This window comes from Augochlora pura, chromosome 4 (assembly GCF_028453695.1).
Source record: "Augochlora pura isolate Apur16 chromosome 4, APUR_v2.2.1, whole genome shotgun sequence".
Taxonomy (NCBI): Eukaryota; Metazoa; Arthropoda; class Insecta; order Hymenoptera; family Halictidae; genus Augochlora; species Augochlora pura.
In genome coordinates, this window is record NC_135775.1 from 11,881,049 (window position 1) to 12,019,474 (window position 138,426).

General features: G+C 40.1%; 8 protein-coding genes, 3 non-coding genes and 1 pseudogene across 14 annotated transcripts in view; 9 read left to right on the forward strand and 3 right to left on the reverse strand.

Moving 5' to 3' along the window:
* Window positions 1-60,327: 60,327 nt before the first annotated feature.
* On the reverse strand, window positions 60,328-62,093 carry LOC144468382 (uncharacterized; annotated as a pseudogene). Its single transcript, XR_013493803.1, has 3 exons — window positions 62,067-62,093; window positions 61,604-61,838; window positions 60,328-60,572 (listed from the first exon to the last, which is right to left on the reverse strand). The product of XR_013493803.1 is annotated as an uncharacterized LOC144468382 (transcript).
* Window positions 62,094-69,712: 7,619 nt separating this feature from the next.
* LOC144469221 (uncharacterized) lies at window positions 69,713-71,565 on the reverse strand. The gene is made up of 4 exons (XM_078179240.1): window positions 71,551-71,565; window positions 71,067-71,133; window positions 70,515-70,985; window positions 69,713-70,062 (listed from the first exon to the last, which is right to left on the reverse strand). Exons 1-4 carry the CDS (start codon window positions 71,563-71,565, stop codon window positions 69,905-69,907), a joined length of 711 nt encoding a protein of 236 aa, XP_078035366.1. The 3' UTR covers window positions 69,713-69,904.
* Window positions 71,566-75,935: 4,370 nt separating this feature from the next.
* On the reverse strand, window positions 75,936-98,157 carry LOC144469220 (uncharacterized). The gene is made up of 6 exons (XM_078179238.1): window positions 97,893-98,157; window positions 82,947-83,173; window positions 80,561-80,798; window positions 78,138-78,290; window positions 76,688-76,895; window positions 75,936-76,470 (listed from the first exon to the last, which is right to left on the reverse strand). The coding sequence occupies exons 2-6, from the start codon at window positions 83,151-83,153 to the stop codon at window positions 76,314-76,316; spliced, it is 963 nt and encodes a 320-aa protein (XP_078035364.1). The 5' UTR covers window positions 83,154-83,173; window positions 97,893-98,157; the 3' UTR covers window positions 75,936-76,313.
* A 4,522-nt stretch (window positions 98,158-102,679) lies between these two features.
* Window positions 102,680-105,250, forward strand: LOC144468600 (tRNA N(3)-cytidine methyltransferase METTL6). Of its 3 annotated transcripts, XM_078178185.1 has the most exons (9): window positions 102,680-103,235; window positions 103,311-103,456; window positions 103,539-103,682; window positions 103,760-103,931; window positions 104,127-104,189; window positions 104,390-104,452; window positions 104,641-104,704; window positions 104,889-104,953; window positions 105,141-105,250. In XM_078178185.1, the coding sequence occupies exons 1-4, from the start codon at window positions 102,858-102,860 to the stop codon at window positions 103,914-103,916; spliced, it is 825 nt and encodes a 274-aa protein (XP_078034311.1). In that variant the 5' UTR covers window positions 102,680-102,857; the 3' UTR covers window positions 103,917-103,931; window positions 104,127-104,189; window positions 104,390-104,452; window positions 104,641-104,704; window positions 104,889-104,953; window positions 105,141-105,250. The 3 variants fall into 3 exon arrangements, with proteins under 3 accessions (XP_078034311.1, XP_078034312.1, XP_078034313.1); XM_078178186.1 differs by lacking the exon at window positions 104,127-104,189; XM_078178187.1 differs by lacking the exon at window positions 103,760-103,931.
* On the forward strand, window positions 103,977-104,061 carry LOC144469609 (small nucleolar RNA snR60/Z15/Z230/Z193/J17). Its single transcript, XR_013494021.1, has one exon. It is a non-coding gene; the product is annotated as a small nucleolar RNA snR60/Z15/Z230/Z193/J17 (small nucleolar RNA).
* Window positions 104,239-104,324, forward strand: LOC144469608 (small nucleolar RNA snR60/Z15/Z230/Z193/J17). Its single transcript, XR_013494020.1, has one exon. It is a non-coding gene; the product is annotated as a small nucleolar RNA snR60/Z15/Z230/Z193/J17 (small nucleolar RNA).
* On the forward strand, window positions 104,743-104,831 carry LOC144469604 (small nucleolar RNA SNORD70). The gene has a single exon (XR_013494016.1). It is a non-coding gene; the product is annotated as a small nucleolar RNA SNORD70 (small nucleolar RNA).
* A 2,914-nt stretch (window positions 105,251-108,164) lies between the features above and the next one.
* On the forward strand, window positions 108,165-109,360 carry LOC144469072 (uncharacterized). The gene is made up of 2 exons (XM_078178973.1): window positions 108,165-108,219; window positions 108,865-109,360. The coding sequence occupies exons 1-2, from the start codon at window positions 108,205-108,207 to the stop codon at window positions 109,129-109,131; spliced, it is 282 nt and encodes a 93-aa protein (XP_078035099.1). The 5' UTR covers window positions 108,165-108,204; the 3' UTR covers window positions 109,132-109,360.
* Window positions 109,361-111,112: 1,752 nt separating this feature from the next.
* On the forward strand, window positions 111,113-113,206 carry LOC144469226 (uncharacterized). The gene is made up of 2 exons (XM_078179244.1): window positions 111,113-111,127; window positions 111,278-113,206. The coding sequence occupies exons 1-2, from the start codon at window positions 111,113-111,115 to the stop codon at window positions 113,204-113,206; spliced, it is 1,944 nt and encodes a 647-aa protein (XP_078035370.1).
* Window positions 113,207-119,515: 6,309 nt separating this feature from the next.
* LOC144468383 (uncharacterized) lies at window positions 119,516-121,017 on the forward strand. The gene is made up of 2 exons (XM_078177813.1): window positions 119,516-119,527; window positions 119,641-121,017. The coding sequence occupies exons 1-2, from the start codon at window positions 119,516-119,518 to the stop codon at window positions 121,015-121,017; spliced, it is 1,389 nt and encodes a 462-aa protein (XP_078033939.1).
* An 8,638-nt stretch (window positions 121,018-129,655) lies between these two features.
* LOC144469216 (uncharacterized) lies at window positions 129,656-131,341 on the forward strand. Its single transcript, XM_078179232.1, has 2 exons — window positions 129,656-129,667; window positions 129,884-131,341. The coding sequence occupies exons 1-2, from the start codon at window positions 129,656-129,658 to the stop codon at window positions 131,339-131,341; spliced, it is 1,470 nt and encodes a 489-aa protein (XP_078035358.1).
* Window positions 131,342-137,201: 5,860 nt separating this feature from the next.
* LOC144468930 (uncharacterized) overlaps window positions 137,202-138,426 on the forward strand; it is a 4,045-nt gene continuing 2,820 nt past the window's right edge. Inside the window, 4 exon segments of the mRNA XM_078178747.1 lie at window positions 137,202-137,234; window positions 137,362-137,653; window positions 137,656-137,672; window positions 137,723-137,996. Coding sequence (XP_078034873.1) covers window positions 137,202-137,234; window positions 137,362-137,653; window positions 137,656-137,672; window positions 137,723-137,996 — 616 coding nt within the window.

Consider the following 138,426-nt stretch of genomic DNA (forward strand, 5'->3'; position numbering starts at 1 on the left):
TACTATAGGCAAACTCATTCTAGTTAAGAAACTTACACGTTCCTTAAGTGATAAATAATATGGTTGCGATCTTTTCAAAATTCGACTACGTTTCAAAATAGGCGGCACCACCAGGCATAGTTTTTTCTAAGCAAACGAATTTGCAAATATCATTAAAACATGCATAAATAAAGCTGGTGAGTCTGACTGCAAAAGATGCTATAGTTTCTACGTAATACTATACTATAATTCCGTGTTAACACTTTGCCAACCCAAAAATTGTAGAATTTAAATGTGTGATACAGGGTAAGCTTCCCAGCTGGTACGTATATTATCACCGAATAACTGAAGCGAAGGCAATCCACACAGAATGACGGTTTCCCGAAATTATATTTACTTTATGAGGAAATGAAAACTTGTCGTCGGAACGAATCTACTCTGTACGCGTAATAACGTGTTACGGAAACATGGGTAGTTCGCTAATTCTTTCCTCGTTGAAGTTCCATTTTAAAATTTTGGAAATACGCGGACGGTGATAACGTGCCAACTCCACTTATTAATTTATTCCATGATTCTACGTATTAAGTTTATTTCGTGTTGTAGATCCTCATTTTGACGGCAACGGAATGTCGGAATGGTGGCGCCCATTTTTCCGGGCAGATAATTAATAAATATTAATACGGCCGTTTCGGTGGAGACTAACGAGAACAACGGGAGTTCGAATGACAGCCGCGGTACGAGAAACCGTCGCGTTGAATATCTTTTATCAGAGAATGTATGCAGGTAATCCGAACAATGTGAAACACCACGTTTCGCCGATTCATTCGGCGGCGGATCGCTTCGTCGTTCCGGCGCGGCGCGGCGCTCCGTTTGCTCGTAATTAGCAGGCTTCCTCTTTCATTTGCTCGCAGACGCAAGAGAAATATCCATGCGCGCGCGCGCGTCGAAATTATTTGAATGCGTCGATATGATAACGAATTCGCCGCTCGTCCCAATTAAACAGTCTCCCGTATAAATACAGCCGAGCGGGTTGTAATCACACAGCTCGTGAAATTTGAACACGTCGATGCTTCGATTTACATTTAAATAAAGTCGTGGAATTATGCATCGAGCCGCTTCGTGCTCTTGCACCGGCGGCGCTGCGCTCTTCGTTTCCCGTTTCTGCGAAAGCGACGAGCCAAGTCCGACGTGTCCTGACGACGCTCCGACGCTCGGGGTTGCATCGCGCCGGCGAAGAGACACCGAGTACAACGACGACTTCCGCTCGTAAAACATGGAGGTGACGCCCCGTCCCCGATGATGCTGTCAAGATCAGTATTCGGAACACGGAAACGGACTTGCAAGACAGCAATCGTGATTCGCAATAAGCATTCGTCATAAGTGCTTACTCGCTTCCAAGTGTATTATTCGTTTTATTTTATTCAAATCGGACTAGCGATTTATTTAATGTTTTAAACGCGTTGTTACCCTTGGTACTAAATCGACGATAGTGCATCGATGTTCTTAACTTGTTTTAATCTTTCTATTCTAAATTAAATAGTCACAAATTCGAATAATCCGATTAACTGCAGTTTAAAGTAACATGGTTTTTAAAACTTTGGAATTATGAAGACCCTTTCGTAGGAAATGATTGAATGCATTTCTTAATTCCTGTACACAATGAAATAAAATTGGTAAAAAGTTTAAATCAATTAGATGCTGTTAGTTTTAAAAAGAAAGTGTGTCCACGCTAATGATTTAATCGTAGCTAAATACATTTGCAAAGGTTTGATATGCTTTGTAAAAGAGAAAAATTCTTTCGCAAATTATATTCATTCTTTTCAAATCGAATTCATCCATTTGTAAGAAACAAATTTCATGACAACAAACTCGTAGTGGAATTTATTTTTCACATAGCAATCTAACAAGAACAAAATGAAAAACCTGATTTGCAGAAGGATTAATTTGTTCTATGAGAGAGTCAATTTGATTTACAAGAAACTGAATTTTTAAAATCGTCCAAAATTAACAAATAAAAGTTGGCGAAAGCTATTAACCCTTTACACTCAAAGTCATTTTAACTGTAATTCTAAAATAATTTTTCTGACTTATGTTATTTCCATTTTGATATGACAGAACGCACTTTATGCATATGAAAATGTATCCTGTACCTCGTGCAACAACAGTTATACCTTTAATAATTTTTGAAATCTAATTTTTCATAATATAAAAATTATTTTGGAACGTGCTGTAACAATTTTAGCGGTGCATCAGAGTCACAACTCGAGTGCAATGGATTAATAGAATTCTCAGTGATCGAACTGTGCTTTAGCAAAGCTCGATAAATTTCTTTTAGATAGTAATTCCAGCAGAGTTTGTTACATTATTTTGTGTGACGAATTTGATGAATTATAAATGAGATGATCATAGTTCTTAAGTAAGTTTTAACAAATTCTTAATACATGATTCCCGATTTGAAAGAAGCTATTAGAAAACGGCCGATAGATGAGAGACAAGAAAATCATGTACCGCGACTGGTACACAAATGCACAGTTCTATCCTAATTATCGGGGTCAATCGATTCGAAGAAGGATGACGGAAGAGTGGCTAATAGGGCCGCGTAGGGCGAGCTATCCGCGCGAACCAGGAATAATTGAGAGATAACGGTTGATTGGTTGGTGTATTAATTCCACGGGGCGAGGGTCGGCGGTGAAAGAGCTAATCGTACGAGCCCCGGTCATCAATCTCGAGCCTCACTCCGTCGATTCTCCCTCATCCTTCAAAACTGTGCGCTGCCGTTGGTAACGAGATAGGTCGGCGAGATAATTTTTCGCAGCGATCCGAAGGTCCGCGGCCGTAAAAGTAGACCGGTGGCGCGTTTCCATTAGCATCGGTTAAAAGTGCTTTCCATTAGCGTCGACAGGCCGCGGGAACAAAGGGGTTCGAGTACGAAAGGCCAGCGAGCTCGCGCGATGGAAGGTCGCGGTAGAAAGAGGAGATGATACCGGCTGAGAAAGTCCGGAGAAGGGAGAGTTGGGGCACATTGGAAGGGGGCTGGGAGGGAAAAAGGGGGAGAGGAGGATCCGGAGGGAAAAAGGACCGACAGATAATGGGGCTTGCTCCAGGCTGCTGGCCTAGGTGCGCGCCTACTCAAAATAATATCGTAGCGCGATGGGGCCCTCATCAATCACGCACTCTAATGAAAAGCCTAGCGTTAAAGCTGCGCAGTGAATGAGCCAGCCGGACCGACTAAACTCCACATCCAACAAACCCACCTGCAACCAACTCCCTCTCGTCGATGCTGGAATGGAACACAATTATCCTTTCGATGAAGAACGCGAAACTGAAAACGCCGATATAACCGCGAAACGGCATGGACGGTATGGCGCAACTACAAGCAGCTTAGCTGTGAATGTTAGCAGGATTTTAATGGAATTTTAATGAGATTCGAGAGTTCAGCTTCGATTCAATTCTGACGAGATTAATATTCAATTCGGAAACGGCTGTTTTTTCCGTTATCCGCGCGACGCGACCGTTCAAAGATATCGATTTTCGTTTGATCGTTTTCAAAGGACAACTTTTCTTTCGATCTTTCGATGGGGCACTGATTAACGTTCCCAAATTCTTTTAAAAATCGATTGCATAACTGTAAATGCTAAAACAGTTTAGAACTGTATACCCCATTAGATAAAAGATTGATGAAATTTTTAATAATTTTCCGATGAGTAGTTTTCAAATAAATCTTTATTACTTGATTTCGCAGGCTTGAAGACCGTTTGTTCAAATAGGTTTAATTATAATTTTATATTCATAAGTGTAATTTCAGAAAAGAATGATGTATAAAATATATTGACGTCAAGGGACGTTACTTGATCCGTTAGGCACCAATCCTTGTGTCGAAACAATGATTTCACTCAGATCTATGTACAATAAAGTATTTTCAATTATCTCTCATCTTGTAAACAAAAATGGACAATTTGGAAAGAGGAGATACTGTTATTCGAGCTTCGGGACTCGCTTTTATAGACGCCAATTGTCAGCAACCATAAAAACGTGCCGCGAGGCTCGAATAATCGTATCTCCTCTTCCCAAATTGGCCACTTTTGTTTAGAAGTTGGGGGGCAATTATGGAGAATTTACTGTATGTAGCTCCTCCCTTTTGCTCTCCATCACCGCGCTGCCTCCTCGTCTTTGACTTTCTCTTTGACGACACCTGTCAACACTCCGCTAATATACGGACCACTTGGCTCCCGCTGAATGGCCCTCGAAATCTTTATTTCTCGGAGACTTGTAAACGACTTTCCGACGCGACGCGGAGAAATCGTCTTCCCGTAGCTTCGTCTTTCTTGTTCCACCACGTTGCTTCTCTTTCTTCCTAGGCTGCTCTTTGTTCTCAGACGGTGCGAGCCGCGTTTCAGAGATTCCCTCCTTCGACGTTGATGGTTCAACGTTTGCTGACAATGAACAAATGAGAAGAGCCGTCGATGATTATACATACTTGAAATGTCAAGATCCTCCGGTCGCGCCGGAGGATTAAAGAGCAGAAAAACTGTAAAACTGAATGCAGAACTACATAAAGCGTAGAAACGTCTACCGAGATCACTCTTAAAAGAAGTAGAATTTGTATAAAATCACTGTAGATGATGGACAGGCAAAGTGCAGAAGTATTCGGTAAAAGGTACCTTATTATTAGAAAACCCAACCCTATGACATCTAAAGAGAAAAGTGCATTTCGTCTACAAGTATTACAAGCGTTGATTGCAGCACCCTCTTTAGAAGCCACAATAGCCAGTTAAGTATTGAATTCAGAATATACGAAATCATTTAAGGTTTAATACCTAATTACGGACATTTTCTTAAACGACTACCTCATTTAACCTTTGCAGTCGTATATCTATTATCAGCCATATTTTACATAAAACTAAAACTTATTATTGTGTTACCTATATCTAAACTTTGAAAAAGAATTAGTAAATTTTGTTTTGCGACGAAAATTAATTCCGATCAGCGTGGCGCATACGTATAAGCTCAATTCAATCGCAAAGGATTAAAAGTACCGAAACGATAGAACTTAAAATCATATTCTTGCTATATCTAGGATTAAAAATGCATAGTCTATCAATATATGATCTTGTGTATCGTTAAACTTATCGAACACTGAAAATGGCCGACGTGCGTTGCATTTTAACAATGACTAGATTTAGTCTAGTATTTAGTCATGTCACTATTTCTATCATAATATTACTTTGAATGGAGATACTTAGTGAGCAAATGTACATATTCCTGCAGGTTTATATTTCATTGCCATATTACTTTAAATCCCATTGGACAATATACTGCAATGAAATGTACACCCGCAGTAATAGCATACACTCCACTTAGTAATCTTATTATTCCTGATTTTACAACTCCAAACTAAGAAATGTTTACGTTTAGCGTTAACACAAACGTTCAATTATTCAAAGTTCAATTAAAATAAAAGTTCTATTGGAAAAATTTCTTGACACCTTAAGAATTTCTTGTTCCAAGAAACAACGAGCTGTGCGCCTCTGATCTTCACTTCGCGCATGTTTCCTTGCCTTTTCCTTTAACATAAGACACCTGCCGACTCTCTGTTAATGTACACCACTGTTCTCGAGTGACTCTAGAAATGCTGTTCGCCTTCTCGTTTCCGGTTTACGATTCCCCAGGCGAAACAGCATGCCGGGGTAGGTTTTAAGGTCGCTCGGAAAGGCGTTGACTCGAATGACTAAACTATGCACCTCGTTGCGTCAATGGCGGCGACAAATGCCACTTCAGCTGCGCCGGGTTCCAAGCGTTTGTTTATCTGGCAGCGCACCTGATATTCGTTTCTCCTCTCCAGCTTTTTGTCTTCCTTCCGAAGACAGCCGGCGAATCGTCCGTGAAGCATCCAGTGAATCGCTGACGCCGTTCGAGCGTGCCGTATCGTGACTTTCCACCGTTGATGGTTTTTGGCGTACCGAAGTTTTCGGGAACTTCGAACTTGGGCAAGATCTGTCGGTTCTGCCGGATCACGTCAAGAAAACGTGGACGAATTTTTTAGAAGTTTCAATAAGGTTGATCCGGGAACATAGCACAGCGTTTGTGGTCAATTTCAAATTTCCACGAATTTGCGAATTTTAATATTTCTTCGGTATCAAGTAATTAGAAAAGGATACTCGACTCTACAATATCCTTGATGGCGTCAGTGAGAATTTTCTGTATATTAATGTTGAGTATTCTACTTCTACTACAACGTTTCCTTAACTCCTTTAGAAAATTTGGACACCTGGAAGCAATTTAATAAGTTTTTACGGTTTTTCTACAAAGATTCTGGTATTTCGTAGTCATGAGTCTGAGTACACACTATTCCACTCCAGGCATACATGTCGAGGAATACGCTTTTTCTGGCTTAAGTTATTTTAGCGTTAATTGAAGGTTTAAGCTACAGTACAGTACGTCGTTAAATTCGTCTCGATACCAGCTGAAATATTATCAAATCAAAACTGTGTATTGACATTTAACAAATCGACGAGACCAGCATATTTATGAAAAAATTTGTTTTTTGATACTTTCATATTTTAATTCGTATAAATGTGAATATTGGCCAATTTTTATTGGAATCATTTTTTTGCCAGATCATTGGAAATGTCTGAAATATCGTGATTTGTTTTAAAACGGGATGCCAGGGTTCAATGGTCCGGAACGCGTAATTTTTGGTCAAAATTAAATGGTATCTGTAATCGAAATATATTGCAAAAGTCATACTCCTATGAATTAGTTAGATGATTTGTAGTCTTTTACATTAAAAATAAACCATTTTAATGACTATTTCGTTGTTAATGTGTAAAAAATCTCTATTTAAATGATATATTATTTAATAGGTAATGTAAACATACCACAATGTATTATAAATCTTCCGAATTAACAAATTAACGGGACCAGTATCCCGATACCAAAAGTAAAAATCTACTATTTATTAAAATCATAAATAATAGATGTGAACTGACGCAACGCAACGATGAAAATGCCGCGTCGCTGTTTATTAAAATTCATAAAATTATAAAACGCAGTTTTAAATCACACTTGAAATTTGTTTGATGCAATTACATAACTAAAATATAGTTACTATTAAACGTCAAGATATACAAAAAATTAGTATTTGATGCTCTTAATCGCGTAATTAAATCAAATGCTTTAAACATTAATTTTAAAATTAGACCTTTATAACATTATAATATCTAATCACAGAATTATCTGACAAAAGCAATCGCAGTTTCAGAAGATTATCATGTCATAGGGAGAAATATTTTTTCCATAAATTAATATTGAGAAATTGATTTTAGCTTCCATTAGATTCTAGCATCAGACCATTGTGCAGGATTAAGATGAGCGGGAATAGTCCGAAGTGTCCAATTCTATATAAATGCAAATGAGGCGTAAGTTATAATTTGATTGCGGATGTCCGTTCTACTTCTTTACTTTACTTGAAAAAGTTGAAATCACTTAAGTTTTACGAATCGTTTTCCTGAATTGCAAATAAAATAAATCTATGCTGAGTTTGATTCGAATTTTTTAGGCGTTACGAATGGAGGAAGTTTCACATTCTAATTATCATTTCCATTTTCATCAGATCAATCATGGGGTTCTGCGAAACAACATTAATTGAAGTAATGTGAGACAGACTTCTCATGTACCTAAAATAATTAAACTAATTGATTTATCATCAATTTTCATATTGAAATTTTTATCTTGAGGTCATTAACTCCTAGGTTAATATTGATTTCGTTCTGTGACGTGTTCGTTGCGCATTTGTCATACAAAGCCATCGAAATGTTTAGATAAAAAGTACTAAGTGATCATTTCCCGAGGGTCGTTTTTATATTCCAGACTATTTCGCCTTATCGATTCGGCTTAGGACTTCTAGTGCTACTTTTTCCAGCAGCGTACAAGCCACTTAAAGCTCGAAGAGATATGATAGCGTGTACAGGTTCACGCGAAATGCAAGTTTGCACGTAGAAAATTGTGCAAAAGCTAATTAATTGAAGCACAATGCGTGCGTGCTGTGAAAGAATCGAGCGATCGCCATTGTTGACGATAAACCATCGCCACAGGGGTTATTACACGCGTCCATTAGAACAGCTCGTAGCTTTGCGCATGCTAATAAAGGACGCTTTGACTTCGACTGATTATTCTGCTTCCCTTTGTTTTATTCTATTGACTTTTATCGACAGATTCCATAATCGACGTAAATTTATTCGGGTAACGAGTGGAAAATGTAACGCTATTCAAATTTGAATACTTTCTGAATGTGAATTAATTTTAGATCTCCTATTTATATTTAAATTATTCAGCAACGTTATAGACGTAAAATTTTCTGAGCACGTATCTAGATATAATTAAGAAGATTTTTTAAGTTATCCTTACCCAATACGTACTCGACTGTCCTTTTATCTCTTCTTTTCTTGTGTCTATTCTTACTTCACTTAATCGAATATAGAAAAAGTTAACGAACATTGAATCGAGCGAAATATACCTCTAATCACTTTATCCACTAGTATTAGCGCTACGTAACAGCAGTTGTAAATCTAGTTTTAACTCTTGCATTAGATTCATAAAAACCATAACATTGGTTTTGTCAATTCTTTTGCGCTACCTTTCAACTCGGAAATTCGGATACGTAACACTGATATCCAGCAAACCAGCAATAACTCGACCGAACCAGCCAGCGCAAAAGGCGATTAAAATATAAAATTCAGTAGCGAGTGATATTTTTTGCAATTGCTTTTAAACCGTAAGAATACTTGTACCCTTTAGCGAACCATGAAATCTCTTCATAGTTTACGTCCCGTAGTTTATGCGTTCCGGGCACGTCAGATCGTCGAGACATAAAAATTTTACAAAAGCGTCGCTCTTGTGCGCGCGAGTTTCCAACCGCGGTTTTTGTTTCCGGCGAAGTAAACGTGGGCGTCCGTGCGGCTCGAATTATACCCCGGAAAATTTTTAAGAGGATTTCCGTGCGGTGCGTTTGAAAGCACAGACTCATGTGTTCGTACAGCCCTGTTCCGGTTTTAGATGGCAACGGGGGCTGCGGAGCAAGAGAACTGCAAATACAGTGGCGCTAAATGATACTTGAACACTAAATTCCCGATTTCTGATATATCGTTGACATTTGAACTGTTATTGCTCGACGAGCTTGTACTCATTTTAAATCGTGAAGTCTCTGGTTTTACAGTTCTTTGCATAGTTCTGCTTGGATGATTATCTATGGTATATGGATGGGAAACTGAAAACATGTCATTCTAAATATTCATTACATTTTTCCGATTTATGTGATATGTGCTTGAATGAGGTAACCATTGATTATAACCATTCGTGTACTCCTGACATAAATTATTGTGAATTGTAATGTATATGTGTTGTCTATTCCTCAGAAGAAGTCCGCTGAGAAAAGTGTAGGACATATCCTAACCAATCCACCCATATTAATGCACTCGGTGAAGTAGAGTAAAAGCTTTTCCCTTAATGGCAGAAATCATCCTTTCTATTAACCCTAACCTGACATAATCCCAAGTTAGGCATACAGTGAATTTCCACAAAACGAAGGACTCCAGACCAGCCAATTATAAACAAACGACGTCTGCTGACTCTCATCACCGCCCCGTTCCCTCGTGGTTGCCATTTTCTGCTAGGAACACATTAGCACGTCAGCTGTGCTTCGTTTCGAGTGTGTGTGTGTGTTTTATTTACGCCGTCAAACGTGTTTCAGGAGGCGTAAAACAATAGAGACAAAGTGAAACAGATGCAACAATTACGAGGCGCAAGAGCCTCGACTTATCCCCAAAGCATTAACTTCAGATTCTTCTAAACAACACATGGTTATTTGCAATTACTAATTAGCATCTTGATTAACTTTTCATTGTATTATGCTAAAATGTATTATGTTTTAATTACCAATTAAATTAAATTACCATCTTTCTTAATATACAATTTTTTTGGTATAGTTATATATAGTATTAGCTATATATGTATATTCTTTTCTTAGTGTAATTGTATATATACACTTTCACTTTAATCGTTTACTTTAATAACTAATAATACAATTGAATAAAACACGAAACATCTACCTAAGCCACTATAATGGCGCATCATGTCTAAGACGTTAGCGAATAACATTAAGAACCTAAAGATAATATCGTGAACCGAAGAAATGAAACACTAAGCATAAACTAAATGACGCAAAGAGCAAGGGTTTCGAGTACTCTTCTAATCTTTTCTTTATTCCAGACTTTTGATCATCATTGGCTAAGTTAGATACTGAACAAGAAACGTGATTAGGTGGAGCGAGTGACCAACCCCCCTTGCTCCTCGCGTCGATTAGCTTGCAGGTCTTCTCGTTTATCAATTGAAGTGAGTTTCGGGAGGTTATAGAAAAATAGGGTCTACGAGCGTGAACATCAAACTGAGCAAGTGGAATACCGTCTTTTCCCCTCTGCTGAACCTCGGACTTCTTCTGCGCAAGGGACAGTACGTACTTACTTTCAGTCTATAATAATCGCATCTGTCGTGTAATTAGATGAAACAATAAGCGAGACAATATCGAGTTTTGTGTACAACTTTTCCCCATTCCGGCAGCTGTACAGGGAACACTTATTTTATTGTAGATAAAGGTAAAATTATAATATATTTAAAGTAGAAAGTCAGTTTCTTTCATTTTAAGTTACAATTGTTTCAAAATTTGTATGTCATTTTTGAAATGGAAATAATTTGTAGTAAACAGCGAGTGTAGAATTCAAGATGCATTTTAACTCGAAAATGCTACAAAATAATACGATGTTATTAACATTGGAAAATTCTCTAAAATATTTTCATGAATGACTCCATGTAAAGTCGTAAAGAAATGTTTGTGGATTCCATTTAGAACGAAGTAACTTTCGTAAGATTGGACCATATGATGCGATATTTTTGATAATTCTGAAATTGTTTACAGAAAATTTCAAACAATTGAGTGGACTGACAAAAAATTAAGGAACCCATCCAAATGCTATTTTACAAAGATCTTTTTATTAATTTTCTTGAAAACTGATCCGTTTAACATTTTAAAAAATTCAACTCGTTTGATCGAATTTGAAAAAAGTTATTCCGTTTCAGGTGCCCGCATTTATTTGTTCGCGACTGTAGATCCTTTGTTACGGATCGAACGCGATCGTGTAACGTGAAATTCCTCTTCCTTTGGCCGAATGATTAACGAGAGAATAGTTGCGGAGTAACGAGAGCAATCGCGAGGCAACGAATGAAGGCCCAAGAAGAATCAAGCGGGGCTCGTTTCCGAACCAGTGACGACGAACCCTCGAGAGATCCATCCTGTGATGGGGCACGATGTGTTACAAAGTCGGTACATTTGTTCCGGCGAGTACAACGCCGAGGAAGCATTAAAAGGGTAGCTAAACGAGCACGTCCCGGCGTTCGGAGGCAGCGTTTGCGCTGCATCGGTCTTCTTCCTGACGAATTTTCGTGTCGCTTCGGCTTGTCTCCTCGCTCGTTTCCCTCGCGTCGCATCGCGTCGGAAGCGGCAGCGTCCTGGTCGTTTTGAGAATTTGTCTTGGTCTTATCTTAGCGCACTGCTGTAACCATCTGCTGCAAGAAGACCGAGCGGAGCGTGCTCCCTACCATAAATTCCCATCATGTTCAAAGACAAACAGAGTGGAATTGATCCGCTCCCCCGGCGCGTTTGGGGCGGAGCACCAAGGGCCGTGGATCGGCCGAGGAAGGGCGGCGGGATGGGAAGGAACACGAGCAATCTGCGTCGCGTTTTCTTTCGGTTATCGAGCCAACTGACTGGCAGTTTTCCGTAGAAACAATTTATCTTCATCGCGCGATCGGCGCAATCTGTAACGCGGCGAGAGTGCCACGCCGGGCAAACATCCTCCGTCCGGCAAAGATTCCATGAGATTTGGCCCGAATGCGGCAAGCCTGTGTGAAATCTCGCGGTTTCATCAAGGAAACTTTCCATGTAAAGAGGAAACATGGATTCGCTTTATCTTCCGGTTTATTGAAAGGCGGTCACGGAAACGTTTAAACTTTGAACGCTGGCAGCAGATGCTAGATTAACCGGTCGGCTACCGTATTTCATATGAACCTACGGTCCCTCGCGTGTCGTTCCCGCCGATAAGAGATACGAACCTGTGGAACCGACTGCATTGATTGTCCCATACTTCTTAAGCTCTTGGCTTGCAGTATCTTGGTGGGAACACCGTGAGGATATTGGATGGACCAGAACTAATGTCGAGGACCTTGGAATCAGAGAAAGGTGAACAGCGTTGGAAATGGTTATGTTTAGTTAGATTTTATTTTGTTATTTTTTAACTACGCAGCAGTTTTGTCGAATTTTTAGAGAAACAAGAGAAGCAGAACAAATGGATGCATTGATATTGGTTTCCACGATAGAAGTCTTTTTTAACCATAACGTGTATGTCCAATATGCTGTTTCATGTTTTTTGTTTATTTTGCACGGAAAATCGAATTGTTAAAAAAGATACAGGTACAACGACATTATACGTATATTCTATTATGTCGAGTATTAAATATAATTTAGTGTTCATAGAAATTCTATGGATTCTTTTATCACAGTGAAAAATTCAATCATTTTTTTCGGTATCAGAAAAATGTCACATGCATTCCTTTTATTCCAGGCGAACAATTATTAGTAAAAAAAAAAGACTATACATACGGTGCCAAAAGTTTCCATACTTCTACATTCAATAGCATACAACGTATACGTAACTCACTCGATTTACAAAAAAACCGTCCAAAATACGTTTGCAACGTCCAAAATGTTCCAGACGTATGAATGTTATACAATGGTTGAACTGTTAGATGGGACACACAAATTTTACCTGTACAGAATAAAACACATATACATACAGTGAAGATTGATATACGTTTCCAAATAATATAACTTTTTTAAAACTGGAATAAATGACTTAAATCTTTTAGAGACGTTAAATGAAACAGCTACTGTGCAATAATTGAAATACGTTTTCGATTTTGCTATTACTGGGTCTAACAAAAAAAGAATGGAAAACTCACGTTTTTTCAACTTCTTCTATTTTCGCCTATAACAAAAATTTTAAAAAACCGTTTCGTAGATCTTGTTAACCTGTACTCATATTCGAACATTTTATCGAAATTCAAACACTTAAAAAAAGTTTCACACTTACAATTATCTCAACTATCTTCTACAGTAATAGAAATGATCATAAAATTTTGTTGAAATATCCAGTGCACCACTGTGCGATTAAGTACCAAAGGAAGAATCGTGATTAGATTGCAGATCTTTATGCAAAGTAAAAATTGTTTGCATCAATTTCAAAAGACATAAATCGTGGAGAAATGTATTTTTGCTTTTAATAATTTTAATAAATCTAATATTAACTTAACGAAAGACCAATTATAACCAATTAACCAATCATAAATTTGAATAGATCAATCTGAACCAAGGCTACCAAAATGCATCTCTTCAGTTTCAAAAAGCCGAAATAGACGAGATTTGCATCCTTTTCGTCGAACATCCTTTTGACGCAATTCGAGCGAGAGTAGGAATAATTGCAAGGTGCAGCTTACAGTAGAAACGGTGTTCGGTTACACACGTGATTTAACCAAAAGTTCCGACCGATCGCAATAGAAAGGAACGGTCGTCCTAAAATGGAAATCACGTCTCCTTGCCTGAACATCTCGTTCGTCTCGGGGACGTGAGCCGCATTTCCCTCTCGGTTTTTCGTCCGGCACTAATTATACCGAAAAATTCTCTCCTGGCCGACGAGTTTCGAGTGTCTCTCTAACCGAGAGCTCTATATAACGAACACCGTATCGTTGCCTTTAATCAAAGAGACCGTAGAGAGCCGACTGAAAATCCCATTCGAGTTTCCGACCGGTTCATATTGCTCCTATCGTCGTACATATCGTTGCAAAAAAGAGGAAACGTGTGTTTGTTGACCGATTCCGGCATTGCTATGAAACTGCGGATCGCGTTCAATAGTATTTAATCATTAGACTGCAGATATCTGCAGAAGTTTTTCGAAACTGACTTGCGGAAAAGAGAATTATATCGCACGAAAATGAATTCTATCTGATTTCAGAAGAAAGCTTTGATTAATATTAATCGTACATACTTATCGCTTCGGAAAAATATTAAACCAACATATAGCTTCTTGTATTATAATATTTTGCTTAACGGGGGATAAACATAAATCTTATTCATTCCATAGAAATCTAAATTAACGCGCTAAGAGCCATTACTAACTAGTTAATCAAAATTTATCATAATAATTATGCGTTTAACTCTTTTGCATTATAAAAGTCCTAATAACGTTCAGTTCGTTCAGATATATCGCAATGAAAAAAGAATCTCAAGACATGGTTAAAAATTAATGTCGCTCGGTGCGTTAAATTAGGTATAGAACAAATAAATTTTCTTTTTCTAGGAAATGACAAGAAACAAAAAGAGATTTTCAGGCAACATAACATCAAAGCGATCACAGATCAAAAATTAATTTGATCGAATTTCTTAATTTGTAAAAACAGATCCACGATTTATTAATTAATATCGAGTGCCGAACGAAGAAATTTATGATATATTCAACCGAATACACAATGACAGTGAATTTCGTACAGACTCAATAATTACGTAACCACAAAGCTTTCGTTCATTAATACCAGCTTTCATTCAATGTACCCACAGCCAATTTCCTAATCACGTAGCATTAGGGGCAGCCGTGAATTCTGAGGCTATGGCTACCAAGAACCTCGGTGTTCGTACAAGGTTATAGAACGCAGGGAAATCCTTATCAAAGTGGATTCTCCGTGGTTAATCGGCTGTATGATTTATTGTAACCAAAGGGTCTACTTTCATTTCCGGGATGGTCTAAGCCTTCCCGATCCCACCGCGACTCAATTGGATCCTCCGACGTTAGTCAGCCCGCTTCTCCGTTTGATCGGTAACTATATTTGCGTAATATACTGTATACTCCCTGAATGCTCTATAGTTAGGCATTCCGAGTATGCTCGTGTCATCCGAATAGGGTCGCTCCTGGAATTAAGAACATTATTCTAAGCTACGCAAGTCCGCAATGTTAATCTATCGCTCAAGTGTCTGACATTCGAAAGCTTGGAAAATGGAGTTCATCGCAATAACGACGTTTTACCATTAAATTTCACGGCATAATCCTTTTCGAACGAATCAAATATTTCCTGCTACTGACGGCATTACGAACGAAATGAAACATTTATTGAAAATTCATTTCAATTTCATTTTATTGAATGCGATATCGGGTACGCAAATGCATGGTAGATATGATTTTTTTGGGAAGCATCCTTTGATGTGACGAAATGAGAACCTGAAATTATTTGAAATGCTATTTCTGTCTAAACTTTTCACGAGTGTCGTTCTATCCCATAATTTTATACTTATCTCATATAATTTATTAAGAGTAAACTTTATAAAACTTTGTTTATAATTGAGTGAAATGTGACAACTTTCATGAAGGAATTCGTCAACACTAGAATAATGCTACTAGACTAGAATAATAATGACAAGATTGTTTTTAGTCAAGGTCCATGCAATTTCTATTACAATCTATGCTTTAGTAATCAAGTTTGTCAAAAAATCTCTCACTAAAATGTTTTTATAGTTGCAATAACTGTGAATGGAAAAATAAAAAGGCCATTCTGACTAGTATGGTTTTATGAAACTTTGTACAAGTATTCATTAGACCCGCTTTATATTTTAACCCCGACACGTGTCCTTTATTCAAATCAGCCTTTCTACGTAAGTGCTACAACTCGCAAAAGAAACATGACATCCAAAAACAATTTAAATAAAAGTTATACCCTAATTTTGAACCAACGAATGGACGTGACAATTCTTCTGAAAAGAAAACTTCGCGATTTATAGAACCAGAAATACGATGCAACTTTCGTTTGAATTATTTTTGGATAGCTTTTGTTTTCTGTCCGACGCCACCGCCCCTTTGCTAGATCATAAAATTAATTATTCAGATTTGAAAATTAATTTTTACACTGATATATTATATTTCCTTAATTATATTATCTTGTGTTATGTCATACAACTTCACTTTACGATGTCAATTTAATTAAACAATATACAGAGATTCTATGAAATTTTTGTGGTCGTTAGCGTGGCAGTCGAAGTGTCGTAAAATTCGAGCACGTACGAAATATGGCTAAATTGGTAAGTGGATCTACTAAACACTTGTGCAAAGCTTAAATAAAAAATCAAGTGTGTCATTCACCGGGACTCTCATGCAAGTCGTAATAGGCGACGAAATTATCGAATTCTGGATGCGCGAAGTTGTTTTTGCCGCTAGGATAAATGTATCCCATCGACGGAAACTAGTTAAATGGTTCACGAACTCCTTGTGTTTTTCAAGCGGGTATCTAACTCGGAAAGAGCAGCAACCAGATCCGCACGCGACCCGTGGTTGTTTGTTGCATTTCGATACCCTTTCGAGAATTTTTCGCGCGGCTCGAACGCTCCCAGAGCACCCGAACGCTATCGTATGACGAAGCGTTGTTCGATTAGTTCGCCTCGAATGGAGAGCCCGGAAGTATTCGGGCGAGCAGCGAAGTTTTCCTCGTGACTCTGTCGGTTCGCCACCGTGAAACAAGCACGGATTGTAAATCCGGCATGAGTTATCGCCGCGTTTCGATCAAAACTGTGAAACTGCAGTTTCAGGCCGGGCACGTAAAATTTTTCACTGGAAGTTCTTCCGGTTACATCGGCTCGCTGTTCCGTGAAAAATAGTTCCATTTTGTGGATGTCGTTTCCCCAGGATCCGGTACATATGTATCGAGCGCGTTTGCGTGTCGCGGCTGGTCCGCTAATCGCATTACACAATCCTCGGAAGTAGAAAACCAATTTCCCCGCATGGCTCTTCCGCTAACTGTTTTTACACAAACATCTACCGCTGCTTAGTCACGGATGGGCCCCGCGAAGTCTATGAGCTTCTTTGTCGAAATGAGATGGCGATTCTTCGCTATTGGAGACTTTCAAAGCCTTCCGAGAAGTGGTTCTTACTTTTTTGATACTTGTGAGTAAGCATCGATCGTTGTTACAATACATTTAAAATTATACACATTTAATTAGACATTTTTATGAAACGAAAAACGTAATGAGACGATTATTATATGTGATGTTTTCAAATGCAAGTGAACATGCATATTTATAAGCAATTGATTCTGTTTATATTATTAGACTGCAGGAGTTTATGCAATTACATATTTTTTTTAGAAAATAAGTATACCAGTGACAATCTAATCATACTATGTTCACTATGACGAATTTTTTACTTGGCGTAAGAAGTCTAGCGACCACTTTGGTTTACTCTCTTTTCGATAAATTACAATAACTAATTTCAAGTTATCACGTGATTATATTTATCCAATGATTGACCTGTGTAGTGTCGTTGTCACTTTTGCTAAATATTTAAAATTATTCATTCTCACGAGCTCACAATTTTTTTACGTTCATATTCTAACAGATACCGTTGCGAAAGCATTATAGTGACGTTGGCAAATACTAGTGGCCTTACTATTTTATTTCTGCTGAATAAAACGGATATATTAATGCGTCGACAACCTATCAAAAACGAGATTAGCAGACACTTGAACCGAGCATTTCGATGTCCCGCAGAGGCTCGGACAATGGACGCGTCAAGATGGATTTCGGCTATCGCAGAGGTCAGTTTTCGAAACAGTTCGACAGGGCACCGGTAATATTTCTGCGCGATATTCATGACAGGTACGTGTCTGCCAAAGATACGGTGTCGACAATGGATAGTCCGGTCCGCGAGTTGGCCGATAAGCCGCGGCGTCGATTTTTCACGCGAACGACACGGTCAGAAGTCGACGCTCTTAAAACCCCCCCCCCCCCCCCCCCTGTGGAAGTCGAAATGTCTAGTTGGCCCAGGGAAACCCTCGAAAAGTCTCGGCGTAGCGAGTGAAAAGTACGAGAGGCTCGAGGTTCTTAACGGAGTCGCGGCCCGCAACTTCTCAAGGGGTGGTCGGGAAATAAGGGCGTGTCCCGTTGGACCCGTGACTTCCGACTTCTGGCGACCGCATTTCACTGGTGCCCTTTTTCGTGGTTCCGTATTTTTGTCCTCGGCCGGTTCTCGATAGTCTCTCGATACGGTTGGTGGAAACCGCTCTTTGTTTCCCAATGTTTCTGTTTTCCGAGGCGGTGGATCGGGCGTCCGCTGAGAAACATTTTCCCGGATCGTCTCCCTCTCTCTCTCTCTTTTTCTATCTATCTATCTCTATCTATCTATCTTTCTCTCTCCATCACTCTCTCTCTCTCTCTTCCTTCGTCTCTCACACCCTGTCGATGATCGGAGCTTCTCGCCAGCCCCTGATTCATCGATTTTCGAAGATAATATCGGGTTATCGGTCGGTCGCAAATTGAACGGAATGTCGGAGAAATGGCCAAGCGGATGGCACCCGGAAGAATAACCCGAGTGGGATACCGGTGAACAAGAACGGTTCTATAGAGTATCGGATAGGAAAACGGATGTTCGCTTGCATCGAGCGGGCAACATGAGCATATTTCAAACCACCGATCGCACCTCGTGAACTTGACGGCCGCCGTGGTTATCGTTCGACACTGACAGCCACGAATATTGAAACATTTTCTGAGCTGCTGAAACAAATAATCCCTGTAACTTATATTCTCGACTGAAAAGTTTGCTGCAGTGAAGAGTCGTCTGCATTTCTCGCGTGTGTTATCCTTCATTCTCTTGATATTTGTTTGAAATTATATCCATGATATTTCAATTATAATTACCTCTCAAAAGGAACGATGATAGTTAACCCCTTAGTCTCTTGCGCACAAATGGTACATTACATACATTATCTTTAGTCGGGAAAGGAACTAACTATAAATAACAAAAATCTTCAAAATCTTCAGAGAGATTCATAACAGTCATCCATCGATAAATTTCCAACGCAAGTAGTAAACGGTCATGCCAGTGTAAAACAAAGAATTTTTTTAACTATATAAACGTTATTAAATTCGAAACTATTTTTAAGTAAAAATAAGATTGATAATTAATGTACAGTTTAACTACTGCAGTAGATAAAAATATTTTATGTTTACGGGGTTGAGGGTGTCAGAATTAGACCAAGTAGCCTGTACGGAAAGAGATTCTAATGTGGATTGAGCACAAATCAAAATATCTGCGATAAGATTAACAATACGAATGGACAACACGGATACGGAATTCGTTCAGAGATGACAATGGAAACAATTTTTGGAAAAGCCTTCCAGAGATATCAGATGCAGCTAACTGATCTCGAATCTAAAATCGTGATAGCCCGTGACAGTGGAATTGCTTTCCAATCGTAATCGTCGTTTCGGCTACCTGTTGGAACCTGGTGCAATTTCCTTATCGATGCACTCCGATTTCTTTAAATTCGTCTTCCTTACTCTTTTTCTTATGCACTGCCCCGCAAACTGGAATCTATGAGCCCGTGAAAACCGTTCTCTAATAACCACGTTTTACTGCCGCCAGCGATTTACGTATCTCATTCCGTTACCAATAGATTCTCACCCACGGTTCAATTTGTAATGGCTCCTTCGATCTCGGCCGTATATAAACGCTTTCGGCCTACTATTGCCAATGCCAAGAACATTTAACTTTCCATCGCACGTGATGTTGATTAAAAAACTTTTCAGCCACAATATGTTCCGAGCTGTCGATAGAAACTATGCGGCAGCTCTTAGAACCTTCTGCGGCCCTTGTCAACGATTAGGCGGTCTCTTGGAATTCAGTTTTCATACTTCGTTGACAGTCCATGAACGCGAGGAGTTTATACAGCATGTTCCGTAGCATATGAGACCCAGTTCAAGAATGTATTCTACACATAAAAACGAAAAAGTTTACGAAAAAGTTCATACAAACATATGTCCTGCTCGACTTTGTTTTTCATTTATGGCGAATTTCTTTTTTACGCGCTGTATTCGGTCACATTCACAACAACTCGTCAAAGTCGAATAGAACGCATTATTAATCTACAGTCTTTTCGTAGCTGTATATCGACAGCAGCTTGCAAGAAAATCGCCAAATTTTTAACGAGATGACCTAAAGAGCTTCAAAGATTTTTGGCAGTGTGTAGTAGGAGAGACTCGCCTCGCTTTCATGGCTGCCAAGGTTTAAGGCGGCTGCGGTCCAGTGTCCCACGAACGACACCGCAACCGCCATCACCATTTACTCTTTGGTAAATTTCCAAAGTTGAAACTTTCACGAAACGTGAGTACGCTCAGCGAGCCATGCGCACATACTGCTAACACTTCGTCTGGCTCCTTCTTCATCATCTTACTCGCGGTTACACACCCCGAGGCGGACAGGGAAAGTCGTTAGAATGATGTAGTACCGGGAGTTTCTAATCTCTTAAAATCCTTTTTCACCGTCTGCCCTCGTTGTACCATCTTGGTATCCTGAATTTCTTTATTTGAGGGAATTGTCCTCTATTGGGAGACGTTCATCACTTTGCAAATTGGAGGGACAAAAAAAGACATCCGCTTTGCCGCAAAGAGCTATCAGCGCATTAGTCCAATTTATTGGAAACTCAATGATTCGGATGCTAATATTTATCCTAGAAATACTCATTCATTTTTTGTATTAGACAATATTGAATTTTATGTTGTCTTGCAACTTTGTATATCTATTTAATGCATTAAATATTATCATTAAACCTACCGAGCCCTAAAGGTAGCCAACGTGTGTTGCTTTATAAGAATGACGAAATTGTATACATTTAAACCTTCCGTTACTTTTGTTATAATTTATGTGTGGATTAACAAATTTATTCAATCGTTTTTTATGAATGAATCTCTATGATTTCTTTAAAATCTTTATCAGATCATTAGGTTTAATTTTAACAGAGAATCTATTAGAAGTGACTAAATGTTTTTCTTCCTATGATCATTTTGATAAATTCAAAGTAATATAAGAATATTCCTGAATTGTTGTGACATCCGCATAATTTTATGCTACACCTCCCTGTCTTAGATCCATAAAATGTATAGACTGCTTGTGTGCAATTATATCGCAATTGAAAATGCATCCGTGAAGTACAGAAATCCTGCAAACGAATCAACGAAAAATACATTTCCTTTTAATTTCTGAAGAAATTAAACACAACACAATATTTTCTCCTGTACGAAGCTTGCTTTTGTACAATATAATATAAATGTTTTGAACCCTCCGGTAAAAGTAGGTATACGTCAATCGTCGGTACTTCTAGTGTTAACATCCCAAGGGACGAGTTTGTATCACATCATCCACAGTCATTTCACCGAGAGTATGTTAATCGAAACCATTTAACTGGCAATGATTTCGTCGAAAATATTAAGTTTATGTTTATTCACCAACACTGAGTTTATGTTTATCTGTCAATCGTACTGAATGTCTATCTATTGGCAGGTAAAAATAAAATCAATGTCATTGAATCAAATGTCATGAAAACATTGTCGGGGATTTCACCATGTCAGTTATTTAATATTGTTGGTGAAATCAATGTCGATCAAATGATGTAGGTTAAGACAATGTCGGTGATATGATTGTCGGAGATTCGATACAAACCCCCAAGAAACGTAAACAAATCCAATGTTTGTCCATCGAGTTCTCTAATATTGAAAAGACGGGCTTTATTTATCCGAGCAAAAAACGTGACGATCGACCCCCCGGGACTCGTCGTGGCAAAAACGGCTCTGCAATCGTGTTTACCAAACGGACGGCTTTCTAGAAAATTTGCTTAATACTTAGGATAAGCGGATCTTTCCTGGATACAGCGACTCCATCGAGGGGCTGGTCTCGCGAACCACTTTCGAGCACTTCCCGTCTGGCGTTTCTTATGGGTGCTTTCAAATTACCTGAAAAAGTTTCATCGAAGTTTCATTACTCTGGAATCGTTGATTCATCTGGAGCAAAGACTCTCTAAAGGAAAAAGAACACAACACGGATTGTCCGCGAATGGATGCCACACAGTGGAGTATTTGATCGAATTGCTACGCCAAATTTTTATTTTCGTTAAACTATTATTTCTTATGAGAACTGTTACGATTTAACTCATGGTTCCTTTGAGGCTACTGTTCCTCTTGACGAGTACTAAACGATGCAATAATAAACAAATTTGAACTTGAAAATCAAATTATACTCAAGGACAATTGACTAAACTGAAAGACAATTTTTTCGCAACTTTTTTTTACAAGTCTTCATCGATCCAAAGATGCAGAATTTTCTTACGATTGTCAAGCCATGACATTTTTATACACCTTGTTACGTCTATCTTATGGGAATTTAAAAGATTCGTAGAAATTTTTTCCCTGAAACACATCTAAATATCATTTATAACATTCGATAGAAACACGGCGAAAACTACTTTCGTCACCTTCCGTTCGCCAACTAACACGTCAATCCATTAATATCCGCATCAAATGTTTGCAAATACTGCAAGATAGAAATATAAACTAAAAGCACCGATAAAAATTTTGATAGGATATTTAGGTGTATTTAATTTTTTCTCTACATTTTTACAATTAATATGTAGCATTTTATACCTTTTATTGTTACTAACTTACACGTCGGACGGTGATCAACTTTCACAACATTAGTATTAAAAAGTGTTTATTACTTAATGCTACAAATACACGGATATATTAACTATGCGTGTACGCGTGTGTATTTAATACCCATATTAACCGGTATTTAATATCGATACCTCTACATAGACCGATTCAGCTCTGACCGAATGAGGGAGTGTGCGGGCGGTGTGAATGAGTGCACGATTCGGGAATCATCGGTCGGAGCTGAACCGTTTCCACTAACGCAAGCGAAAGGGTATTACACCAGCACAGTACTAGAAATATTAGAGAATGGGGAAGGCGGAAGTTTCAATCTGGTATATCGGAACCCTCGTACCGTAATTTAGCTTTTTCTAACCCCTTATTAACAACTTTAACATTAATCATCTCCAAAAGTATAAGCCGTCTGCCCCCAAAATCGGGGGACATTGGATTCAGATTTACGAGCTCTATCTCTGTACCAAATCTCATAAAAAAGTGAGCGTCAACCCTGGGGACCTCTCCTTGTTAGTCACGATTCGTCTTCAGATTAGCATTGCAAAAAGTCACAAAATACAGGGTGTCCCGGAAATCGTAGTACAACCGAGCAGGGAGTGATTCTACATAAAAAAAGTAGAAAATATTTTCGTATAACATTTTTTCATCCGGAGCTCCGTTTTCGTGATAATCGACTTCAAAGTTCGTTCAACTTGTAAACGATCTAATACAATTTGCTTGTCGTGTATTTCACTGCTCTGCTTGTCTCTGTCCGAGACAGTGTTTACGAACAGTGATAATTGTAGATTATAAAATAATAGAGTTTCGATACGTGTTTCGTACAAGGTTCCAACAATAGTATCTTAAAGAACGGTTAAAATAGACCTGAGAGAAAATTCATTTTTAGGGGTTTCGACTGTAACACGAGGCCATGATCGGAAGGGAAACGGTGTTCCGCGAATTTGAAGCATCTTCGTGAATCCCGGTGTTGAGGCCCCGCTATCCGATGAAGCATCATCCGCATTCCCGACGTTCTTACACGGAATGCTGTTCGTTCTACGTAAATGGCAGCGTGCTTTCTGTATTTGGGAGAATTGCCAGAGACAAGCGATTTACGAGTCAGTGAAATTTAATTGTTTGAGAATTCGAATTACCGTCCTCTCGAACTGTAATCCGATTACGAATTTTCCTGCTTCAATTACCAGTTCCAAGTCGATGTAATTGGACCAGGAGACCGCTGACCATTACAGTTTCCGTCAGCGAGTCAGAGCACATCCGTAAATCGTCTTGATAGGAAAATGATCTCGATCGGCCGTCGATGTGCACCTGCAATTCCAGTGGAATTGAGAGGTGATTCGCTTCCCTGTACTTTCTTACGGTACGCTACACCGGATGCCGTTTAATTAAACCCGCTAAATCGGTGATGGAATTATTCTGACACGGCAACATGCTTCGTATGAAATTAGGGCGTTTGAATTTCTGTAACATAATCATTTAATCGTAATATAAGCGATGTGGAATGAGATGGGGAAATCTCTAGGCAAGGTATGGAAAGCAGTGAGTGAAAGTGAAGATGATGATTGAATGTGAATTATTGATTTGTTATATTACTGTAGCGGCCGTGCCGCTACGAACCTCCCGAGAACGGTTCTTCCGTTTCTCCGCAAGCCCACCATAAATTAGCAAGAGGTATACGTAAATACCTTTATGGTCGGGCTTGCGCGCGGCCAAGAAAGCACGTGCTGAACGAAGCGTCTCGCGGTCCTTGTCGAAAGGACAAGCTGTCCTTTGGGCAAGGACAGAATAAAAAGGCGAACGAACAGCACCGAAGCTCTCAGTTATTTCTAGTCAATACCTAGTCGCACAACCGTCAATCCGCGCCGCTCCGTTAGTTTGTACTACCTGTATAGTAAACGCGAGTTATCAATAAACAATCGTAATTCCCCGTGTGGTGAAACATTGGTGTAAATCTCCTTCAGAACCTCATCACCGAATCCCCACATTACTATTTATTTGTTTTATGCACAATCAAACTAATCTGTATTGATTACAACAACGCAAGGGCTGCATGTATATTTTTCTCTTTGAAATAATTGTAACATTAAGCACAATACAGATGTACGTGTTTTATAAAAACCTAATTAATAGTCGACTTCCATTATATTTTCTGCAGTTCCCATCGCATTCAATTTCAATCCGGTGCCTCTGTTTCGCAGTAATTGCACCAGAAGGTACAATATCCGTTAGGAGATAAATAAATAAATCGAAAGCCGCTTCGATTATCGAATGGCAGACTTCGTTCCAGCCCTCCAGCTCTTCTCGAGATCCCCTCGGACTCCTATATCCGGCCATTCGCGCTTGCTCAATTCGTCGGAGATGTATCGCGGATATTCGCGTTATTTCCTCGTTTATCGGATTCGTTCGATGGAAGAGCGGACGGGAAGCGGCATATAGAAAACGCCTTAGATTTATGTAGACAGCCGAGAGCATGACGCCAGTCGGATAAATTCCCAAGGACGAGAACGATTTCGATTTCGATTTCGTCCGAGCGAGGGCTCGCGCTTCTCGATTCTCTGTGTAATTCAGCAAGTTCTAACCGGTTGGAATACAAACCCATAGATCATTTTACAAAACTCAAAACGAGGAACAAATTCGATTTTCCAGCTAGTAAAACCTTACCTCTATAGTAAAAATGAGTTAAATATAGTCATTAATCCGTTGCACTATAACATCGAGTGAGACATGAATCAGGAACGAGGCATACACTATAACATCGAGTGAGACATGAATCAGGAACGAGGCATACACTATAACAAGATTTCGTATATAATTTATTAAAGTTGAAAGTTATTTACTTCCAAATAAAAAGAAAACTTGATAATCTTCTGTTATGAAAATATAGAAATGGAAGCAAATAGAGACATATAGAGTAGAAAAATTGTCTCATTCTATTAAGGAAATTATTAAGAGGATTTACGCTCACTGACTGAATTCCTGAAAACCGACAGGAAGAACCTGAGAAAGAATAATCCTAGCTAGGACATGTACAAAGCCGGTGATATATATTTTTGATGGACTGCTTATTTATTGAAAACAAAAGCTTATTCCCGCTCGTAGTTTCGACATTTTTCATTACTAAAACTATATTTTATAATTATAATTTCTTTATAATAAATTGTTTGATCACAGAAAATTGCACTGAACTTGACGATCATCTCCATCAGAGTCATAACAATCCATAACAATCGTGTGTATTCGACATTAGCCGTCTATGATCGATACCCGCGGCGCTCAAAACATTCTCCTGCGGCAGATTCATGCAGATTGGTCGAATTGAATATCGAGATTAAATCCAGCCCAGGTTTCCCCCAATAAGAGAAGTACCCAGATAGGAATTTCACGGGGAAATCTTGGTGGCTCGTTCGCCAGGCGCTGAGCAGCCGCGTAACGAACTTACGCTATCCAGTAACGCCGTCTACACGCGACACCGGCCCGGGCCCGTTCTCATCGTGTCGTTGAAGCACTTTGATTATGCATTAGCGCGACTCTAAGTACTAATTTGGATGAAACAGCAATCAGCAATTGAAATTGTTGCGACACGCGAGACGGTAACATGGAAACGATGTTTATTCTTCGCTACTTCTTCGAGGCACGGCCTCATCGTACCTCGGGACTTCGGATAGAACTTGTTACACGTCTTCGACGACTCCTAGCATCTCGAGGATCTCACGGTTCTGCAGAGACGTCGAACGAGGGATCATTCGCCGGGGAAGTAAGTTTCAGATGACAGAGCGGAGTAATCTTCAGGACTGGCTTTCAAATACGGCATTAGTTCAAGTCCTCTGGAGAAGAGAAGTCTCTCCCCTTGGTAATTCATATGGTAACGCCTGATCATTACCGGAATTTAATTTTTTCGGGAATTTTAATAGAGAAACGATTTGAAGATTTGCTGAATGACACTGCATAGGAACTTTGCATCACATTTCATGGGCTTAACGGATTTTTCCACTGCTGAACTGCATTCCATTTATTAGGTAATTTGTTCTATACTTTCTTCACTCAATCAACATGCACTTTTGCTCTTATTTTAACCCTTTGCACTTGACTGCATTTCAATTGAAGAACTCTAGACATTTCTCCTGATCTAGAAGGCTTCCAGTTCTTCCCTATTTTTGTTCTATTTTTGCATGTAGAAATTTAAATTAAATTTTTTATGAATTACAAACAGTAATATAAAAATTGTTTGGAATTACAGCATGATCAATTTTATTGGTGTCATAGAGTCGTCATACAAGTGCACTCATTTGGTGTCAATCTTTACTTTCCACGAATATAGAAATGTTTCATTTATGAAACATTCCGAATGCCCTACGTCAGATGTCATTCAGACGTCTTAAAAACGTCCTTGTGCTCTATGCTTTAATTGTATTCCGACAATTAAAACTATAATCTTTGAAGAAAAGGAAAATTTATATTTCTTGTATGCCTACATTTACTTGGATGTTTAAACATTAATAAAAGAAGAACAGAATTTTATACCAACGTAAAAGAACGGAAGTTATTACTAGAAACCTTCACTCTTTGAGATATTGGAAAGAAACTAATTTTGAATTTTGCAGAATGTTTTTGACTTTATTATGAAATAGAAAGCATGAAGTGGTCATTAACATATTATCTTTGGAGAGTTATGTTTAGGCTGCGGATCTTTTTCAGATTTCTAAACTATAAAACACATATAAATTTATAATCTAATAAAATTATTATTTTCCATTTATAATAAATAATATTTCAATCAACGAACGAAAATTTCCATTAATTTTAATTTTTGTAACATTACGTACCAAAATGAAAATTTACACGAAGATCACAGTCTAATTATGCCTCACGACTTAAGCATTACTATTTCTCAATACGATTGCAAAGATGTCCAATTTTGAAACTTGACCTACATATATGTTAAATGTTGCAGAACGAAGATGTCTTTTTGCAGAATCCAGCAGTGATCCTTGGCGCAATGGAATGCAAGGTACAATAATGTCGTTCAGCTGGCTGCCGGCAGAAATGATCGACACACATATCGTTTTCCGCATCTCGTTTCCGCGAATCGAGACTCGACGTATAGACCGGCGGTGTTGTTGTTCCGTGGAATTGCGCGCCGGGAACACGACGCGGCACGCTCCATCAGCTACGGCTCAAAAGTGCACCGTTTTTCCGCCCCTTTTTACCGTCACACCGTTGAACGAGTATTGTCACACGAGGACCTTTTGCCATAGGTGTCACGGTCCGCTCGCGGATTTGCATGATATGGTAATTTTTCTAGATACACAGGAGACTCGTACCGAACCGAGCACGGAACTATGATGCGCGTACACTGTCGACGCTAAAATCGGCCGATATCGGAGCATATCGTTTCGTAGTAATCACGATTTGTACCTGGACTTCGAAATATCCTGCACACACGGTATGCAACGAGTAAAAGTATTCTCTGACCTTTGCACAAATTTGACCTAAGATCTCCAAGGTTTCATATTTTTGCAAAAAGTAAGCACACATGTTCTACTCAAGTTGGATAATATTTATGGAAGCAACATTTCAAATATTATTTTAGATTGCTCACGATAGAAATAAAATAGTATTTCAAATAAAATATGAAATTTTTCTAAATAAAATGTATCATTTTAATAGCCTAAAATATATAATAAAATAATTAATTCTAATATTCTGAAAGATAAACTGAAATATGTTGTTTCGTTATCTTGTTATTTTTAATAATTCCACGCTCTTCTGATGAAACTTGACGCAAAATACATAATGCTCTCTAAGTCTCTCCTGCTGCGTTTATAAACATACACAAACTGAGGAGCTACTTCTCGCAAATATTATGATTTATTGTGTTTCAAAATTATCTCCCTCCATGAATCATTTTATGAAGAAATATTGTACGTTGCGTGTATGTAACACTACATTTTAAACAAGGTTTGCAATTAATCAAATATTTTATACTCGAAAGTATAATATTTCGATAAGTTTTACTATCTACAATTTAAAATAGTATTCTCAGTTCTAAATTTTACCAAATCAACGTGCTTAATTGATAGCTAATAACCAGCTAACGCAAGTTTCAGAAATAATGAAAGATCAACAAGAAGATAATCGCGATGTTTGTGCGGCAAACAATACCAAGCACGATGAACGGGATTTTTCGGACAATTTAATAGTTCGGTAAACTTTTGTTAATTACTTTTGCAACAGATTAAATAAGAAAAATACTGCTACAGTTGATGTCTTTTTTTTTCTTTAAACTTGAAATCAGTAAAATAATACTCTGAAATGTTTACTTTCCCGATGATTTAATATTCTACTTAATCGAGTATAAGCATAGTAGTGAACAACATTTGTTGTTTATTCTAACTACAATGGCGTCCTCGTACTGTGTAAGGATAGGCGGGTATCCAACATTTCGGGTATCCAACATAGAATTCGGGTTAGGTAGTGTCTAGTAGACACTTCGTGCACTACTTGACCTGACTTTGAACTCAGGTATCCAAAAATTTCGAATATCCATCCGCCACAAGTTTTAAGGGGTTATCTTGCAGAAGCGTTCTGACAACGGGAAAACCTACAGGATGAACACTACTCGCCTTTGATTTACTTCTGTGATCTTTAGTGTGGTCTGTTCACATATATGTCCCCCTTTTATTTATAATTCTTGTTTTATGTTTTAGGCTAATATTGGCTCGAACGAATGTTACTTTTTTCTATTTAAATGAATTTTATTTTATTTCATTTTATTTTCAATTAAAGTCGAAATTTACTTCACCACTTCCCACCATCAAATTTTAATTTTCTTCTCAATTTTAATCTAGATTTATATCACTTTTTCCTCATTTCACAATATATCTATAATTCATTTCATCATAAATTCATTTTTTCCAAATGGAAATTGATATTTTTGTATGTAATTTCAATTGGTATGGAAACTTACGTACTTCTGCACTTATTCAATTTCTTTCATCCTGCTATTTTACTTTCCCCTTGCTCTTCAACTTTCGTTTACTTCTACCAATTGCTAATTTCATTTTTAGGTTAGTTTTAGAATAGATTTAGAGCAATTTTGTGTACAAATTTAGACTTTTTTCCCTTTTATCCCTTTTCACGTTTTTTTCCCCTCTGCCCTTTCTGCTCTTATTGCACTTATTGCCCTTCTTGCCGTTTTTGTCTTTTTTGTTTATTTTGCCCTTTCTACGCTTCTCGTACTCTATGACCCTTTTTTGCTTTACGTTTTTTTCACCCTTTCTCCTTTTCACCCTTTTTACGTCCTCCGTCCTTCCTGCTCCTTTTTGAACTTTTTCCCTTCTTGCCGATTTTGTTCTTTGTACTCTTCTTGCTCTTTGTGTTCTTCTTGCTATACTTGCTCTACTTGTTCTTCTTGTTCTTTTTGCTCTTTGTGTTCTTCTTGCTATACTTGCTCTACTTGTTCTTCTTGTTCTTTTTGCTCTATTGGTTCTTCTTGCTGTACTTGCTCTTCTTTCCCTTCTTGTTCTACTTGCTTTTCTTGCTCTACTCGCTCTTCTTTCCCATCTTTTTCTTCTTGTTCTTCTTGTTCTTCTAGCTCTACTTGCTCTACTTGCTCTACTTGCTCTTCTTGCTCTTCTTTCTCTACTTGCTCTACTTGCACTTTTCGTTCTCCTTGCTCTTTTTCGCTTTTGACAAATTTTGTTTCACTCTTTTCGCACTTCCCGCCATATTCATTCTTTTCGACTATTTCGCTCTCTTCGTTGCTTTGTCCATTTGTCCTTTTCCCCCTTTTTGCTCCTTACCCCTTCTAGCACATTTTGCTCATTTTGCTCTTTTGACATTTTTCGCTCGTTTAGTCTTTTTATCTTCTCATTAGCCCTGTTTGTCCTTTTGGTTCTTTTCGCTCTTTTTGCCATTTCAGGTCTTTTTACACTTTTTGAACTTCTTGCCTTTCTTTTTCTTATGCCCCTTCCGTCGGGTACCTAAAAATTCGTGATACCCGACTTCGAAGTTAGGCCATGTAGTGCACAAAGTGATGCTAACTTAGCAAGTCTTTCGACGCACTACCTAATCCGACCCTGATGTCGGTTTTCTGAATTTTTCGGATTCTATTGAAATAAGAATACTGCATTTTCTAATAGAAACAGTTAGTATATTTATCGTATATATGAAAAGCATGAAACTTTCATTTTAGTATACGTGTTCGCACACACTGATTCTACATGCATAACAACAAGAACAACTGTGAAACGTTCTGCAGCACTCAGTAAAATATACATACACTCGCACAGCTAAAATGAAATATTTATCCACAAGTCGCGGGAAGTACGTCCACACAGCCGCTGTTTGTGAACGTGAAAGAATTGACGCGAGCTTTTACGGTTCTTTAATAGCTCGTTCGTGATTTTCCCGGTGGTTCCTGGGAAAACTCAATCTCGCGTGTAGAAGCAACGCCGTCTCGCAGCGTCGTCACTGAGTTTGCCTACCGTGAACAAACACGTTTCACCAGAGAAATCTTGTTAATCTTTCAACAACAAACCCGTACAAGCACACCGATGTCACGGGGTAAATGATTTTCTAGTGCACAATTACGTTCAAACATTTTCTTTTTCCCCAAGAATGATCCATTGCCCGAGGGAGCTACCTTCCTGTAATCGTTTCGACGCAATAACACGCTGATCTAATTAAGATATAATGCGACGGAGAGAGACAGGTCAACTATTCGAGGGGAAAACTTCTGAAACAAAAGTCTGCTCGAATTCTTCTTTTTCCGCCATAGAATATAATTTACGAGGGCTTGATAAGTTTAATTAAGAGATATTTGCAGACAAACGATGAAATCGCAACGTTGCATCTACCCGAAGATTATTAAAAGTTTTTTAGCGGCCTGACATTTTAATAGAACGCACAAGTGCTGGAACAAGCATCAATCATCGAGTATCTGAGAACACTTCATCCGATCGGAGGCTGTTCCGTCTCCAATAATTCGAAGATTCATGGCAGCTCACGGCGGCAGTATTTGCGAAAGAGCTGGTCTTCTCGGTGGGAAATAATTTGACGCCCGCTTCAAAATCGTATTTAAATCTCACACGGGCTTTGATCGATCCCGGGACGAGGGTTGACACCCCCCTGTGGCTGACTCGGGGAAGAATCGATCAGACAGGAACGTCCCCTCATGGCACAGGACCTATATAGTTCATAATTGCATGTCTTTAAAACAATTATTTTATTCACGATAAAAATTATCTACTTTAATTGTAAGAAATGTAAGCTACATGGAAAAAACTTTCTTGTTTTATGGAATATGTTGTAAATAATGTAAAAATGTCATTCAACTCTTGTAACCTCTTCAGATTGTATTTAATCTGCTCATTTTTGTCATATTTGACCTTTCGTCTGCCTACTTTTCACGAGCGCATAATTATTACATTCTTGTGAAACAATACGCGAACACACGATAAAACGAATGATCAAAACAGCACTGTCGTACAATTAACATGTTGACTTCTATTGTTACTAAATAACGGATATTCATTCAGCAATCGGTGAGATGCAAATATTATTAAAATATGACACAGTGTTGTTTCATTTTGCAAATATTAAATACATAACGACGGAAATCATATTTTCTTGCTTAAATACAAAATTGTATAAAGTAATACGGCTATTGTATTCCATATTTTCGACTATACAGACACGAGCAAATAAAGCATTCGAAGCGTTATAACTTTGATAATCCCAGGATGTTCAACGCAACTGTTCCTGAAGGATATCTTTCCATCAAAGTCATAGTAAGTTTGTTCCTCAAGTTTTTCGCGTTAACGCTCGAGGCCAAAGTTAAGAGGAGAAGATTATAATTTGGAAACTTCGAAGTCGGATAAGTGAACTTTAATGGGCAAAGAATAGCTAAGAATTCGACAATGACGTGCGTCTTTTCAGAAAACGGAACTACCGTGTGGGAACACGTCGCGTTGTAGTCTATTAACCTGTCGCAATTCGAAGGCTGTTCTGTTAATTTCCGGTCCTGTTTCGTCTCTTGAAATACGTATCGTCATGGAATAAGCAGCAGTCGAAAGTATCGACGGTTGCAGACGATTGCGACGATCGATCGGCGACCGAATCTTTTTCTTCTTTGCGGTCTCGTCGTTCGGGGATCGAATAAACCCTTCGGAAGCCTTTCATACCCTTTAAAGAAAGCTGGCACTAGTTGGACATTGAAATGGACCTTGGCACCCGAATCACCGGGGCGCGCCTTCACAATGCAAACGTGGTGCCGAACGCGGAAAGCTCCTTTATCAGAGACTATGCACGGAACGTCCCACCACATTAAGCCAGATTTCCGTGTATTATCGTCTCTTTGCTCACCCCCCGCTTTTTCCACAGCTAAGAGGAACTCTGGGAACGAAGTATTCAAGGAAACCGTTGTTACGAGCTGAGAATTACGAGGTCAAAGGTTTGTTTCATTCTTCTGTAATTTCTGCACGTTCGTATTAGTAGACTAGAATCTGACTAGACTGAATCGAGGACGGCGTGACTTAATAAATGAATTAAACTCGATGTAGCTCACTTATATGTACAAATTATCGGTTAGGTTCATACATATAATGACAATCCGCTGATTATTCCCACTACTTGTAACTTTTCGTTCAAATAACCGAAGTTCGCATTCGGATAAATGGATTTAAGAAAACATTTACATAATTCATTATAATATTTAATCTTTTTGTAATACTGTTGCGAATTTCACTACACGTGTTACGCGCCTCGCGTCGCGGCATTGTATTTACAACTCATTTATATACAATATACAATATAGATACAATGTGTCGTTACGAATCGCTTGACGGTCCGGTCTCGACTGCTGACTGTCTATTGACACAACAGATTCGTGGCAACCCCTGTCTTCAGCTATTCTCTCTAAAGGGTGTTCACCACAGAGCAATACCACATTACGACGACATTCAGACAAGTCGCCGTAACAATACTTAATATCTAATTTAATAATATTCAAATTTTTAAGAATATGAAGACCATAATTTGATATATCGTGATAAATAAACAATCTTTGAAAGAATGAAGATAACTGTGTACACCGGCGTATACAATAACCGATGAAAACCGACATCCCTACGTGCACTGTTCAATTGAGACCGAATGACAGAGCGTACGCATGGTGTGAATTGGTGCACGGTTCGGGCATCATCAGTTGGAGCCGAACCATTCCCAGTAACGCGTGTGAGCGAATATTTACGTCAGCAAAATACCAGAAATATTAGGTAGTGGGGAAAGGCGGGAGGTTCAATCCATCCTACTGAATCTTCACGCCATAATCTAGCGCTACTTTCTGGCCTTTTATTGACAACTTTGACGTTAATTAACTCGAAAAATGTAAGCCGTCTGCCTCCAAAACCGAGTATCATTGGATTCAGCTTTACAAACTGTGTCACTTCTCACTCTTCTTTTCATTTCAGTATCTGTTGCAAATACGTTGCCGATTGTATTGATATCACGCACAATTCGCTTCCCAAAGAAAGAATTATCTTTATTGGGATAATTGGAAGTAAAATAAATTGACTGAGCGTTTGTATTTACTGTTTCTTGTGTGACAGAATTTGAAATGTATGATGTATTGTATGTGTTCTGTTCGGTAACTGATGAACGTCTGTGTGAAGTTTTTCATGTCTTCAGGTGGAAAGTCGCCTCGCGGAAAAATGACTGTTTGAGTCAAAAGAACTACCCTGACTGACTGAACTACCCGCGTCTGGCATGATAGACGAGTATTTTCAGTCGTGTCGTCGATTTCGGACCAATGAAACAAACTTGTCTATTTTGGCAGGAAATACACGCGTCCCATTGGCGGAGCCCTTGGAGAGAGAGCAGGCCTTTTTCTCGGCCCATCTTCACTATGGAAAGGGGCCCTCCCTCGCAAAGCGCCCGGCCGATGGGTTTTTCCGTGCTTCACGTGGTGTCAGAATGATTACTTAAAACGTTTTCTAATTACATAGGTATGCCCAGGTTAGTTAGAGGGTGCTACTCCCTAATAGCACCTCCTAAAAACTGTGTGGCCGAATAGGCAACTTAGGAAGGCAGGTAAATTTTTTTCCTAGGTTGGTAGGACTCTCTATAACATTTGCCAAGCGTCTGTTTGTCAAAAGGTTTCATTATCTCCGAGTTACACGTGTTTTTGTAAACAACCAAAAATGAATTTTTCGATTTTTACAATGTCATTTTCCTTCATCACGACAATGCACCATGTCATACTGCATTGGTTCTTCGCGACTTTTTTGACAAAAACTCAACTCATATCGTTCCGCAACCACTGTAGTCGCCTGATTTGGCTCCGTGCGACTTCTGGCTATTCAGCAAACTCAAAAGGCCAATGCGGGGACGCCGTTTTGACACGATTCAGGAGATAAAAACCGAATCGAGGAAGGTCTTGAAGGCTATACCGGAAAAAGACTATTCCGACTGTTTCGAGGACTGGAAAAAGCGTTGGCAAAAGTGCGTTTTATCGGACAGGGATTACTTTGAAGGGGATGAAATTGATTTGTAAGAATAAATAAAGAATTTACATTTTATAAACAAATTCACCTTACTTTTTGATCACAGTAGTAGGTCAGTGCTGGTTACCAGATCACACTGATCCACTCGAAATAACCCTATTTCTAACACGGTTTGCGAAAAAGCGCAAAATACAAAATAATTATTACGAATGTTCCTAATTTCATTCTTGAAATAATATTGGAAAGATTTATCTCCTTTTTAACGTTTTAAATCGAAATTCTCTCCTTGTTCAACTCCAAAAATTATTTATTTCAATTTGATTTGATTTCATTCCGTTCTGTGAATTAAACATTACCCGAGACCGGCGCCTTCAAATGAGGGAAGAAAGTTCCAAAGATATGGATGGAGCGTAACGCTTTATTTGTCGAGTCAGTACATGCCATTGGCTGCAACAAGAAACTTTTGCTGATTCGGGAGAAGTACGAAGTCCCTTTCACCAGGTCGTTGCCTGCAATTGGCTGCGACGACCGCAACGAATAATTCACTGAGAACCTCATTAATTTTCGGCATTTCGACGCACAGGACCGAAACGTCTACGCTCTCGCATAACTAACAATAAGCGGTACTAGCTTCATACGGTGTAATCAATATTAATCCCTTGCACTATAATAACGAGTCAGACTCGTGATAAAGATTTTATGCGTGGTTTACTAAACATGAATATTATTAATTTACTTCAAATCGAAACCGAATTTAATTATTCCGTTATAGAAATACATTAACGAAAGTAAATAAAGACAATACAAGAAATACGAATTGTCTAGTCCTATTGAAGAAAGTATTAAGAACGAATAAATGCTAATTAACACAGCGTGAAAGGAACTATAGTGCAAGGGTTTAACCAAATAACAAGACGGCGTTACACTACCGATGTTAACAAGACATCGGATTAATTCATGAATACACCGCGGTGTCATATGTGTTTCCGCCGTTCTATTGTACCCATCTGTTCACCATCCGTAGCCAGTTATTCGGCCAGTTCTTCTTGGTATCCGGGATACCGGAGCTATGAAACCCGGAGTTTTTTTAAAAGCGGACGAGATCTGTGCAAATATTGGCTCGGCGTGTAATTTGCGAGTGGCCGCGGTCCAATTAAAAACACATCCTGGAAACCAGCGCCGTACAGTTTCGCCGTGGATAGAAAAAAAATGGTAAACAGTCGAACGCAGGGAAACCAGATATTTTTGAAATAGCGGAAACGCAGCCGGGATGGTCAGGAGAAGCTTACCGCCACGGAGGACGAACCGGCCCGCGGGAAAACCGTTCCGATACACAAACTATCTTCTTCCCCGAGTAAACTCAATGTAAACTCATTCCTGGTCCGCGCTGCCGCGGCCGACTTGTATACAAACTTTGTTAGACGAAGGGAATTTGATAGATATGTAGGGAAAAGGCGGCCTCGATCGTGGTCTGGATAGAAAGATTCTTCTATCTTTTAGTTTTCTTCGTCTCCAAAACTTATAATTACGGTAAATTTCATTAATACCCTTTTGTACCTTGAAAAAAGTCTGAATTATATATTTCTGCTTAGAAACTGTACGCTTAATTTGCTTTCTATCGTGTAAAAGAGTAAAGAAGTTTCCAGTTTCGCGTGCTCTTCGACAGTCTCGTTATTTTTGGTTACATGGTCTCTGTGAACAAAATACTGTCTCCGTCAAACATTTTTGATCTCTAAAAATAAATCGGATGGGAAGATTATTCTGACATAACATTCTATACTGGTATTTTGTATTTATACTGATATTCTATGTATATTTGGCAAAAGGACAAAAGAATTGGATTATTTATCGATGTACACATTCGGATATCCAAAAGAAAATTGTATAAAATTGGCATCAAAGTTCACTATTCAAACAATGGAAGTTTAGATACATTGCTTAATCAATATTAACCAAAAGTAGAACAATGTCCCCATAGTTAGCAATCACGTGATTACTCTATACATTATAAATGATAGTCGACTATAATATAATAACTTACTAATCTACACTTAACTCACCAGTTAATAATTAAAATAACAACTTAATTTTGATTGAAATAATAATATCAATAAATTACGAACAACTGAGCTGAAAAATGAGCTGAAATGAGCCGAACAACTGAGCTGAAATGATACCTCCGCGTTAGTTTCACGTTAGCTCCAACACCGAAATTTCACGAAACGAGAAATTCGAGTTCGGCCGATTAAGTAGAGTTAAGTACAGTCCTGGACAAAATGATAGGACGTTTGATATTTTTAAATCTTTCGCATAATATAGTAAACTATATGTAAATTGTACACACCCTATATGAACCGTCCAGTGCACACATCGATTAACTCCACTTTTTGAAAAATCTTAAATTTAAGTGTCAAAGCACTTGGTATAGTCATAACTTTTTATATTTATAATAACTTTCCTGAATAATAAAAATTAACACCATTAAACGGCAAAATTTTTTTGGCCATTGAAAAATAAGTAATTTATTTCAGAAGCCATTTCGATTAACTCCATACTCTAATGTAATTGTTGTTTTGTTGCCATGCATCAATGCTTTTTTTTTAAACAGCCGAAGATGTTTCCCCCTCTCAATAATACTGGTAATAAAATCGCATTGGCAAACAGATAAAAAAAATGTTTGTTTGGCCAGAAACTGAAGGATCTCGTGGGTCTCAAGAAAGGGCATAGCCGATTAAGATGGTCAAAACTGCCCTTAGAGGTTTTTCAATGAGTCATATACCGTTCGATAGCTGACCAATAAAAACTCATCTGCGCAAAATTTTAACTCTGTAACTTGTCCGTGAGGGTAGTTACAGGGTAAATTAGATTTCGCGGTTTTCCGGCATTTTTCCACCTTTAGCGGCTTTCTAAAATTTTGAAAAAAATATTTTGTCAGGTAAAAAAAATTTTCCCGTTAAAATCAGGGTCGCCACAGTAATATTCCTGATGAATTAATCACAAATAATATATTATAACAGAACTGTCAACATTCATTTTTATGGAAAAGCTGTAATAAAAATATATAATAACTAACTTTTTCTGTAATGAAAAACTTAAAAATTTAAAGACTGAATTTAACTTTACTGCTTTTTTCAGTTGCCAAATTGATTAACTCCACCAGTCACATAAAAACTGTAACATTACCGACGATTATTTTTTGGCTATTCTTTCTTGTTAATTTTATACATCGTTAAATGAAAGCTATATCTGTATTTATGCATTCTACATTATATATGTGAATCTATGTTATAACAGGAATTTTAAAAAACAATGTACATCATTTCATCGCGTTTCTCGACTTTTTGTTTTATGGAGTTAGTCGATGTGTGCATTGAACGGCTCATATATTGGAAGTGCCCTCTAAACTGAACATAGTAACTCCTTAAGTGTGTATATTATACAAGCTAGAGGAAAAAATATAAAAATGAGCTGATCTCCCTCAATCAAAATGATGGACACATTACATTTTTTCCATTATTGTGTTTTCCGTCAGTCGTTTCTCAGCATTGACTAGATGCAAATGCGTTAATCTGTCATTTATCTACAGTATTGTTGCAGTTAATTGTTAAAACAGCGCGAGATGGGTAGCGGGAAACAATTGAACAGAAGTGAAATCGATCAAATCTTATTACTGCGTTCAGAGAATTGTACCATCACAAAAATTGCAAAGTTATTTAATCGGAGCCGCAATGTCATTTACAATCTTTTAAAAATCCAAAAATCTACGGAAAAAAGAAAACATAGGGGAGACCTCGTGCAACGACAGAACGTCACAAACGGGCTATACTACGCGTTGTTTCAAATTATAAAGTAACTGCAAGACAAATCGCTGAGTAAGTGGGAGTTCCAGTTAACGTTAGGACTGTACGACGTATTCTACAACAAAATGGTCGTAATAAACGCAAAAATTTGAAAACATGACCTCTTTTAAGTAAGCAACATAAGGAAGCCCTCGAGATCATGTTCTATGGCGAAAAGTGGAGGTCTGTGATTTTTAGCAATGAAAAGAAGTTTAATTTGGACGGCCCTGGTGGCTGGTGTTAGTTTTTGCATGGCATAAGAAAAGAGGAACAATTTTTAGCCGTCGTCAAATAAGTGGAGGTAATGTTACAATATGAGCCGGTATTGGCTATCATGGAAAAACTGATATCAACTTTTTATCGGGCCGTATAAACAGTCAGAAGTCTATAGACTTAATAAAAGATCAATTAAGCAAGCACGCGATCCGAATTGCAGGCAATAATTGTGCCCATAATTATGAAAGTGGTCTAAGTCAAAAATTTAAAGAAATTATATAAACATAACTTGGTCCTTTCTACCGAATGACCGTGGTTTTGGGTTGGTAGAAATGAAAATAAAAAAAGCAAATTACTTATACAATCCTGAGCACTATTATGAACTGATATAAAAGTGTAGAAGAAGAAATACATTTTCGATAAAACGAATGTCGCAGCCGGATTTTATTTCAACGAAATCACTAAAAGAGTCAACAACAAGAAGAGGAAAAAATACCGCGGGCGTATCTGTCTCTTGGCTGCAAATACAATGGATGAGATTCGTGAAAAATTAATCTTATAAAATGTTCTATAAAACTTCTTTAGATGCTCCTGAATTCCAAGTTTTGGATCTTTCATCTAAAAGAGGAAGATCAAAAATATAAGAAAATATTCAATTGCTTCCATTATACAACACCACCAGACCAGTAACGGAAGGAAAACATAAAGATCTTATGTGTTTACTACCATACATCCCTCCAGTTTTTCAGGAACATTTTAAAAATCTTAAAAACTCGAAATTATGATAAAAATGGATTACTTTTTAAAAATGATTAATAAATGTTTATGAATTATTTCGTTAAAGTTGTTACACCACTTTCAAAATAAACGGCTTAAATAAAAAGCACAATTTTTTATTACTTCAAGTCAATTATAGGACATTCAGTTAATTTTGAAAATGGTCTAAGTCAATTCAAGCTTTAAAAACAACATTTTCCTATGAAATTCACACAAAATTTCATATCTATAATAAATTTCCATTAATCAAGACTAATAAAATTATAAATTAAAATGTCGCATAATGTAAAAATATTTTTTAATTTATTCAAATGCGATTCATTAAATATCTCGAAACAAGAAATATTTGACTTATACCACTTTCATAATTATGGGCACAATTATATTTTCCAACAAAATAATGCTGCAGTACACACTGAAAAAACAGTTAAAACATTTTTCAATTCCGAAAATGTTACAGTTTTGGATTAGCCGACCCGCTTGCCCGATCTCAATATTATTCAAAATATTTGGACAGTTTTGTCAAGAAGTGTATATGCGGATGGAAAGCAATACAAAGATGTCAGAGAATTAAAAGACAGTATTATTAAAAATTGGAGTCTCTTAAAACAAAAACGTATCAGAAAATTGTATTAGTCAATTCCTAAGCGTTTATTAGATGTTGTACAACAAAATGGTGACCTCACTGAATATTGTAGGTGTGGCGGCGACAAGCCGGCGCCACGTCTCCGCCATGTGTTTAGTTTTAGGACGAAAGAATGTTTGGACGAATGGACCGGGCTGCGTGCTGTGCGATAGCGTCGAGCGGATGTTTGGACGATTGGTTCGAGTGTCACAGAGAGTGAATGCATTTAGTGAGTTTAGAGTGAAAGCGAAATGTGAGAATGAGAAAGAATGATTTTCGTGGGAATGCATGAGCGAGCGAACGGCTAGTCTGTAAGTTAGTTCAGTAAGAGCTTTCGGCGTGTACAGTACGCGAGCATCGCGGGTTTGTACCGTCCGTCATATTGTAATAAATTGAGTCTAGTCAAACCGAGTTAGACGTTCTTTCCACCGCTGTTCCCACTTCCACATAGGGATTATTTTTCAAAGGGTAAATCCCACGTGACTCTGTGGTAATAAATGAAGCAAGAACAACTAAGGACACCTTCGATTAACAATAACAATTACAGTTTATTATTAATAGTTCACGACTTCCACAACTAACAACGGCGATATTAACAACAACAACAACTCAACAACAACTACAACAACAACGACTTCTCTACGCAACGGTTCTCCTTCGAATGCTACGATCTTCTCCGTTCGTTCTTCCGCCCTTGCCAGTCCTTTTCCAAATTATCCTACTCTCTCTCTCTCTCTCTCTCTCTCTCTCTCTCTCTCTCTCTCTCTCTTGCACATTCATACTCTTTCGCACTGCCTCACTCGCTATCTCATTCTTACTCATTCTCTCTCTTTCTTTCTTTATTTCCCTCTCGTTCACTCACACTCTACCTTTTGGCCACGCAGGACTTCGAGGAACCTAAGCAATAGACTCGGGTCACTCGAAGTCGTCCAAACACTCTGTCGCTATATGCCTCATTCATTACCATTTTATTGCACTCAACCATTCTGCCTTTCATACCCGACAAAACCCTACAATATTAATATAGCCTTCAATAAAATATTTTTTTTAAATAATTGCTTCTTTTTAGTAATGCCCTATCATTTTGTCCGGCACTGTAGATTTTTGTGGGTTATAGGAAAGTAGGGGCTACAGGCGTGCAGATCAGGCGAAACGAGCGGGATACCCCTCTTGTCTGGCGACAGAAATTGCGGCATTTTTCCAGCTAGGGACAGTATGAATGTGCAGATCAGGCGGAGCAAGTGGAACACACCTCTTATCCCTTTACCGAAACGGTGGACTTCTTCCGAGCAAAGGGCATTGACATCTATGAAGATCTTGCTACACCTACAAAGGAAAAAGTACTCATTTTCGCGAAAGAATCGCGTGGGCATTAATTACGAAAGCCAACAACAGTGTCTTAAAAAATCCAGCACGAGGGCAGGGAACGATTGATGAGGCACTCGAGCGATCATGATTCAGGATTACCTTGGACATTTAAGGGGAATCAAGCTTACTCCGTGATCACGTATCTCCGAAACGCTGGGCTTAGCTCTGAAAGACGTTCCACGAATGCCGGCACAGCAAAGAAGGAAGGAAGGGAGCAGTTTTTCTGAGATGATTCCAGTTCGTTCTGTATCACGCACAATTCGTTTCAATTCTGACGTCCACTTTTTCCAAGCGAGAGAGCCAACGGTTGTTTCATTTGTCTTCGTATTCGGGAGAACACGGTGACTAACGATCCAAGTGGACAGTGGTTGACGTTCGAAGAGCTTGAACGAGGATGACGAGGGTTCCGCGGGGGATGTTTCTAGGCAACAATCCTCGAGGGGCCATATAGCGACGGAGACCGCGAACTATTTTAATATCGTGCATCCTTAGCGAGCGTATGCAAATAGAAGTTCATTTATCGTTATTCAAAGCGTGACGCTGGCTAGGAGGATTTCTCGAGGAATCCTCCGTTCCGAGTACAGTAATGTTTCGATTTCTGTCGCAATTTTTCGGTTCTACTCCTGTCGCGGTGCTATTCCTACGCCACTGTAATTTATCGATTTCTTCGCTACGCCGATGCCGAAGTTCGACGGAGTCGATGAACACGTGTGCTGCGGCACGCGCCGCGGCTCCTTTGACTCTAATTCCCGGAAGACAACTCATAATACTATAACAAAACTTTTTTAATTTTAAGATTTTAAAACTGAATTTCTTTTTAACATATTGCTGATAATTTTCTGATTAAAATGAGACTAAACATGACATAATTTTACCGTTTTCTTCAATAACCGTGACGTGTCGCAAAGTTAAGATTTCTAAGAGAATTTCATAATAGCATTTCGAAAAAGCCTACAGGCAGGACGTGCCGCAAACCGGGATAATCCGAAGGGTCATCCTGGTCGTGTACGCAACGGTACCGAAACCGTGGGAGGTTGACCTGGACGATTTCCCATAGCAAATTACCAATTTATTAATAATTAGCAATTAAACCATCTTTCTATGAATCTGCAAACCATTTTTTTCGTTATCGGTGCCGAGTTTCGAGGAGCTCGTATCTAAACAGCTTCTCACTGTTCAACCATCCTTACTCCAAGGCCCCTTCAAATTCCAGGATTGATGGAAAAAATACAGTAAATTGTTCCGCCACACTTTCCGTCAAACGCGTAGAATTCTAAATGTCTCGAAATCGAAGCGATCTCAAAACCTACCGCATCGAAGTCGTCGCGATGCTTACAGTTCCTGTCGCGAATGCGTGTCCGATTGATTCACTTGCGGTCGCGACCTCGAAGCGATTTTCTATACTTACCGTCTCGAAATCGAGGGAATATTTGCACCTATCGTCTCGAAATCGAGTCAGTCTTTACATCTACTATCTCAAAATCGAAATTAATATCTATACTTCTCTCGAAATCGAAGCCATCTGAAAACCTACCGCGTCGAAGTCGTCGCGATGCTTGCAGTTCCTGTCGCGATTGCGTGTCCGATTTGATTCAGTTTCTGTCGCCACCGTGTGGCCGATGGCGTGTAGAGAAGGCTACACTTGCTGTCGCTTGAATTACACAATACCATGTATAGCATTGTCTTTAATACTTCTTTTTGACTTTTATACCTCTTTTATAATTACGAATCGGTTTTTTTAATGTTTTTTTTCGTAAATAAAATAAAATACTTGATTCGTATAATGAATAAATACGGTGTAAAATATGTCGTGTTTGGTATCATTTTAATTGGAAAAGTCTGACCAATATATTAAACAAATTTTCATGTATAAAAAATTGGAAATAAGAAAGTTAAGTAATCGTTTTTATGCTAGCGTTACAATGTATGTATTCATAGTAATCTACACCGGCATGCGGCGGCTGCCTCTCCAGGTTACAATGTAGTTTCGCTCGCCCCGAGTCTCGTTCCATCTCTTTCTTTTATGAGATGTCCCCAAATACAAAGGCGAGCCGCGACGATCGATAATCATGTCTTCGGATTCAGTTCGTGACGACTTTCGATTCCTACTTGGCGACACTAACTGAATCATTACTGTACCTTCAACCGCCACCATCGCTGCCGTGCCGTTCGAATCACGCTTCCGCGTTTCGCGGAACAGATGAATTCGAGATTTCTTTCCCTCCGTGTACAAACAGCCGAGCATTCTTATGATTCTTGTACACCGTCAATACCAATCTTCCTTCACGCGGTATCGACGCTGTCGTTTTCGGTTTCTGGCGAATCTACATTGCGCGCAAAAGAAACTCTGATACTTCTCGACGCGGTGAACCAGTTTTACAAAAATGCAAACTGAAATTTTGACGCCTTCGTTTATTTCTTAACTATCGAATGGGGATCTACTGAACGCTGAACTTAGCTGTCTGACAAAACGGTTATAGTTTTTCTGTAGTTTACGGCGGTGGCTTAGAGGGATTTCGCCCTTGATTTCTGTCACGTCGGCGTCCTCAAAGGGCAAACCGGTCGGTTGATTACGATAAAAAATTCCGGCCTGTAAATACGCAGAAATGCCGTGGCCGATGGTGAAGGACTCGGCCGATCGTCAGGCGTCGGTTACCCACCCACAAGCGTGTTTATCTAGCGGGTGTGCCGACCGAATCGAACCGCTTGCAAGCGAGCAAGCAAGCGAGCTAGCGAGCGAACAGTGGAACCGTGGCCTTATCTCCTCTCGAGGATTCCTCGTTGCTCGGGCTCGTGCTCCAGGGCGAAGGATTGGCCAACGGCCAAAATGGTAATGCAAAGCCCCGCAGCCACGGCCGTACTTCACGAATCACATTTCCCAGTATTCACTTTTCGCTTTTCCGCTCGCCTCTTTTCCTTCTGTCCTGGCATCTGGGCGAAACGATGGCGAGAAAGAGAACGTGAAGGGCGAATCGAAAAGGGATAAAAAGAACGGGACGGGGCTGGGTTGCGGAAGGGGCGATAGGGGAGGGGGGAGAGGGGAGAGCCCGAGCCGGTAAGGATAAAAAGGCACGAATGCATTCAGGAACTTCGTTCATTCGGTCCGTAGCCTGGTAAAAAGCGGCGTTTTCATCACGTTAATCATACCGTGGGGAGAGACGTCTCGTAGGATTGAACTCGCGAGCGCTTTATACGTCCCGATCGATCCTCCGGCAGTAGAATCGAACGTTCGCTGTTTTGAATTTTTCGTTTTTCTACCGATTCTCTGATTTATTTTCCCACGTGCCGAACAGAATCTGTTGGAATAGAATTGTCAGAGAAATAACGGGGCCAGACCGACGGAATTAATGATGATACAGTAAGGGCGAGTTCCTTGGATTTTCCATGCTCGCATCGGACGGCTATTCTTTCGGCAGACCTCTCTCAATGCTACGGCGTGACCTGGTAATTCCAAGTCGAGCGCGTTTGCAAAATTACTGTACTTTGTTTTCGTGGAAGCGTCGTTATTCCAGCCTGCCAGCCATTCTTGCTGATCAACTGCGAGTATCCTCTTCATTTTTATTCCTACGTACTAAAGTTAACAATCTGCATGCGCGATTCCACACGAACACTTTTATCGTACAATCACTTTGCATGCTGCGATGTTTTGTTTTGAAAATCAATTTTCGCTGCGTACGCATTTACTCCTACAAATGTTACTTAAATTCTTGAATTCTATTAACCTCTTGCAATTCGGGCTATTTCACAACTGCGTTGATCAGCACTTCTTCCTTAACGTTAAACCTACCATGCCGGCTATTCTGACTGGTCTTATGCAGAGATATCCAACATTATAAGAACTCCTTTATACTATACAATCGAATAAAACATTTAATTGAATTAAACATTACGATAAAAACAGCTAGATGTCTACATAATTTCAGTCCTGTCATTCTTGTAAAACAACGCACATCTGTCCAAATTTTATACCGTATGTGTTCTTTCACTTCCTTTCTTATAATTTCATAACAGAAGAATCGTATTTTGTTCCGATTTAGGAGAAATTAATGTACTTTATATTCAGTAGATGATGTATGAAACCATTGTCAGCAGTCTGAATCGTTGTTTCAGTGCACAGAGTTAAAAGTTTCATTCACTTCAATATAGAAGCTATGCTACGTCAATGAAAATAATGTTCCTCTGTTTCCATTGAAAGAATCTGAAGGAACCTCCTAACATAAAACTGCCTAAAATTTACATAAAATCTTACATAAATATTCACAATCTATTTAGGATTCGAAATAATTAGATAAGCGACCAGGCAATCAATGTTCACGTGTTCGACACGTGAACAGCGGTAAAGTTCAACGAAGAAGAACGCGGTGTGGAAGAAGAAGAAGATCGGATCAGGGCGACGAACGAGGTGGTTGGTTTCGGTTTCAGGGATGGAAGCCACCTAGGACGGGTGGCGGCGAAGCTCGAGATATACAGAGAGGAACGTGTACGTGGGTTCGGTGAGTGCTGGCAGATGTATCTTGGCACGGTACCAAAGCTCTAATGTTATCCAGAAACGAGGAGAACCGGTTGTAGACGAACGGCGAGTAAGGTATCGCGAGATGATCGTTACTCAAGAATTTAGTGACTAGCAGCAAGCTGGCAAGCACCTAGCTGGTGTCAAGGGAAAAGGAATTCTTCTCCGGCTTTCAGTGTTCTTTGTCCTTTACCGACATCTTCGGGAACCATTTTGGTCAACTCGACTAACCCCGTTTTGAGCTACCAGTGATGCTATACTGAGAACAACCGCCGAGTTCATTACAGTTTCACGTGCGACCGGAGGAGGTCCAGCTGGGTAAATATTGTAAATAATTATGAATCCATTGTACTTGTTTTCGAAAATTTTGAACGCCAATATTTATTAAGATCGAACCGTACAATCCATCCTCGATTGCGTTAAGCACGGTTAACACCAAACTTACTATTGCTGTTTACGTTGACTTATTTTGCAGTTTTTATTTAATAATTCTTAGATCCACTAAAGCTCATTCATTGGATACGTTCCTCGATACAAATAAACATTATAACAAAAATGCGCAACAGCAAAAATAAATTCTTATCAAACAGCAAACATCAGTCAATTTGTAGTGAATAGTTTTAGTGATAAATAAAAATTCTAAAAGAAATAAAACAAAATACAAGTACATGAAGAAATCCGATCAGAGTAAATTACTTCAAAATAATTTTATCAAGTACATTCACAAGTCATTATTATTTAAATTTCTCTCTTCTATCAGTTATGGAAGTACCGTTTTTGGTTTAACGATAATATGTATTATTTAAGTAACTTAATGATTCCAGTCTTCAACTATTTCGGTACTATCTGCTGTGAAGTTTGTCGTAATCCGAGTCAGTATGAGATTTTTGAGCTTGATCCCTCCATATCTCATCCACTGGATCAAGAAATGTTCTTTCGTCTAGCAAATTAGTTGGATAAAGCGTGCGTGGAAATGGAACCAAATGTATCTGAGTTTTGTAAAAATTTCGAGACTCGAGCAACTTCGAATGTTTTTCACGATTTGACCACGCGTCGATTGCTCTGTCCACCCGGGGCACCATTATTTTATTGTCTTTTTCTATTGCCCCTTTACCGAACCAGCTTCGAAACTTTCACCATACCAGTCCCCGACTCGGCGCGTCGTCTCGCGAGAATCGGCTATTTTTCTCTTCCGTGGGAATCGTTCGGAAAATCGGGGAAACTGTCACAGGCGATCTTTCGGTGTGACATGGCGGGATAAGCGTCACGTCGATCGAATCACAGAAACGCGAGACGGTCTTTTATCGGGTCTGAGAACAAAAAATCATCAATGAAGAGTCAATCGAACCATATACCGTTTGATCCCAACATCTTTCTAGACATACAATTTTTAATATAATAAATTTGAATGTAGCGATACGAAAATGTTAAAATTTCTTAAATTTATTTCATAATTAATTGTAATATATTGTGACAAGTGCATATACCACTGGATGAGTCTCGTAACATGACATCACCTAACTCATTAAATATTCGTAATATGAAAAAATATTTCAGGTAAAAATTGCACGAAATATTATTTTGCTTTTCTACTAAGATATGAAGATTGCCTTCAATTTTTGAAATAAAATAGTCTAAAAAATTCTACGTTTGCATAATCATCCATAATTCAGATATAGTATTTTCTTTAGCGCGCACTAACGGCTATAAGCAAAAAGCAAAGAGGTATCGTTACAGGCTTATAACTACAACAAACTTTTCAATTTAGTTTATCGGAGACATCTATCATCCTGTTTATTTTGTTACATGTCATTTGCATTTTTCCTTTGTACTAGTTAAATATAATTTATTACTTTGTTCTTTATACATTCGCTTTACCTTCTTTCTATCGACCCTTTCGAAGCTAGAATTCCCAGGAATAACGGTTAAAAATACTAACTATACATAGTAAACTTTAATTTTCCAGCTTCAGTTTCATTAATCGATATTGACCTTGCGAATATTTCGTATCGATTGGAGCAACCACAAAGAACGTTGGCATTCCGACCGTAAAGCATTGATTAAAACCGAATAGGCTAAATGCGAACGAATCAATGTTCACACCTAATAACGTGCTGCGGCCGCGCGAGAAAAAGTAGTCGCGGAATTTAGCAGGGCGGTATAATGGAATTACCAGATCGCCGACACAATGAGCGCGCATTAATGAGCGGTGTAAAACGAAAAATGCAATCGCGGGACGTAAAGCATGGGCGCGCGTTAAAAGTCCCAAGTGAATTTGTTTCAATTCCCAGCGCGAGGCGACAAACGCCGGGCATTCTCTTAATCGTAAGAAAGTTGCTCGCCGGATCGTTAAAGAATAATGGCCGGGTAATAAACCGAGATCACGACTCCTCGTAGATATTCAAAGTGGAGGTGGCGAGCGCGCGCGCGCACCGCCCGCGTTCGCACCGTAGCGATATTAAGAGAAATTGCCGTCGAAATCAGTTACGGTGCCCGGCGAAGTTCCAACGGACGATCGGAAAGTTCGCGCGGGACACACTTCCGCCGGCAGCGAGACGACGAGTATTGCGAAAGTTAAATGAGAACGAGTTAGGCTGGCAACAGGCGATAAGCTCCGAGTCTTGCCCCGCCGTCCTGAAGCATGTCGATAATGATGCGCCATTGTTCGCGGCTCTCCCGATGAAAGGACCTTATAAAACCGACTGTAAAAAGACTCGCAGCGTGCGGAGCGGATCGGCGGTAGCTGATACATAGGTTGGTTAGAGAGAGGCCGAAGGTGATTAGGGTTGGACGGAGATGCGTACCCTCGGCCGAGAACGTTATTGCTCATCGTTATCGGAACATTTTCCGTCTAGATAAAATTACGAAAACCGCGGCGTGGCGTCTTGGCACGATCACGTGTAATCTAACTTTGGTGAAATAATAAACGTTGCACGAAATCGCGGAGCCGACGCTGCACCGCCGTGGTTTACGGAGCGTTTATTGAATCATTCCGACAGTGATTAGGGCGGAAGCCCGAACGGCGAACTTATACCAGCTGTGCCGGAAGTCTTTACGAGCGGCGAACTTTCTAATTGTAAATCGGCTGCGTCGTCGTCGTCGTCGTGTCGGGGAGCATGCTGAACCTTCTGCTGGAGTTCTATGTAAATATGTTTACCGGACTGGCGAAGCTCTCTAGCGAGGAAGCGATTTTCTTTGCGCTACGGAAATACACTTTGTTTCCTCGCGATCGAATGAAACTTCCGAACTAGTCCGTCCAGAATTTCCTTCCGGGGATAACGATCGGTCAGGGCTGCCGATGCTTTCCTTCCGCAATGAAATCCGCTTCGACGGAGTGCTCTTCTTTTCAGAAGATTGATTTTCGGTTTTAGCTATTCAGCTTCTACTGGGATCCTTGAAATTGCACACCAACCAGCATAAGTACGGAGATCGATGAAACGTTGTGTATGCAGAGTTATAGATAACAGTAAAATCTATTCGTCACTGTAACAAATGTATTCGCTTCTCGAAGCCAATACTTTTTGCATTAATCTCTTGATTTGTAATATCGTGACAGAATCGTTACGAAGACATGATTTACTAAATGTAAATATATTCATGTTTTCTACATCGACATAAAATTTAAACATTGAACTAAAGGTTGGCGAACAATAAACGTAAAGGATCTATCTGATGTAAAACTGACAAATGAGAATTAATTAATAAATACAACAGTGAAAGAGTTCCTAGCACAAGGAGATAAAAACTCACTTATACTGTACATGAAATTGTAACTTCTAGCTTTACGTTTAGATGTTTTTAACTCAAGGTGTTTCGAAAATCTAACGGGACTTTTAACGAAAATTAAAAATGAAAATGAAAATTGAATATAAATAAAAATGAAATATCAATATCTGGTTGATTTACCAACAAATATGTGTTACGTACGGAGATTACTCCCGACGTTTTTTCTGCTCCTTCGTGAGGGTTTACGCTAGCTAACGTCGGCCGGGAGCACGGTTCCGCGATCATAATACAAAAATGTTTAGTCTTCCGACGAACGCCAGCCGAAGGACTGGGACCACCCGTTTCCGAGTCACTGTGTCATCCGCGGTGTAGGCCCCCACGATTCAAACATAAAAATGTTTAGTCTTCTAACGGACGCCAGTTTAAGGGCTGGATAGGAACTCATTTACCTCCGGCCACGTGTGCACCGGTCCTCGGCTCGTGACATATGTCTCATCAAAAACTCTTTTTATTGACTTACAAGAGGACTCTACTATAGTGGATATTATATGAATCGCTTTTAAAATAGTAGTAGATGCAAATTATAATACATGTAATAACGGGCCTCCGTTTCCGAGATATTTTGATTTCAAGTTTTGTACGCACCTAGTAAATGAACTATTTAACATTCTTTGGCAGAACAAAAGACTTAGGTAGTAAATAAAAAAATAAAAAATAGTAACACCGCGGATTCTAGTAACCAGCCTATTGTCTTAGGAGGGTTAACCCTTTGGACTCGAAGCTATTTCAACTGCAAATCTAAAATAATTTTTCTGGCTTCTAATGTTTCCATTTTATATAACAACATCTATTTTATGCATATGAAATTGAGTCTTGTGACTCATATAAAAGTTACACTTTTAACAATTTTTAAATCTAAGCTTTAGCGATATCTATTAGAAATAATTTTCGAACGTGTTACAACAATGTTAATGGCGCCGCAGAGTCGCCACTCGAGTGCAAAAGGTTAAATAGCTCATTTAGTAGATACATACAAAACTTTAAATTAAAGTACAGTAAAACCTGTTTTTGTGCGGTGGATAGGGACCGCATAAAAGAAATCGTACAAAAGAATATTCGAAAATTTTATAAATTCTTACATATAATAAACAACTTTGTACGATATACTACCTAAAATTTTTTTTATGCGGTGGATAGGGACCGCACAAAAAAAGTCGGACTTAGAAAATACATCAATGATTTATGAAATAGAGGAGAGAATGCTTTCAATTAAATTTAATAATTAACTTAGACATAAAAAAATTGTAAAAATATTTAATTCTTCATTGTACATATCATGGAGAAGTTTTCAAATTATACATTAAATAGTTTGCTGCTACTCATCGTAATCCAAAACGCGCATCTTCTTGTGATGAATTGGTTGAAAATCGCTTTCGTCGCTTGAAGATAGGATTTCAATTGATTTGTTTTTTGGTACCATAAAGTCAGTGATCAGTTGTTGTGACGACGGACGACTGGTCGATCGCTTGTAAATGTCACGATAGTGAGACGTGCATGATCTCAGCTCTTTTTGGAATTTTAAGCGTCTTTCCGCATTGGTATCTGTTTTAAGAAAATGCGTTTCCAATTTCCAATGTCACTATCATCGACAGTTTGGTCCTCAATCATCTCGTCCAGGTCATTATCGCCGAAAGAATCAAATCGCCATAAAAATCAAAGCCAAATAAAAATCATAAAAACTACATATAAATAGAAATACTAAATAGAAATAAAAGTAACTAATATTTACATTTAATCTCACTATAAAATGAATCCTTAATCACGTGAATCGTGGATAAAACTCTGAATACGAAGCGTATAGTGTTCGCGCGTCGAGCGACAATATGTACGTAACAGACTCTGCCTTGTCAGGAGATTGTTTAAAATAAATGAACAGAGCATCGCGTAGTCCAGATACATCGTTGTCAAGGAGACCACGTAATCAGAGTTCGTCCACAACAATGTATATGTACATTGATAGGAAACATTAAACTGGTGCTAACGCCGCTAAGATTCATATACCGCATAAAAATAAATCGCACGAAAAAAATCGCACAAAACCAATCGCACAAAAACAAAATCGCATAAAAAAGGACCGCACAAAAACAGGTTTTACTGTATCTCGAAAACAAAGGCACATTGTGAAGAAACGTACTAGAGTTTTTTTTTTAATATGTACATTTGTACTATATGGTATGTACTACAACTTGTACCTACTACCGTTTCGAAAACGATTTACACTACCGTACGGACCATTGTTAGATAACTTGTAATCAATTCCTCCATTGAATTATGAATAAAATTGATGGTTTACTGTTACATAGGAGTACGTTATATACAGGATGTATCAAAATTATTGTAACTTCGGGAAATGGGGGTTCCTGAGGTCATTTGGAGTAACTTCCTCTTCCTTAACGAAAATGCAATTCGCAGCTTTGTTAACAAATTATTAACGAATAATAATAGCCAATGAGAAGCGATAACTGATAAAATGAGAGGCCAATAACTCGTTAACAAAGCCGCGAATTGCATTTTCGCTAAGGAAAAGATTATTCCAAATCACCTCAGGAAAGCCTCATTTCCAAGAGTCACAATAATTTTGATACGCCCTTATAATTAGGTTAGATCATTCACATTATAGTATATTAACTTGTACAAGATCGTCAAAATTTTACAATATATTAGATTCTAATTGATCTAATTATTAAATGAAATCTGATCTAATTAGGTTTGAAATTTGTTTTTCCTTAAAATTGTTTTAAGAAAAACTGTTTTCTCTTCAACAAATTATTTAAAAAATCGTACCTTAAATTGTGAAAGTATTCATTCACATTTCCTGCTTTAACACAAGATATCTCAGATTTGATCGGTATCGAAATTGAAGCTACAAAGCAAGAAGGCAGATTTATGCATCGTTTGATTTCGAACATTCATTCCAAAAGCATGGGAAACGTCGCTGCGAAGAATCCCAATTGGAAGATTCTGCCGGTTCAAGTGGTCAGACAAAAGAACTATTACAAATTCCATTAATACCAGGCGACTAGTCGAAATGCGCTAAACTTTAATTATCCCCGGGGCCACTCGATCCGCCTTCGCCGGCAAGTAAAGCGAAATGGAACGTTGAATTAACCAAGATGCGATAAAACGATCGTAAAGAATTAAAGAGCCACGGTGCGAGAACCCGTGGTCGATCGTCGAGGTAATTTTCAATTTGTCCGGGTCCGGGGTTCGGCTGGGGTGCGGAAAGCGTCGGGTTTCCAGGCTGTGCGCGCGAAACAGTGTTTAAAAGACAGAGCAAATGCGGGTGCGTGGAGCAGAGAGAACGAACGAGCAAGGCTACATGGATGAATAAAAAGGTCGTGACAAAATAGGCGATTTATATGAAGCGGACGAAACAGATAAAATTGATGGCGCAAGATAAATAAGTGAAGAGGATTGTATGAATTGCAAGCAATAGAACGCGCTGCCGACTATGTTATATTTTTGTATGAATTTGCAGGGAAAAAATCGCCAACGGACCGGCTAACTTCGCATTCAAAGCAGCCAATGCATATATGTAAGTTTATTTACCTTTATGATACATAATTTTGTTGTTCCTTCTCTCTGCCTTTTCTTCTTGCGTTATTTCTCTATTTTCATCCTGCCACGTAATTCTCTGCTTTTCCTGCGTTCAAGTTTGATGCTGCATTTATCACTAATGAGAGAATGAATTCTGTAGACGTAATTTATAATAATGCTTATTTATTTTACTTACTTTATTTGTAACAAACGTTTATTAAATAACATAAAATTCTATAAAGTCTATTTGATGAATGTTCTGGAAATAATAGAGCGTAGATTTATATACAATTTCCTTAAATTCATATTTTGTATCTTAAAGTACATACTTCTTAGTTTGAACAGCAATAAGAGAAATTATTTTTGCAGAAATTTAATATTCTCGTATTTCTTTCCCCGTGTATTTATAGAGAACGTAATTTCTTGTTTGTCATTGCTAACTTTACTTCAACATCTAAATATTCTTTCGGCTGAAGAAATAGTGAAAGAGAAACGAGGGGCAGAGTTGAGTAATCTAGACAAAACCGTGTAACTGGATGATTGTGTAAACGAAACGAATCGAGTCAGAGATGCGAATGCAATAGTGTGCTCGATTAGAAAGCAGCAAAATAAGTATCGATTATTTAGAAGATTGTACATGCGTCGAAGAACAGTACATCATTGTGGAAGCAAATGAATTGGACGCCTCAGGAGAGTAACGGCAAAGCACGAAGGAAAGTTATGCAATTCCTTCGAAAATAGCCTGTCGCCACAGTAATTTCACTCCACATGTTACCACGTTTAAAGACACTCCAGTGGCGCAGCGGATGTTACCCTTGGTATCTGCGAGAGAGAAGGTTCCGTCTAGTCGCTTAGAACTGCCGATCTTTAGGATTCTTCGTCCGCTAGCTTAGGGACCAAGTTTTATCATCTCCGGCGTATGGTCTGATACTATGGCACTTTGACACCATATGCTTCCGTGCTTGAGCTCGTATGACGCTGTCGCCTTGTGTACTTTCCCTTGCTGAGATGAGAATGACAACGATGTTGAAAGGAGATTGGAGCTACCGTTAATCGTCAGCAGTTTCAGACAGTTCAAATTGCAGTTTAGACTTCCGTTATCTCAATACTTATTTGTGACGGGTAAAAACGAAGAATCTGAACATAGTATTATTAAAATTGTTGCTAAACAACCCAATAAATAATGACTAGTCATTTGAAACATTATGGCCAGAGATTTAACACTAAACGATGCCTAACAATAATTGATATGTATTGCCTTAGAAAAATTATAAGATTGCTTATTTATATTTTTTACAGATTTTATAATAGTACATAATACAAAATTTTAAACTGACCATTTGGGCAGCAATGGTATGTTTCGTGTTGAAAAATAAAGCTAAAAGATAGAAAGTATTTTTATAAAAAAACGTTTCTATATTTCTAGAATTGCAACTACCTTAAAATGTCGTATTATCAGTACGTATCTACACAGTCGCGTTTGTATCTGTATATAAGTACAAATATTCTTCTCTCGAGAGTCTGTTCAGGGCTTCATCCTCTTAAATTGAAAAGTTATAGTCCGGTCTTATGCTCGTTAGAATAACTATAACCTGTTCTTAAATTTGTAGTGTTGCAATTTCTCGGCATTATTTCTGTCCCATAGTCTTTAGGTAGTATTGTATGTGTTTAGAAGAACTGGGAGAAGGGTGTATTGTCGGTCGGGGTAGCTGAATTGGGTGAAGCAGTTGCCCGGCAAGCGAGAGATCCAGGTTTAAATCCCGGTCCCCGATTTACCACCGTTGGTCGACTTATTTTTCCCTATAAATTCAAAGTGACTCAATTGATTATACTTAAAGAAGAAAAAGATCTACACCTTCACTCAAGGTATAAATGTACAGAATATACCAAATAAGGCATTTTGCCAGTTTTCTTTAGAATATAACGAAGATACTGATTTCATTTTATTGCTCGATTGAAATTGTTCTTAACGCTTATTCTGTAAAATTCATTGCCTACTTTGTAATAAGCTTGTACTTGCTGTATATAATTACATAGAACTTCAATCTTGACTTCAACCTTTAAAATCCTCAGTTACATAAAAGATTTGAATGCACGAAACATCTACTCCCAATTTCCTTGTTTGATCTTGAACGGCGCTCAGCTCACACCTTCTGAACGTAGCGAGCAAATGCAATTCTATTGTATTTGGGACACGAACTGCAGACAAGAGTGCGTTTAATCTCGAGCTCTGATTCAATCCTGTATACCTCGATGTTCCATTCGGACACTTCGATTTACAAGAGAATCTACCGACCATCGATTATCTCAGTTCACTTAGCCCCGGTCCAATAGCCCGGGGCACGAGTATCTTCGTTACCTAGCACAAATTCAACCCCCCCCCCCCCCCCCCCCCCCCCCTCCATCCACTTATTTCCCTATGCAACGTGCCGGCACGAATTGGATTTTTACCAGCACGGAAGTAGGCTGAGGAAGAGCAGAAAAAGAGGAGGAAGAGAGGTGGATATAAAGGGTCGGAAGCGCGTGGGTCGACGAGGTTCGCAGCGACCGTTGCCTCGAAATCGAATAACGAAACTACCCCAGTCCGCCGCCCGTTCCCTGGAATAATAAGGACACCATCCTCCGGTGAAGATCAAGAAAATCGATCGCATCCTATCGCGTCCATCTCGCATTATTGCCGCCGTCTGTTCCCGACAACCGGTGCCCACCCTCTGCCCGACGCCTGATTGTGGCCACGCTCGACAGGGCGACTCGGATGGGTGTTGCCTCTGCCCATGATGCCCCCCTCTCCCTGGGGCAAGAAAAACAAACTCCAGAGAAAGGGAAAGTTGATCTTCGCTGCGGGGAGCCACCGGCGAAATTACCCTCACACCGAATCGCCTCTCGAAATTGTCTGTTTCTTTCGAGCCGACGGCTTGTACGATTTCATTTATCACTTCGACGATACCGGGAGCAGACTCGAAAACTTATGCGGAACTCGTGCAGCTAGCAGAAGTTGTTTGCTACGGACTTGTTTGGACGAAACAGTGAAATGTTGGTTGATTTGCAGTTTAAGCACAAATTAATTCACAAATTCACGTAAAATTTTCAGTTTCCGACTCTGTCTAGTGTACTCCAATACTAATGTAAAAAAATGAATGCGTAATTATATTGCTACTACAACCATAAATAAACAGTAGAGGTTTTTCATTTATTTACGGATTCCGATTACAAAACGGAAAAAGAAATATGAAATGGATGAAGAAATGCATAGATGATTCGACAGATGGAGAAAATGTATAAATGCAAAGAGATATTATTTCTCCGATTAAAATGTTGCTCATTTTGTTTTAGATAAATATTGAAGCGTGCAAAAAAGAACGTGCAGCTAATGTTAGGACACTTTGGGTTTCGTAATAGTTCACAGCGGTAAAAACTGGATGCATTCTTTTAGTCGTTTTAGTGTGTCAAAAATGGTGCAAATATACTCTCAAATTTATAAATAAAATGCAAAGCAGTAAAAATATCCAAAAAATTTACGTAGGAATATTGTCACATTACTTTCAATCCGTTAACATTGTTAAAGGAAAAAATATTCTGTTGACTATCTCATGTTTTTCACCCCATCATTCATTTTGTTCCCAAGTGCTAAATAAGAATATGTCTTTTTTTAATACATCATGCAATGCATTTCTTAAATTCTTTGTATGTCATCACTAGACTGCGCATTTTATGAATTATTGCCAGAACGACTATATTAAAGATTTTTATACTAAGTAAAGATTAGTAAAATCATTAAAGAAAGAAATATATTTGCATACAATATATTTTTCTTACAATGAATTTGAATAATTTTTATGTTGCATGAAGGTCTGCAATCTAACCTTAACAAAATCCGAGTGCAATCCAACTGCATAAATGCAGTTTCCATATGTGTCTTGTCTCGCCTCTCCACCAGATTGATTTTTATTGATTTTTATTAATTTGTCACATGTTAAACTACTTGTGGAATTTAAATTGAATCATCCACACGTTCGTCGATACTAACAAAGCAAGTCTACGATAACAACGACACAAGAACAAGGGGATTGAAGTCAACACCTCACGAGCGATCAGCTTTTCAAGATCTCAGAGATGAGAGATCCCAAAGAACCCCGGGTCGCTGTAAGTGAAAATCAATTTCGGATCACGCGGGGACCAAAGATCGTGGTCGTGACCCTTGTCTAGACTACGTGATTCAATGTGTAGGGTCCAGCTTAGAACGGTCATCCCTCTCATTAAGTTAACCCTATATGCACGCAATCCATCCATTTATTTATCCCGCGTGAGCCGGCCCCTTATCTCTAGAAGTAATTGTATCGTTTCGGTGTCCAAACGGAACCGGACGAACGGTAACTTGCGAGATTATGCAGCGGCAACACGAATCACGTGCATTCTCGCATTACAAGGCGACCGCGGACCTCTGGCGGAGTCTCGTTAAATGTATTAATAGAAAAGGACGGACCAGTTCGCGGTCATTAAGGCTTCATTTTTCTGGGTTAATGGCAACCGGAGGCAGTACTTCGCGAGAAGTTCAATCGATTCCCTAAATTCAGCCTCCGACTATCTTCTTCGGTGGACCTATTTTCCCCGCGAAGGGTGCACAGGAACTGGAGGAGGTGCTCGAATTCTCTGCGAATCGTCGCGATTCCAGTTTTCTGGTGGAACTCTTTTACGATCGCCCCGTATGAAATTGTCCCATATTAGGTGTCTTCAATTTTCTATAGTTTTGCGTTTAAGATGCTCTTAAAATAACAATTGTGTATTATTGCTGATAATCATAAGACCGTTTGATAACTGTCTGAGTAGCAATAAATAACATCATTTAGGTAGTTCATCAATTTTTGTAACACATTTAACGCCAAAAATCAACCTTGAAACTCTCATGAAAGAACAGTCATTTTTAATATTTCGCGCAAATTATTATATCATGTATCTAAATAATGTTTACACTGCCAAATCTTATTATATTTATAAAAACTGTTAAAAGTATATACAACTGTAATACGAATCACAATGCTCAATTTCATTAGTATTTTTCAAATACTGTATAAGCCAGAAGAAACTATTTTGGATTTAGAATTGAAATGACTTCGAGTGCATGGATTAATAATAATACTGAATTTAGAAAGATAACATTTATAGTAGCCAATGGTATTTCAACCCTTCTTTATATTTAACATTTTAGTAAAATCGAGTTTGTTCGAATATTTTACTATAAATATGAATTTTGGAAAATAGTATTAAAATCAGTGTCACCCGTATATGGCCAACGCGTTATTATTATTTCGCGTTATTATTAAATACGACTTTTGGAAAATAGTAATAAAATCAGTATCACCCGTATATGACCAACGTGTTACTATTTTTAAAGGCACGTTACCCCGTCTGAATCTTGTCCGAATTAAACAGCCTCTAATTTAGGTTAATTTGACGATGAGCAGCATATATAATACGTGACCTTCATACTTCTAGTACAGTTAATGTTCACATTAATGTGACAATGTGTTCTGTTAAATAAAGTTCGATTATTATTTCAAAAGCGTGTCCTACGAGCGTCAACAGATAAAATTTCGAGATTCTCTCAAGCAGATGGTCGCAGAAATCTCGATTATGCTTCTTCGAGTGCAGCTAGCGTTAATGGAATAAAGGGAAGCGAAAACTCAGCGAACTAATTTTCAGATCCCGTTACCAGCGAAGTCAGCGACGCTGCGCCGCTCCGGTGGGTCGCAACAGTGGAGAATGCAACGCCATTTTATTTCCTGGCGAATAAATACGCGCGCGGAATGAGTCCGGTATAAATAAGTTTATTACGTGTTTTATTCGCGATAAAAAATTCGTTTAAGCAGAATCGGTAGGGGCACAGTAAAAAAATTCGTAAATGCGTCGGTTGTATAGCATCTACGCGAGAAAAGCACAGCCCTTAAGAATAAGGTTTGCGGAAAGCTGTGATAAAAACTGCGTGCGTGCGCGGCCGTTCGGCAGGAATCGCTGTCAAGCAGTGAAGGGAGTCGAACAATATCGTATCCTACGAAATGGTGCACCTTGGAACGCGACGGGAACAAAAGGCCGCCGGCAATAATTGCGAATGTTAAAGATCCCGAGAACAATGACGGGTCTCCGACGTTGGAATTCCGAATGCAACGACGCATTAGGCGTTTTATGAGGACGTTACGGGACCCCTGTCGCTCGCGAGGTGACCGATAAAAATATCACGGACCCCGTATTTCGCCGGCGGAGATAACTTTATTGCGGCGATACCGTGATTGTTACGGCTTTCATATTTTCACAGGCAGCCGGCGTACCTGTAGATTCGGGTGTTCAGTTTCAGCTGGAAATTCCTTGGGTCATAAAAGCCCCAGCGTTCAGGAATAACCTCGACCAGGAACGGGCAGAGTGAAACACGGGAATACGACGTTGTAGCGTACAGTACTGTATTCAAGAGTTAACAATGATAACAACAAACGTAATCCATGGCTAATAATAACCTAGCGAGGTGGCGCTTCTTCCGAGTCTCTTTGGTACACGCCGTGAAATATTCAATAGTCAGAGCGAAGACAATCCTCGGGTAACAAGTTGTTTTGTGGATCAACGAATCCTTGGTGCTGGTTGCCGTTTTAATAGTGCCCGTGTCCATGACCACCATAGGTGCCGCCCTCGTGGTTATTCCCGTTGGAATTATGAACGTAGGCGAAGAACCCGCCATGGGGATCCGCGTGGTACTTCACCACCCTCACGTTACCACCCGGTTCCTTCAGGGTGTATTCGCCTACCACCTTTTTGCCTACGCAGAAAATTGCTTCGATTAACCCTAACGTACTTCATCTTCATCTTGGAGCTGATGGCTGTCGATGATTAAGAACTTTGAGGCAATTGCAGCCGGTCGTACCCCTTTTAAAATGAAATAGCTTTTTATAATTGAGTCAAGTTATCTAAATTTTTTGAGATAACAGAGAGATTAATTTACTATGCAATGGCTGAAAGGTGTTTCCAAGAATTGCAATTGATTGGCATGATAATAGAATTAAGAAATAATGTTGGCAATGGTCGATATCCTATGTACATACATACTGGAAGTTTCATTAAAATCGGTTGATGCATAATCACAAGGCTTTAGGTTGGAATTTAAGAATTTTCTAAGAATCTAATAAATAAATATTTTATATCCGAACAGGACATCAAAGACTTCAACAATGTACATGTTGCTAAAATTTAGATCTTCGTTAATAATCTACAGTCTTGAATAAAATAATTTATACAAATAAGACTCGAAAAAAAACATTGAAGATAAATTCATATAAATCTTCAATCAAAACTAGAATTTATACTCTTTTCAAAACAAGAATTTGATCTCTTCCATGGTAAATAAAGTTGGCCTATTAAATAAATAGTATCCAACTTTGTCTATGTTCGAAAGTCTTTCTCTATTCAATTCCCATCCGAAAGGTCCTCTGTATCAACACTAACTTTAGCCGAAAACAAAAATAAAATATGAAGCGCCTGATATTTAAATGTAGCTGAATTCGACCTAATTTATCCGCAAATTAATATCCGCATCCTTCGAAGTCAGTGGCGCTTTAGGCGACACCCGGTATACGGGTACATGATCTTGCCAGCAAGAGAGAAATGTAATATATCGACCTGTTGAGCGGAATTTATTTGCATCTATAATTTACTTTCCTCCGCTACGACCATCCTTGGGGTGGGCGATAGCGGAGCACCATTATTACAGAAAATAAGAAACCCGGCCGCTGCGGATGATTTACGTCTTAAACCGTTGGAATAAGTTTCGTTCCGAACTCGCCGATGACTCACCGTCCCTATGTTCTTTTTGTCCATGATGGTCGCCGGTGTGATGGTCGTCGACACCGTAGGAGAAATCGTACTTCGGATGAGCGACGTAGTCGACGTGATGTCCATGCTTGTCGTGCGACGAGACTTCTTGGTGCGGTCCTTCCACGGGCCCATGGAAATGGGCGAAACTATGAGCGTGGCCGGCCAATCCGCTTTGGACTAAGGCGAGAACCAGCACGCCAAGAATTAAAGCAACCTGTCGATCAAACAGTAAATTACAGAGCGAAAATTTCAAAGCGAATTAATCCCATCGAGACTAGAACGACAATTCCGCGATTGTCATGTTATCAAATTCCCCCCCCCCCCCTCCCTCCAAAAAAAATTGTGATATCACAGGATTAATCAACGTAAGACCACCGCGCCGATTCAGCGCCGGGAATTCAAACGAAAAATTATGCGGCCTTCGCAACGCGACGCCTCGTACCTTGATTACCATATTGCTAGCGTTCGCAAGATAGTAATGGAATGATACCTCTGCACACCGCCGACCGTCGTTTATATACCGTCGATCCTGACAGTTTTTGGCAAGCCGGGTTTCGTCGCAATATTCTTATTTAACCGTCGTCGATGCAACGTACGTCCGATCGTTACACAGTCGTCGAAAAAACGGTGCGCGTGCCGATCGGAGCTCTGCTGGCGAGAAATGTCACGTTTCTTTGACAGCGTTTAACATAACCGTTCACGCGGATGGACCGCGCGTTTCACCGAAACGGCTGTCGATTCCGCTCTATTGATCTCGTCACGGAAGAGGTTTTTTCCACGGGACCGCTGTTTGTTATACGCGCGCAAAAAAAAAACGATCCTGCGAAACGTCACGGTGATGAACCGCCGGTAAATCAAGCACAAAGGCACCATGTTTTCGACCCGGTTTTGATCACCCGACAAGCATTCGTTTAATTTCGTGTTAAATAAATGTCGAGCCACGGTACGCAACAACCCATTGTACGGAGGATCAGCAATGCCAGGGTATCGCATGTCGCTTCTGTCCCAGGATTACGATATTTTAATACCAACCGTATGTACGTATGAAACTTTTAAACAAACAAATTTTCTACGGATACGTTCTATTGTTCATATATTACTAAACGTTCTGTGGCCACGCTCTTGAAAAGCATAACCAAGCAGCCTCATTTCTCGCTCTGTGCGCACGCGTCGGAGATGCGCTCGAATAACATTTAAAAATTAATAGTGCGCTAGCATTGTTTCGCGCGACCCAGCAGTTGGCATTTTTCCGCAGACCGTGTCTCATTGTGCCCGCAAAATTCTGTCCAATCTCCAACGTCGTGAAATAAACATCGGGGATTGCGTAGCCCGCATATTTTTGCGATCCACATTTTCGGATCGGGTCCCGTGACATCGGGGACCGCGGTTTCAAGGAACCTTTTAAGGATTTCGAACTTTCATGAGGGCTTTCGAAGTACTTATGCTTTACAGCCGACCATCCCCGACCGATCCCCGCGCTACTAACCAACCCCCTCGAAGTAGCTGAAACGCGGCGGCGACGACGTTTCGCCTAGCGCAACTTTTAAGTCAACGTTTAATCAGGTCCAAAATTGTCAAAGTGAGACAAAAGTTTACATCTCGCGGAACTTTTTACTTATTCGACCGTTGAGATTAAAAGTTCTCCCGCAGAGCATCATAATTAATACAGGCATTCAGGCTAACCGCGTTTGTTTTATCTGTGAAGACGTTCGCGATTAGCCAAACGGTCGCCCATTCGATCACCGTCTCGAACATCTTGTTATCTTGTTTACCTTTTACTCTTTAAATTCCCTTTCGTTATGAACAGACTGTAAATCAGTTTTGACACTTTCGGTACGAGCACTCTGTCCGCCGTGACACTCTCGCTGCATGAGGCGCCGCGTCGAAAATTCGCACATGGCCAGTCCTCCTTTGGAAGAAAATATTTCCTAAGTGTTAAGTAAAAACTGTGCTTAATAAAACGACATTTCTTAACAAAAGTGTTGCTTGTAGCTTAAAAGATATTTAAAGATATTTATATAAAATTTTGTTATTTATACCGATCGTCGCACGAACGACGGATATATTCGGCGCTCGTACTGAAAGGGTTAAAAAGCAAAAGTTTAATGTTAATGTAGCTCTTCCTTTAATTTTCTTTTTAATTTTCCTATAATTTTGTACTCTGTTAATTCGCCCCAGTATTTCAAACTGATTTTACAAAGCCATTCCGTATCAATCATATGAATATTTGCAAGAAATAGACTCCGAAGGTTTAGGCAAAATAAAAATTGCCTGCATTGTCTGCAGTTGAACAAAATGAGAGTGAAAGAAAATTGTCCTTGTTTCATTAGTCTTGGTGCACTAAAAGTAGTGTAACAAGTTTTTAACATTCTTCTGATATCTTCAGTGTTTTTTATTTCACTTACTCATCTTTACCATAAATACAATAAAAATCCACAGTCTAGTGCTAGTTATCTTGATTATACAGCAAACTAATGAATACTAAGTCAAGAAATTGTTCCACCGTTTTCCAAAAACCACAGTTCCCGGTCATCGTGAAGAAACGCAAATAAAAACGCTGGACACATCCTCCAAACAGTGCAGAATGAAAGTTGTGCAAATCTAACAGAACATCCAGCGTAGAGTTCGTTAATTGAAACTGCTCGAGAACGCAGTAAAACATTTAATTCGGCTGCGTTGACACATTTACATATGCCGTAATAACCGGCAACGCTTTCACCAGAAGTTATGTAGAACGTTCAATGAGCGACAGAGACAATGGTGTCCCGGTGTTCTTTGCGGTGCATTTAGCCCGACGAGTGCGCGCGATGCAGAACAGGATTCGAGTGCGCTGCTTCAATCAAAGGTAGAACGTCGTGCAAAATGGAAGTAGTCGAAAAGGTGGCGGCATCCATGCGTGAAGAAGGCTTGCGCTCATCGCTTGCGCCACGAAATTATAATTAGCTTAATTTTCGTCGTAAGGTTGCCATGATATTGTTAAAATAACAAGGGATCGTACAATATTCTTAACCTTTTATGATGTTTCGGATCTATATGACTCAGACCACGTATTAAGCTTACATAACATTTTTAATCATCACCTTATTGGAGTCAATCCGTGAACAGCATCGGTAAAATTTGTCAAAATAAGGAATCACTTAAGTTAATCAACAGAAAATTAAACAGAAGACATTTGTCCGTAAACGAATTGGGAAATAAAGTAACAAATTATCAAAGCGACAACTGTTCAATTAAATTGATACTACACCTTAAATATGAATCTAATAAGCGAATACAAAAATTGTTGATTATAATAGTTATATTATTAATTATAATGTTTTATAATCCTTGCTCCCACTTACTTTCTCTAATTTGGTAACTCTGCAAGTAAATTTTTAATTTATATAAGCACATTATGTGTGGGCGAAATATTACTTTTCCACATCTTTTAATTTTATTATATATTTGATATTCTAAAATACCTCGTTATATACGTATTTTCAAAATCTAATTGGTAATTTTGGAAATATTAAATCATCTTTTAAAAACTTGATCTTTTCAAAATTCATCGACGATCCCCCGTTAGGAGTGTCGGTAAAGATCGTTCAGTGACCCGCTTAAAATGTGCCAACCCTTTACAATTTAACTCAAAATCTGAAATATTTTTCTGACCTATTTCCATCTTATATAACTTAGCGCGTTGTATACGTACGAAAATGAATTTTATGACTCATGCAACGGTTACATTTCCAATAATTTTTTAAATATAAACAAATAATGTTAAAATTATGTCGAAATGTTATATAACGCTATTCTTCCTTATTGTAAGTATACTGCTGATCTTCATGCAAGATCATATAAAATAGAAGTTAAATACTAATGTACTTTTCTTTTAATGACGTTATTACGGCGACAGTAATGCAACAGTATTTTTAAATTCTTCTTGTGTCTTCGCCGTGCTATGTTTTGCTTATCAATGTTTTCTGTAATAATAAATACAGAAACATTGTATAATAGAACAGTTCTCAAAGCATTTTTTTAGTCGAGTCTAGGTGAGCCGAACACCATTAGTGTAAGTTTCCATAAATACCAAACGTAAGAGACTTAATTAGATAAGCGCATTTGTTCTAGACTGAGGTGAGGCAAGGTCTTTAGCACCTCAGGGCTCAGCCACCTCGACCGGGTCGAGGGTGCCAGGACTCTCGACTTTCCCCGGGGTGTCCCTCAGTCGCGATGAAAAAGTTATATCGCACACTCGGCTGGTAATCCGTCCGTTTACTTCGGTAACGACTATATCGATCCAAGCTGCGCGTTGCACCGCGCACTCGTGCACGGCATGGATATGCGTCATTTGTGCGTGAGCCTGCAAGTGGTGGTGGGCACTCGCTCTGCGACGAATTCGAGCTTCGAGGGAACGCCGCCTCTGCACCCCTGCCCCCCCCCCACCCCTCCCTCTCCTCTACGCCACCACGGCTTGCTAAATATTTACACCGCAATTAGCTAACCGCAAACACGCGCCGAAATCATAAATGTCCGCGATTGCCCCCCTACATGGCCGACCAAGCGTCCCGAATTGGTTCAATGAAGTAACGCAGACGGCATTGTGCGGCGACCGCGAAACGAATTCATCGAGACATTCGGTAAATATTGGTTTCGACAACAGGTAATCATCCCGACGACGAAAAACAATGCGATGCGGCACGCTGCGCTTTTGTTGTCCCGAAGACGAATCGGTGATGCGATTGAAAACCCTTTACATTGAATGTGAATTTTAGTCATTTCTTCGAGATCGAAGAAGAAGATTTGATTCTTCTGCGATCAAGATCTAGGAATGAAAGTAAACGAGAACGTACAAAAAACAATAGATGTTTAGTTCTATCAGGGTAGTTGATGAAGCAGGGCGATCCTGACTGATTTCACTAACATTTAAATATGTCTTTAAGAGCATTATTCTGAACAATATTTTTCTATATGTGTTACCGCTGCTCGCTTTTAGTTTCCAAGATATTCGCGTAAAATTATTTCTATTATTCCGCTTATGTCGTATTAGCTTGTATGCGTGGACAGCGACCACCGTTAGGTCAGGGTTGCAAAATATGAATTCAAGATTTCAAAAAAAGGAATATAGTTGGGATTGGTTGTGGTTAGATGCGAAAGAGGCAGAGACTATGCTTGCAATGTTCCACATCCCGCATGGATTTTTATATGTACGGTCGAGCTCTCTCCACTCGCATACGGACATAACCGCAAACCAACTCTGCATGTAAACAGTGCAAAAAATGTGTAATGTAAACTGTAGAACACCACTGAGTAACAATATTCGTGTGGTAGGCAGGGAATTTATATATTCTGTGGGAAATATATACTTATGAATATCTCGGAAACTAAAAACGTCCGGCGATAACATGTACAAGAATGTTTCATTTTAAAAGAATGACTTTAACAACATGTTTTTAAATACTATTAAAATCGACGAGACTCGCCATATTGTATACAATTACTAAATTTATTAACGAAGAAGAAGCTAGGAAATCGTAGTGCAAAGGGTTAATACAAAAAAAGAATCATACTCGCATGGATGAAGATTATCTTTATTTTCCTATCAGGTTCGTCTTAGAATTAATGCTCGTCTTACAATTAATAAATTGACACATAGAGAAAATAAAAATGATCTTTCCCTATCAGGAAATTATTTTTTGCAAATTGTATTCGTTGTTGTTGTTTTCTTGCTGGAATCTTTCTATAGTGTCTACGATGTGCTGCATCTAAAAGCAGAGATTCCACGCCTTGCATACGACTTCTTTACTGCGTAGTTAATAAAATTCTATGTGAACAGGAAAATTTATAGCTATTTATTGTATGTCTACATAAATTGTAATTACCAAATATCAACGATAGAAAAATCGAATTTCATTTCGTTACAAAAGATATGAATAACATCCATATTTATTGAAGTTTGTTCGAAATCTTTTTAACGAGTCTGCCACGTTATTATAGTTCTATAGTACGAGAGATTAAAGAGGTTCATTACTTTTCATGATATCGGAGATAGTTTGGATCAAAGTTCTAGACTCTGTAGAGTGGTGCGTAAACATAGAAATGCGCATGAAAATCCGCAGAGTTTATTGAAACGAAATTTATACTTTTATTTCAGTATTTAGTTACAACTACTAATTGGAAATTGTAGCTAGGGCGCAATATTGTTCAATGAAATTCAAAGTTCCCTGCATTTCCGTAGCGTGAAAAATACACCAATCAAATTCGCGAATGCTTCTAGTTTAATTACGGTTGTTATTTTTCGCAATTTCAAATATTGATTTCACCATCATTATATCGCGCACAATGTAAATGCTTTACGTTCGATAAAAAATGAAAAAACAAAAAATCAATCATGAAACAAAATACCTTCGAATCAGAGTATGGATAGCATAACGAATCCAGCGTGTATTATCTCGAGTTCGTTCTTTAGAATCTCGACTGCATTCGAATACACCCGTGTGGCAAGATGGAAAAGAAAAAGACGAAAGCACTTTGAATCGCGGAGGGGTTAAGAGTGTCAATTACGAAACATCCAATGTGTACAAAAATCGTGAAGAGCTTACCATCGGAGAGGGTGCGCATCATTGTGTCGAACGCTGAATATTACAAACGCTGGCTGGCTAGGAGACAAGGACGATGATGTACTCGGAAGACTAATTACTTTAACAAGCTTCGAATGCCACCTGATTATCGCAGGAATCGTCGATGCAAGAGCAACGCGCGGAGGCAGAAGGCGTCGCACACGCCGTTCGGTGCATCGTTGCAGAAAACAGGGTAGTCACGTGCTCCGGACGAATACCGTCGAACCCGACGAGAGACATATTCTTTTTCTGTTCTGTTTCTTCCTTTTTTAGAGGCCAAGGGATGCTGCCGTTTGTATTCGACGCGTCGCACCTCTCCGCCCCTTCACTCTCAAAGCGACAGGCGCACGTAATTAGTTTGTGCTAGCATTCGTGTTCAACGATGGCTGCGTTCTTTAGCTTTCGTTGGAATCCGACGACCATCGCCGGGCCGTTCCCGTTTAATTCTGTATTATCCTCTCCCGCCTTCTTCGCCCCTGGTCGTAGTTCCCTTCGGAGATGGGAATTAACTTCTTCTTCGCCGACGCATCTCCAACATTTTCGTGCTCCCGCGATTGCAAATTACTCGTGCTGAGAGGAGGGAAACGCGGAAGCGGCGGGGCGGTCGCGGAAAAAGTTGAAAGAATTTTAGCTAATTAATTAAACGACGGAGTACTCCGCATGAAAGTTTCGCGCAGAGACCAAAGAAGAAATATTTAAAGGCGAGGCATACCTCGTTTTAATTACTCGTTCCTCAAGACGAGCAAGCACTCGGCGCATCTTTGTTGGCCCACTCCTCAAAGGAGCCTCGCCGGCCTCCATTCCGGGAAGTTGGCGGCCTGTCTGTGCTCCGACGCTGAGCCGTGTCTACTCAATATCATCTACTACGCAAACTTAGCGGAAATTGTCGAAGCGTATGCGCAATGCAATTACTGGCGATGGAAATTGGCGGCGGCATTGGCGGGGGTGGGTCAGCTTCGAAACCGGTGGCGATCTCTTTACACTTGCCTCGATTCTGCTTCTTGCAATTGTGCGGTCATGCTGAGATAGTAGAACCAGTTACTATAGAGTAGCCAATTATTTTTTTTTTCTTTATTTTCAAACATAATTAACTTTATATTTTTCGAATAAGACATCAGATTTTCTTATTTAAATTCAATTAATTATTTATTTGTCGCGATTGAACATGTAAAAGACTGAAATTCTTAAAATACCATACAAATCGTTTCAATTTTTTAATACTGTATTTGCAAAATTTTCTATAAAGCTTGTGAGAAAGCTTTAAGAAAATAGTACTTTGAAGAAATAAAAACAACGACTGCTTGCTTGAAGTTTTGGTTTTAGTTTCAATTTCAGTAGTTTATTTTCAAAATTGCTACATTTTCTATTTTCTTATATATACACGGAGTTACGTTTAATACTTCAAAACTGGGGAGTCTAGAGAGAAATGTGTGTGAAATGTTGTAGAAAATACTAGGTATTAGAGCAGAATTAAAATAACCACACAGGACACTTGATAATGTTAACATAAACAATGTCATTTTATTTCGAATTCAGTCAAATTCGAAATCAACATATCAATAACAAAATATTTGATGAAACAATAGCCCATCCAAGAATAACGATAACATAATAAAAACTTCAACACAACATACATTATATTTGGTAAAAGTTAAGTAGATTCTTTTTCGATTTGTCTACTTCAATTCTTATGACCACCATGATGTCCACCGGAGTGGTCGTTTCCTCCATGATTATGAACATGAGCAGTGAATCCACTGTGGGGGTCAGACTGGTATTTCACGATTCTCACATTGCCGCCGGGCTCGTGAACTTCGTACTGCCCATGGACAGTCTTCCCTGCAATTTTAAAAAAATATTAGTTCCAAAGTTGTTGAAGTTACAAGCAGTTGTACATCGACAGACAATGGAAAATATTAGATTGTTTAGAATATTAATAACCCTCGAAGAAGAAACAAAAAAAAACAATAGCATTGATAAATTCACGTTATACATTTTACAATATAAAATCTAAGAAACGATTTCTCCCTGAAAACTTGAAGGTCTAAAGATTCGCTAAAAGCGGAAATGTCCAAGCGAAGGAACGAAATGTCTCCGCGTTTCCACGAACTTCCCGGTAAAAATATTAAAGTTAGCGTGCCGGTAGCCTGTCGTCAGGCGAATTTGCTAGTTCTAATTAAGAGCAAGGCTGGCCGTCCAATTAGTTCGAGATTCTAATTAAGAGCACGAGATCGAGTCTCTGTACACTTTCTTGCCGGTGCTCGATCAATGCTTCTAAACTCGGTGTGTACCGTCGCGATGCTCCTTCTGTGAGTGATGATCCTTGGTGTGCTTGTCGTCCACGCCGTAGGCGTAATAGGCGTCAGGGTGGGCTACGTAGTCATGGTGAACCTTTCCGTGTTTGTCTTTCCAGGAAATCTCTTGATGATGGCCAGATACCGGTCCGGAATAATGATGGTAAGAATGTGCATGACCACCGCTGCCGCCACCCCAATGTCCACTACTTCCGTGACTTCCACCCCCTTGACTGCCGCTTTTGGTTCCACCAGCTGCGTAATCGCTACGTCCATGACTACCACCATAGTTTTCACTATGGTTATCATCTCCGTGACTTCCACGATATCCGCCACTATGACCCTCAGCTCCGAATTCGGCACTGTGGCTACCGTCTCTGTAATCACCATCGTGGCCGCTACCATAGCTGCCACCCGCATGACCTCCTCCATGTCCGGTCTTCACTACACTAGCGGAGCCATACCCATCTAAACCCAAACAATCGTACAAAGTGTAAAAAAATCAATCAGGTTCAAGATAGTTTACTTATTTCCCCAATGCTACGATACCTTTGTGATGAGTCGACGAAAGACTGTGACCAACTGCGATTGAAGTCAGAGCGAGGATGATCAGATTCTGAAACGATGAAAGATCTGAGGCTTAGTTTTTCCGGGTAAGATCGGCGACGCGATAGAGAAATTCGTTTGAGGCGATGGCACTGCGGGGCAGAAAATTGCTAAGGGAGAACCATTATTTTTCAGCGAATACGGGAATTCGGGTACTAGGCGGAAACGGACGTCCTCGCCAGTCGCATAAAGACCTCTGAAACACGCCGCGCTCTTACTTTACGGTCACGACTTTGTAATACTTTGCCGCGGCACCCACGGCAATCCGTTTTACGAAAGCTGGCGCGCTCTCTTTTAACCGATGCGAGCCCGGAATTGGAACGATCGATTGGATTAAGCCGGGAATTTCGATTTGCTCTCGTTACGACGGAAATTCGGGACCGCCACTCGCGATAATCCTATTGTAACAAAGATGCACGGGTAATACCTCGGCCAGTGCCATATTGCTTCCTCCGAAGGATCAGCGGTGAACTGCTTAACCGATCGCGAAAATCGCGTTTTATAGTCACGAGACCAGGCCGCCAAAAGATCTGTCCGGCTAAAACATTAATTCGTTTGTCACACCCTGCCGTTGGGTGCGATAGAGCGAGGAAGAGAGTAATTGTTACGTTAATAGCGACGTAACGACTCCAGTTTTCGACACCGGTTGCCATTATTGTTGCGGCGTGGCACAAACAGCTGCGAAAAAATGAGTTGTAAAATATCAGACAGCGAAACTGTTGCATTCCAATTTAACGATCGCTACTCGAAGACACGGATTCGAATCAACCCGTGTACCCCGAATGAAACTGAAATTGAATTTTCCCGTGGTTACCTCCGTCTCTCTTCCTCTCTTTCCTTTTCTCTCTTCCCCTCACTTTTCTCACTCTCTTGCAATACACGCGATTGCTCGGTGATTTACGCGGGCCTCACGCGAACGGCAATTTTAATTTCAAGTCGTACTCGTAACTATCCGATGGTCCCGGCCAGGTATACACGCGAGCGCGTTACCCCCGATGCTTTAGTAGTTTTAATCAGCCAGAAAATCCACGATAATTCCAAAATTATAGGACTGCAATTATTTCCGCTCGCCGGGCCCGCCCGATCCCATTAAAGAAACGGTCCTATCATATATTCGATCGGTGAATGCAAATTGGACTGTCCTGATTAATGAGTAATAAATTGCGCATTTTCGACGATAGAGCGAACGAGTGTCAATATGTCGGCTGAATGGCCGCACCCCAGTGTGACAATACAGTTTATTGTTGAATTTATTGCATTTCCGCGTACCACCCGCCTGCATGATACATTCATTCTCGGCTGAATTGTAATCTATCGATTCGACAGAAAGTCAAATAATCTGTCTCCTCCCCCCTCGCCGCCCCGCAGAGCCCTACCCGATCGACGATTCGATTATTATCGTCGCTAGATACCACGGTAACGATAAATGAAATACTTTTAATGAATTTCCTCATGAATTATGAATCCCTCCAGCCGAAATTGGCCGTATTAACGTGGCCGTTCGTCGTGTATCCGCGATTATGCGAGCACGGTTTTTCTGATTCGATGACTTCTCCCGCGGCGCTTTTTTGTTCCCAACGAAACTATTGGAAAAGGATTATGCACGGTCCGATGAATAATTAGAATGGGTTTTGCGCAACGACAATGTTTGAAGTGTTTAATACTTTCGTCGCCGCTCGGTTCTTGCGGGGCTCCGTTAATGACGCGGAAATTCCTCGACGACCGATCTCAATCGCAAAGAAACGGCGAAATTACCGCATTGATTTCCGCTGAAAAAGCGCAGCCCGATACGTATAATATATACATGCGCCGGCGAGCTTGTAACAACACGCTGCAAACGAATTAAATTAATCGAAAACTCAGAGCGCGGAACGAATTAATTCTCTCATATTGTTTTGGGGATTCTATAACGCGAAATGTTGTTACCAAGTAATTAAGAGGAGAATTTGTTCATTTCGCGTTTCATTTGGATCGCACGGTTTATCTGCGGTCAGCGACACACTCCGATCGTATTAATCGAAAAACAACTCTAGACTTTTTTTACTGTTCATTTAGTCGATCACAGCTATAGCCCATCTGACGGGACGAGAGATTAGATAAGGCTATTGCCACGTCTTCGAGGCGTGAGTAGGACAGGACCGGCGCACAATTTTAGGCGCCCCAAAACGTTACTGACTCTCACTGTATTGTAACATTATTTGTTGGCAATACAAATGTAATGGGGAGCAAAATTGAGTCAACACTTTAAAATGTTTTAACTTTTTTAAAACTGGTCTAAATGACTTGAATTTTTCTTCTTTTCAAAAACCTTTACAACTTGAAACCTTTTATTTAATTTTATTATTACTTGAAATTAATAAAATGTAAGAAAGCTGACATTTTTTCAATTTTTCATTTGAGCCTATAATGACAATTTAAAAAATGCATTTGATACTTATTGGTAACTTATAGGTATGCTGAAAATTTCATCGAAATCGGTTCACATTGACATGAGCTGTAAACAATTAAATATCGCGAAAATCACAGTTTTTCACAGATTTCACCCAGAAATAAACAGGCTATGTTTACGTCTCGGTGGCTGTAGCTTGACTATGCGTCAACCGATTACATATATAAGTTACTGAGAAGTATGTACGCGTTTGCACGCGCAACAGTACTGTGGGTCTGTCGCGCGTGTTGTCCGTTCGTCGAATCGAGTTTCTTTAAGTACGGTAGTCGTAAAGTCGTATCGTTCGTAGGATTTTTTCCCATTGCCCGTCTATTCGCACGTTTATGATTTAATTGCTAAAGGGATGGCTAGGCACGGTTCGACCTTCGGTGTTGCCGTCGCAACAGTATCAAATTTATGTTTTAAATTTTTATTATAGGCTTAGATAAAAAAAGTGAAAAACAACAGTTCTTTTTTTAAAATTTTTTTTATTCCAAGTAATAGTAAAATTGAAAATAAAGTATGCGACTGATTGTACATTGTCCCTCCAACATTTACCGAAAAATTCAAATCATTTAGACTAGGTTAAGAGTGTTGACTCAATTGTACTCTCCACTGCATATCTATATAAAATATGAGAATCCAAATTCCGTCTTGGCTTACTTGCGCGAGTCATCGATGAAGGACCGCTACACGTTATCCCTTGAGTAGTGGTCGCTTATCGGCTGCTTTACCGGTCACGCGAACTCTGTTTACTTCTACTTTCTCATCTCGTTAGGTGGCCTATAGAATACTGCTTATTATGTGGTGTCCTTATCAGCAATACATTATAAAATCTATTGGAAGGTTTCCAACGTAGATTTTTTCAACCCACAGCCTTCCGCTTAAACTATCCAATAGCATATTCTAATCACGATCTATCGATTATATGTAGAAACTCCATTCAACAAACTATCCCTCGCGAAACGTTGTACCACTTTTAATTTGCTTATGGCATTTAACATTATCAACGGAATTATATCTTCCCTCGAGAGTCTGAGTTTATTTCAATTAAATACTAATTCCTGCTTGCTGTGAATTAAATGTGGATTTTATCTTAAATCACACTAAACATTACATGGGTATCACGAGTGTGTTATCCCCTTCACTGTATCATTCTATGTGTCTTGCGATAATACTAATTCAGCATATTCGTTGATCTATTTGTAAGAGTATAGTATGGGTGAGAGTGTATGGTATGTAAGAAGAGTGTGCGGTTGTATGAATGTATAGTAGTAAGATGAACATGAATGCATGGTTGTGTGAGAGAAACAAACGAATGATTCGGATCATGATCGGGCGAGCGGAACGTGGGCATTCTTGAGAGCACTGACAGAAGTGTTTTGTTTCTTGTATTTAAAAAGATTATCGACGGGACGAAGAACGTGCGATTTGAAGTGGTACCGTACGTGGAGGTCGAAATCCGATGTTGGCTTTTTCTGCGATCGTGCAGCTGTGCTGTGACTTATCTCGTTGGACAATACGACGTATTCCTTTCGGTAATTTGGCGCTCCTCACACGAGAAACCCTGTCAGCGGAGTGCGTCATTTCCCTAGGGAAATAACGCCGTTCGCGATCAGGGTTTCTCGTGTGAGGAGCGCCAAATTACCGAAAGGATCACGTCGTATTGTCCAATGAGATAAGTCACTAGCACAAACGTCCAGAAAAAGCCAACATCGGATTTCGCTCTCCACGTTCGGTACCACTTCAAATCGCACGTTCTTCGTCCCGACGATAATCTTTTTAAATACAGATATACAAAACACTTCTGTCAGTGCTCCTAAGAATGCCCACGTTCCGCTCGCCCGATCATGATCCGAATCATTCGTTTGTTTCTCTCACACAACCATGCATTCATGTTCATCTTACTACTATACATTCATACAACCGCACACTCTTCTTACATACCATACACTCTCACCCATACTATACTCTTACATATTTGTGTATACCAGAGGATATCTTGCACGCAAATAAGTAAATAAATAAATCAATAAACAAATGAATAAAGAAAGAAAGAAAGAGAAAAAGAATAACTCAATATTAGCGAATCAACTTCGACCCGACAGCCGAGCACCGAATTTAATATTTATCGTTCCTCGGCTGGTTTTAATATTTATCGAAGCGACGCTGTTATTGCTTGCATAGCGCGCGAGCTATGGGGGAAATGCTCGATCCAGACGTCAGTGGATTATCCGCGAAACTCTCGATAGAAACCGCACTGAAATTAATATAGACCGCCTTCCGCGATTACGAACTGTGAACAGGAATCGGAATTGTTGTTACGCTAACTCGGATGCCGTCATGAAATCTAAACTGTGTAACGTTGCACGTACCCTCGCATCGAGTTCACGAACACACTCTTCATTAAACCACGTTCTCAAGGAAGCAGTCGAAAGAAAGACACCACAGTATATGTTACAAAGTTTAGTGAGAGTTATATTAATTACAAAACTGTACATATTCTTAGCACCTCGAGCATCTGCGCGCATCAGCTTGCTCGCGAAGCTATTCACGACGAAGTCGCAGCAAACGACACAGTCTTAATGGTCTCGTGGAGGTCCCGTATCGTTCATCGACTCGCACAGACGAGGATTAATTAACACAAAGTTAACAAGGCTCCATTAGTCTTACAAAGTATTACTGGCTGTCGTGTAACCTAACACGCTATCAATTAAGTCTTGTGTGCAACGCTACATATGCTGGCATCATTAGCGACCGGTTCATCGGCAGAAGAGTCTCGATTTAGCAGCCATGTCATAGGACCCACGAGGACAGGCCGACGTCAACGCTGGTATCAGCGAGTTCTGAATCGAGTGGGTCGACACAGGTGCCGTCCAAGTGCCTTCCGATGAAAAAATCCCAGATTCCACGTCGGACCTGTCGAAACGTCGTTTGCTTATCATGCTAAAGTTCAGAAATGTCGAAGCTTATCTCTACGGGCCGATGTAATTGGTGAACGCGCTGACAAAAGAATGAAAGAGTTGTAAACGGAATGCCAATTACTCTGGCTGCCATTCAAACACTTTCGCGACCTACTCGCCACGAATTACCATGCCGGGAAGAACCGTCCGTAAAATACTGTTTGAAGTCTTACGTCTTGAGAACGGGCGTGCTATAAAGAATAAGAGGATTCACAGGCGGCGGTTTAAGAAGAACGACGTCGACTCCCGAAGACTGAAGCTCGCTTTTTAATGCCTCCGCAGCCCCTTCCACGGCCTTCCGAGAAGCACTGAACGCCACCAGACCGGTCCCGGCTTTGGTACCATAGCTGGTCGCCGAATCCCCCAAAAGAACGATACGACCTTTAACATAAATGTTTCTTACAGTGCGCGGCACCACCTTGCCTACAATAGAACTGAGCTTAAACGGTATTTATCTTGTCTGAAGTCTTTTTTTATAAGTTACTCGTACAATCATTGCGAAAAAAGCAACGCTACAATCATTAATCAGGCCCGAATGTTTGAAACATTCTGCCTTACAAAAACTATCGATTTTTATGAAACATTACTTTGATTTTTACAAATAATCGAAGACTGAAAATCAGAGTGAGGATCTTCGTACTGAATAAACATTTTCTGTATAAACTGCGACCAAATAATGTTTACGTTCTAATTTCTATGACCACATTTCTGTTAGCAAACTAGAGATGCGAGGAAAACAGCAATTCATTCTTTAGCACGTTCGTCACCGCAGCCTGAAGATGAGTAATAACCTACACAGACCATATTTTGGTTTTTACAAATTAGCACAATACATATACTGCGGGTTTTTCTTGTTCGCATATAAAACATTTTGCTGAGACGAATTCGCTGCAGTATTTTTATTACTCTTGTTGACGCAGAACCTGCCATGCCGGTCAAAGTACTGTTCCACATTTTCTCTTTTAAAATGACTGAAATTATGAAATCCCTTTCATAGGAACCTCTTAATTAAAACATATATTATACTAAACTCGACAAAAAGTCTAATTATATTCAGTCTTGACACTATTTTAGCTCTAGGTAGATTTAATTTTTATAATATCGTGCTAATAAATGGGTCTGTCGGAAAATTGTTCCATTTTATACGGATGTTAAAAAGCACTTGGTTTGGTATATCAAAAAGTTCTTCTTTTACACTCTAGTAATGCGACAATGCATGTACGAATAATTTTTCTATTTATTTAGTAAACAGTATACTCAACTTCGAGAATGATTTGAATATAACGATCACTCCTCGATTCGTCGATTTAACTCTTTGCACTATCGCTCCATTCATGCTGTGACGATTAGCACTTATTCGTACTTAATAATTTTCCTAACAGGATCAGACAATTTTTTTTCCTATATTGTCTTTATTTACCTTCGTTTATATACTTTGATAACAGAAAAATTTATTTTTACTACGGCGTAGAAGAAATTAATGATATTCATATTTAGTAGAGCTTGCATAAAATCTTCACCACGACTCTGACTCGTTATTATATTGCAAGGGGTTAAGAAATAGAAGAAACTTCGACAGAACTATGCGTGGTGACCAAGTCCTTGATAAATTATAGAACAGACCTCTTTTCGCGCGCAGCAGCGGAATGAAAACTCTGGCAGTCCTGAGCGGTGCTACCAAGTTATGTCGCAACATGGATTCCCACGCAGAACTCGGCTGCCTCTCAATAACACCAGGAAGAGCCTGACCACCAGTGTGCACGACTGCCCAGAGACCTGTAATTAAGTAAAGTTGAAACTTTGGTGTACCTTAAGCGGTCGCTTTCGGGCGGGCGCGCGAGACGCGGCGAAGATGGAAGTTCGCACCGCGGAGTTCGCGCCTCTTAACGAGTTTGCGTGAACCGTGAATTCGCGAACGCTTCTTCTGTTCCTTCTCAACGTCCTCAAATGAACAGTCGCAAGTAATTGTCTCTTAACACGATCGCTGCCATCAATCGCCTCGCGAAAGCAGTGCGACTTTCTAACGTTTGGACCACTATTTAACAATTTATTCTATTCGAGTACCAGGAATTTACTGTATGTGACAGTAAGCTATCTCTTTGTTAAACTTATGACAGTCTTATGAACTATATGTTGACATATAGACAGAAAAATTTCCTCGGAGCAAAATACATAATCGTAATAATACGAAAAGTCTTTGTTCGTAAAGGGTGAAATGCAAGACATCTTTTTATTTGATTGGACCATGCATCGGTGTTTCAAGCAACACGAATTTTCTAGCAAAGAATAATTCAACTGATCTTGATAAGTTGTTTTTGATTATCATGCATCAACCCCTAATTCTTAAACTTGATTTAGCACGGTTTAAAGGAATTATTAATATGAATTAAAAAGTTCGTAAAATTGAAAACAGGAGCATTTTCTAAAAATTAAATATCTGGAATGTTGAAAAATATGATTTAGCGGACGAATATAAAATGGCGAAGGAAACATTAATTTCGACGATCAATGTAATTTGTATTTCTTTATGCGACATTACGGTCTTTGCACCTACGTGGAGCAGAAACGTATTAATTTCGCGTACAGTGGAGGCGAACCCGTTGAAGAACGATGTGAATTAAGGAGACTAAAAGAAACGAAATGGTCTTAAGAAAAAAAAGTAGCGGGAATGAACGAATGAAGAAAAATTTCGATTAAACAGTGCTGGCTGTAATTTACAGTCGATCGGAACAGAACCGCGTTGCCCGGTTCAGGATCAACGACGGCGCACGGAAGAAATCGATAAAAGCAAATGCATTGCATTCGACGATCGGTTATCAGACCCCTTCCCGCGGAATTGTTCGTTTTAACCGAACAATTTCCAGGGAGCCGATGGTATTTTACATCCGTGAATCTTTGCGGCCGTCGCGTCTCGGAACTCCATTCCAGACTCTCTGTTTCTTTCTGTTTCTCTCCTCTTCCTCCCTCTTTCTCTCTCTTCCTCTTTCACTTCCACACTTTTCTCTTATTCGCCCCTTTCCTCGCGTTCTATTTATACGGACCGATAAAACCCGGCGAGTATTATCTAGATCTCGAAGCGAACGACTCTGCGAAATCATCGCGAGAACAATTATTGGCCCGGTGTCTACATTAACGTTCACATTTCGAGACGCGACCTCGGTCCGCAGGTTCCGGATTATCTTCAGCAGGGTCTAGCAGATGCGGTCGCGTAATTAACGAACGGAATAATAAAATTCCCGGATCAAAATGAATGGCCCCGGCCGCCGCGCCATTGACTGACGGGAACGCGAGAACTTTCTAAAACGAAACTTGAACATCGCGCGAAACTTAATTAACGTTTCCCCGGAGTAACGTGATTTTTCGTTAATTAAGCAACTCATAGCTGCCCCATCGGAGACACCAGCAGTTACTCGTTAAGCTCCCTTCAATCTTTTTATGGAGATCGGGTTACGTCTTTGTAGGTTGATACTCTAAGTTGAAATAATACTACGGTGATTCTTTGGGGGTATCGAATGTCTCATCTCGAAGCGCAGCTCGTCCCATCGTAAAGATTTTCTAAAGATCGTGATAAAATATACGGGAATATCTTTTTAAAGGCTCGCTTGGCAGATCCGAGACGGAATTCCGGTAACAAGGAAGAACCGGCAGTTCCCGAATAAATTTGCACGAGAATGTTACACAATTAGCTGCTAATAGTTTTCCCGTATGCATCGTACATGGTAGGATAACGTTCCGCAAGTAATTTTCGACGAGCAACGATTAGAGAAACGTGAAAGAAGCAGAAATTGCTGAAATTATTTCAAAAGAAACACGAGGCTATTCTTGCCCGTCACACAATAATCATACTTTCCGCTGTGATCGTGGCTGATCGTTACGGGGCGACAGGCTAAGCCCGCGCCGGTAATCGAATTTAATTACTCGAGCACAAGTGTAGACGAGCTCGAGCGTGTGAAAACGAGCGGAGCGCGAGGCGAAGGCGAAGAGGCGGTCAACGGAGCGTGTTCAATCTTCGCCGTTCGACGCGCATTAAATCGACAATTGCTTGCCGTCTTCGCCGGCCGGAAGTTTCGCTCTAACTGCGTCCAAACAAGCCCGTAAACTGTCCTCCCTCGTTGGGTCCAGCTCCAATGGCACGATTTGGCCGCGAGCACGTACTTCCGGATCCTGCGGATTGGCTTGCGTCGGGTCCGACGGATCCTCCTCTCTATCCTTCTGCTGCTCCATCGCCCGCAAGATCTTGATAGATGGCGAACTGCCCGAGGGATCGAGCATACCGGCAAACACCTATCGATATCGAACGTTAACGTTATGATACTGATTCAAACGTTTCGTGGTCTCGCTGTCACACTTTCTCTTCTTTAACCCTTTGACTGCCACATCAATAACCTTGAACATTTTACGAAATTCAAGTATTCCATTTAATCAAATTTGAAATTGAAAGGCTAAGTTGTACTACTTTCTTCAATAGTCTTACGTTTTACGAATTATTATAAAATTTGGGAATTACAGTAGATTAGCGTAGAAATTAGTATTTTATTTTGAGTAAATAATTTTGTCTGCCACACGTGGACAACGCGACAGTCAAAATGTTGACACTAGCTTTACCAAACCATTTCCGTTTTATTTGAAATGGTGTATTTTTGCGTATGGTATTGAGTTTTATGACTCATACTATAAACAGTTTTTTAAAAATATAAACAAGTTTCATGATGTTTGGCGGTATAATAATTTTTCGTAAAGCTACAGAGAGCAAATGGTTAATTTATGTTTGTTATGAATTTAGTGATACATTTAGGAGGAATTTATGGAATTTTGTTATTTAAGATTAATATTACAATAAAAATTGCTACAAGGTCCGTAAACATGTTATCGTTACTTTTATAAGATAATATTAAATAGATGTTTTTAGTTCACGTCTATTGCCAACGTTATAACTAGGAAAATTTTTAAAAGTAGAAGATACATTAAAATCTGTTTCCTCTTTCAGTAATTTTAGTACAAGTTAATTTTTATGTGCATATTATACCTGTATAACTATACAAATTTTTTCTGCAAGGAAATTATTAGTCCCATCTGGACATGAAATAAATTGTAAAAAGTGAAATTTATTGTTCTAAATATGGAATACAATTAAAAATAACTACAACCCTAACAATTGCATTGTTTCATTTTTTATAAGGTTTTATTGTTTAAATTCTGTTTTTTATATATTCTTCAATTTCATAAAATATTGAGTTTCTTAAGAAGCAGTAGTTCAAGCCAAATAAACGTTTACCGCTGCAAGTATACAAGAACGTAACTTGAATTGTTGCTTCGGTGTAACTTAATTAAGTCAGCTCGCTGGCGAGAGGTATAATATCTCCTTAATGTTGGGAAAGCAACTTTGACGAAGGAACCAACGATTTGTAGGATTTCTGTTAGCTCGTCAAAAGCAGAAGAACCCAAATTGCAACGATATGGAATTTCCGTGCAAATTAATCATATAAAGAAACTCATTAAACTTGCTTCTACCTTTTTCAATTTGAAGCACCTTGCACTTCATTTTACTATAACCAGGTAACATTCTCGTTACCATTTCGTTATCATTACCATTTTTACCCAAATTTGTAATGTGAACATCCACCTAAATTACAGTTTTTACAGCCAGTCCAAATTATTAATCATTTGAGATAAATCTAATGAAGATATGAGGTATGAACACCGTTGACCTAAATATTTTAAATAACACGAGAGTCATATTCCTGACACAATTTTTTCATCAAACGTGAAAATTAATTTTGTGGGATCTACCTGGTTAACAGTATTACTAAAACAGTTGCTACAATAAATTTTGTCTCCTATTCTTATGTTATCTCACAATCGATATTTTATGTTAAACCCGCCAAAGATCTTAAATTGACTATAATTAGTTCAAGAACGCGTGGCATGAGTTGTGCCTTGCCTCTGTTAAACACTATCTACTCTAATATTGATTAGAAAGATATACCACAATATTGGTTTCTTTGATTGTTAGCGTCTTTTAACCCTTATCAACTAGGCCTATTAGTAATAACACGGACCATTAGTGTTTATTACGTTAATATTGACGTAATAGTATTGAATGAAAAAACAGAATTAATAGTTCTTGCTTTGTATATCAATAATGAATAAGTCCAAGCTCAATTGAGTAGAAGCAAATGTATTAAGAACAATATGTATTACGTACAATTATGAATAAACATTACATATAGTGTTTAGTGGCAGTTAATGTGTTTAAGAAAGAAGACTAAATAGTATTGAAAAAAGCTATTGCTAGAAGCATTCATGAAGCCACGGTTAATTGTAATATTTCATGGAATTTCAGTTTCTCTGGTTGCTACAGATATTTGTCCGAGATAGGACCACCTAGAATAGATATGCCTATGTCGTGGGTGGCGATAGGACACCGATTACCTTGTAGCCGACTTCGTAGAGTGCAAGGGCGATCTGCAAGCCCACGCAGGTATCGCAGCTGGTAACGAGCACGTGGCGTTTGTTACGGGACTCGTACTCGTCGGTGGCGTTCCTCGATTGCCGCATCAGATAGGCCAACAGAGCGGCGACAATCGAACAGAGAGCCAATATTTGCAGGGCCAAAATGGCCCCGGTCTCCGCGTCCATCCTCTCGGGCGATATTCAATCTGCAAAGCAGAAGTTACGTCTCAATTACGCCGCAATTCGTGCCCGGGTCATACGGGCCCTTCCACTTCCGCAATGCGCCGGGAATAGTTTCTCATCGGCCGTTATGACGCGGCTAAATTTTCGCGTGGGAGTTTCCGCACACCGATACAGGCTTCGCGGAAACAGCGAACCGACGGTCACCGGTCACCGGTCACCGTTCACCGCGCCCCAAAATGCACACGATCCAAGGACAAATATCAGAACGAAAATTACCTTCCGGTTTCCACGCTGTTCCGCCGGAAGGAATTAATTCGTTTGTCCAATCGACGACGCCGAGGCGGTGGTCTACTTTAAACGTTCCCCTTCGCAGGATTGCCCCCAATCGGCACCGGCAATCGTATCCCGGCGAACGGCCCTGAGCTTCGTAATGCCCGTGTAATTTTGCGAATCGGGCCACTCCGAGTTCGTTGTTTTCACGGTTTCGTGGACCCCGAAACTAGCATCGCCGCATGCAAATTGCGGCGATCTTTTTCGCGGCGGAAGCCTTTCTACAACCCGATTTTCTCTATTATTTCAATTACGGATCCGCATACGTTCGCATAGTCGCCGATTCGATCTCCCGGGATTCGTTCCGCGTCTAGTGAAATTTTAGGCACCTCTTGAAGAAGTGGTTCATCGACACTTAAACGACTTCACGCGGAATACTTTATAAAAGGAACGAATTGCATTTGCAATGCAGCGGAAGACCATGAATTCCTCTTAATGGGATGTGCTGTACATCCGATACGGTTTAAAACATGGAAATGATTCTCGAACCGATTAGATGTACCGGCTTTGCGCGCCATTAGTATTCTACAAGCCGCAGAATTAAAGCTCCGTTCGTTAATTTTTGCTTCCGTTAGACAAGTATTGCGTAAGCCGTGTGTAATCCGATGAAATCGTCGGAAAAGTATTCGAACGATATTACCAATTCGAAAAACAACATGGGGGAAAAAGTGATTACACGCTGCCGGAGCTGCAGATCAATCGAGTTACCTTGATATTGTCGACAATATTTTCACCGAGTTTCGTTGACGCTGCGAGTCCATCGACACAATGGGGTCGTCAACAATGTTTTCACCGACGATCATTTTATCCGGACAGAGTTTACCGTGCGCGTTTACCAAAGTCGCAAAGAATACGCGCATTGCGAAACCATAGAAAATACACGAACGAGAGCTCGACGGAGGGAATGAAAAGTATAAGCTAGCCCGTCGGGTTTCAATCAAATGATTATCGACGATCTCAAGATAAGGCAATCGAGCTCCGAATCAAAGGGGACCACACCCCGATTGCAGGGCTCTACTCGTCAACGTCCTTCTGCGATGGATCCACGCCATCGCCGCCGGTGCTATTTGTACCAATGTTTTCGGTGAATGCACGCAACCCGTATAAATCCACCGCGAAGCGTGATTCCGTGCACGAATGCCGCTGACAGCCGATCGATCAATAATGATTCCATAAGGCATAGTATATTTAACTGGGAAATTGTTGAGCACGGGCGGTGCAACAAATCAAGTATCTTTATTGCCAGCGAATCCGCGTTATTCTCTCCGATAAAGGATCACGGAACGTCCGGACGTGTTCATCGATTACTGACACCCGACAAAATGATATTCTATCTGGGGGACCATAAATCCGTCGATTTTCTCTAAGATCCCGCACGTGAACTGTTTTCCGTCACACTCTTCTTGCCAGAATTTTAAAGGCGCGAGCAGTGACCACAGAAATCTTCTAAACCGTGGGTGAGAATTGCCAAATCCGTACAGATCACCTAACTCCTGACAATTGAAAGATTCCGAAATTGAATGTATTGATTCCTGCTTTCCAAATCGTGTTGACAAAATCCTGCAGAATTGATCTACTATTTATCAATCACATAATAAAGGAATATCATTTTTTAAACGGGAAATCGCTGCAAAATTTAATTAGCTAGCTGTGTTTTACGAGTATATCCGTCAAAAAGAAATGACAATATTTTGTGTTTTCTCGAGTAAATTCGTCTTGCGTAAAAGTTTGCTATTTTCACTGCAATCTTAATAAAAACTAAAATATATTTGTAAATAAGATATTTTGTATATTTGCAGGTCAAGATGGAACAATAGAGAGGCACTGAACCAACCAATTAGACAAACTTATCAAGTGGTCCGATGGGGGTTGGTTCGGCAGCTTAACGCCAAAAAACCGTGACGTCGTTGACAATGATGTCCGCTGTATCCCTCGGAAATTGCGGGAAATAAACTGCCGAGCCCCCTTGGTGCCCTATACGGGTTTGGGTCACGTCGATTGCCATTGGGGACGGTACGACCACGCTAGTCTTCCCAGTTATGTCATCTGTTATTATTCAGCCGTACCAGTGTCGTAAACTAATGAAATCGTTAAATAAACATTAAAAACCGATTCTCAAAAATGGCAACAACCTAATACCTAAACCCAAACAGAAAGACGGGACGGTACGATCGTATAACGCGTCTTAACATTTTTGCTACATTTCAAACTGGTTGCAACAACTAACTTGTTAACCTATATTTTGAAAAGATATATCCTTCCCCGAAGAACCAAAAGTTTACAAGTGGAACAGTATTTGCAGCTAAACATTAGATACGAATTTTCCAATTTCGCCAAAAACAATTAATCTACTCGCTGACAAATAGTACTCGCAATCAATCAATGTCCTAGCCGCCATTTTTCTCTATGGCTATGTTCTAGCTGTGGTTGTATCTCTTGAATATCTTCGACAGTACACAGCGCGTTCAAAAAAAAACGTCAAAAAATGGCATAATCGAATTTATTTTCCCTTTCGGGTAATCCCTGCGCGTTCGACACTCTGAAATTGAGCTTGTTAGCAGCAAGCGTGCACGTCCGCGAATGATAACATCCTTTTTTTCTGACGAAAATTAAATTGAAAACATTTCGAGCGAAAGTTTCCTCTGTTGCTTGCAACGCGATGTAATGACAGAACGCAGATTTCCACTCGAAAACTCGCCGGGACCCGTAGCACCACATTTCCGAGTCAAAATATTTTCGCTGCGTCGTCGTTGCGTCCAGGAAAAAGCTGGGTACAAAGAAACGAATTTTTAATAAACTGCCGAACGCGCGTCAGCGGGACCGACGAAAATTGCAAAATATGGATGGAAATTACATTTGGAACGCTTAAATTTCGCCGTCGATGACACTTCTTTGACGCAGAGTGAGAAACTACCGTTTGATTAGGCCGCGGTGTACGAATGCAGTTGGAATTCAATATTGTGAGAATATGCACTTAAATTTTCTCTCTATATTTAATAACTGCCTGCAAAGACGGGAATCTAACGAAGTGTTTGCTATCGCTGAAATCTCCGCTGGTTCCCTTTTCGTATTCGTTTCATTTCATTTCGCGATTTACATTTCCTTTATAACGCGATCAAAGCGGAAATAGGTTTTACGTTGCCATAAATAATGAAATCTCTCAAATATTTTCGTATCAAAGACCTAACCGTATCGCTTCTAATATTCAATTGTATCTTATTAAAATTTTAAAAAGGTCTGGCTATAAATAGTGATGCATCGTTTTAAAAACATTAGAATAATTACCCTCGCGTGACGCGTCGGTATAAAATAAGAATTCTCCATTAAGAACTGCGCGTATCGCATTTAAAAGATGCGGTTCTCGAAAAATTTGCGGTCTGTTTTGTAATTGAAACTTAAATGCATCAAGAAAACAGATGAGTGCTCGAATTAGAATTAGGCATTATTCAAATTGTTTCAAATAAATATCTATCTAGAATAATTATTAGAATGAATTCTTTTTAATTAACTATTTTATTTCAATAACAATTATTCACTATTTTTAACAAATTATTCAGCCTATTTATTCGAATAATTCATAATTTTCTATTGGAATAAAGATTTGTTTTATTGGAATAATAAGACTAATAATTGTTGACCATTTTCTTTAAGTAACTTTTTAAGTATTCGTACATGTGTTGTAAATATGAATCCTCAAATGTACAACGGCTTCTTTCCTAACCGAAGAAAAATTATGCATCAATGATCAGTGTATAAAACTAACAAACTATCCGATGTTGCAATTGAAAAAAGCCGATTGTAAAAATTAACATAGAAAACACTGTATTCTACAATTTTTATTCCATAACATTCTTATTCAAATAACAACTAACTTCTCATCCAAATAAACTTTTATTCTAATAAATATTATATTTGCTTATTAGTGTCATGGGTTAATGAATTTAATTCGAAATACACTTGCAATAAAAGAATGTAAAGCTTTATGTGACCAATACAGTAATGCACAAATAAATTCATCCTTTGAATGTACATGCATAAAATTTTACTTTTTATTCCACCGTAATAATTGAATTTATGCCCACCCAAAGAGTAGAACTGTATGTGCTACTTCATAGTAAATGTGGCATAGCCTTAGGGATCAAAATCGACCTAGCCACCGCCCAACGCGGCCCACCGCCCGGAGGTTTCTACTTTACTCTGTAATCTGGCTGATTCCGATAGGTACTAATGAATTCATATTCAGCGACATTTCGAGAAACGCATGGCTTTGCGACAATAGGTCGACGATACAGCAAACATCGTTTTACAGGAACGCAATTTAATTTTAACTGTCCGTGCGTCGGACCTAACTGACATTTCCTGAGCTGGAATTCCCACAATCCGGCATAGGAACTCGATCGCGGATCGATGATTCAATTGCCGGGCACACAGAGGCATCGGCGGAACGCGTCGCGGATTCCGTTTTTCCCGCGAAAAGTGAAGGGCGTTGGAAAGGTTCTGGCTCGTCGATGTGACTCGCCTTTCTAAAGTGTATCTGAACTCAGCGAGGCGTGGCTCGCTCTTGTTTCTGCCGCGGCCAGCCGACGCTCGTCGTCACGAATTCTGCTCGGATTTGCAAAATCGAACGCAATCCGTTCCCGGACGTGTCAGGTCGACGCGCCGCAACCGAGCTGGTGAAAATCGCGCGCCACCACGCCGGTTTAATAGCTCGGATCACGTTTTCGTTAATGTGCTGAATCGATTAGCCAGATGGAGCGTTTCATCCAGCATAAAGAGGCATTTTTCACCATCCAGAATGTCCCGTTTTCGAATGCTTTTCACCGGAAAGATGGAATCGTCCTGGCTTGTCGTTTCTCAAAACGAAATCGTTTCACCATCGTTTTATGCAGAGATAGGTGAAATTATATTCACTTTACTTTGAAAACGCTGTCCTATTATTGTTCAAAATATTCGTCTCGTTATTTGCACACTGTTCGAACATGTTTATACATGAATTGACCAGCAATTTTAAGATTGCACATTGCGAAAAATATTTTTGGCAAAACCTAATGTGACATTAATCGTGTAGTATTGTGTGACAATCGTTTGTTGATATTTTTGCGTTAGTGGAAATGTCGATTATTATTTACGCTTTTATCAGTTTTCTATTAGTATATTTTTCAAATTCATCACATGAATTTCACGGTAGAAATTACATTTGAAGATAACTGTTACACTTTGTATTACTACAGATATTACAACGCGAAAAACCTTGCTATAAATTAATGAATATTTGACTAAAATCTACGACGAAACAAATAGTTGTATTCAACTTCCATTCCCATGCTCACAATCGCACTACAAATCTATAACTTTACATAAGAATCGATGTAGGTACTTATTCGCACCCAACGATTTCTATGGATGATTCTAACCTTACCATGTTACATTGACCTTGAAATTTAGCATACAATAATCTAATTAGCTAACAAAAGAGAATGGTATTCGATTCACTGATTCACTTAACCGGGATTAAGGAATTAATGTATGCACTAGTAAACTAATGCACAGTAAATTCTTTCCGATGAACCCTCAGCTTGTAATAAGAAATGGCCAATTTGAGAAGAGGAGGTACGATTATTCAAGCCTCACAGCTCGCCTACAATTGTTGTTGTCCACTGAGAAACATCTGGAGAGAATTTACAATCTCCTTATACGCTAATTCTGCGCATGCCCTATTGGTATGTATATGTTCATTCGCTGAAATAAATACAAAAGTTGCTCGAAAGGAATCGTGGATCGCTTCGGAAACATTCGGAGCGATGATCGCGATTGAATTAAACACGAGTCGATTCCAATGTCAATGGAGTTCGAACGTGTCAGGTATCCATTCGCTAAAATGAACCGATGTGACAGTTCAAATTCTTTATCTCTCTGGGTCACGTGAAAATCTCGTGTTTCCGGCCACAAATGGACACGCATGCGCCGATCCGACGAACTAGTCGGGAACACGATGGAAATGAGAGGTTCCAGAAATGGGCTCCAATTTCAAACGAAATACGAGATTTCCGGAAGCTTGCTCCGGTTATTCGACCAAGTCTCTTCCTGTTGATCCGCGACATGTTACGTTTTTGTCATCCAAGAGACCGCGTGAACGCCATTACTAAAATTAACAAGGTTCAACCGTGCCACGGTAGCCGGGATCAGGTAAAGTCCGTTGATTCGCGTGTTCGCCGCGGATTAGACCTTGCTGAACGTTTATGGGGTTTTTGCAGTCTTCAGAAGTGAAAAAGTGAGAGAGAATAAAAACGCGGGAAACATTCAGATGACTCGAATGTTCTACATTCTTCCTTTGCCATACGGTGTTCCAGTTTAGGAGGCAAGCATGCTGTCTGTTCGGTTGAGAATTCATTGTACACGGATCTCTTTTTAATGAAAGCGACCATTGTTTTATACTTATATAGTTGTCATATTAACAGTAAACTTAAGCCAAGGCTAAAAGTGATTGGCATATATAAAGACCACAAAATTGAATTTATTTAAACTTTCATTCGCCCATTTCCTACGAAAGTGTCTTTGTAATTTCAACAATATTAAAAGCAAAAATATGAGACCGGTTATTGTTTAAAATCAAATTGAAAGAGCGAAACTTTCCCTGAGACTTAACATTTACACATCAAAGTACTGCGTGTTGTGCAATCACCTTCTTAATCGTTTCAGAATTCGACTTAACGACGCTGTAATCTATTTTCACACACAGACAGCGTGCGAAACGTAATAAAGTCGATTTAGCTTCCGTTTACCCAGAAATGAAAAAATTTCTACAGACGTCGCACCTGCGAGCCGCTGGGCAATGGAAACAGGTAGGTGTACACAGGTGGTAAACGATTGCGTGCCAAATAATCGCAGCTAACTTTCTCTGGAATGCAGGCGCGGAAAGAAACCACTCTGAAAGGCAGATGCTACGAAATTATAGAAGCTCATCTGGTATCTCGCGATCAGCCCGACCATTTTTCTGTAATGAGAATCTTGGTGAAAAGCAGACGAGATTTCGTTTTTCGTCGGATCTCCTTTTTTCCATCGTTAACGATCGTCGAGCACGAAACCGATGGAATTATTCCGGTAATTGGTCGATCGCTATGTTTGTTGCCTTATCGAAACCGTTTAGATCGCGCGAGTCTTATCGCCGTTTAGATCGAACCGATACAAGGAGATTCCTCGCAGCGAAATTCATATCGAAACGATCGGCTCGAACAAGAAAAGGGAAAGCGAGCGAGTCTTGTTATTTTACGCGACCATGCCCGCGTGATTACGAGAAACTGTACCGCAATCAACTTTATTTTCCCAGTTCGCAGTAGAAGATACGCCCGGAAGCGACAAACATCCGCGAAATTATCCGACAGGAACAAAACGGCGTGGATATCATTAATATTGATACATCCCTGCTCCGCGATTCCGGCCGAGCAAGGCGGAGTAAGAGGCGAGTCGCTTTGACATTTATTTGCGAACTGGTTCGCTCCGCAAGCCCGTAAAAGACTTTCTCTCGGCGGCGCACACCTATGTAGAAGTAAACATACTTGTGCAAAGTGCCCAGTTGCTGTGTCAATAGTTGAAACAAATAAACGGCTAGGGCAATATTGTCTCCTCATTTTCATTAATAATTAATGAATAGTTATCGAGGTTCTGGAGCGAGATCTGGCAGCCACAGCATACAAAATCAAAGACTAAACTCATTTCGAGATTCCATTTACTTGAAAAAATCATTGTAGGCAAAACTAGACTTACTATCTCTCGAAATTGATACGATTCTGTTGCACCATCAGCAGCTAATTGTTTGCTCGATTTAAGATGCAACGAACATTGCACTGGACAATAATGTTTCAACGTATCGTGTTTCAAATTGATACGGAAAGGATGCAAAAGTAAAAGTCGAGATACAGAGACGTTTAAATGGAAAACCGTACATTCAGCAGTATCAGGTATTGGCTAATGCATAGTTTCCCAACAAGTATGTTACCAGACATTGGCGGCAGGGGTTTCTAGTCAAGTTAGTTTCTTTATTTTCACTGCGACTGATTAACGCTGCGGCATCGGATATCTTATATTTAGATTTTTTACTACTTTAAATTTATTCTCATACTGGGGACCTGTAAACATTTATGATAGGTGCAGATTTTTAAAATGCGAAAAAACAAATATAAAATAAAAAGATCAAATTATGCAGTTCTTAGTAAATTATAATTTGTATAAAAGGTGCTCCTTTATCATATATTATTTTTTCAATAAATTTCCTATTGGCGAATGCTATTGAGCTACACGTAGTTATTGTTACACAAGGTGCGATGGTTTCACAACTACACTGGAATTAAAACTATCTCGGACGAAAGCAACTGCGGTAGAAAAACTGACAACAATTAAATCCTTTACAAAGGTGAACAAATTCAATTTTTCCGGAAGGGAACCCCCAAACAAAAAAAAATGTTATACCAATTACCCCGAACTTGGTGTACCACAAATTCCAGCTCACCCTATACGTGAATTAAATCAAATATAAGAAATAAATAGATACTATTAATATATGTATACATTCGTATAGAAGAAACTCTAACAATAAAAATTATTTTGCTGAGATAGAATCGCGATTTATAAAATCATCTCATAGTGCCAAATAGACGAAGAATGGATCTTTTACGTTTTGCTAAAACATTGAAATAGGAGCTGTGACAGAAGATTGAGATACTATGTGTCGGAACTGACGATTGGCACGCGTTTCCTGCAGAGACTTACGGACTGGGTGACTTCGTGGAACAGCGGCCGCAATTGCGACTCCATGCTAATAAGCAGCTATGTCATCTCTATTAATCGCGGCGCTATGCCAGCGCGAGTCGAGGCGTGCACCGGCTGGAATGCTAGGAGTGAAACGGATTACACCGTACGCTGGTTCGCCGACGACACTGCACGAGTATCAACATCAACGCCGAGGATGGGTCTGGCTGGGGACCTCCTTTCGAGTTCACGGTATGCACGGCTTGAGTCACGTTTCGCGGTCAGGTTATCGAATTGCGGGAGTTTATACGACTGTACTACTTAATTCCAACAGGAACATGGAAGTATCGATTCGCCGTGCCGAGCCCCGCCGCTCCTTCCGTTCCCGAATCTTGCGGAACATTTCATCCGCCAGATTAGAGCATAGCGAAGCTCCGCTGGCCCGATAGAGATGAGGCTGGCATAACTCTTAGAGCCCATTTACGTTCATCCGGGGATGGCACTTCGGTGCAGTGATTTTAATGAGACGGTAGGTCTCATAAATCCGATTGCTTAGCCGTTAATACAACGAATGTTGCGCGGAACCTCCATTGTACACGGACAAGGTCATGCACTTCGTTCACAAAAAATGTTCGTCATCTGCAATCGTTTTTAACTTCTTAGGCACGGCTGGATTTTGTGCAAATAAAGTTTTTCATAACTGAATTACCATTGTTCTTAATATACATATATTTTTTCCTTATAGCTATATATATATAGTATTGATTACATACATATATTCTTTTCCTAATATATTATACATGCACACTTTCACTTTAATCGGTTATTTAAATAATTAATAAAATAATTGTCAAATAAAAAAAACTACTATAGTGGTGCGTTGTGCCTAAAAGGTTAATTACTGAGTACCGAGGTATTCACTTAACATTGTAATCTAATTAATTACAGAAAAGTATTTGTATTAGCATATGGACATTTAACACTTTAATGGGCCACAGTTTTGTAGCAAATCTAGCGAAGTTGTCGATTTCTTTGAATCTATTTCACTTATTCATATTTTTATGTCTTTTGCACGACATTCGTCGACCCAATCAAGTCCTCATTTACTATATTTATATATGATTTATTTCGTTCAGTACTGAAATATACTTCACAGTGTGTGCTCATTGCGAGACAGGAACTTAAATGACTCGATTCTCAGGTTTTCACAGTTCCTTGAAGTATATTGTCTGGAAACTATTTTCTGAAAGTTTCCAGCTAATTCAATTAAAATCCACGCAACTAAACTATCCAAACTAACCGGCGAACACAAGAAACTTTAACCTTTACGTTCAAAATGAACTGCGGAAATCAATTTTGTTCTGCTGTATCGGGAGCGTAGTAAAATAAGAAAACGTTATCTGGATCTTAGAATAGCTGGTTCAATACCACTCATTAGTATGAATAGCGCCGGCCTGAATAGTCGGGCATTTTCCTCGAAAGCAGAAGGTTAGTATGAAAGTAGCTGGGTACGAGTCGCGGAAGAAATATCTGCGATTGTTATTAGAATTTGCTAATCGGTGCATTCCGCGATGCAATTCTGCATGCCTCGTCCCGAGCAACGCAAGGTCAAATAGACTATGTACATAAGGTTCCGATAGTGGGTCACGGTTCTAGACCCGCAGCGATCATCGAGCGGGGTCCGCGTAGCTAATATCTAGCCGGACCTATTCGACGCGGAATTTCTACGAAAGAGGCGGCGCGCTAATGCGGCCGGGCGAGGGACTACTAGCGAAACATTACTGTGCACTGATGCCCGTACACCGACGAGAATTTATCGGCGAGGCATTCCTTCAGTGTAGCGTTTGGAATCTGAATGAATGTAGTCTGCCGGCCGTCGAATGTCCGACACGATTCGACCGGTGTTCGAGCATCGTTCGGTACATGCAAACGCGTTTCCAATAGCAGAAGCTGTTGCGTAATTTATACACATCGCGGCCACAGTTTCCCGCTATTTTTACGTGGGCCGTGTTATCCCGCTAGGAGAGAATTAACCGAGGCCGTGTTCGGATCGCTCGGAGAGAACCAGGATGGCCGGCTCGCGATTTAACGGAGCTCGCTGGCCAGCCACGCGATTCTTTTCTCTATAATCGCAAGAATTATTAGCCGTGGAGGGCTCGGAGCCGTGGATCGTGTACACACCGCGATAAATCGGTGCAGAGCTGCGGTTGTCCGCTTCTAGATGCTCGTTCCAAGACTGGACGAACGGTACTCACCGCTGACCGCGAGTAACCGTGTGTAAAAGATAAACACTGGACGCGCGTTTGTAACTTGCATAACAGTCGCCGGATAGATGCAGTCACAATCCGCGAAAATGCAAATATCACTTTCGTTTGAATCAATCTTCTCGCGTACACGGCTGCTTGAATTACTGTCTGGATCTCGGTAACCAATTCAGGTATCATTTTTAACGCTTTATTTTAATAGAATTTGTTAAAATATGTTCAAAAACTACAATAATCTTATCCACACTCTATCAAATTATTTAGATTAATATAAGTTAATAATAATAAATAAATAATAATAACGGTACAACGGTAAATAAAGCGTTAACTCGATAAAAAATTGCTTTTGTACTTAGGCACTTGTATTTTAAAGCACTGTAATATCTTGTGAAACATCTCATGAAGACTCTGAATAAATTCAATAAATACAAAAATTATTGGTTCCTTTACAATCGAAATACTACGGTAGATATCGTAGTACAACATGTGAAAGAAATGCTTTGTGAATCGCTCAGCTAAAATGAATTTGTAAAAGATCAACACAACAATCCGGCTAGAATGTATGCTTCCGCAATGAATTACGTATCATTAGTGTATAACCTGCGACGATTTTGAAAAAGTTCCACCGTTCATGCCACAGTTATGAAATCATGGTACCGCGCGAAAAAATAAGTTGGAACTACAGAATACAATATTTGCATAAACTGTGTGCATGCATACTTCACACAGCTCGCAACTCGATTATCTGGAAAACAGTTTCGTATGACAAAACTTTAACTTTATTATGTACTTTGGCTTCACTTTTTCGAGTTCATTCTAGTTTATACCGCAAATAGCCTACAAGGCAGAGCTGTTCAACAGGCGTCACGGCATGCGAGCCGCAGGCTAAGGGTAAAACTAAGAGCAAAGGTCTTGCAAACAGTATGGGGCCATGTTAGTACCTACGTCGCTAGGGCCTCTGACAATCGTCCGATGCTCGTTCTATTCTACTGCAACTCGACGCAACCTACAGTCGATCTATGTCATCGACTTCTACCAATAACGCCTCGTTACTAATAAGGGTCCTACGAGGAGCTATGAAAGGGATACCGTCGCACTAGGGAGTGGGCAAGACTGCCTAAAGCCCACCGATCAAGGTTTGCAATTGGTTAAAAATCGCTGCAAGTTATTGAACAGTTCTGCTATCAGGAAACAAGAATGGCATAGAATTAAGAGACTCCTTAATACTGGAACTATCAAGTTTTAGAGAATATTATTGTATTTACTCAAATTTCGTACGATTTCTGTAGCAATATATACTTTAGTATATATTTAAAAAAAAACTTGTCAACAAAATTTCTCATCAAAAACATCAGAAACCAGACACTCTAACTGGTTTGGTAAATATAGTATTAAATGAACTGGATTTAATCTTTTACCGTAGAAAAATGTAATTTTTTTATCACAGGCGTATTTCTCGAAATTATGCATTTTTTTAAATAGACCTTAGTTTATCACAATTTCTATCCACGTGATTAACAAACTGGTGTATAGATACGAGAATATACGATTAAAATTTACTGAAGTAATAGTGCATGGAACTTCGCGTAATTCCCGTTTATCCGGATTCGTACCGGTACTTCGCGTCGCCCATGTATCTTTTCCGCGCGATGACATAATCCGAACACCTGCCGCAAGAACGCGAACCCGGGAGGTACATAGCTCTTATCGTAGGAAGATTGTTAAGTAATATAACAAAGTGGCCGGACTTTTACGTGTTTGCAAAAGCGCGCGACAAACACGGAATGGATTAGAGTGTTGCGCAACCGGGCCCGGCGCGGGCGCCCATTTCGTCCGGATTACGCAAACGATCATGCAGATCCGATTTGACCAGTTCGCCACCCTGTCGTGGGCAACCAGCAGGTTCCCAGTCACGGGCGGCGCGCGATACCAGCCTAGAAAGTTTCGGGCCGAGCACTTTTCCCGCCGCTAGCTGAGAACGACACGATCGTCCAGGAATGCGAACCACAACGGAATTACGTGCCATTGTAGTTTCTCCGGTGTGTCGATAACGCCCGGCTCCGAGCCGCGCCGATCACGGCCCGTTGTTGTTCCCATAAAGAAAATATTGGCAAAATAAATCTCTCAGATCGGTCATTTTTCGGCTTTTGACGATCATTGCAACACGACGTTCGCGGGCTCCGCAAACATCTCGCGAAAGTATTCCTCGCCGTATCGCACGAACGACTCCTTTGTTTCGATTAGCTGTTAAGCGAGGATCATCGCTTCCGCTTCGAAACCGTCGATTATCGCTGCTGGCGAACCGTGTCAACGGAACGAAACTGTTCGCTGGGAACCATCGATCGATGCTCCGTTCGCGCTGCGGTACGCGCCGGGCATTGTTTCAATGAAAATGTTTTGACGTTACTTCTTTCGCGCGCATTATAACGTTACGGCATATACTATTATACATTCCTTGCAATTTTTTTAAAAGCTTATCTATGAAAGTTGTTTGGAATATTAGAAGCTTCATGCTCCTTGTATCGAAAGCGAAATTGCTGAAACCAATCCTGTTCTTTGACTCAAGTTTCTTGTCGCGTCTAGTTTTCAATGTTTCACTTTTCGGAGAATGAGTTAGTGTTTTCGATTTTATCTAAATCTTGTTTGCCTTTTGCAACTTCGATGCTAAGATTTTAGTACACTCACCATGAACTTTCAGAAACAAGTAATATATAATAATGTGGAATTATGACAAACGAAAACGACGTGATGCAACGCATTCGTTCCGCCAGGTCGTTGACACAGCACGAACGGTGCGAAATCATCGGTAATCGAATAATCGAATTATTTTTCACACCTGGTTCGAAAACCTCGTCGCAGAAACTCTCTACCGCCCGCTTTCGAAAGGAGTGCGTTAATTGGAAATCGGCGTCGGTGGCGATCCTGATCCGAGCAATGGAAATCACGAGCCTCCAGATGATCGTTTATTATTCATGTTTCTGTGTGTAATTTTTTCTACGTGTCACGCGCCACTTGTTTCATTAATTCATGCTCTACTTCGCGGGTAATTAACTAATCCCACATAGTAGTTAAAATTGACGACCATCGATTGAAATTGATTGCAAAATGTTCGTTAAAACTATATCATTCACAAGTTAATAAACGCGTCGTTTAGATAAACTGCGATGAGCAGCGAATCATCGTCGCAGATTTGCTTATCAGACATTTTGCGAATCTTGACAGAAGCTGAAGCAAAACGAGCTGAGAATCCGGATGGGAATATCATCGATGAGAAGTCGTGGGCGTAGAGGTACAAGCGATTCTGACAAGTAAACGAACGTTTTTCCCCCATTAACGAACCGCTCGTAAAGAGACGACCCCGGGGTTGACGGTAACAGGTACTCGACAGGTAGTTGCTACTCACCGGAATTTGACCTTAGAACCTGGAGATCCTCGGGGTCAATTGGCCAGGGCACTTCCGTATTCGCCGGTGGTCCGCTCGCAAGAAAATTCGGTGCACTCGAAAGCGGCGCGGAGCCGAGAAAACGGCGGTTTTACGAGCACTCGAAAGTCGCAGGCGAGCGGCAGGCGGCGACGCGTGTTTCTACGGCACAACTGGCTTTCGAGAATTCCCGCTTGGAATGCCCACGAGGACGAACGGTATAAGATGCTTCGACGCTGGCTGCCTCGGCAAATGGAAAAGGCACGGTCGAGGCATCTTCGCCGCGCCTACAATTACCGGCGAAGACTCCATCGCTCCGCGCCGCACTTCGACGCTTGATGAGCTCTCCGCACGTTAATGCATTTAAAAAATTCCTGTCTGTCTAATTACAAGTTTATTTGTGGCCGATTTCATCTCAAGAGCAATCCTACCGTAGTCGGTCTACGTGCTCGCGAATTCCTGCGTTTCACCGTTTCGAAACCCGTGCGTTCTCGAATTACATTGCTTTTCGCCGTTGCTCAGAAAACGTTCAATTTTGTAACGTTGGCTTCGCGAGACGCTTTCGTTTAGAAATTCCTTCGTGTCTGCGGATGATACCACTTTGATTTTCTATTGACGGTTGCAGCTTTCAAAATGGTACGACAGATACGAAATAACGGATTTTTAAATAAACAGTTAATACTTTGTATTTTTTCTTTTTGGAAAAATGTTTATTTAATCAAAGCGCTTTGATACACTTTTTCCAGCGAGTTTTTAATGTATAGATGCCAGTACAACTCGGATCCTAAAAAAATGTACACGAATATCCGGAAAATTCATAGTCGTACAAAATTCAAAATAAATGGCATAAATACAGAATTTTGAAAAATTTTTTTTTGAAAGCATGAAATGCAAATTTAAAATTGTGGGAAGAATAAAAAAAAGGAAATTCTTTCATTTCGTATTCTGCAACTTGATATTTTTATCTGGCTCCTGCTTTCCGTAATTGATGCAAAAAATATGTATTCTAAAAATCTACGGATTGATGTCTTTCTCCTATTGAAGATTTTGAATTATACAAAATTTTTTCGAACCGACTTATTGAATTTCATGTTTTTACCTATAGAAACTTTAATCTACTTCGAAGTTCTATGTTCCCTTCTTCTTCAGTAATTTAACTTTCTTTGAAATACAATTTATATTGCCAGGAATCAACATGCCTTTCTATGGATGCACTGCTGCAGTAGTTACTCGTTTCTGCTCGAAATATAATAAAGAAACGCACCAGTTACCGATAATATTAAAAACTCTCAAACGGAGATGAAAGCAGTATTGATCGACAAAATTATCAGCTCTAAAAAGTAATTTAAAAACTACGTTAGACTTAATGAATGTTCTTGAGAAACGAATGGACTAAAATTGAATAAACTCCGCTTTTAATTATAGACATCATCTGCAGTTAATCGTGATGTGTCAGAATGGTTATGTCATTTCGATCGAGATCTCTATTCATAATAAAATAGTAATTGATCCGTGAAGAGAAGCATAAATATAAATTTAAAGAGAAATTTAATCACAGGATATCACTTTGCTAGATTTTTCACACGACGATAACGGCAACTCATTCCGATGCTACACATTCCTTTGTTTACCGTCTTTATTTGTGATGCATTTATCTGAGTACAAATCGATGGTGATTTCATTGATAGTATCTTTTTCTATATCAAGTAAGATCAAAAAATTTCTCATGAATAATCACACCTTCCTTTGAAGATTTTGAAAAACCTTTCCCGGGAATCTTGATGTCTCTTTTCATTTATATTGGAAGCAATAGAAGTGTTCTCGCAGGAGACCCTGTCTGTAATTCATACTCATGATTTCCCAGCACATAAATTGCTTTCGCAAGATCTCTATTTTAAATTAATAACGTTGCCGGCAGCAAATGCAAATGGAAGCTTCCACTGTAACAGAATTATTATAAAGTCGATGTAATTCAGTAGTGCCGGCATTTTCCGGGCCAGCGGTAGCGAGAGGAATGATAAACTTCAAGGTATTTCTTAGCTTCCGCGCTAATGTAAAATATCGCCCGGGAAACATTTGTCCCGGTTACGGCGGAATATGAACGCCTGTAATAAATGTTCTAAATCTACGGCAAGATGGTTTTGCCAGTGCGCGGGAAAAAAAATTAATTTTAATTTGCTTAAGAGTACAGCCACGCTCGCCAGACGTTATTTCTTACCGCATGTCCCATTCGCGCGAAGATATACTGAGCCAACCTGCATCCGGCCGAGGCAAAAGCGACGCGATAGGATTTCTGAACTCATCTCCCGTAATCAATTTCACTGAGAGAGAAGAAAAAGAAGTCGGTCGCTTAATGAGAACCGTCCCGAAGATTTGAAATTATGTAAATCGGGAAAGCTTAACCGGCCAATGGCGAGAGGGATTCCTTTTTAATCCCTCAGTCGTTTTCCTATCGAAATAATTTTCTATCGTTCGCTTATTTTCCGACGTGTTCGCCAGGACGTCGCGACCCGCTAATGACTCGAGCGGGTCCGGGACGGGCGATCAATTATTTTTCGATGGCAAAAATTCCGGGATGACGCAGCGACCACCACGAAATACATTACTTAAGAGAGCACTAACGACTACGACTCGTAAAACGTGTTTTTCATTTCATTCGGTTAATCTATCGCCACGACCTCCGTCAAGCTCTCGAAGAAATTGTGGTCCGCAATGACCTACATACTACTCAATCGATTAATTTTCCTTCGGCCCTTACTATTTGCAAAATTTCAAATCGCCCTGCATCGTCCGCGAAATACAGTAAATTTTTCCCAATTATACCTTAGTTTGTAAACAAAAATGAAAAACTTTGGAAGAGGAGATTATTAACACCTATAAAAATGAACCGTGAGGCTCGACTAATCAAATTTTGTGTATATTGTAAGGAACAATTGGGAAGAATTTACTGTGTCGCGACAGACACGACAAACAGTGGCGTCGTTCGCAATCGGAACGCGTTTGATAACAGTCCGATACGTGCGACGGTGTCGAATTTTGTAATAACGAGTTCTTTATCGACTTCACTTGCATTATAATTGCACTCGAAATTTCGTTGCAGCGAGTGGTGCATATGTTAACAAGCGACCCGAACAGTTCAAGCACGCCTGTAACATTTGCGGAAAGCATTGCGCGCAAATAGCACCGAATTATTATCAAACACGCGATGCTTGCACAACAATTTACACTCGGTCCGCTGTATTATTTTAATTGTAAGTCTATCGAACGAATCAGAACACTTATCAACTAAATTTCAGTCACGGGTAACCCCTTTCAGCACTGTGTCATTGTGTGACAATGGTGGGCACAGGGAGAAAATATTCATTCCGAACGAGGGCCGCATATTAATCCGTCGAATAAGTTCGCACGTGGAATTCATACCAATGATCCCCCAGCTGTCCCCGAGGACTATTAAAGCAGACGATTAAAATCGCTGCTAATTAACAAACTATACGCAAATAAGCCTAGCATAGTTTCAAGGGCGCTTCTCTAAAAATTTCTACCTCCGGTGAAGATACTATCAGTGTATCGTAAATATTTCAAAACATTGCCATATACAGAGCATAAATGAATAATAGTAATAACATTTTATGTTAAATTTACAACAGAAAATGGTGTGAATATTACTATAAATCAATTTTAAATATAAGGTATATAAGGTAATAATTGTTCCATATCCTTATATTTTCCATATGTAATGGTCTGGCATCATTATACAAAGGTGCCAGGGTGATTTTTTCAAATTTTGGTAGTTTTCTCCAGGTGACAAATCTAATTTCTTAAAATATAAAATATAAAATAGTATACGGTGTATTTCTACAAAATCTCATCCAACATATTTTCAATCAGTTATGTTTCTCTTCGTTAGCATTTTTTCTTACCCGTTTTTGAATTGTATTTTGGAAAATTTTTGTTGAAACGAATTTCTCTCGTTTCATTTCGTGTAAAATACATTTATTATTTTTTCTACAATGTGTTGTAACATCATAATAATCCTGTTATACGTATAAAAAATATTTTTTGTCGTAATGGCCGTCACGTAATGCCCTATGGAAATTAAACTTACACTACTTTCATGATTAATTTCTACGCAATTTCCTGTATTGACCAATTTTAAATTGAACAAAATGTTGGTATTTCTTAAGATTTTAAATATTAATTAGTTATAAATAAAAAGTTTACACTAAATTAATCATAATTTATGTGATATCTCGTTTAAAGAAAAATGGACTTACACTATTTTCAAAATAAATGGTCCACTTAATTAATGAAACCTAAACTAGATAGTTAAAATCTTAATAAATATTCGTTTAAGTCTTTCGTATTCAAAAAATCTCAATAACATGCAAGTTGTCCGAACATATTACAATAAATATGAATTTCGATATCTAGTTAAATATTACATTAAGTTATTACAATTAATCCACTTCATTCAAATCGCATCATTACGCACCTGAACTATCTGTATTGTAATGCGAGAAAATTCTGCGGAAACAGTGTTGCTACATAATAATAGGTTGCATAACATATTTCGCTTCGTTACAATTCTCTTACAATTAATTCCATTGTGTCTCTGTTACAATACCTGAAGCAACGCTGAACGCGATTCAAATTTTCCCAGACAATTTCTTGACAATGGCCAGCCTGATGTTACTAGGCGGGGTAATTCCCTATCGCTAGAAGAGTGGTGGGGCAGCTGTAGCGTTACGCATGTGCTTCTCGTTCATTTCCTTTTGGGACGCTCACTGGATGTGTCCTTGAGTACTTCACCATTCCAGTAGCCGTTGCAAATCATTTTCGTGCAAATATTTCGTTCTATTATTTCAAATTAAGCTCGTAATTTAAAGAATATCCGTGGAATGTTTGAGTGGCTACGTAAGTTGCTCAATTATTACAAGTTACGAGAAAATGGCTGAATCAAGAGAACCTAATGGTGAGAACCTTGACCACGTGGCGAAGCATCTCACCGAAGAAGAGATAGAGAAATTGCAGAAACAGAATTCGCGTTTGGTTACCGAATTTCAAGCTAATCAGTTCGAAAAATACGCCAGAAAACATTGGGACTTGTTCTACAAGAGAAATGAAACCAGATTCTTCAAAGACAGACATTGGTCTACTAGAGAATTCAGTGAACTTCTGGGCTTGGGATCGATGGAAGATCCGAAGGTTATTCTCGAGGTTGGATGTGGTGTTGGAAATTTCGTGTATCCCTTAATTGAAGACGGACTAAATTTTAAACAAATATTTGCTTGTGATTTGTCTCCCAGAGCAGTGGAGTTCATGAAAGTATATATTTCCTTCTTTCTTTATTGTACTCACGCGTGTGGCCACGTGGTCTTTATTTCACGATACATTTTCTAGGCGCACGCATTGTATGATCCTAACAAAATGAAAATCTTTGAGGCCGATGTTACCACAGAGAATTGTTTCGCAGATGTAAATTTCCCCGTGAATGCAGCGACTTTAATATTCGTTTTGTCAGCCATTCATCCCGAGAAATTTCGGAAGTAAATATTCTTAGTTTCTTCGTATTATTGCCTTTTCCATAGTAGCGGAAACCATAAGAAAACGTGTTGTACTTTGTTCCAGAGTTATTGAGAATATGTATAGAGTTCTTGATAATAAAGGAGTTGTGCTGTTGAGGGATTATGGTCGATATGATATGGCTCAGTTAAGGTTTAAACCAGGACAAAAGATTAGTGAAAATTTTTATGTGAGACACGATGGAACTAGGTATGGTTTTTTCATTCTATTCTTGTTAGAACCTTGTTCTAAATTGTATTTTTAATAATTTTTCATTTTTATTTAAGGAGTTACTATTTTACCATAGAGGAAGTAGTAGATTTGTTTGAATCAATTGGTTTCAAAACTTTAACATGTGATTATGTGAAAAGGCGAACTGTAAATGTGAAAGAAAGTATAGATGTAGAAAGAATTTTTGTGCAAGGGAAATTTGAAAAATCTTGATGATTTTAAACAATGGTATGTTTCATCTGATAATGTTAAATAAATACTTCTTTTTTGGTTAACAATATACATGATGATTTTATAGTTCAACTGATTTAGTCTGAAGAATACTTAAAATGTCTTTCGCTCCTATCTGAGGATTTAATATCAAGAAACTAATTTTATATTTAGTGACAACATGGTTCTACATCGCGATCCTCTTTGTTACAGGTAATGCTGCAAACTGAGTTAAAGTAAACACAAGCTGAAACAAAACAAAAGAAAAAACTGAGAGTATGTTCCCAGACTTGTATTAATTATTAATATGTGTAAATAAGGATGCCATAATTTTATCTGATGATTTCATAGTTCAACTGATTTAGTCTGAAGAATACTTAGAATGTCTTTCGCTCCTATCTGAGAATTTAATATCAAGAAACTAATTTTATATTTAGTGACAACATGATTCTATATCGCGATCCTTTTTGTTACAGGTAATGCTGCAAACTGAGTTAAAGTAAACACAAGCTGAAACAAAACAAAGGAAAAAACTGAGAGTATGTTCTCAGACTTGTATTAATTATTAATATGTGTAACTAAGGATGCCATAATTTTATTTGATGATTTCATAGTTCAAATGATTTAATTTGATGTGTATTTCCTACCAGTATTTGATTGCATTTAATATATTTCACCATAACATAATCAATTAAAAAATATAGATATATATTCTCTTTTTTTGCAGCATTTGGATGTTCTGGTTGTAGTAATGCTCTAAAAGTATATCAACACTTTCTCTAAGTGCACTTGTAAGTACTTTCTAAACAACATTTTACATCTTTATTGTTTCACATTTCAATGATGTATATCAGTTTATTTTGATATCCAATGATATGGACCTAATTTATTCGTCACTACCTCTGAGAAAAATATGTCGCCTATAAGCGTTTTTATTTTTGAATCAGTAAAATGTACACGACTACTTGATTGCAGGTAAAAGGATAGTATCGAAGCGAAAATGAATTTGTCAATATCAATAAAAATTGGCTAAAGATAAGGTACTACTATTTTTTTATAAAATATTTTTGATATATTCTGAATTATAATAATGATGAATAACGATTTTGCCATGATTTATTACACCATGATTCGAAACATTAGCTCTATCTGAGATAAAATGTGTTCAATCATTCTTCAGATCAATAAAAATTTGTTTTATGAAATATTTCTTTTTTTATTTAACAGATGACCTGTGGAAATCTACTGATGGAGATACAATGTGAATTCAATTCTGTATAAAAAATGATAAATAAGTTACGATTATTTTATACCTGAAATAAAAATATTATTACTAACCCTTCTTCGTTCATTCATTAAATTTGAATATCTTATACCTAATCATTATCAGACCATCCTCTAGAGATTTCATAAGTGATCATGGAATTTTGGCATTAATATTTAAGAAAGTTTTTTACAATTTATATGTACTATTTAAATTAATAGAATTTTGAAACAAAATATTTGCTACCTATCGGATAGTTACTGATTTGATTCTGTTTATTGAAAAGTCGTCAAGTGCCATATATCGTTCTTTAGTTATAGTAGAGAACTATGATATGAAATGAGAAGTACAAAGCTTATCATAGATGAATGACAATGGCGTGTTATCTTCAAACAATAGTAATTGTGAAATCGAGTAGGTTCAATTAGTCATGCACTGCAGTTCCATTAACAGCCGCCACCTTCACTACATTAAAATTCATAAGAAAATATTTATAGGATGCCGATGTTATGTGCCAGGGAAGGCATTGAAATCGGAGCCGCTAGAACGAATAAATTGCATTGGGATTATTAATTAGGCAAAAAGATGCCGTGTACTAGTTTCGTTTTAGCGATGAAATCGAATCGGACAACGACGAAAACTTTAGTACATGAAATATACGAGTATTCGCGTGTTGTTTTCTATCCAAAAAATTATTATTATTATTAAAAGAGTTTAATTCTCGCGACAAAAAACGACCACAAAGCTTTCGTTTAATTTATTGCAAAATACTGCATTTTGGAAATTCCCCTTAATTGGACTTCAATAATTTGCTGCATTCCAAGGAAACATTAGGCTACCGAAAGATAAAAGCATTCATTTCGCATACGAGGCGCCTATTTTCGATTTTAATGCCGACTTCAGACCATGCTGAATCATAATTTTAAATGAGAAATTTCGAATGCAGTCTGAACTCCGATGACATTAGAAATATTTCAACCACTTAAAATTTTTTATACAGCCATTAGCATATGCTAACGAAACTACCTGATGACATAGCATGAGAGTTCGAAGAAAGATCCCACAGTTTTTTGCCAATTTGAATGCCCGGTGTTTCTACGCTCTCTGGTGTAGAAAATAAACAAAACAACGGATCCAACAAAGAATACTGCACTGCAAAATTCACGGGAATCAAAAATAAAAAGACTCTGAGAATCGGTATGCGCGCGGCCGGATCTGTCAAGCCAACTCTACACGGCTACACGCATGCGCCACGGGGAACGTTAGACATTGGCCGGGATTTCCCATCGAAATTTAAATTCAAAGCAGCAAGGGCGCGCCCTTCAAAGAAACATTTGATGTTCCTCTTTCGCACCGAGAGAGTGTGGAGACACTGAAATTATCGTTGCATGAGATGAATTATTAAGTTCGGCGAGCGCAGAAATCCTTATCAAAGCTTCCCTGGAGTAATTTCTCATGATTGAGTGCCATTTTAATATCTTTTTGTGCTAAAATCGTTTTTTAATGAACGAGTATGTTAATGAGGAGCATTGGTATTCGAACTAGATTTTTTTACGTAAGAAATTATCGAAATTGGGTGTTGAATATATTATTCTATAGGTTGACCGGTTTCTAAATCCACATTTTATGATAAGTGGTAAAAACTGGAATTCTTGTGAAGAAACAGAGTATAGTCGTGAAGGATTATTTGTGTTTGTAGACAGTAAATCGTGGAGGATGTTGTTTTATTATTTAAACTAGATCCTGGTGGAATTTAGGCTTTTTCTGAGCAATTCATTCTGCCAATGTTATTGCGGTTGTCATTTCATAAAGTGAATGCTTTTTCTGGGCTACTTCTTTTATCCTTCAATTAAATGTTCTAATTTAACCCAGACTTTTTACAATATAAATTAGTTTGATAATACCATCGGTAAAAAGTTAAATTATCAATTTATACCATGAACTAAATGAACAAACGTTGCATACATGTTATCTAATCTCCTTTGATACATTTATTTGTGCTCCAATTATTGCAAGAAGTTTTCATACTTAGCGTAGTTGTTATTTGAATTATCTTGATCTACCATAAAGGTAACAAATGGAAGATTAACACTTTGACTGTTAACGTAGTAACCTCGAAAGTTCCAACAAATCAGAGTACTATATTTAATGAAACAAAATCTGATAAATTATGATATTTGATACTTTGTACTCAGTATTAGAAACGTAAAAGCCGTAACAGATGACGCCACTTGGCGTCAAATTCATTACTGTCTTTAATTGCAATATTGTTCTTCACTTTTTGCAGTAAAAATCGAGATTACTCATCTGTTGATCAGGTGCTAATAGCTCATCCGGTCCAGAAGATTCTTTAGAAATCTCTTAATTATTAATCGCATGTTTTAGAAATTGTTTAATACATTCCTTCATCGTAGGATTTGTTTTATGATGTTGCCAGATAGTATTGTCCGTTCAAGAGAAACTTCGCTATTTTCGCTAGGACATCGCGAATCTCTGTACAACAGCTGCGTAGTATACTCGAGGCGTTGTTCGATGATTATCGTAAAGGTTCATGGAACTCGTAATTGTATCACAGCGAGTACGGCTAGGTATTACGTTGTATGTGGTAAAACACTTTCGTCCGTATTTGGCCGATTGCCAAGGTCCCTTGCTTCACCCGCGTGCCATGCATCGGAGGTTGTACACGGGTCTGCTTTGGAATACGTGAACGAGATTCCTTAGCAGACCTCGACGTCGTGTCGTCCACGACGTCGACGACACACGTACATTGGTTACGTATACGACTCCGTAAACAATAGGACGAGTAACAACCCCGTGTAACATCCACCGGCTCACGCTCACATCGCTGGCACACCGAACACACACGCCCAACACGCGTGTCCTCGTACGTTGATCAATCGGCGAATGACGCGCATAGGACGATCTGTCCGCCAGGTATATAAAGGTATCCACCAAAAAGCAAGAGCATCATTCAGTTCCAACTGAACACAGAAGCTGATCTCTAAAGCTCCACCTAACTCAACAACCATGAAGTGCATCGTTGTAAGTATGCCCAGTACGCTTTTTAATCATTAACCCTTTGCAACTCGAGTAATGACTCGAAGGCACCACTAAAAGTTGTTATATCATGTCCCAAAATAATTTCTGCATTATCAATTTTTTGTTTATATTTGAAAATCTGTTTAAAGTGTTACCATTGTGTGAGATATAAGAACGAATTTCATATGGTTAAATTGTATTAAGTTATATAAAATAGAAATATTGTAGGTCAGAAAATACATTTTAGATTTAGAGTTAAAATGGTTTTGGATACAAAGGATGTTGTTCATTGAGCATTTTTATCATCGTAAAATTTTGCTAGCTTATATCAGCATTAATGCATACGTGCTAGGTTTGAATTAAGGTAGCCCAGAAACTAAAATCATTTCAAGTATCGAAACGTACACATTTTATGGAATGTGTAGAAACTGCGAGCCAAAACTGCAGAGATATATCTTTCCTGATGGAAAGTAAGAACAGTATACAGCCATCGAGAAGAAAAATGGTAGCTCTTTTGAATTTCTTGCTGCATCTCTTCGCATCGTACCGATGAATACTTCCGAATGGTTAAGTGGTTCGGATGCCACGCAGCTTCTTACAATCCCAGTGAAAATCATCGATCTGAAAAATTATTGCTTTTCGTTACAGGCTTTCGTCTTTTTGGCTATCTTCGCCGTTGCTTTCGCTGAAGAGAAACCAGCTGGAGCCGAAAAACTCGAGCCTGCGGTGGCGGACGCTGCTCCGGATGCGTCTAGAGACAAGAGAGGCGTTCTGCTGAACTACGCTGCTGCACCAATCGCATACTCTGCCTATACTGCACCGCTCGCCTACAGTTCTGCATACAGCCTACCGTACGCCTACCGCAGCTACCCTTCTTACTACCCCTCGTACTACAGCTCCTACATCTACGGTTAAGGAGTGACACCGATCAGCCGTTTTAATCACAATTATGGAAAACGATTAAGGCAATTGCAAGGACTTCCGATCGACTCACCTAAACTAGTTTAATTTAAGAAAACGGGCAGAATATGACAGAAACTACGAATTCGACGATCCAAACAAATTTTCTGTTCTACCACGCATTTCGGTGCACACACCTGTAAATTGATGACACAATGTTAAATACAGAAAGTGATTAATTGTATATTGTTTGTAGCATTTCTACCCTATGTATTCTAAATCCTACAGAATGGATACATTCCTTATGTTGTTCTAGATTTACTAGATTGATCTCGGACGAGTACGTAGCAACTGCATGGTTTGTAAATATGTGATAACAAAAATACGCCTGGCATTAGGCCAAAATATAGACTAGAGCGAACAATAGTAAGTCGCAGGAACGATGGATCATGCGTCCGATAACGGATATCTGCGAATTCCATCTGCATTCAGTACATATGCTAATTTTATATGTTCCAAAGGCGTGGAAGTATTAGCCATGCATCTGCAGTTTCATCTTTGATACTAGAATGCTATGGGAAGTGTCGTTGCATTGCAGCATCGCGCGTGCTTCCTGTCGCGAAACGGCAAACAGAAACGAATGACATCATCGGGCATTAGTCTACCGGAGCATTTCTCTCCGTTTAGGCGAGAGTATGAAATCATAGAGGAAGACAAATGCATCAGTGGCGTCAGCGTATTGTCCACATTCATTGGCTTCTGTGGGCCGTTCATGCATAAAGATTGCGATGCATTTAGATCCTGCAGCCAATCTGGCGAGACATCACGATAGGCCAAGTTTAACTGATCGTAGAAATAATGCACGTCCGATTTCAAGGACGAACCGTGACTTTCCACGAGTCTAAAAAAATGTTGCGCTTTAAGCTGGCATTATTTAATCACGTTCGATCAAGAGCATCCTAATGCGATCACGTAATGCCGACCAAGTTTGAATTGTTTCATGGAATAGGGACGCTGGCGCTCGAGTCACGCGTAATCCTGAATTACACAATACGAATATTTCACTATAAATGAACACCTATTCCGTATTCCCTGGGACTTGATCACTTTAAGTACTTTCACTGAGACTTCGACGGGTTCAGACGTGATGCGAATGATTGAAATGCCGCGCAGCCGCAGAATGCCTTTTGAGAGTTCGATGGAAGTCGGACTGACGTATCTGACGTTTGAAAATTTAATGTTTAAAAAGGTGGATTAAATAAAGGGGGATTTACATCGTGACTGTTGTGTATATTACTTTCTCGTATATACTGTGGATTTTATGTTACGTTCACGACGGAAATGAATAAGCGAAACTGTGGAAACTGTGGAAACATTCATGAGATTACTTGCTATTATTGACTATCTACAATTTACAAATATGTTTCTCACTATTATTCGTGTTCGGATGTACAATAAAAATATTATTATACATGTGAATAATGAAAAGGATTATTTACTTTTATTAATACCGAACGTCACTTTAAAAGTGATGTCGTTAAACATCGCTTTCGCTCTACCTTCTAACATTTTCCATGATTATGTGGCAGAAGTCGTCTTAGTAACTCCAGTGTGTCGTCGAACACGTTTCACGTGGACGCCGATAACTTTAAGCAATCACACTATGCAAATCGACGAAATTTGGGAACAGCTGCGAGAGGGCGATACTCTACATCGATATGTGTAACATCACCGATCCGTAACAGCATTGCCTAAGTGTGATCGATGAAAGCCAGCAAGAAAGTCTATTGTAATTCGTGGATGGTCGCGACACGACTGTATTTATACATGTGCAGGTATGGCCGTGGTCTTAGTCGGGCTGTCCATCCTTGAACGAATTAGTTGTTTTCTGCTCTGGTGCTCCGGTTAAATGTCCGAGGGTCCCGCGGTTAGTAGAGTGCTGGCATAGGAACCGTATCGTTGGTGCAGTGAGACAAGTGCGAATCGGATTAAGACCATGAAGTTTCTTCTGGTAAGTACGCCGACCGTGATCGAATCTATTAGAATTAAACTCAATGGAGCGTTCTATGCACGCGCGACAACGCGACCTAGTAACTGCGTCGACAGATTTCACGATTCCGTCACACTAAACAGATGCACCGTTCACTTATTTCCTGTTTAGGTGTGTTGCTTGCTGGTTATGGGCTTATTAACCGTCAAAGCTGGTCCCGGCGTCGAGGAGGCAGCTGGAGAAAAGCCGGAGATTACGAAGCTGGAGTTGGTGGATCTCGGCGAGGGAGAAAGCGATATCGATGCGAAAGACTCGGAAGTTCAAAGAAAGAGGGACTCGGGTTATTCCTATAAGAGGCCAGGTGGTTACGCGGCGTCCACAAGAGCTCGTTTCCAAGTTGGACAATCCGGGCACAGAGGACGTATCGTGAACAGACATCCTGCCCAAATAAACAGACCTGTTATCAAGTATGGACCACCCGGCCATCAGAGCCAAGCCGCGAGTCAGAATCAACATCACCGGGATAAATTACAATTTCTCAGTCATTTCGGGCAACAGCATTCGAGCAACTTTGATAACCGACCGAGCGGTTTGCAAGAGCAGGGTGTGCCGAGTCCAATTAGACAGGTCGACTTCGTGGAACCGAGTCCGATTGCGAGTCAGAATAACGAACCCTTCGCGTCACACGCGGCGAACTACCTGCCGCCCGAGAACCAGAAGCTACCTGGTTACACGCAACAACAGCCATTCGCGCCGATACAGAGTCCCGCGAATAACGGCCAGGGACAGTTGGTCAATTTCCAAAGTCAGAGTCTCGTGCAACCGCAGCAACAGTTTTCGGACGCGGCTGTTTTCTTAACGCAAAACGCGCAAGCCATACAGCAATTGTACGGAGCGCCAGCGAACGAGCAAGACTTTGCCCCGAACGATGCCCCGTTCCCTGGGCAGACGAATCAAGTGCCATCCCCACTCGGTCAGTTCGAAAATTTTGAGAGCAGCTCTCAGAACCCCCTAGGCTTCCCTGGCGCCCTGCCGTCCTACGCATCCGGCACTCTGAGCTCCCAGGAAACCCTGGAGCAGATTCAGTCGCTCGAAAAGGACCGGCTGATCATCCAGCTGCAACGGGCGTTAGCCAGCCAGACTCAAGCTCAAAACGCGGACGCAGCCGGAAGGTATGCTCAAAATCAGCCGAGCTTCGTTCAGAGTCAAGATCTTCTGGCTTCCCTCGGACAGCGAATGAAGATTCACGGTTTAAACGCGCAACCGAATACCGTAACGGTCGGGTCCGGAAGTACCGCTTTCAATCAATCACCTTTTTTGCCAGGGACAACGGTCGGTCCGGGATTACCGCTTAACTACGGGGTATCGTCCACTATCCGGCCCCCGAGCTCCACTACCACGACAACGACATCAACGACAAGCACGCAGCCTCCTCAGGCTACCAAAGGGGACGGGACTACACCGCTCGGTTCTGTCGAGCCTACGACCACCTTATCACCCACCGCAACAGTTCCAGTTTATGCTGGCTTCGTACCGACCCTGATCTCCGGCACAAATTTCGTGTCGAACGTCCCAGCCTACGGCCCCGGTTTCTTTGCACCTGGCGCTGTCAGCGTTGTTCAATCCTCCGGTTCTTCGCCCACACATTTCGGGCTACCCCTCCCCACGCATCCGCGGCCAATCTTAGGGAATGTACCGTCAACTACACCCTCGTCGTCTCCATCGACTCCTTCGACAAGCCGTCCTAGCGCTCCCTCGTCTCCGCCAGTTAACGCGGCACCTCTTCCCGTGCAACCTGTCGCCACACCGTTGCATCCCGTAGTGACACCACTCCATCCGGTGACATCTTTGCAGCCGGTCTTGCCCGCTGTGCCGACCCACGTGCATCCCGTGCAAACGCCGTCGGCGGCGCATCCGACGTACGGCGTGCAGACACCGGTGATCAATCCGTTCCTATACAAACCCGTCAAACCCGTCTATCCGTTCTATTATTACCCGAACGTGGCGTACCAGCTGCAGAAGCCCGCGTTGCCGACTTATCCGTGGAGCTATGCGCCGACCTACGCCACGCAAGCGAAACCGGCCCAAATATGGAAGTGACGCGCGGGGCCAGGTTTCCTCTCGCGAGCGAGCGAATTGTGACTCGCCCTTCCTTTATCGAGACTGACTGTTTACCCGCGCGGAAAAGAGAGGTTGCGGGAACGGGAACGTGAAGAAAGTAATCGGCGCCGCCGGATCAATGTCGCGGTCACGATGACACAGTTTTGTTCGACGGAACGCGACGACCCTATCGGTGCCGTGGTCACTGCTTAATAAGCATCGCTGGTCGTGTAATTAGCGCAGCCAATGCCCGATATCGCACCGTCACACTTTCCGATCGCTTGAGGTTTATGTTATCCTATCGATAACGATCGAGATTGTTCGGCTGTACGGCTGTGGCCAAACCGAAGCGCGTCTCAATTAGATCCTAGGAGGTAACTTTGTTTTCTTGTTTGTTTTTTTCCTATCTTCTATATATACCATATATGTATAAATTTTTATTAAATTACGCATTGTTATTGTAATCGGTAATTGGTGCTTCCAATTGTTGGATAGAATTATTATAGCTTGGTTATACGTTGTGGGATAAACGGTGAACTATGTTTTTATACTTTTTACCGATCTAGGTCGTTGTGATTTTTTTGTATTATGTATATACACCGTCGACACTATTTATTATCGTAAATAAATATTTTTTTACTGTCCGAACATGCCGCATTTCACTTTTCTTCGCAACACTTCCTCATGCTAGTAATTCGTGATCGGGGCGTGTCGCCAGTACGTCATAGAAAGTTCATCATATGAAAATCAACTGTCTCCGTTTCCGGTGACCAAATCAGTGCTTCGGAACTCTCACCCAATTAGCGGTAGGGAGTCGATATCGTAGAGCAATGGTAACCTCAAAAGTTGTCTGATAATAAGCCATCACATAAATGGTATTGTTCTTTATTTTTCATTTTTCAGCGATAAGATTAATCTACAACGATCATCGTTTCTTGCAACGTTTCCCACTTTTCAACTAACTTTTCAACCATGTTCCAATGATCAATGCTGATCGTATATTTTACGAATTTTTTTAACAGTAATTGTTTCCTTAGAATTCGTCTAGCATAGATTTGTCACTGATGTAAATGCTTACAAATCCTTTTATTTAATTCTTTATAACCGAAAATGTTCACCAACACTCTAATTCTAATTAGATTTATCATTAATATTATTATTCTTATTGTTATTGTTAGTATTATCATTACCATCAGTCCATCACTGTTTATCAACGTCATTCAGCTATCATCGCATATTATCGTATGCAAACGTCATCTTATTATTTTTCATTGATCATCCAAAAATCTTCTGGAGATTATGATTTTACCTTTGACACATCCTGTACATCTGCCTCATTCTTGACCGCTGTCCTTGCCGCATCATACCTGGACCTTTGTCCCACCCACGTAACCTTCAAAACTCTGCTAACATCTACGATTTCCTAAATCCCCACGAGTTGTACGACCCTTTTACAATTTCCTAAATCCCCCTCCCATAAATCTGCCTCTCTGAAAAAGGCAGAACTTCAAAACTTTCTACCGGTCGGTTCCCTCGAAAACGTGCGCCTAGCTACATCTTCAACACGCTCCGAACGATTATTATAAAAATAAAGCAAGTCAACATAGAGAACAAGACTTTAGTGAATTTCTCCTGCCAGAACGAGAACCCTCGCATTCGTGGGAATTTCTCCCGTTGTGTCTTGGCGACGTAACTGTGACCTCTGTATTTATTCCAGAACTTTAATATACAATTGAATCATGTTCCTCTATGCAACTTTATTAACCCACTTAATACGGTAGAAAAATGCAATTGTACTTAGATAACATATAAGACTATGCTGAACAGGTGGTAAAAAAGAAAATAGATTTTAGAGGAGTAAATAATTTTAATGTATCCTAGTGTTAGTCGCTCGAGGGTTAATGACCGTGATCTAAGACGGTAAATCTGTCGCCACGTTTCGGCGGTTGCAAACATTTCACTTCATGTGATACGCATTTGTAAATTCAACGTGCAGGAAGACGACTATGAAGAAAATACGTTTTGCTTAAATGTGTTATTCAATAATGTACAATGCAACTATAAATAGACAATGATGGGTTAATCTGTTTACCACTGCATGATTTCTGAAAGAAGCAGTTGTGTCGACATTTATTGATTTGTAAGAAGATGAGTTAATGTTTTTTAATTATAAAAATTAATAATCGAATTATCTATACGAAAATACCATAATTCGGGAAAACTTTACATAGTGAATATAAAAAAGGATGTAAAAGGAAAACACGATTGCAGCAATGCAGTTTCCTCACTACTACAAACTGCTTTGAGTGTGGAAAAATGTCAAGACAAATCTATGCTCCGCTAAACCGTGACGGCAAGTTGTCGCGGCGTCAGATTGCCGCAAACCGTTCGTCTGAAGCCGGCCTAAATCGGCGAAATAAATACAAAAAGTAATGTCGAACGCGACCGGGAAGAATCAATGTAAGAGACATTGCTTACTGAGCGACCCGATAATTCTGATCAGCGCTAGCGCAAATCGCTCGGATAATATCGAGTATGTATAATGCGAGGCTGTCCTCGGCAGGTAGACGGGTCTCCGTCGATTTTGTAAGCTTTGGCTGGGGTCCTATCACGTTGCCGGGAATTTCGCGAGTTTCGCAGTTGGTCGGGCGTAATCAATAACCGGCTGCTAGACCCGGCAGCCTCGATCCGAGACCCGTGGAAGCTGAAAGACGCAGCAGCTGCACCGTCAGCGGTTCCGCTGCGAATTAGTAACGATTAACGGCTTGGTTTTCGTCCCCCGCGACTCCAGGGGTCCCGAGGTCGCTAGCAGTTTGGCGACCCGTTCATCGATGACACTAGACTGTGGCGCAATGCAACCACGAAACAGAGCCGTAGCCTCGTGCCGACCGAGTTAAGAAACTAAAGCGGTGAACCAGCTTGCATGATTATACCGCTAAACGTACTAGATTCCTGCGGATACTCGGTGAACTGGTATAATTGCCACCGAAGACGAACGGCTATTCTGTTTTCTGTAAAGAGCCACGAGCCCCGAACGGAAAAAGGTGCGACAGTTACGAAGAAACGACTCGGAACGACAGGCATCGGCTGCGTCCCTCCGCGCAGGAAACCAGGCTGTCAACTCACTTTCCGCGACTGACCCGAATCCCATCCTTGTTTTCGTTTTAACGCACACTTTTACCGTATTACTTCTCGTACCTGCTCGGCCGGCATTTCTTCTTCAGGGCACCGTTTAGATTGTTGGATAACCTGAAAATAAATAACTCCGATCTCCGCCGCTTGTCAGCCTGACACGAGTCAAATCGCCGATTAGGCCCGATTCCCTCGCATAATTAAACGGTTGTTCGTTTCTTCTTCTCGAGTGCAATCTCGACAGCCACGAGAGATGCGTTCGATTAGCAATAGGACTGGCACTGTTGTGTCTTGTAGTTTGTTCCTATCGGTCGTTGAAAATTTCTAATGCGCTGGAACGAATGGATTAGAAGCGGCGTTCGGATTTTTCTCGATGTTTACGATTGTTTATAATTGTGTTACTTTGTCAAGCAAGGCTTGTCGGATAACGCGTCGGCGGTAAAAGTAAACACTCGGATCACACTTGTTCCGCATGCAAATGGTGCGATTCATTCAGAACGGCTTCTAATTCCAAGTCGAGTCCCACGGCCATTGTTCGAGGCAACGGTTCGTAACGTGTTTCCCCGCGGAAGTGTTTAGCAAAGAATAGGGATTCCATTATTGTTTGTAATAGTTACTTTTACTTTCCAAACGACGAACAATCTCTTCTTTCGTTTTATGTCATCGGAACTCTCTGTAATCAAGTATTTATCAGATTAACAGCTATCCTACTTTTCTAACAGGCATCTAATTATTGGTGATTGATGTCCCGCATTACTCAGTAAGAGTTACAAAAAATCGAATCGCTTTCAAGTTTCTCAATTTCTAAACATTCAATTTGAATTTCTAGGTGATCATAATATAATCAGGATAATATCTCCGCACAGAAAGTTACAAATTTGCTCAACACACACTGACATATCATTAATGTTTAATTAATTTTGCGTATTTTACTCAGTTTTCACAAACCATTCACGTGACACGATTAATATTAACCTCGATATTTATTCATCGATCTGAACACGCGTCCACATTTGCTATTTTAGGCACTGACCTACTTTTAACTTTAATAAGATTTCATTTGTTCGGACTAGGAGATTATTACGGGACTTGTTACAGGCTATAAAATTTGTGCTTAATTTTGCGAGACCGCCACTCTCGCGGCTGTATACGTTCCACGTTTAATTTATTCTTTGAGTAAAAGGCGCCGCGTCGAACGGGGCAGAAGTGAATCGCCTTGAGTGCAAGAAAAATTGCTGTCTGACAGGTTCCGAACTTTCGTTGGTCCATGCTGCCTAAAAGGCTGGAGGGGAACAATAATTCCCTTCGACCCACGAGTGAAAGTAAAACGAAATCCTTCTGGATTTTCAACCGTTACAGATCGTTGACACGACAGATAGAAGGCGGTGTCCAGTATTTGATACTCCACGGAATCGTGCAAGCGTCTCGCGACTAGTTCTACGCGACAGGATTATACTGCACGGAAATAAGAGCGCAAGAACGCCTAAATCTTCGTCACTTTTTGTCGGCCGCTTGCGCATTTCACTTTCCAGGATCGAAACTACTTTCAGCAGATCGTAACGGTGAAGCGTGTCCAGATCAAACGCAACGCCTTCGCTGCACCTTTCATGCCGGAGTAGATCACTCGATTGACAAACTGGCCAAAATATTCTAGTTCCGTTGGCAACGATTGGTTTTCCATGCATAAAATGTGAAGAAGATTGCACGCTTCGCAGTTAATAAAAATTGTCCCCTTACGCTTAGTTTTATTTATAAATGTATTAAAATCACTCTGTTTATTCCTTTGCCGAACAAATTCTGATTTATCTCATCTTGATTTATAGGAAAATTAAATGATTCCATTTGTTCTGTAAAATTCACTTCATATCCCTGTGTATCAATCCTTTCCCATACGACTTTTCCAGAATTCTAACGCTATCGTGCTTGTTCAACTGAAATCAGAAATTTTTCCGTAATAGTATCGAAACCCTCTAATTACATATTGGATATGATCTACTATACATGAATCACGTTCTAATCACTGCTAATTATCGTTTACGATCAATTTATATGCCTTTACAAAGTTTTCATTCCATAAGTCGGGTTTGCTATAATGCATTCGGCCATATTTCGAATGTAATTGTTAAAGCAAAAGAGTTCGGGTTTCGAGAACTAGACATCGACGAAATTGTTCGCAGCAATAGGTCGGCCGAGATTCCATTTCCGGGAAAGAAACTAAATGGCGTTCTTCGAAGACCATAACAGACCTCTTACTGGAGGATTTGGCGCACCACGTGGCAACGCCGCTTCTGGCAAGCGTGAGTCAATTATAATGCAGGAAGAAGATTTAATTGCCGTAGTCAAAGTGGATGCAGTGGCATTTCAAAACGAATTAACGAAGACAATTGTGTGTTTCGTGATACGGGGCACACTTTCTTTGGCAGCTCGATTCGCTGGAAGACGCGACTAGTAGTTGAATAAAAAAACTGTTGCACGCTTCACGGAAATGAGCACGCTTTTAGGGACATTCGGCGCGGAACGTGACGGCCAGTGTCGTTCGAAGTTTGAGGGAGATTTAACCCCTCCTAATCGTGTATTTTCTAGATCCGAATACAGCTTTGGAAACGCGATCGCCGTCGTTGAACACGTTTCGTTCGTTAGTAACGAGGATCATTGGCTCGATTTCGCGATTTAGGATTGAATGAAGAGTTCCGCGAACAAGCGTACAAGATCTAATTAGCCCCCATTTCTGCGTCCGCCGACGTTATCTCTCCGAGAGGAAACTTTGGTCCCCCCCTATCCTTTCGGAAGAGAGCGTCGACCGGCAGGACTTCCCTGAAAGGAAATTTGTTCGTAGCTACTGGCACGGCGGGAACAATTCACGATAAATATCGATCTAGTCACTTTTACCCAGTGGAACACTCTCGTTTGAGAACTTCTCATCTTTCGATGCATTAAGCTACAAGCGGCGGGTCGCGCGCGCGCGCGCGCGGCACTGCGAAGGTGGTGGTGAGCTATGTACCAGTGCGGGGAGACTCACCTTCACCTAGACCTTTCTTTCGCCGTGTAAGAGGGGATCTGTATATAAAAGGTCTCTTCTGGGTAGCAATGGCATCAGAAACCACAATTTCACTTGCATACCCGGTTGTCGCTTGACCACGAGAAATAGCGAGCGACATAGTTACGTTCCGAGCCAACATGCGGTCATTAGTAAGTGTCTCAGATCTTTCTCCGTTAAATTCAACGACAGCTTCGAGTAGTTTCTGTAACCTGCTAACGACTGTATTATATACGTTTACCTAACGTGGGATCATTTGTTCCAGATATTCTTTGGGCTGATAGTCCTCGCCGTTTCGACAGTCTCCTGCAGAGAAACTCGTGGCGAGAAACGGCAATTCAGAGTGCAGTTGAAGGGTAAACGAGGTGTCAACGATTATTCTGGCGGTTACTCGTCCGGAGGAGGAGGAGGAGGAGGATCGTCCTACAATTCGCCTATCATAAGCTCCGGATATTCTGGCGGAGGGTCCTTCGGAGGATATTCCTTAGGTCAATCCGCAGGTATTCAGAGTTTACAAGGACTGGGAGGTTCCCTAGGACATGGATACTCCTTGGGATCTTCGGGAGGACTTGGATTGAGTTCTGGTCTCGGCCACGGCCTCCAAGGCCTGTCCTTGGGAGGACAGCTCGGCCAAACATCGTATTCCGCGCCGAGTTATTCCTCCGGAGGAGGCGGCGGTGCTAGCATCGCGTTGTTCACCCCTGCATCGAAGAACGGACCAGTTACCTTTGGAGCCGCGGGTGCAGCTGCAGGTGCGGGCGGTTCCAGCTACTCGTCTCCAAGCTATGCAACGGGAGTTCAAGGATTGTCGGCTTATGGTGGCAGTGGATCGACGGGCAGCATCAGTCTCCAGTCGATGTTGGGTTCGCACGGGTCATCGTACAGCCTGCCAGCGTCTTTATCCTCTCTGGGAGGTTCCTCGGGATTGTCTTTGCAATCATACTCTCCAGGATCGTCCCATGCCGTCAGCGGAGGTTTAGTAGTAGACTCGAGCTCGCTCGGTAAAAGTTCATCTGGGTCCAGCGGCGGATCCAGCAGTTACACCATCCCGGTATCGTCCGGATCCCATGGCGCTTCAGCCAGCTACGCCTTGCCGACATCCTCCGGTTCCTCGGGAAGTCACTTGAGCCTTTCTAGCAGCTCCGACGGAGCTAGCTACTCCTTGCCATCGTCCTCTGGTTCGTCTTCTTATTCCTCCGGAGGTAGTTCCAGCTATTCCAGTCCCAGTGTCACCTATTCTGCTCCTAGTTCCAGCTATTCGAGTCCTTACAGCGGCTCCTCGAATTACCCGAGCCAAACCGTCACCTACGCTACTGGCGGGTCTAGCGGGGGCTATTCCGGTCCTACGGTAACCTACTCCGGGCCCGCATCTAGTTACTCCAGTCCTGTTTCCAGTTATTCCAGTTCCGGTGCAAGTTACTCCAGTCCTAGTTCCAGTTACTCTGGCTCATCCAGCGGTTATTCCGGCGGTTATTCATCTCCGTCGGCGGCGTACAGCTCCTCCGGCGAATCGCAGGGATCCTACTCGAGTCTAATCCCTAGATACGTCGGATATTCCGCTGCGAAAAGCTACGAGGGCCTGAGTTCTTCCGGCAACAAATACGACACAATCTCCTATTCGAGTTCTAGCGGGAAATTCTAAATTCTAGACGACCACGAAACTCATTCCTTCGCGACTCCGCCAAGGTACGATCCCAAATCGGCAACTCGCGTTGAACACTCTTGAACGTGTTGTTCGCGACGATCGATTTAGTTGCGAATGGTCCACAGCCTGAGGGACAGTGTACTAGTTTACAACAATGTTACTAGCCTAATTATTACGTATTTAAGACAACGTTTGATATTTATATTCCTGTTACTCGCTTCGCAGTTCCGTTGCATATGCTCCGTAGCATCGACATTGTGATGTGTGTCACATAGCTTTATATTGTTTTTTTTTATATTGTAATAAAGTGATTTTTTTTTGTAATTCGCTGTGATCTTCCGTCCAACACTCCTCGATCATCGAAACTCTGGTACAACGTGTTACCTACGGCTTTCACCCGGCCGTGTTCGCGTCGTTAATTATCTAGGATCGACGGGATCGTAAAAGATATGGTGAAATAAAAACACGAACGCGAATAAATCGTTCTTCCTTTCGATCGAACGACGGCTCTGCCACCACTTGGAGAGATAAATTCGATTAGTTTTCATTATGCGTAGAATGAACCAGTTTTAGGACACCGATCTGCATAGCATCTCGGAAGGACGTGATCATGGCTCGCGAACGCGTAGACTCTGTCACCGTCGGTGAATGGTTTTTTTTCGATTTGTTTTACAGGAACGCCGGCCCCGTCGTGAAAGTTATTGGCGCTGAGTAAAAGTAAATGGGAACGGTAGCCACGTGTAATAATAACGACGGCCGCAAGAAGCGGTCCCAGCGCGTAAAAAGAGGATCACTTTTACCCCAAGGCCAGCGTCGGCGAAACGGGCGGATTCCTTTTCGAAAGTTTTGTTCTTTTTGGGAAAGTATCCGTCGCGCCGGTACCCCTACGGGTGTCAGCGGTTGCTCGTTCGGGGACCGGTTTAACATGATTCATAAGGGAATTGTTCCTTTTTTATCCACGCTGCCCTTATTCCTACGACATTAACGGTATCCTGCTCGCTACCGGTATATTATTACGATGTTTCTAGAGGAAGCTAGTTACCGTGCTGCACATTAGTAGCTTTTCTTTATGGAAATTGGTATTCCTATGTTTTCGAGGTTACTGGATTCGAATATGTTATCAAAAATGCAGAATTCTAAACGAAATAATAATTTTCCGACATAACTGTATAACTGTAACATACAATTTAAAACATCAATCTCAATTTTAACATCATGAATATTGCTCACGTGGAGCAATGATGAGCACTATTTAACACTTGCAATTTAAATTTCGTATAAATGGTCATATACTAGCAAAATTTTGCGACTGGATAACATGGTGGACATTTTACTTTACACCATGAATATTTTACAAAAGATGCTATAAATATGTCAACGACGTAAGGAAGAATCATAACATAATTTTAATGGTAAAATTTGATACAAATGGTTTCCTCAAGGATAAATTTTAACTTGACGCGTTAATGACGTTACCATCTTTAATATTAAGTTTACCGAGCACTGGAAACGACGAACATGATTTGTCTTATAAGAATTACAAGAATGAATATATCTAGATTCTGCGCTATTTTCATTATTCTTAAAGAAAAGTCAATTCTTAAACAGTAGTAGTGTTAAGGTCATATCAAGATTATATCAAGGTTAGAATTTGTTAACTTCTACGATTTATATTTCAGTACCGACGTCAGATATTTAAAAATATTTTTTCGTATAGCTTTTGACTGCCATTGTACTTGGAGAGTTGCATTTGACCAGGTTTTTAGGAACGCGCTGCGTCGGTACGTTTACACAGACAGCTAATTGCACGCGTTTCATTCGCTCTGGCAAACGGCTCCTTTGAATTATGGGCCTCCTTAGTGGCGTAATTTGTTGCATTCCTTTCTTTGTTAATGGCGGCTGGGGGCGGCCGGCTCAACGGGGCGGGATTAAAAGTTCCGGGGTTAAATTAGTTCCGAAACTCCTGTAATTTTACTGTCTTCACGAGAAGGTAGTCGGGCACGGGCCGGGCATTCCGGGTCCGTGTTGATCTAGAACTCTCTGAGCGAGGACGAGTATCGAAGTTTTCGAGTAACTGAAGACCTCCTCCGGGGCCACTGTGGACCCGGCGGAGCTCGAAGGCGCCGTTTACTCGTCAAGCTTTTCCGGGGACGCAAATATTTAAAACTTCACATCGACCCCCGAGACCGAAAAGATTCGGGTAACCGGCAGGGAAATTTGTATTATCATCTAACGCCAAAGTCCCGGAACTAGGTCAGGATTGTTCTAACACCATGTTTACAGGACCCGATATTTTAACACGTTCGAAATCTTCCGTTCACGATCAGGGCTAAAATTAAACTGTGAACTTTAAGAAATATAAGCGATTCGGTAAACTTTTAAATACAGAATTTTTTCTTTTTCTGTATTAATTTAACTTTTACATTTACACATTATTTCGCATTTGATTGACACAAATTCTAAAATGTCATTTATTTTGCAAGAGATTTTTTAAAAGTAAACCATAAAAGTTTATGTTACAATTGAGATCATTGTTCAATAAATCCGTTTCATTTGACTGAAAATCTGAATAAATATGTGCTTACTATTTTCAGGAAACAATATAAAATAATTACTGTTTGTGCTGCGTAAACCTGGTGTGTTAAATCGGAAACACGAATTTTCAACGGTAACCAAAAAATTTCAGAATAACGAACACGATTACATCTGGGATTACTTCGCGTGGGATCCCATGATTAAAAGAGCAAGTATGTGAATCACTTCAGAAATAATGAAGACTTCATCGTAGAATTGATGTGCAATGTTCTGAGAGAGATTAAGATAAAATATTAACAATTTAAGAGCAGACTTTCTTGATTCGGAATTGTCAGGGGGATATTTTTCATACAGCATACTCGCGTGACAATAAATGATCACTTCGTTCGATAAACAGTGTCCCGCGAATCACCGCTTGTTTTCTCTCTCGAATAACCACGAAGCTTGTACATTTTCCAAATAAAGGAAAACAGGACGGGCGCGACCAATTGGCCTCACAGACGATTTACTGTATTATTTCCAGATTGCTTTCACTGCGTGCCACGGGGAAAAATATCCGTATCGTATTAAAGCGCAAAAACAATTAAAGTTAAAACGAGAATTAAGTTTATTGGCCGAGATAAAGACTTTCTCGCGGGAGGAGAAGAATCTTCGTCATTGCGGGAAGGAGGAAAGGCGGGATGGAAGTGCGAATACTTGTCCGCAAGGGCCGTGTAACGAATGAGAATACTTTCCGGAGAAATCTTCGAAAATCATTGCGGCACGACGGTGGTCCGAGACGCGTCTGATACCTGTATCAGGAAGGAAAGGGTATCGGACGACACCCACACACGAAGAAAGCGCACAGATGCGACGGTGCAGTATTCCGTGTGTCGTTCGCGTACCGGTCTGACCCACTTTTCAATCGCACGTGCGCATGCACGAGTAAACACGCGTGTTCGCCAACGGAGCGGGTCGTTTGTCGATGGTACAATAGTAACCGAGAAGGAGGCGGCCGTGTGTGTCTGTTTTTACCACAGAGGATCGCCGTGATTCGTCAACGCGGGGTTCGGCAGCCCGCGGAACCGGTGCATCGTCTTCGTCATAGAAAAGCCACGTTTCACTATTTCCCGACTGGTTCTGCGGTCGGGCGACATACTTGCGCTTCACTCTCACGCCCGTCCTGGCAGACGTGCCTCGAGCGAAAACAGGGAAAACTGTCCGCTCTTACTCTTTGCACGTTCTACAGAGCCGTTCTACCGAGCGACCATGATCGAGATCCACGGATAGGATACGTACGACGTGTCAAGAAATTAATGACTGCTCGTCTACACGAGAAGTCCCATCTTTGGGTTGCTTTCTTTCACTGCCTATATAATTGACTCAATGTTGATGGATATTGAGACTAATTTAAAAAATCATTTTGAGGTCAACGTATTACAGAAACAATTTGCACAACCTTTAATAAAACTGTCACTTCGTAAGCTGTGATGTTACAATACTCAAAATAAATTACCGTATTTTAGAATGACGAGCTTGAAATATTACAAGATATTACCTTGACAGGAAGGTGTTAACCCCTTGCACTATAATAACGAGTCAGACTCGTGATACAGATTTCATGTAAGATCTACGAAATACGAATATTATTAATTTCCTCTATATCTAAATAAAAATGAATTCTTCTGTTATCAAAGTCTACAAATGAAAGTACATAAAGACGATAAAAAAAAACAAAAACTGTCTGGCCCTATTAAGGAAAATATGAAGGATAAATAAATGCTAATCAACGCAGCGTGAAAAGAATCATAGTGCAAGGGGGTTAATTGCTTCACTGAAAGAAAGAACGTAATGATCATTCATGTTATGATTGACCCTGTATACGACAAAGTGAATCAAAATTGATCGAAGTGGATAAAAATTAATGTTTAAATCCCTCGTCAAGAGGTTCGGAAGAAATCATGCGACAAAGGTACAAAGTTATCCAAAATAGACTACAGGAATTTTTTTAAATAAAAAACAAACTATTTTGGATTTATTACTTTCTTGTATTTAATTATCAAGTACCCTTAAAATGTTCAATAGGGTCAAACGAAACGAACATATCATCATGCTTTATAATTAATCGACCATTGAATTTCGATCGCAATAAAGTGATGTCTTCACGCGTTGGCGTCTGTGTGGCGTAGCTTGGTCTCGTTAAAAATAAGCCATAAGTAAAATAAAAATCAGCCATAAATAATAAATGATTTCTTTTCCGGATAAAGTGAGTTTTCTGGAATGATTTCTTAAATGAAAAAATTTGCTATAAATTGTCGTAAGGAATGTTCAATTCTTGATAACGACATGAAATTGATGTTGATGATTCATTAGTAACAATTTCACGAATTACAGCAACGCTTTTTTCGAAAGAGCTGTTTTTGATCTGCCAGATTTTCGTTTAACATAAACAGAACCAGTTTTATCAAATCTGTTTAACCACATTAGGAATTGTCTTCTCAGATGGACGATTATTTGTTCCAAAAATTCGCAATGGGTGTTTTTTTTTTATTGAAAACTGATTTCTAAAATAAGTTTAAATAATTTTTATTTTCCATCATTAAGAAGGAAAGAAGGAAAGAAGGAAAGTGACAAGAAACAAACACGGCGTTTGACAGATATTCTTATCTAACATTCCAAGGTACTTATATAAAAAATTAGCAGGTATTGTTTTGCAATATTGCGACACCATAAAGAACCTGACGATAAAGGAACTCGTGGCAAAGGGATATCGCGATAAGGGAAGCATTAGTTCCCATCTGTTGACAGTAACAGGTGTTGTCACCACCTGATTTCATAACCCAGTGTTACTGATAACCGTACCCCTACATTGTCCCAACTAGGTCACTGACCATACTGTCTCTTATCAGTGCGGTCCTTTTAGCGTCAAATTCTAAAATTCAGTTATTTTTTGGGGTTAGCTATTGTTTCTAAAGTTTAAAAATACTCCTTCGTTTCGAATATTAACGAAATGTTTCAAATATGAACAAGTATAGTGATATGCATTTAATAATTTCGTATGCAAAAGACTTTATAATCTAAAAAATTGTATAAGGAAAAGTGTGGAATCGGTTATTTTGACCGACTTGGTAGGTTTAGTGTTAAGGACTCTATTATTTCGAACATTTCAATCCACATTTGGTCACGATTCTCTAGACCGTATTAACCGCGGAAAATTTTTAATTGCCTGCGATCGGTGTTACGGTAACGCCTCCGGCGTTGGAGCCGGCATTAAGACAATCAACGATGTTCATTCTTGTAGGGAGTCGTCGCGGTGTCCCCGATCAAGAGATAACCAGCGTGCACTGTAATCTCGCATGCTAATTCCTCCGAAGGAAACATAGTACGGGATATTAAGGCGATTTTAGATTCTTGATAAAAACCGTTCCTCTCTCATTCGCGAAGGGGGCACTTTCTCGAGCGAAACGCGCGTTCGAAGCTTTCGGTTCGGGGCGAGCCGAGGCGACGCACAGTGGTCCGGATTGACGCAAGGTGTGCCATTTGACCAAAAAATGAACTTTCGAATATCGATCTAAATTGAATATATACTACTTCTTAAATGTCCACCTACCTCGAAAATAAAAATGTTTGCATGATTTAATACAATTTTGTAATAGAAATAATGGTTTAAAGTCGGACTTCCTAAGAATAGTGGTTTTCGTCAAAAATAATTGCCTGTCTTCTTTTCGATGTTGTGACGTAACCATTTAATATTTTGATTTCAAACTTTTTTTGCATTAAAGGGGAACCTTTTGCGATTAAAATCCATTCCTGTAATAATAATTTTCACAAAAAATGTGCTGGAAAAATATTGTCAAATAAACTGTTACAAATTCTTCAAATTTTTTATTTTCGGTAGACAATATCTAGCAAGTCCCAACGAATCCCAGCCTGTAACAAATTGGAATATATTCAGGACAGCTTCCTCTAAACGGCTAAAAAAGAAACTATTCCACCTTCGTCCACCTTTTCAAATTATATTTGTTTAAAGTTCCTAACGTCTAACGCGTCAGCGCGCCTATCTCCAAACTCCGTGAAGAGAAAAGCTAAACATCCGCCTCATTCGAAGGAACTGTTTAGATTATAATAGAACATTGTCTCTGTTATGATTTCGATAAGACTTTTTCAGCCTTCTTTTGAATGCTGGTTCATTTGGGTGCATCAGAATCTATTGAGCATTCACACTGAGCATTTTTCCAGAGCATTGTCCAGAGCATGTCCAGAGCATTTTTTATATAGTAAATTAGTGTTTTGTAAGTTCTATTTTTTATAATTTGTGTTTTTTATTTTACTCGTATTTATTATTATTTATCCTGATATAGAGTTTAAGCTATATTTAAAGTTTGTTGTGGTACGTCGATATAGGATTTCGTTTTGCTTCTATTTGGTAAGTATGCAGACTCTTAAAGATATATTACAATATATAACGATTCAGTACATGAAATGTCTTTCTTTCCTATTTAGATATTTATTTAATATAAATGGAAGGTTTCCGGACAAATAAAGATTTATTTGTTATGTTACGGAACAACAAGAGGGATATGAATGATTATTCATATCTCTATGAAAAAATAATTAAAAAAGTCCAGAACCCTACCATAGATATTGAAATGTTAAAAGTTTGTTTGAGGAAATATGCATTCAAATTAAAAGAAAAATGGCGTTCTTCTAACTACTTAGAAAAACGATTTTTACAAAGAAATAAGATTTGGCTAAAACAAGACGTTATATATCCAAGTTCAGTGTTACACGAATTTGCATCGACAAGTGCTGCACCACAACCACACTTATCCACTGTACTTGTTTACAAAGATTTTAAACAAATTAGAACACGAAACACCCGAAAAAATTCTAGGATTGAAACAAATAGAGATATACTATATCGTCTCCTTTTAACATCAGATCCGTACATGTCCACCATTCGAATAAAATCGTGTACTAAAAAGAATAAGGAATTAGATCCAGAGGCGTTAGATTTAATAATGAAATAATAAGAAATATAATATTAATAGTTGTAATTATAATTAGAAAATTAATAACAATAATAATAATAATAATAATAACTAATGAAATTAATGTATTTTTCCTTAATTAATCCATAACCTGTCATTATTTCATTGATCAATTTAAATTTCGCGTTTATACCTCTTACGAATGACAAGTTATAGGGCCACGGCACACCTTGCGCCAATCCGGACCACTGTGCGACGGCTCGCGCGACAATATCTTGCTCCTTGATTCCGTCTTCTATTATATTTATCGGCTCGAACCGTATCGATCGCGTGGTAATCGAAGGCGTGGCTCCTAAGACGGAGATTCGCCGCGGATGCGGGCGCGAGTGAAAGTCCCGCCGTCGAATCGGCGAGCGAATGGAGACGAATCGAGCGGGCATCCGCTTCGAACGCCGAGCTTAACGGGAATGGTCCCTCTTTGCTTCCGTGACTGGTCGGTTCGAACAAATCGGTGCCGCTTTTTCCACCGGCAAAAACGAGATCGTTCGATTGTCTTTTCCAAGATCGCGTGCCAAGCCGGGTACTCTCCCGTTGTCTCGGCGTTTTTCGTGGCCACGAGCGTCGCGAAGATAATTACTTGCTGTCGAGGCGAGCGTGTGCTTCGCGGCGGAGAGCTTTCTCGTTTCGGGATCCACCGCGAGGCGGGATCTATCTCTGTTTCCCTTTCGTGACATCCCATCGGCACGTGACTATGGGTGGATCTATATCCCACCCGCCGGCACCTTGGACCAGTTTGTCCCGCGGTGAGGAGCATGCGAGCAACCAGGTATCTAGGCGTTTTACCAGGCAGTTTCACTGAACCGGTGCACCGGCCTTCGACCAGGTATCTACATATAAGACCGGAGAAATGTTAAACTAGTTTCCGCGATTTTTCAGCCGGCCGGGTATAAAGGAGAAATTCAATGTCGACTGATACATCATTAGACGTCGCGCCGGCGTGTCGGTTCGATCTGCTCGATCTACGGTGAACGGAGGACAGGAGTTGCGTTGCGAATGAGACAGCAAGGTGAAACGGGCTCGTAGATCCGTGGCACGTATTTATCGACAAAGCTGAGTGGCGGCTGATTGATATGGCGATGCTGGTTGGTATATATTTCGTACAACTGATAAGCTCGTAGCCGCTGATAACGTCGGCCTGAGATTCGATATCGAATAGAGTCGTTCGTGGGTGTTTGCTTTGCTTCTCTAGTCTTTTTGTGAAAGTGATTACTTAATTAGAGATATCGGTCATTAGGCATGTGTCTCCTCGCGTATCGTATACTTGTTATATATTTATTGTACTATTTTGATTATCGCAGGCGTTGATTCTTTTACTCTGCACAAGTCTCGTCCAAGGAGATGGAAAGAGCAACGATCCGAACGACGAGCCCTTCCTCCCCATATTCCCCGTATATCCATACAACCCTAAGCTGATCAAGAGAGGAGCCGATAGGGACGCCATCACGCAATTGACTCCGGAGCTCTACGCGCCGAAGCTGGACGCTAAGGATTCCTACAGTTCCAGTTACAGCACAAATTATCCTCGAGATCCTTACTATCCTAGCTACAATCCGTACCCTAAGGCATCCACATCGTCAAGCTACTCTTACTACGGTTCTCTTCCGTACTCTTACCCAAGTTCAGCGTCGTATCCAACATACAATGCATACAACACTTACTCTACGCCTTATCCAATGCCTCCTTCTTACTCGGGGATGCCGTACTCAACGCCCTATCCTAATTACTACTACCATCCGCCCTACTATTATCCGAACTACTACTCTCAGCCCATGTACGGACCGCCTCCACTGCCACCACCTGGCACGGACTATTCCGGCGATTCTTATTCCGACCAAGAGAGCGAGAAGAGTACCAAGAAGAAGCCAAGCAGCGACAAGAGGTACAAGAACAACGACGAACAAGAATCCACGAGCAGCCAGTACATCGACGGCGGCAACTACATTTCCGGAAACTCGAAGGACTTGGACAGCCAGCCTAGCACCTACAAATCCAGCAGTCCGCAGAATCAGCTGGAGCAAGTGACCGACATTCACATTAAAAATATTCCGCTTCCTGCGCCCAAAACCACGTACAGGGTGGTCAGCGTTGCAGGACAACCCGTGGGTCCTGACTACCCTCTGCCAGCTCCCTACGTCAAGGCGCAGCAGCTGGAAGAGCTGATGAGCCAGACCTGGGCGAAGGTGTTGGCTCAGAACTTGCAATCGGCTGCACAGTATTCCGCGAACGACGGAAGCAAGAACAACGACAGGGGTCAGAACGCGAACAAGGATCAGGCGAGGGATCTGCAGCGATACGTTTCCGTTCCGAACGTAATCGCGAAGACTGGTCTGGCTTACGTCGTGAACCCCGGCATCGTCGGCAAGCTGAATCTCGCGAACGCCGCTGGCCAAATTGCCCAGGCGCCGACGACCCACTTGAAGAGCATCAATTATCCTCCGCCTATCGCCGGGGTTTATACCGCAGTCGAGAAGCCTGCGAAGGATCAGTCGGACTCCGGCGAGTACGATAACTACGAGAGCTCGCCGTCCCATGGATCCCAGGATTACGACAGTTCTGCGAGCCAGAACGAGAAACAACAGAGTTACGAGGGCGAGCAGTCTTATCAGAATCAGAACTTCGTGACGGTGCAGACGCCTCAAGGATACGGCTACCAGTACACCGGAAGCTACCCGTCCCAAACGAGCCAGCAACAGTCGCAGCAATACAAAAACAACCTGGACGACGTGAACTTCGGCAGCAAGACAAAGAAAGGATAAAGACGCGCGAGAGGCGTACTCTATAGGTGCTATGAGTCTTTGTTATGGAGATGTTACCGCTTCGACGCTGATGGAGAATCCGGTCGGGCGACTCCCGGAGACGATTTATGAAAGACACTGCCGCAAGAAAATCAGCTTTCACACGGTGCCGTGCGTTTTCAATCAAAGTCGAAGGGGCGGATCTCTAATTATATTTATAATTGTTTCCTGTAGTTTCTACTTCCTTTTTGTTACGATTGCGCGCTGCCCGCCATCAGAACGGTCGCAGGTTGCAGAAAAATGCAACCTCCGCGCAGGTTCAGTCGGGTTAATAATACTTTCGCTCCCGTTCGGCTGGTTTTTTTCCGATTCGAAAGGGAATTTGCCCGAACTTTCTCACCTACGACCTGTTCGCCGGCGACGCCGATATTTACGAGGCTTCCGCATGCAAATATTGTACTCGGTTTGCAGTCACTAGCTAATAAACGATCGTTGTTGGTTCTTTTCGTGATGACTGGATTCCTTTCTCCTTTTCCTCGATTTACATGCGACTCGGAATTGTACCGCGACGTGGGGACGGTGAACGAGGTTTCGCCGTTGATCGAGATCGGGCACAATCCGATCGGGAAAAATCAAAGCTCGTGGTAAAAGCGTCGAAGCACCGCGCGTTTGAACGCGGAAAGACGAAAGAATGATCACGGAACGAAAGCCAAGGATTCGGATCAAGGGAACGTCCGGCCTCTGTCGTTTGGGCGCGGTAATGGAAAGGGGAAGTGTGATCCCAGGGATCGGCGTCAGGTGAGAGAGAGAGTGGCTCGTACTGGTGCGCCGCGCCGGTGGTTTTATTTTTTGCGTTGCCCAGCCTGCTGATGCTCGAAAATAAAATCAGCCAAACCGAGCCTCTTACTTTCTCGCAGCCGGGCACGATTTCGATCTGCGGACGTAAATACACGGTGACCTGAAAGCTTCGTTACATTCCGGCTCAACGCATCGTTGCCGGGCTTCGTTGAACTTCCGCAAACTCCAACGATCCAGCTCTTATCCTGCTTTCAGGGCATTGCTTTAAGATTCCGTTTTGGATACTTTCTATACCGCAATCGATTTCCTCGGCCTTTCTCGAGGGAAATTTGATTTCTCTTTCCGTCGAGGACTTTTTCTTCGGGTTACCAAATTCTCTACGGGTATTTTCCATGTAGAGCAAAAGTGTTGGCCGTTTTCGAAGATATCGGGCGACCTTCTAACACGGTCGATGATCCTGAGAAAGCGATAGGAAGAAAGGCATGTTCCTGTGCCTTTGTTCCTGACAGTTCTGACGAAATAGCGAACCAAGGCCTGCCTAGGGTCCGCTCCTCTTTTTTCTCGGCGAATATTGCCAGCGTTGCACGGCCGAGAAACTTTCTCGACTTAATTGAAGGTAATTCGACCGGTGGTAGTAGCGACTCGATCATCGTTTTATGGATTGGACCCGTCCACACCCGGGATGCGAATAGAAAGTGTTTTTTTCGCTCCTGCGGCATGTGGGCTCGCACGAAGAAAGGGTTCACGGAAACGCCGCGATTCAATGGCAATCCGATCGACGCCGCGGGGAGAAGGGAATCTACAAAGAGATTGATGGACAACGCGAGATCCCCTTTACTTCCGGTAGCCGCAATCACATTTCTTGCCGAAGGGAAAAGTTATCTTTTTTCTCTCGTTGAAATTCTTCTCGGTTGCACCTTGCCTCACCTACTTGACGTTGCAGTCGATAATTTTGACCGTGCACAAATCTGCAACGTAAAAGCGTTTCTCACGAGGACATTTTTAGTCAACGGAACATTTTCCTTTGTTCCCACTTTTGGAAAGTGATTTAACAATAACGAGACAACGGGTTTTATATAGTTATAACACAAATCAGTAAAAGTGACACGAAATATTTAAAATATTAGAAGAGTTCAAGAACATTGTCATATTGTTTTTAGCCTATTAATTAAGCATATTTTTTAACAAAAAGTAATGTTCTGTTTTACTTTAGTTACTTGCAATTGAAGTTGACATTATACTAAGATTCATATTATACTAATGATATTAAATAAAAAATTATCAAGTTTTAGTTCTTGTTTTATATTATATTTGTTTTCTTAATAATTTAAAATCTTATTACTGATTACTTAATAGATAAGCCAGTTGAGCAGATAAGCAGAACGGTTGTTCTATTAAATTCACGAGTTAAAATACAATTATTTTTAAGTAGCGCGAGTTAAGACATAAAATTAAATCGTTCGTTCATTATTAGCTCACTTAAACATTTCATAGGGTACTTCTCTCTCTCGTCTAGATGCGATAACGGTGTGGAAGAGAGAGAGAGGGCGACTGTAATTTTATGTGCATCTATCCAATAATGGAATCGTAAGTTAAGAAGTTTACTCGGTACTCCTGCAAAGTATGCCAATTTTACTCGGCTCAGCGATATTGAATCGAATAATACGCGGAATGAAAACTTGAGAGTCATTATAGCTGTGATTATTAAATCCTTCTCTCTCTCACCCTCTCAATCTTTCAATATATTGATCCCTCTCGCCACTTGTTTCGGGAAGAGTCCTCGTAACCTATCTTCCCTCTTTTATTTCTACAAAATGGAGAGTCTGTTATTCTGGTTCGTACATTGATAGGCTTCGTAAAAGCTTCTGCAAATTAGTCCTACACAATTTATTTCTTCGTCCCTTCGCTGATTAAATAGTTGCATAGGTTTGCCTTGTTTTTACCTTAATAATTTTAATTGAGTCTTAAACTATTCCTTATAATTTACTTTTTTCTTTGTCCTTAGTTCTAATTTTTGTAATTATGGACATTTTCAAAGATTCTGGACATTTGATTTGTGACGTCACTATATAATTTCTTTCAATTTTTAATAATTATACATATTTCATTTGCGACATCAATATTTTTGAGCTTTTGTTGTCAAGCTTTCTAGATATAAAAAAATTAGAGCAATAAAATCAGAAAAAATAATGTGGTTTCTTGACTATTATGCCATATTCTGCAACTGCTGGAATGAGATCCACCATAGTCAGAGTATAACGTTGATCTATTACATTTTTATCATTTTGTAATCAATTGTTTTACTACCTTCGAGTATTTTAATGTATTTGAAACTGCAACGTTTCGGGTTCAGTGGCGAGTAAGATAAAAGAAAAAGAATCTTCTGTGGTTTCTAGGGTATAGCAGCAATAAAACTTGACAATTTCGAAACGCAATCGAAAGAAGCACATACAGACACAGCTTTGAAGGACTGTGTCGCGTTCAACTGTTCCGAATGACCTAGTAACTGGGTCCCGCCTAGAAGTGCATACGGTTTATAAGACCCTATTGAGCTTTGACCCAGCCATGTACCAACGGAGGAAGAAATAAAGCTGGCTTATATACTTTCACGGAAGCACGTTTCGCATTACACGATAAGGTGCTTCTCATCGACTGAGTCCCCGTCGCTGCTGTTTCACTAAAAACTGCTGCTTAGTGGTAACCTTAATCGAGATACTCGAAGGTGTACTTTCTTTTAGAATTGCTGCTATGTTCGATGTTTTTCTTGTACAATGACTCTCTCAAACGATTCTATCCTTATAACGATTTTTATCTTTATACCTAAATTATTTTCTGAAACCGTGTTCTAGTCGTTTTTAGTTCCTTATTGATTCTAAAAGTGTAGGTGGGACACCCTGTACACTGTTCGTCGAGGCCTCGATAGAATCTGTCGGACGCAGGTCGGCAACGAATTCACTTCATTAGCAGACTAATGAACCGATTAACCGGTGGAATAATTAGAACGACTTTGTACTGGAAAACTTGGAACGATTTAGACGGAGATTATCCCCGGCCGGCCGGCAGGCAGGCAGGCAGCGACAGCTATTTAACGCGCCTTCTTCCATTGAAAATGCATCTGGCATGCATCACTCTCGACTGGTAGTTGAAAATGTTTAGTTAATGATCCGTTTCCGAGCGACGCGGAGCATATCCGCGTTTCCATCGACTTTTCTTCACCGGTTCTCACGGGTGAACCAGTAGCGGCGCTCGTTTTTCTCGAATCGACCGTCCGGTTTTCATAGCGGCGCGGCGCGGCGCGGCGATCGTGAGAAATGAATATTTCTTTCCCGGTCGAGTTATTAGCGATTGGGTGCCCGAGTCGTACGGTGTAGGAAGATTCGAGAAACTGAATTCTCCCGTGTCGTGATTCGGTCGAATCTTAGGTAACGCGTTACAGTTCGGCGCTATTCGCATCGGCGAGAACATGGCTGCCGCTTCGATGGTCTAGATTTCTAGATGAATATGAAACGCGGTAGGCTGGAGGTGTCTGGAACATGAAGGGGATGATTCGCGAAGTCCCTTCACTTTGAACCTTGTTGGTTAGCTAGCTTCTTCGGTACACCTGGTCCACGAGGCCCATTATGCGCGCCATGATCCACAAGTGAAGTGTGTGCCCCGTCAGGGGATGCTACTGGTAGGGGTAAAGGCTATATAAGAGAAGGTGAATCTACTTTGGTTTTGTAGTAGAGCTAGGATCTTTGCGTCGCGATCGTACCTTTTCACAGTAGAGCGATATGGTACGTATGCTTTCTGGAATATCACACGGAAATGCTATTTCACGCTTCGAGTGCCGGGTCAATATCCATAAAAACAGTCGAAGGACGAGTAACACGGATGAATCAAATATCAGCTGTTCAATATCACGTTTCCTTTACATTTTATTTCGCGTCGGAAATTTTCCCTTGCTTCCACCATTAAACAAGTTACTGTTTATCGATCTCATTCTCGCTACTGAACATTGAAGTCAACGGCACCCGATATTACATTTCCTTTAGATTTAATTTCGTCTTAACAACCATTTCTACAATTCTAACGATGACAATTTATGTAACTAATTTTCGTTATAAATTCTAAGTATTAAGTTCAACAGCTAATTGGTCACAGTACAGTTATTGTAGATTAATTATTGATAAAGTAAATGTAATGTTAGAAATTTTACGGCACGATTAACTTGTTTAAAGTTAATTTATTCCATTCGACCAAAATTTTTCCTTTATAATTGAATCTAATTAATTTTTTAGGAGAATCGATGGTTGTAGTTCTCTATAAGAAATTAATTATAACAGAAATTTTACATTATAAAAGGAACAGGTACTTTATATCAAATAATCGATGCTTTCGTACGAATTAATTTTTCCGTAAAATTAATCGCATATAATATTCTAACGTAATACTTTATAATAATAATAATAATATTCTAACGTAATACTTTATCAAATTATACTTTATATTTTAAATAAAAAAGTTGATTTTCTATATACAAGTCCGCGGTTCAAACAATAACATTTCACAACACAGATGAAAGAAAATTAAAGATTTCATAATATCTAAAAAAAGAAAATGAGAGTATTGTAAAATGCATTTAATTAAAAAAACTGCGGTCCGCTGTACGTTTTTGAATTAGCATGAACGAAAAAATAAACAAGCAAATTCGTTTTAGTAAAATAAACAAGTATCCGTACGTCACAAGAAAATTGACTCTCGTGTCGAGTTGGCTCCAAGGGAAAGAGTTGTGAAAATCACTTTCTTTCATAGCTGTTATAAGAATGCCCACGTAAAAAGTAAAGAATTTTTTCTCACTTCCTGGAAAGTCCTCCTCGATGCCCAGCGCGATCTTTTTCGAGAACCCAATTATTTCGCCCACGTTGCACCGAAATTCCGCTGGGGATGAGGAAGAGAAACTTTTACTTTTGCATCGATGATGCGATACACTTGGTCAACTCGGGGGGGACAGGAGAGGGACTATGCGTGGCGCAGTGTATAAAAGACTGGTCCATGCCGGATGTTTGACCCAGAACTTCACGCGCAGTGAAAGTGTATCCCGATGCAAGTTCATTTTTTCCCAGTTGTCGCAATGGTTAAGGAACAAACATACGATACGAAGCTTGCGTAGCGAAATAATAATCATGATTGCGTTGATTCTCTGATGATAATGAATGCAGTCGATTCCGAACGATAGCTGACGATATTTATTTATTTTGTAGAGGCTGTATTTGATACTGGGCCTGCTGTTCGTCGGCATAAGCGCGGAGAAGAAGATCAATTTGGAGGACATAGAGAAGGATAATTTGAGGGCGGAAGGAATATCGAAATCCGGAGTCGCTCGGCCAGAAGGAACGAACTACTTGACGAAGCCCGAGATTAGTCAGCAACAGTACCAACTACCCAGCCAATACAACAGGCCACCTAATGTACCTGTTGCATACGTTTCTCCTTCATCGGGTCAAAATGTAAAGTGAATGTACAATTTAGAATATTCCCCTGGGCTACTTCAGACTTTATCACTGCGAATATTATAATATAATATTATTATTATTATTATATATATATATTATTATAATATACTATCCACAGGTTCCAGAGAACTATATTCAGCCCAGCAAATACATAGCCAAGGATCAAGTCTATCAGCAACAAAACACTATCCTACCGGAACAGTCTCCGCCGCCTCAATATTTTATCGATTATCAACAGCCCCCGCCACCTCCAAAAGAAACCGCGCCGAATTACTACGAGTCTCAACAGCTGATCTATCAACCGGAAGTGGTTGTCGGTAATCAGAGGCAGACGGTACAGCAGAAAACGGTGACAGCAAAGTACGCGCAAACTGGGAACAAAGGTAACTTTATCTGTTGCGTAATTATCTGAGAATACCTGGTTTTATTTTTTCATAATTCGATTTTTATGAACGAAGATGTTTAACAAATAATATTATTGACCTAGTGGAGATTATAATAAATGTCACTTTCATTTTGATAAATAAATTAGCCGAAGATCGCTGAGAATATATTAAAGCAATGTATTATCAAAACAAATTCTTAAATTAGGTCTAGTGGAATTAGATTACAGAAAATTGTGCAAACAATTGTTTCTTCAAAAGATACTTTAATAAATTATAAAGTTAAACGAAAGCAAATAATATCGTTTAAATAATCACTCGGATAAATTGATTGTCAAAAATGATCAGTTCATAGTGTTATTTCTAGAGGATAGCGAATGAGGTTCTTTTTTCATTTTCAACATTAAATTAGAATAACAAAAGTTAGTGT

Coding starts and splice junctions, on each gene's coding strand:
- LOC144469221 (XM_078179240.1), bottom strand. Junction 70,986..71,066: donor TTCGTCGACTCATCACAAAG/GTATCGTAGCAT, acceptor GTTTGGGTTTAG/ATGGGTATGGCTCCGCTAGT. Junction 70,063..70,514: donor ACAGAAGGAGCATCGCGACG/GTACACACCGAG, acceptor TTAAAATTGCAG/GGAAGACTGTCCATGGGCAG.
- LOC144469220 (XM_078179238.1), bottom strand. CDS start 83,153: ATGGACGCGGAGACCGGGGCCATTTTGGCCCTGCAAATATTGGCTCTC. Junction 80,799..82,946: donor TCTACGAAGTCGGCTACAAG/GTAATCGGTGTC, acceptor CGATATCGATAG/GTGTTTGCCGGTATGCTCGA. Junction 78,291..80,560: donor ACTTCCGGCCGGCGAAGACG/GCAAGCAATTGT, acceptor ACTTAATTACAG/GTCTCTGGGCAGTCGTGCAC.
- LOC144468600 (XM_078178185.1), top strand. CDS start 102,858: ATGGCTGAATCAAGAGAACCTAATGGTGAGAACCTTGACCACGTGGCG. Junction 103,457..103,538: donor CATCCCGAGAAATTTCGGAA/GTAAATATTCTT, acceptor ACTTTGTTCCAG/AGTTATTGAGAATATGTATA. Junction 103,683..103,759: donor GTGAGACACGATGGAACTAG/GTATGGTTTTTT, acceptor TTTTTATTTAAG/GAGTTACTATTTTACCATAG.